General features: G+C 42.2%; 6 protein-coding genes across 10 annotated transcripts; 3 read left to right on the top strand and 3 right to left on the bottom strand.

Annotated features, from left to right (window-relative positions):
* The first annotated feature begins 9790 nt into the window (after window positions 1–9790).
* LOC112459999 (protein jagged-1) lies at window positions 9791–51255 on the top strand. The gene is made up of 6 exons (XM_025024402.1): window positions 9791–11055; window positions 26814–27110; window positions 39856–40147; window positions 45314–45932; window positions 47153–47796; window positions 47889–51255. The coding sequence occupies exons 1-6, from the start codon at window positions 11008–11010 to the stop codon at window positions 49610–49612; spliced, it is 3624 nt and encodes a 1207-aa protein (XP_024880170.1). The 5' UTR covers window positions 9791–11007; the 3' UTR covers window positions 49613–51255.
* A 1408-nt stretch (window positions 51256–52663) lies between these two features.
* On the top strand, window positions 52664–55547 carry LOC112459992. Its single transcript, XM_025024394.1, has 5 exons — window positions 52664–52678; window positions 52893–53207; window positions 53419–53841; window positions 54055–54562; window positions 54846–55547. The coding sequence occupies exons 1-5, from the start codon at window positions 52664–52666 to the stop codon at window positions 55385–55387; spliced, it is 1803 nt and encodes a 600-aa protein (XP_024880162.1). The 3' UTR covers window positions 55388–55547.
* Window positions 55548–55660: 113 nt separating this feature from the next.
* Window positions 55661–56704, bottom strand: LOC112460004 (ADP-ribosylation factor-like protein 2). The gene is made up of 2 exons (XM_025024411.1): window positions 56513–56704; window positions 55661–56327 (listed from the first exon to the last, which is right to left on the bottom strand). Exons 1-2 carry the CDS (start codon window positions 56575–56577, stop codon window positions 55838–55840), a joined length of 555 nt encoding a protein of 184 aa, XP_024880179.1. The 5' UTR covers window positions 56578–56704; the 3' UTR covers window positions 55661–55837.
* A 513-nt stretch (window positions 56705–57217) lies between these two features.
* LOC112460003 (HSPB1-associated protein 1) lies at window positions 57218–59539 on the bottom strand. The gene is made up of 4 exons (XM_025024410.1): window positions 59104–59539; window positions 58690–59003; window positions 58242–58608; window positions 57218–58159 (listed from the first exon to the last, which is right to left on the bottom strand). Exons 1-4 carry the CDS (start codon window positions 59305–59307, stop codon window positions 57800–57802), a joined length of 1245 nt encoding a protein of 414 aa, XP_024880178.1. The 5' UTR covers window positions 59308–59539; the 3' UTR covers window positions 57218–57799.
* A 636-nt stretch (window positions 59540–60175) lies between these two features.
* Window positions 60176–62655, top strand: LOC112460005 (NEDD8-conjugating enzyme UBE2F-like). The gene is made up of 5 exons (XM_025024412.1): window positions 60176–60343; window positions 60714–60833; window positions 60925–61086; window positions 61910–62071; window positions 62163–62655. Exons 2-5 carry the CDS (start codon window positions 60732–60734, stop codon window positions 62277–62279), a joined length of 543 nt encoding a protein of 180 aa, XP_024880180.1. The 5' UTR covers window positions 60176–60343; window positions 60714–60731; the 3' UTR covers window positions 62280–62655.
* Window positions 62656–62775: 120 nt separating this feature from the next.
* Window positions 62776–98693, bottom strand: LOC112460002 (obscurin). 5 transcript variants are annotated; one of them, XM_025024404.1, is made up of 37 exons: window positions 92269–98693; window positions 91544–91653; window positions 90092–90247; window positions 88123–88245; window positions 87747–87917; window positions 86518–86599; window positions 86144–86239; window positions 83829–83921; window positions 82265–82429; window positions 81979–82116; window positions 81392–81893; window positions 80778–81038; window positions 80567–80602; window positions 79534–79779; window positions 79312–79453; window positions 78712–79109; window positions 77700–78604; window positions 76967–77546; window positions 75956–76105; window positions 75275–75379; window positions 74018–74833; window positions 72523–72925; window positions 72094–72277; window positions 71696–71996; window positions 70993–71571; window positions 70466–70890; window positions 69603–70366; window positions 69234–69532; window positions 68224–69143; window positions 67647–68086; window positions 67304–67442; window positions 66625–67094; window positions 66130–66357; window positions 65751–65895; window positions 64864–65367; window positions 63615–64765; window positions 62776–63464 (listed from the first exon to the last, which is right to left on the bottom strand). In XM_025024404.1, exons 1-37 carry the CDS (start codon window positions 96886–96888, stop codon window positions 63218–63220), a joined length of 17094 nt encoding a protein of 5697 aa, XP_024880172.1. In that variant the 5' UTR covers window positions 96889–98693; the 3' UTR covers window positions 62776–63217. The 5 variants fall into 5 exon arrangements, with proteins under 5 accessions (XP_024880172.1, XP_024880173.1, XP_024880175.1 ...); XM_025024405.1 differs by having other exon boundaries at window positions 86518–86587; XM_025024407.1 differs by lacking the exon at window positions 80567–80602 and having other exon boundaries at window positions 92269–96888.
* Between the last annotated feature and the right edge of the window lie 16922 nt (window positions 98694–115615).

Below are 115615 nucleotides of genomic sequence, written 5' to 3'. Positions count from 1 at the left end.
AGAGAGAGAGAGAGAGAGAGAGAGAGAGAGAGAGAGAGAGAGAGAGAAGGAGAAAGAGGGACAACGAGGGAGAGGGAGCGAAGAGGGAAGCTGGTCGCCGCAAGAAATTCCTGCGATTTAATGGGATTCTTTGATTACTACTTGATGCCGATCGCCATTCAGCCGATCCATACGCCGTTCACGTATATCGGAGGCATTCGTAAGAATCGCGGCTTAGCCGCCATGCCTCGCGATTTCGGCGCGCGCAGATTTTCTCCCCGCGGACCCAGAGAGAAGGCAAGAGGGAAGTGACGTCTGTGAGACACTGGCGATCGTTGACTTAACACGGATTATTAATAGAACGCCCGGATGTTTCCCACGAAGGAATTGTACTTTTATCTCTCTGTCTATTATTACCGGAGAACACGCGGTGTGCGTATCAGATAGCCAACAGCTCGTGAAATATTCCTAAGTGAATAAATACATTAATGATAATGGAAGAATACACTAATGCGGGAATATTCGGCGTACGGAATATGTGCGGACACGGTAACCACGATCGTACCGCGTTTTGCTTCGTCCGCGTGCCGTTATGTAACGTGTATTACGTCGCGTTGCCATTACGATCGTTCGCGCCGTGATTGCGAATTTGGTTTCAAAATTTTGACTGCGTCGGTCACGTCACGAAATTACGAATGACGACGAACATGCAGCAGCCGCGTTGAATATGCTCGATACTTCCGCGCGCGAAAGGAATTAAACGCGCGCCCGCGTGAATTCTTTTCGCGGTCGAGAAATTGTATAATGCTGGTGTGTTTCACGAAAGTCGGACAGCGGTTAACTCATGCGTTCTCAATGGACGTAACGCCAAGAAGCGTGCGATCTCGAATGCGAATTTCGCGGCATTACGAGAAATTGCTCGCCGCGATGAGAGAGTCCCGCTTGTTTTTACGCGATGAATAAAACACTTCGATCTACGTTAATTAAGGCACCTGTAATGATATGCATCAGCTGCGCTCAAGAAAGGCATATTTTCTTACATAAGTTCGTATCCGTGATTCGCCCGAGTATCGCGTAATTTTTGGGCACGAATATCTACCCGACCTTCCAATCGGCTTCGAAAAGCGAAATTCGCGGAACTCGGCTTCTTCTCTTTCGCAACGCACACAGGACTGCGCTTCGTTAACGCCGAGACTGCACGAAATGCACGAGATCGTTAATAAGCGATCGCGGCCGTCTAACTCGGTAGGGCCCTCGGAGTTTTCACCGGGGGGTAGGGGAAGCCGAGCGGTGCCTGAACGCTCAATTTCCTGAGCGGATAACGATCGGGCCCGGGTACGAGGGAGTCCAAGAACTCTGTCCGTAATTGACAGGTGACTCCTTCCACCATCGACGTTAGCACAGGTTAGCCCTTAAACCTGGAAACCTTCAGTTCGGTCCTTAATAACTGTGGGAGCCTCCGCCACCCTCTCTCGCTTCCACCAATCGCTCCGTCTTTCTCTTTTTTCTCTCGCCTACCGTTCTTTCTCTCGAACCCTCTCACTTTCGTTTGAGCTCTCCATTCTTCCTCCGTTTTCTGATCTATCGCCGTTTTCGTTCTTCCAATTGTCGTGTCTCTATCCCTCGTTTGCGGGCCCTCTCAAATGGTTAAGTTCTTATGGCCACTAAATGGATTTCGATAAGTTTTCGTTAGTGACAGGTAGGAAAGACACCTGTTGATTCTACCCTAACACAACCGAGTTAGGTCTCCTGTGTGAGAGGGTAGAGCGGTCCGCCTCTCGTTAAAAAGCCACCTTGCTCGCTTCCAATATATCACCGCAGTGGCATGTACATGTCCGATACGACGAAAGGGTCCTCCAGAAAATCGGCATCTTTCGAAACTAATGGGATTTTAACTAAGTCAGAATAAAACGTCACTGTCGACAGCCTTATCGATCGATCGATGGTTGGTGAAATTGTTACCTTCTTTTAGATATTGATCTGTAGTACTTACGAAACAGAACGTAAAATTTTTTACTGTGTCGAACGTATTCTTTGTGATTATGTCCAAAACTATTATTTAATTGTTTTAAAATTAACATTGAAATATAGTTTTTAAAAGATTCTCTTTCTCTCTCTCTCTCTCTCTCTCTCTCTCTCTCTCTCTCTCTTTCTCTCTCTTTCTCTCTCTCTCTCTCTATACGTATAATAAGTTTCGAGTAAGAATATGAAGAAGTATAATTTTTCTTCATATCTGAAACTTATACAAAACGCTTACCGATATCCGAAGCGGGTGACTTTCGAAATTTCAAGGATCAATTTGCGAGGCATTAAAAGAAAGTCATATGGGCAGCTGCAAGGACACTGGCCGCTGTTCAGGATTCTAACGATCGTCTTCGAAAGCCGCCAGGGGAGCGTGGCCATTGCCGGACGAACGACCAGCCATTCTCCCGCGCGCCAGGCAGATTAGATACGTCTTTACTTGAATTTTTACTTCGATCCCCGTGCGATTGTTTAATTTAACGAGCACAATATGCATATCGAGAATGGGTCTCGTGGGGAGAGGCCTGTTGGCGGTCCGGTGGCGTCGTGGTGCGCCATACGGACGCGCGCGCACACGAGGCCCTTTATTCTTATCTCGAGCTTTTTTTTAACATTAATTAACTCGACCGGGGCTTATCGTGCGGGGCTTCACTGACCCAACGTTAAACCAGACCAGAGGCCTCAACGCGCACACGTACAACGTGTGTAAAGTCCCGTGCCACGCGGCTTCGTCGTGTGCGTGCTGTGACTCGGCCAGTGCAGAAAATTGAATGATCACCCTCTGCGCGCTCCGTTCGTCTCATCGGCGTCATTCGATTATTACACGCCCAAATATCCAGTGCCCGCCTCCTCTTAAGACTGCAATAAAAAGCAGCGATTTGCGATGCACCCGCCGAGGGGCGGGTGAGGCTTACTTTCGTGATCCTGTTTCCGATGCCCAAAAACTCTCACGGGACCGTAATTATAATTTTTTTCTGGGATCGACCGGCCCAAAAGCCAGATTGTACTCGAATATTAATTATCTCGCTAATAGCATTTTACCTTGTTACGATCGGAGCGCGTGGAAAGAGGGACGATAACAAAAATAACCGTTGCGAACGACCGGCCTCTTATATAATCTATATCTGGACACGATCGTGAATAGAGTCGTGGCTAATTGACAGAATGTACACAGCTCGTAATGGGAAAAAGTTTATTTCTCGCATATGGAACGTCACATATTTTTTCAATTCGACTGATTGACAACTCACGTCCATCTGTAAATGGAATATGCGTCGATTTTTCTCGCTTTATACTCGCTTTACTCGCGCGGTCGATATGCTGGCGAAACAGCGCGTTTAGCCGGAACGATAAATCTCTTTTATCCCTCTATCCGTCTATATATCTTCGTCTTCGTGTCGGCCGTTCGTCTAATCGTTATTGACAGCGTCACTGAATTAACGGTATATGCCGCATCCTTACATTTTTCCGTCGGTGGTTGCCAATACATCTTCTAAAAGAACGAATTAGAGGCACTGAATCGTACGTCATAAGATACATACGTCAAGCATCAGTTAAGTAGATACTCATACGACGAGATGCTTACGATAAATATTAGAATGTACCGGTATATTGGTTCTTCAAGGAATTAAACGAGAAAATAACATTATTTACGATAAACATTTACGTTAGATAATTATTTACGATATTACAATACGTATAGATATAAAAATAGAAACAGAAAAAGTTAATTTTGTATTTTAAAGCTACTCTTGAAATTCCATAACACAAAATCTTAATATTTAATGCATATTAGTAAGAAGAGATTTTAGTTTTCAGTTGTATTTATTTTAGAATTTTTGTAAAAATATATTATTCATCTACTGATATTACTGAAATGGAATAAGCAAGCGAATAAGTTTATAAACAATGTTTTTAGATGAATTACAGGATGCAAATATTATATAAACTAGCTATAGGTAATTTATAATATTACTAATTTTCCGGTAATTGTATCGCTACGAGATGATAGAGAAAATATTCAGTTGCGTTACTTCTGGAATACTTTTACTTTTATTTACAAATCCAGATGCTTGATTATCGCGAACGCCACGCAATTATTTAATAAGAATTGTTCGAATGGATAGTGAACAGAGAAAGTTTTGCTTTATTTACGCGCTCGTCGAAGCGCCGCTAATTACGCGCGTTCGTCGTAAAATTTGCATATCATCGATTCGCCGATTCGCTCTGTTCGGCCAGCGAATCTGCATAATTTCGCATACGAAGAAAAGAAACTGCGTGCTATTCCAGGTTCATGGAGCAAGTATGTAACGGACATAACTTGCTTTCAGCAACAATTAGCGAGACGTCAAAAGGACACCTGACGGGTATTCGCGGGATAACGGAACCGGAGAAACCGAGCTATCCCGGAGTTCATGACACGCCTGCGAATCTGTCCGGCATACACCCAGACGTTATGAAATTCTAGTGAAATCTTAAAGCGGCATTAAATTTTTCGTATGTCTTACAGATAATTATAACAATGAATTAAATTTCTATTAAAATTATAAATATATTTCTCGTGAAAGTGATGCAAATAACAGTACGAGGAATAACATTGTTTTATTTGAAATATTTCTAAAAGACAAAAGTATTTCAACAAGACAAAAATGTGTTGTAAAATTTATTAAATATTATGTAATATCTTACGTATGCGTGTGAATCATCGAGGCGAGTATATAAGGAGAAATTGTTGAACTTTGTTACAAGTAATTACTTAAATCGTGGGACGTTTACATTAATTTTACAAGGAGGAAAGAAAGTAAGAGTACACAAGAAGTTCGTGTCCTCGAGACAGGCTGCGCGGATGCAGCCGAGTTCGAAGCAACGTACGGCTGCGGTCCAGGTGGAATCTGGTATCTATAGTCCGACGAATGCCTGAAGAAAGATCATTAAAATCCTCCTGCGTGTGTATACACTCTGCGCGGTTTGCGCCCCGTCGCGTATCCATTACATCTCCCGCTTTTGCAAAAGCCCTTCAGAAACCTAAACGTAAATTCATGAATAATGAAAATAGAAGGCGAGGAGAATAATATGCCTAGAGTCCTGTCGATGACACGCGTGCGAAAACTATATGGGATTCGTTGCAAAAAGTATTTTTTTCGAGCTACCCAGCGTACGCATAAATACCATAAATAATAATATACGTAGCGCTCGTTTACTTAACGGACAATCCTAATATACTGGAATAACCCGAGAAAGAATCCGACCAAATCTGATAAAAAGGAAAGGCGATTTTATGATTCTTTCATTTTTGCCACGGCGATGTCTCTTGCAACATGAAAATATTCCACGATCGCCGAACCGGCCCACATAATCCTTCGTCTGCCGTTGCCATTTGAGTCGGGCTGTTAAAAATACGCGTATCCAGCTAATTCGGAACGATCTCATGAGAGAACGAAACCGAGGACAAGAGGAAACCGCCGAATGGCGGTAGGCAATTTCTTAACGGACGGTCGGGACGCGCCAAAAGGCGGCGAGGACGTGCGAGGAAATCGCGAGGTGCGAGGACCGCTAAATGCTCTTATTACGAGCCCTCGCGTTTCTTCCGTTCGTTCGATTCATGCGTATATCGTGTACCGAAAATCCACATGTTTTCTCGTCTGGGCGCCGCCATAATCCCCCGGGCCGGTTGCGCGGCCCGGGCTTTTAAGAAAACAAGAAAAGAAAGAAAAGAAGAAAGGACGAGCTATCCAGCAAATTCGAAACGATCTCACGACACGGGGAAGACATGGAAGGAGACGAGAGGAAGATGAGCACGGCAGCAACGGCAGCATATCAGGCAGCACAGGTGGAATCTCGTATCTGGCTCTCAGAGAGAGCTCGACTCGGGACAGACTCGGAGGGAGGATGGGGAAGCGAGGAAGAGGAGTATGCGAAGGGTCGCGCGAGGGGAGGGAACCGCACCTAAACACCCTTGCATGAACGCTCACTCACTCGCGCGTTTTCCTCATCTACCTACCGGGAGAAACGCGTGTGCGTTTCACCTCGTCTTTGCTCCCTCGCGAGAGAGAGACTCCCTATGACTCTCCCGCGTCCCTCCCGCTCCTCTTGCGCCTCTGTAATAATGTGCTCACATATTGGAGTACCTGAGAGAAGCACCGAGCGAGGGGGCGGGAGGGAGACGAGAGGAACATAGGGAACGGCGCTGAGTGCGAAGGAGGGAGTCCGGTGAACCTCGAGGTGGACCGTATCCCGTGTACGTACGAGCTGGATTTGCAGACGTGTGTGTGTATGTGTGTATGTGAAACATACCTACATGCCCACGGCGGTAATAAGAGAAAATAAGTAAAACCCTAAGGTACGAACCGGAGGGGGCATAGGGCGGGTTGGCGATGGTACGCGGCGTGCAGTGAGGAAAGGGGAAAGGAGAAAGAGAGAGGAAGAGGAGGAGGAGGAGGAGAAGGAGGAGTGGAAAGAGAAGGGGTGGAGAGAGGTAGGGAAGGAGGTGAACCTGTTCCCGAGGGAGTTCCTTGACCCTCGGGGGGCACACTCTCTCGTGAGCTTTCGAGAGACGCGAGAAGCCAACGGAGTAGCCACCATAATGCCCGCCGGCTAACTCGGGGCCCTCGAGTAAGCAAGTCCTTCGAGACGAGGAAAAGAGAGAGAGAGACGGAGAACGGGAGGAAGGCGGAAGGTATAAGCGAGAACGAGAAGAGTGACGTACCTAGTAGTAAGAAGAGGACGAAGGACAGACCAAACGGGACGGAATGAGACGATGAGAGATAAAGAAGGACGGACGAGAATGGAGAGACTGTAGCGGGCGAGAGAGAGAGAGGGAAAAGACAGGGAGAGAACGACGGATGAGCGTGCGGACCAAGCAGCATCACCGCGCAGCATCCCACTACTGATGTTCGCCCGTTCGTCCATCCGCCCATGTGGACCACGGTACACCATACTGCTGCGCTACCACACCGGGTTCGCCGTCGGATTCAAGAGACCGCCGCCAGAAGAGCAGAAAGAGAGGATAGATATAGTCCCGCCGTGTTGCGCTATACCGTCCGTTACAGGCTCTTTCAGCCGAAGAGAGCCCCGCCGCAATTCTAATGACCGCGCTAATCAAAACTGGCGCGAGCGTCGTGAAATTTCATTTCCAAGATATTTATTTTTGTCATTCAATTCTTGCCTCTTGAATATTTTTATCAACTTTTGCGTTTTTTTCAATCATTAATGACATTTAACAATTTGCCAAAGTTTTTTCTTAAACTCATAATGGTTGAAATACACGATCTTGCTTTAATAAATTTAATGTGCTTCTTTCGTTTTCTAAACATTTTTTAAATTTTTTCTTAATTTTTTTTAGAAAATATTGAGTAAATATTCTGTCTTCTAATACTAATAAATTATAGAACAATGAAAAATATGCAATTAATAACAATGACTTTTAATTGAGGTAAAATTCACCCCGCGTTTATGCAAAAAAAAAATAAGGTAATTGTTCCTGGGTTAACCATTGCATAGATATACGTAAAATAGTTTAGGATTGCAAAAATAACAAAATTTTTTATTCATCGTAACAATAAGTGTTTTCAGTGGCGCGAATGCTCTCGCATAAATTCAAAAACTGTTCGCAAATTTTTTATTACGACGATTTTGATGAACACGTTTACATATACAGATTTCAATAGATTAATTTTCAAGAAAGACGTGATACTGTACGATAATCCGCGTGCGTTTATAATTTTCCGATTACCAGACGTTGCGTCACATAAAAGTGACATACATCGTTACTTACGTAGTTCCTGAAAGAAGATCAGCGAAGACGTTTCTCATTGCAACGATAATTTATAGCCATTTAACTCGGGTTCTCAGTTCGCATGATACTCCTGACACGCGAATTACGGTGGAACGGTATATATACTGTATGTATATGGGGCAGAAATTCAATGACGATCGTCACGACGCGACGCAACGGCGATGGCATCACTCTTTCGCGAGGAGCATAGCCCGCTAGCCATATAATGACGATGGACACGCGACACCAACAGGACTTATCCATTATTCATCGTCCAAAATCATTCTTCGTGAATACATATAATTTTGTCTTGCCAGCCGGAGTCTACCGGGAACCCACCTTAACGACTCGATACAAACAACCGATCTCCGATACGATGATTATTAACGACATTTAAACACCTTTTTTGTCTCCGCAAGAAAAGATAGTCAATTTATAAGGAGAGTAACCTGTCAAATATTTTGTGAATCCTCGATTAACATATCCACACATAATTCTTAATATATCTTGCGGTATTTTTATTTCTTAAATTGAAACATCACGATGAGAAACTAGGCGTTAACTTTTTGCTACGAAAAAGTAATTTATTCATGTGCAGATTTTAAGAAAATAATTTTTATTTGAGATGCCATCTGTTTCTTTTAGCTGCACTGGCTGAACTAGGCTGAACTGGTGCCAATAAGTTAGAGTGAGACAAGTATATTTTGTTTTACTCTAACTTACTGCATCAGTGTGCACCAATTCAGCAAATGCAGCTAAAAGAAACAGACCCATTATTATTTGCAGGAAGGGGTCTTGCTTTAATATTTTTCATGTATTTTTTGCTTACGGACGGAAACAAGTGACTCTTATTATTCCCATAATTCTCATTGTGCTCATCGATCCGCTATTCCTTCGCAGGAATAGCTACTAACGAAATTTATATTACTCCGGCGATTTGCAAACGCCATTCGCGGCCTGGATGGTACCCCAGACCGCAACTCCTCGCGAGCAGCCCCCGCGAAATTCATATCACGAGCGGCAGTCAAAGAGCACGCCTAAGCCACGCGTTTCTCGCCTCGATCGCGAGGCAAGAGGTGAGAATACACAACCACCGCGCGGCGGCGCGGCGTTACCGACTCCGCGATGCCGCTCGTGATGAAACCGATTGTAAGACTTATATACGGACGCGCGCTAGCTCGTGTTCAGCCGGGCCCAGCATCCTGGGCACGGGGGGCACAAGTGTACGTCGTCGTGTAATGCCTCATAGAAAGGCAAGAGAGAGCAAAGAGCCCTCGAGATGTTCGCGCGGCGCGCGCGCACACACAGTCACCTATGCGCGCGTGAGCAAACGCGGCCCGATGCACACGCACGTGCGCATATATACGAGGTGGATTCGCGATCGAGTAAGATGGAAAGAGAGAAAGAGAAAGACAGGGCGAGCATCGGCGAACGTGTGTAAAGTCGCGATGCGCGATGCGGGAGGAGAAAAAGAGAGAGGACCCCGATAAGGATGCGAGGTAGAGCGCGCGCGGGGTACACACGTAAAGGGGTCCTCCGTGCTCCCGGAGGTGGAGTGACTCGGGAAGGGGGCTGCACCGAAAGGGGGGGACGAGCCGCGGTGGGATTAGGGGGGAGGCCCGCAGGCCGGCCTGCGGCTCTCCGACTCAGTATCCCCGGAGCGACCGAGTCGTGTACCCCGCGGACGTTACTGCGTTTCCGTGCTCCAGCGTGCGCACACGGATTAACAAGTGGTATAGGAACGGTACACACGGACATCGCCGCGCATTCATGCACACGCACACGCACACGCGCGCACGTGCACACACACACGCGTCTTTGTGCACGCCGGCTACCGAGCGGCGGCGTGCGTGCGTGTCCGTGCACACATCGAAGGCGCGTTGCACGCCGTATTATACGCACACGTTCCCGCGTACGCCGGACACGTGCACACACCTGTTCGCCGCGCGTTTCCGCGGCGGCGCCGACGACGCCGGGCGGCCGACTCTCTCGCGGGTTCTCGCGGTGTGTCACGCGTGTGCGTGAGGCAGTGTCACACGTCTCGTTCTCCCGACGGTAGTGCCCAGATATCGCGTTTCTCTCCCGAGGATCTCGAGGAAATCGCTTCTTTAGGACCGCAGGATTGTTACTTGTGTGAGTGAATTGGGGTGCGCGACGAGCGTCTTGCGACAATAAACAAATTCATTCAAAAGGTGCGAACGACTCCCGCGAAGATTTCTTTCTCCTCCCTTCGTGCATCGGGGATTAATTGACGCATGGAGTGCGAATGGAATTATCTGATAGCTCGAACTCCGAGTCGTTCTCGTCTTTCATATGCCGCAACGTGCCTACAGATTGAGGAATCGACCGGCGAAAATCAGTGTCAGATCCAACCGTAACTACGTGTCCGGGAAGGAAGAATACACGCGACGCTACCAACTTTCCAAATTGATTTCTACGAACTGTCGTATCGCTCGTACACGTGGGACACGTGCTGGACGTCGCGACTTGCGCATCGAGAAAAGCAGGTGTCGAGTTCTGGAGTAGCGCGCGTGCGATCATCAGGCTTTTGCGCGCGCAGTCGCTTTCTCCTGTCCGATGAAAATTTGTAGGCACGAGTCGTGTAATTAGACGCGATTAGTCTTGCACGAGGACCGACGAACAACGAAGCGAGTGAGTTGCAGGACGAAGAAAAAAAAAGAGGCGTGAGAGAAAAGGACCGTATCACGGCGATCGTGGTTGGAGTATTCTCGAGAGCGAAAGGTACCTGTCGCGTCGCGAGAGCGGTACGCGAAGAAGCTTACGCGAGTCTCCTCTTTGAATGTCGCTTATGCACGGGAAAAGTGAGGATTCGAGGATCTTCACGGACGAGAAACGGCGGAGAAAAACGCACGCGAGTCTACCATTCATTCACCAAGTGTTGACGAGTGTTTAGTGCTCCACGGAAAGGAGAAAGGATCGTTCCTCCCCGCGGAGGACACAGGCCAGTGGATATTCGGTGTTGGTGCGCGGACCGGAAAAATCTGAGTGCAGTGTGCCGATAAGAGATCGATAATATTCGGTGAGAGTGGTGAGAAAAAGGAAGAGAGAGGAAGAGAGAGAGAGAAAGAGCGAAGGATACGTACAAACGGCGCGACGGGAAGACAGTGGAGGATTCATCGAAAGCGCGGAGGAGTGCTCGAGGGAGCGGCCGAGGAGTAGCAGCAGGGGATATCGATGATATGCGGTAGTCGAGGGATTCCCCAGGGAGAGACATGAGGGCGGCCGCCACCTACGTCCTGTTCCTTGCCCATCTCATACAGGTACGCGCCGCGACACACGTCGCCTCCACACCTTCCTCCGATTCACCTGGATAACTCTCTCGCGTGCTTCACTTCGCGTTTCGAAACGGGCGAAAAGAATCGTCTGAAATGTCAAGCAATAATAGCTAGATATCGTCGCCCTCGGGGTGTAACTCGATGCAAATACAAACGAGCTAGTCAGAGAGGAGATGAATAGAATAAATTATTTTGTAGGATTAAACAGGTTGGCGGTATAGGCAATACGTTACTTTTGAAATAAAACGTAATGTGGTACTCTAATTCCGAAAATTATAATTTTAATTATTATGTCAAAATTGCGTTTATTGTAATTTAAAGTAGACACGCCAGTAAATTACAGTTACAAATCTGCAAACCTATAATCGACCATATTTATCATCTATAACATGAATTTAATAGAATACGACAAAGTATGATATATTTACAAAGTATAGAAAATCATGTATACTTTAAATCTTTAAAAGATAGAAAGATGGACTTTTATAATGCGCACATATCAAAATAACTGAAACCTCTGATTGCTACGTCCAACTTAGCAATGTAAGCCCCGTATGGCCACTGCAATATCTTTCACTGCAGGCATTTAAGGCGGCATTTAAGAGCTGTAAAAAGCACAGCATGCGAGAAGATCACGGTATTATTTATACTAATAATCAGACATAATCAGCGCGAACGCGCACTTTTTATAGTCTCTGCGAACGACTGTTTTCGCGATCGTTAAGACATTAGATTGCGTTATAACGTTGTACGTTTGCTCGATCGTCAGCAGTAAAGCTTCACCCAGTCGAGTGAAAAGTATCCCCTTCTTTCGTTTTGCGCGGCGACACAAGTGAGATCGGAAAAAAGAGCCAATGGGTATTCGAACAGGTGATGCAAGCGTACAGAACGCAGCGTACATACATACCCCGAGGCGTACGTTCGCAAAAATAAACAGTTGTACGTGACAGGCCATTACGATACACATTTATGTATGATTGAACTCAAGTCTTTTTCATTGCACGTCTATCAAGTAGGTTTTTTCTCGTATATAAACGCCTCTTAAATTAAAACTTTTATTGTTTACTAATTAAAAACATAGATATAATTGCTTTTATGCAGCAAAACTTGCTCTTGACGCTATCCGCGAAACGGCAGAAATCGATTATAATTTAACGGAACATCAGTGACTCCAAATATTTGTACGCTTGTACATATCCCACCATTGGATTATGATAATGTAATAGAAAATACCCATACTCGATTTACGAGTACCGTCTCGTTATCACTATGATTTACACAAGATCTGCTACCATCGCGTATCGGAAGTTAATTTGCAAGACAGTGCGGCGAGATTTCCATACCAGTCCCCGCGACCATTATAGATCATTGCGATCTCAGCGCATAGCGTTGGCTCCTTTCAAATGCTCATAGTTTACCGCTTGCATCACCGCACAAGGTGCTATCATGCGTGATGTAGCATCTGCGACGCGAGGCCGTTCTCACGTACGTGTTTTGATCTCTGGCAGTCTTCCGCCTTGGGGTACGATCAATGATACAAAACCAATCGCACAAAAGTAACACAAAAACGATTTTATTATAATCACAGCTATTTTGATCTCGAAGAAACTTAATTAACATGCGCGTGTGTGACACATCGGAGTTTAATTGTCAACAAATTTTTTTCTTTCTTTGAGAGAGAAAGAGAGAAGCCAAGTTCATTTTTCATTAACATACAATTATCATACATTAATATACAATTTAAATAGAAGAAAAATAATTTTATAATATTTACAGTAATATTATGATTTAACTTTATAACGGAATTATCATTTCCAATATTAAAAATAAAAAATAAAACATTCCATAAATTTATAAATTATGAGACTAATACTTAATAATTATTTTCTCACGTTCTTATTGCTTCTATCACAATTTTTATTGCTTTCACATATGTACCGGCAAAGCCGGCTTTTGCATAATATAGCCGGTTACACGATGTAGGTGATAGCTAAATTATTCATCGATAAGTTATAACATATAACGATGTTTGAATATACATTACAAGACCAAATTAATTAATTAAGATTATCGCGTTTATCAAAATCATGTTGACCTCAGTTTAATTAGTAAAAAACGGTTATATATTAATCACTTACATATTACAAAACTAGCAAACTGCTGTAAAGTGAAGCGATTAGATAAATACGGGCGAGAGAGACGGTGATTCACTTAATACAGTTTATTAAATTACTTATGCCCTTAGATATTGACACGATAAGAAACTCCTTCGTCATTTTGCAACTTTATAAAAGTAGCACCTGATATATATATATATTTTTTTTTACAGATTAATATATTCTTACTTTCAATGTTAAATAATTATAAATATGTTCATTGAATTGTCATCAGGGAAAAGTAGGTTCTGACTCTTGATGGAATTAATAACTAAGAAAAACTATGATTGTTGCTACACCTTGCGTACAAGGACTGCTTAGAAATGCGACTGAGTTTCACATCAAAGAAACAAGATTTCATTCTATTTCGTTGGATATTAAAGCACGATCGGAATTCGCTTCTAATGAATCGGCGTCTCTTTGTCCTCGTGATCGTCGGCTGTGTTTCTGTATACCACGGTATGTAATATGTCGTTGGACGACTATCTTAACGCGTCTCTCCCGCGAGTTGCACAAGGATAGGAGGGCGGCGCTACATCCTTCTCCTTGTTCTCAGCCAGGAGAGATTACGCACTTACTGCGTAAGTATAGTTTTTTTGCGGATGTTGCCCCGTCACTCGCACTTTATAATTTTCTTACTGCGTCTTTCCTCCGTATTGTGCACTATCTCGGATAGCCTCGTCCGGGAATGACATCAATATCGCGCAGTCTTCGTTCGCACTGCAAACTTACGTTTTTCTATCGAATAGTTGCCGTATATATGTATAATATTTTTTTAACTCACAAATCATGGACTCTTTAAGTTTGACTCTATATTTAATATTAAACTGACATATCAAATATCTATATAGCTTATTTTCTGTCTACGGATTGCTTAGCACATCACCATGTATTATATTGTATTGGAATGTATGTTAATATAGTAATTAATAAGAGTTATGTATTTTGACCAAACTGACTTTAATATCGAAGATTCTTAACTCGACGTTTCGTAGTAATTAATATTAAATTTTGTCGCGCATATGCGGGTATTTATTTTTCCATGAATTATTACAATTCGCGTGTATAAAATTTTAGCATCTTAGTTGCAGGCACGCCTGTAAACTTGTCAATAATGTATCAATTTATTAGAGACTGTTGAATTTTCGGCGCTGATTATAAACTTGAAATAGCAATGGAAAGAAAATTCTGTGATATTACGCAAAATTTATATATTTTTTAAGAGACAGCGCGCACTACAATAAAAATAATTATAACTTCTTTCTCTTCTAGCTATTCCGTTGTTTCGCCGTGGTATCTCGGAAAAGAGCCGCAATCACGAGCGAAAATGATTAAATTATAAATATCAAATGTAAATTGCCGGGTTAAAGTATGATGCGTGTGTTCGAGCGAGGAGGCAAGCAAATCCACGCTTCCGTAACGATCGACAATTTCGGTCGAACCCGACGAATAATGGGAGCTTAGGAGCCGGAGCGTTGCGGAGCCTCGCTCCGACCTGGAGTTACCGGGGGTCACCTCCTCTCCTGGACCCTCTCTCTTATAAATGACTTTCGAAGAACGGGCCGCGGTAGAGAAGAGGGTTCCCTCGCCGCGTCCGTCCGTCGTTCTCTCGATGATTTCGACCTAGTGCAATTAAGCCGTCGCCGCCGCCGTTGCTGCTGTTGCTGCCGCATTGTGTGCGCTGCTCTCTTTCAATTACAGTCCGAACGGAATTACCGTTATAACGTGTGATGCCGAAAAAAGTTCCTCGAAAGCGGTTCCGAAGAAGCGCATATCCCGCGTCTGTTAGATTCATGCCCTTTCGTGTGTGTCTCTTCGACCGTGCCCTTCCGCGTGTTCTATTTTAAAAAGGAACATCAAATTTGAGAGAATTTCTCACGTTAAGACATCTCGTCTTTCGACTAAAAAAAGTTGATTAATTGCTTAAAGTGTACAAGTAGTTTTTCCAAAGATATATTAATTTAATGTAGGAAGAACATTAGTTACTCCATCCGTGAATTTCACCACATGGCACACTGTGATTCATGCGCGCGAAGAGCGCTAGCTGCGAAAAAAATCGCGGGAAAATATACGTGAACCTGAGAAAGGGAACTTAGCCTTCGCACGGTTGCGTTGTAATTTGCAAAGCGATTACTTCCGCGCAATTTCTTGCGCGATTCTCGAGACTTTCCACGTGCGCGCAGCTGACGCTTCCTACGGCCACGGCAATCGATGAGCCCGCGATTGAGATCAACCCGGAAGTAGGCGCGTGATTTTTTTTAAATGTATATATGATGAAACGATTGTGCTCCATACTTATAGATCGTTACTGAAACATATGGCATATGGGAAATTATCCTTGTAAATACTGATGTATATCTTTACAACACTACTGTTACGTTACTCGTGATATCGTAATTAATTAATTAACCAATTCTTTCTAAAGGCGAGATATCTTTAATGTGATAGAAATACTTTTTCGATTTTGCATTTGCATTATCAGTTTCGCGTTTTTACAATTTTTTCACTTTAGTCTTCACAGTTCTCTACAGATCGAACATTTCATTTTATTTTTATTCGACATGAGTTACGGCGCGCAATCGCGGGTTAATCGAGCGCGATCGACTTCGGGCTGTCTGATTAAAGACGATTTCACGGGAAGAGCCACGGCCTTGCGGATCGGAAGGTGTTGATGTGGCCTGACTAACGAATATCGAAGCCACCGGACTGACGGATCGGCCGGTCGGCTTTCTCATCGCGATTTTCCGCGGCGGAGAGATTCCGCGACGATCGCGGACGATCGGCACGATCGGTGGAGGAAGAGAGACGCCGGTTTATTAAGCTTGAAATTGCACGAGGCCTCCAACAATTATCGTAAACCCCCGTTATGGATTCCCGGTGCTGGGGATCGATCCGCATTCGTCTGCATATGTGCAGCGAGACGCGTGAGATGCACCTGAGATTCGCCTCGGCCCGACTTTTATTGGCCGCCGCCGCCGCGAGATGATAATTCATCGCGTCTTCTCCATCGCCGCGGCTTAATTATCCGCTAAACGCACCGTGGACTATCATCAACTCTCATTCAATATGAGAAACATAGTTTATACAGTTGCGCTGCTCGACTCTGATTCCGACCGTTAAGTGCATCCGCGATTTTTTCTATTCTTTTAAACAACTAGCAGCTCTCTCTCTCTCTCTCTCTCTGTCCTTGTCGATATTCTACATCATATTATTATTGTAGTTATTGACGCGATCCAGTCACTTACGTTTATGCCTTCGACCAACTTGACAATTACGTTATTGCTTGGCGCACGCGAATACGCGTTACGTAATTGTGTACTTTCACTGACGTTTATTGAATTATTATAATAATCTTGAATGCTAATTCGAAAAGTAGGTATAATTGCATCTACTTGTGGAAACGAATAATTTTTGCATTTCTCTTTACGAGCTCTTACGTAATGCAATATATTTTTGCGTTGTTATATAGCGAGTAACGATAATGATTATTAGTACAACGGCGGAAAATAATTGACCGTTTTCAGCAATGCGTCTCTAACTTTCTCAGCATCTGCAATTTTTATATGTTTTATAGGTTTCCATTGATATCTTGGACAATTTGCCGTGAAACTGTATTGCCGATCTTGTCTCTCACAGATGTGCGCGCTGTCGCAATTTTCTCAGATAGTTCTTACGGTCGTTTAGACAAAGTCGTAGGCCTCGACAAGAAAGTTTCATTCGACGTGGAGCGCGGAGTATAATTAATCGAGCGTGATTGATTAACTAGCCGATTGATTAACTCGCGGAATCTCGAATCACGATTATTTCAAGCATACAATCGCCTCGATCGGCCGCCTCAGTTCCGGCGCGCCGGGCCGGGCCCCCCCGAGTTTAGAAGAACCTGAAAGTCCACTGAGACCGTAATTACACGCTGGCGCGATTATGGGTCTCTTTGCATCGCGCCAGCGCTGACGTTATTTCGAGGTACGAGCTAATTAACATGAGCTCTTTAAATTCGATCTATCGCGCGGTCTTAATTAAAATCTGCGGTTACGCATTTGCCGCGGCAGACTGATGGCTCGAGTTCTTCCGCGTGACAGACGCGAGATAAAGCCGAGCAAGACGTATATTCGTCCTACGCTACTTGCGTTTCTTGCTCAACGACGACGACGACGACGACGACGATCTGTTAAGCCGGCGCGCCCGTACCTCCTTCCGCTTTCGTCCTGAGAACCGAGGATTTTCTCGCGCATCTCTCACCTCGATCCATCTTGTTCTCTTTTCTTTCTTTCTTTTTATCTCTGTTACCATTCCATTCCGCGTTCGATCGGCGTGGCCAATTATCGATGTCAGGAAGAGAACGAGGAATGCTCCAGGATCCTCGAAAGTGAAAACTCCGGTTAACTAGAAGGATGTGCGGTACAATGGCAAGATCCGATGCCTCCTCGATTTACACCATGTAGAGTGACGAAGGCAATAAGAAAAATTGGTAATGACGAAAACAAAGTTCGAGAAGAAAATCAAACAAAATATTAATCTCGGACCCGGCGAGGAGGACTGAAGAAGCGAGGCGCAAAGTGTGAGAGAACGGAAATAACGCGGAACGCGATGATGGCCGGGGTGTAAATAGGGAATCCTTCGGGGCAGAAGAAGCGCCTTCCGCGCGAACGAGAGCCGCCGGGCGAGGACGTGCGGTGGGATCCGCGAGGAAAAAGCCGTGGCGGGGAGAAACGAAGGGCAGGCCGGGAAGAGATGAAAACACAGAGAAAGAGAGAGAGAGAGAGAGAGAGAGAGAGAGAGAGAGAGAGAGAGAGCGCACTGCACAGCAGCCGAAGCGGAGCCGGGGCCGGGTTAAAGCGAAGCGTTTAGCCGGCGGTCACGCGAATCCCCTATAAAAATCAGCCCCGAGGCGGAGAAGAGGAGCGAGCAGCCTCGGCGAATGCTCGGCAGATAGACAGATAATGCGGTCCGGTGGCGTTGCCCCGTGTGGCGTGGCGTGGCGTGGCGTGGCGTGGCGCTGGGGGCCCCGTCCTGACCAACATGGTACCCCATGGACCACGGCGGCGCACAGGTGCGTGCCTGCGAGTCCTTTTTCCCCCTCGGCTCGCCGCGCCGCCGATAGGAAGGAGCAACATCAGGCGGAGAACCGGAGCTCGCCGCCGAGCGAACCTGCACGGAGAGCTTTTACGAGTTCGTGGAAACGAGCCGCGAGATGCTCCTCACGAGTTTCGAAACGCGCCGAGTAATGGGGCGCGCTCTCTGTGATACGGCACGAATGCAGCGCACGATGGGAATTGCCGAAGCAGCACGTGACGATGTGGATATTAATTCCGCTAGTTACGCCACCGAGTTTGTTCGCAGCTTCTTCGCGCTTATTGCTATTTACTTGTTTTGATTTAATTTCTATTGTGTACAAGTACCCGGTATAGAAACTAAATCTTGTTGCGACAGAGATGACAAGAAGGAAATTATATTCCAATGGCGGTTTGGGCGGTCGTCTCGACATGATTACCGGGGCGATTATCTTTTTTCCCCGACATCAGCACAATTTCTTTTGATTGATGTTAATCGGATTTTCTTGGTCGATCGCTCCGTTATTCGATCGAAAATAATGGGTAAGAAGAACGAGCGCGAGAAGAGCAGTTCGTCAGTGCGGGAACCGCGCGAATACCGCCTCGAGAGAAGAAAGACGCGGGGGTTTTTTTTCGCAGATGCCTCTGTGCTTCATTGGCCGCCTCCAGTTTTCTTGTCTTCCGCCGACGACGGCCGTGGACAAAAGAGTGGACGATTCGATGAACGTCGACAGGTGTGACTGGTGAAAACTGCGAGGCGGAGCCCGTTAACAGTTACTCCATTTCGCGTTGCGTTCCTCGACGAAGTGTCGCGCCGATGTGTAGAGATATGTATTTTAATATCCCCTTGCCTTCTCCGCGAAGATACGGCTTCAACCTGATACGCCATATTATCTTTGCATGCGAAACCAATAAAGCCCTCAACCGCGTCTCTCTTATTATATATTATAAATTATAATTGCTATACAGTTCCAACGAGTCAAATCACTCGTTGGAATTATATGGCACTTATCATCGAACGGTGAGTTCCCCTTTTACATCTCATCTTAAATGCATAGTGTGTGCATTTTGCATGTTACATTTCGCGTACATGAATAGCACACGCGACAGAAATATGCGTAACGCAAACGGCCGGCCGTTTAGGAGGATGACGTAGCGGGATTTATCGCCGGCGGCGTGTTTTATTTGGAAATTTCAATAATGAGACTATCTGAAATTCAAACGGGGGAGACTCCGTACGATCCCGGCTCGTTGCTCATTTTCGTGTTCACTGAACTCGAGCAACGTCGATTATGATTAACTGCGCGCCTTAACGCTTAGTTCGCTCCACCAACCGGGCGACGTTTTTCCTTTTAATTTATTATCGCGTTTCGTCCCACTCGACTTACCGCCGTAATCGCTTAGCCACTGTCGCGAGAGTACTTACACAACGTGTAATCGGTAATAATCGCCCTCGTAATCTATAGTCTGGTGATTAGAGACTACGGACACCGCTTTCTTTTCGCTATACTCGCGGATCAGCGCGTCGGTCTTTTGTGCTGAAGACGGCTGATGCTTCGGGCGGTTCGGCTGATTGTTTTACACTTCCAATTCTTTACCACGAAAAGTGACCGCGAAATATAATCGACGAGCCAGGATAAAACGCGATTTACAAGGTTATGATTTTGTGAATTCGAGAGTAACGCCCGCAGTGGCAGTTCATAATTGAGTATGAGCAAACGATCATAAACCTTGTTATATATGGTCGTTCGTTTATAATTAATTTTAGATATTAAAAAAATTTTTAAGATACAAATCATAGAGAAATTTTAGAACAAATTTTCTTCTAATTGTTGGCTCGGTGCTCATTTTAAACATCATGTAAGAACGCACGAATTTCCGAAGAATGCCGGATTAAGTCGCAATTACTGACTCGGAATTAATTACGGGGGACGCGAGAACAGACTTCCTCTTTGGAAGAGGAAAACGATATATGAAACGATAATCGCTCGACTGGAATAAAGCGATCATTATTGAGATTTTATCGTACGCCATCCGCACACTTATCAGTTAATAGAAACGAAACCGATATATCTGCCTGCATTCAGGACAGACGCCTTGCGTGTAAAAGCGTGTAAACGAAACAATTCCCCAACTCACACCTGTTGCCGCCGGTTTCTCGGATCCACGATCCTCCGAGGCAGACAGGTAGAAGACGTTCAGGCTGAGCGGACCACGGCCGATCTTTTCAGTCCGGCCTTCGATCGGGTTTCAAACGTTCTTTCGACCGGAGCTAACAAAAGTTCATCGATAACGACCTGCCGTTTAGCTGCAACGATGACAAGTTCCCATGAGTCTTCCCACGACGAATACGATATACCCACTCGTCAATCGTGTCCGATTGAGATCAGAAAAGCAAGACGTATATAGTGTACCCGCACATTCGCGAAAACGTTCTCTCGATAAATCTCCTCGATTTCCAGAGAGGAGACCGAGGGGAACGGCTTTATGGTTTTATAATTGTTTTAATCGTTTGGGAAAATATAAGGCATATGCTCATGAAAATTTAATTCTGCCGGTAAGCGGCGGCGAAACGGGAACTACCTGTCTTATAATTATCGCAGGGAGGTAGATATTACTTGAATTTTATTACCCGATCGATGGAGTGTCTTAAATGCGCTCTTTATGGCTAAATCAAATTATTGCCTCAGCCGTGGAAGAATGTGAAAATGATAGCCTACTTCGAGGAGTTATCCCCGCGATTATTAATTTCAGCGCTTTTAACGATTACAGTTTTACCGAATGCTCAGCGAATTTTACTAATCATGTGATGCGCCTTAACGGTTTCAAAGCCGTCGACATACTATAAAGCAGGTACAATTAAATTGAACGATGACATTCCTTTTCCTTTTATTAAATGGTATCTAAGAACACATGCCGCAGGAAACGCCGCGTCGAGGCATAATCTCGAGTAAAACATCCGGTCTTTAATAGACCTGTAAGAGAGATATTCAATCACAGGCTCGGATGTTTCGATTCGGATCTCTCTTGCCTACCCCGAGCAATACAAGATGATAAAGGGGGAAAGCGATGGGGGATTCGCGAAACTTCCCACGCAAAGACTTTTTAATTATTTCGGTAATTTGTGGTCAGGTTAAAGGTAGTCTGGCGGGTTTGCCGAGTGGGTAGCAAATAATATTAAGTATAGGTCTCCCTATCTCTCGCAGGGAGAATGAAGAGAGAGATATATGGACCGTAGGGGCATGGCCTAAGTCCGTGGTACACTGGGGCAGCGCACCAACACACAAGCCTGTAAAACCGTGAGCGAAGGCGAGCGCGCGAGACACACAACGAAGCGGAGTGCAGAAACGAGACGTGCAATACGGACGGCCGACACGCACACACACGCACACGTGCACGCCCGAGCGATTTGTCCGTGCAGATTCTACGGTATAAAATTAAATGGTGTTCGGTAGGTCTATTTCACTCGGGCAGGTAGCGGCCACCGGTAATTACTACCTACGACTTGGGAGCTCAGAGATAAAATGAAAGGCCCGGACGATTTTCGAAACCGAAATCGCGGCAGTCCCTGATGCGGCTGTTGCCGTTGTTGCTGCATGCTGCTGCTGCTGCTCCTCGCTTCTATTCTTCCTCTTGCCAATTTTCTATTTTTGCTCTTGTCCTTCCTTTCCTTCTGCAATTCGGAGTGATCGATCGCGCCATTTGGCTCGCGATCTCGCGATGATCGGCGAGATAAAGGGATGATAAAAAATATGTAATTTCCATTGCTTTATTAATGTGCAGGATACGAGAGATTATATTTACGTAATCAATTTTAGGAGATTATTGCGCCGCGCGCCTTGTCGCGATTCCTTTTTCTTTATTTGGGCGCATCGATTACCGGGGATATCGTTCGTTGCAAATAGTTTAAGGCAACGCCGAGGTACTTGGCTAATTTAGCTAATTTAGATGGAACTTTTTTTGCAGGCGCGTCGCCGTTTTCCAATTAGCGTTAGCATCTAATGATAAGATACGGGTACTTTCATCGATGCGTCCCGTTGCGTCGCCAGACGGTAGCGGATTCGCAATTAAGATATTAAAGGAACACTTCTCTTCCGTGGGTTTACGTAATCATAGCCGGGTGTAATTACGTATTTACATAATTACATATATGCCGTACTCGTTTACGGCACCCTAATGAGATCGGTTGATAACAATCGATTTGTACATAGCGTACTTTCTGCATTTATCCACTTTTTAAACTTGTTTATCTTCGAGTTAAGTGCAATGATTACCAACCATAAATCGGTATGCATCGAATTTTATAATCTTACATTTTCGTACAATATCCTCGATTCCGACTGCTACCGATAATGCTATTGTGTGCAAGAAAGACTTACAATTAGGCAAGAAAATATTATTGTACTTAAATAAATATTGTCACCTTTTTATTATTTATCTATACATTTATTATTACTTAGCGATAAAATTGAAAAAATTTACAAACTGCGACGGATTTTCAGCGTGAGAAAAATTGTGCAAATGCGCCAAGCGAATTTTTCGAAAGCGGCATGTTCTGATTTTCGCAGACGCGGCTTGCATCGGCAAATGAGTTTCCTCGGAAAGGGGCAAGAACAAAGGAAGGAGGAAGACGCACTTGAAGAGGACACGGTAGAGTCGTTCCTCAGTATGCGTTCCGCGAGCGTTTTTTTCGGCCAGCCGGGCGAATTATTCGTACTTCGCGAGTTCTACGAGAATGTATATAAAAGTAGGCGCACTGAGGTATGGCTCGCTGCACCTTGGTTATGCGGAAAGGAAAGGCTCTTCTCTGACGAACGCTGACCGACCGACCGACCGCCGCGCAAGCGAACGCGCACACACAACTCACATGCAACTCGCTACTACATATACTGAAGGCCATCATTTTGTTCATCTTGTGTATATTCACACACACACACACACACACACACACACACACACGCGCACACACACACACACACACACACACACACACACACACGCGCGCGCGCGCGCGCGCGGCTAACGTTGCGACAGGTTACAAAGATGTGCACACTCGCAACGAGAATAAGATGCCATCACATGTGACCAAAACGGACAACGTGAGAAATAGTTATTACTAATTTTTACAACGTTGAAAATGGCTCAATGTGATGCCGAAATATTATCCGGAATATTATCTTGTAAAAATTAAAGTAAATTACTTTTAATCTATAAAATTACGTTGTACTCTCATAGCTCTTTAGTTACCACAATTTGTTAGTTTATTATCGAGAGCCTTAAGTTAATTTTTCTTTTTATTAAAAATTTAACTTAATAGTTTCCGAAACTTAGACTGGACCGCCAGATAGGTATGTTCATCGTTAAGAAAGTTAAATTTCAAACATTTTCCAAAAATATCTCCTTCGATTTCGTCATTGAGAAGGTAAGAATAATATAGTGTATAATTTAAAAAATAATATTTTTTTATGTAAATCGTGAAAACCTGTTTAATGGACAATAAAGTTATTATAATGTACGTATAATATAGTTAGAAAGGGATGAACTTTCAACCTAATAACCGCGAAAGCGAGCGTCGCTGCGAAAGACGAAAGAAATAATCGCTTCGCAGATAGAAGGCGCGGTACCAGGATAAAGGAAGCGATCGTTAATACGAGGTGTCTCCACTTTTATTACACCTCGGCAGCCCCGAGAAACTTCAATTATCGTTGGGTGACGGTCGACCTCGATGAGAGAATCTGAGATACAGACTTTGGCTGGAATCTTATATATAGAAAGAAACTGGAATAGAGTCCTTAATATATACTACGTTATACAACATCATTAGTACACTTTAACTTTTTATACATTTTTTATTTACAACACGATAAGTACAACATATCACTGATTATTACAGCATTACATAACGTTTACAACACTAATATATCGTGGCATTATTTTATGAGAAAAAATGAAAGCGTTGTCGAAATATTAGGGGAACACTTTTTTCAATCTGGTGCCGAAATTTTGTCGAGCCAAAAAATTCTGGTCGCGTCCGCGAGCGATTCTCTTGAGCATCTCCCAGTCGAGGCTCCGTAAGCGTCCATCCGCGACTGCGTCGGAAAGGCTCTTCCGCGTCGGCTAACTTAAAGCATCTCCAGCTTGCTTGTCGTCCGACAATTTCTCGTCGGCACGTGAGCGGACTGTGCAAAGTTTGCGGAGCGCGCGTTTGCAAACGCTCACGCGCGTTCGCTCGCCAGCAAGAGAAAGAGAGAGAAAGAGAGAGAGAGTTTCTATCGCTGGACCGCACGGAGGCAGGAGGTTACCGACGAAGCCGAGAGAGCCTCCAGAATAAGTATGCTCGGCTAATAAAACGCGTACGCGCGCGTCGTTACACACAGCGTTCGCTTTCCAAACAAACGCGCGGCTCTCGTCACCGCGCGCACTCGGAAACTCGTACCGACGGGATTTATCGCCGTACGGACGTCGGTCGTCGGACGTAAACGCGAACCGCGACGACGACGGCAACGACGATGACGTCGACGTCGAACGTCGTCTTATGACACGACACTAATCGAAGAAAAAGAAAAAGAGAAAGAGAGAGAGGGAGGGAGAGAGATTTATCTTTTATTTCTCGACATACAAAAAGCACCGGGCGATGTTAATAGACGTGCATGATGCTGCGGGGATAGTTATTACTATTGCCGAATGGGTCGGGTTAACGCGAGGATAAATCGCGATACTATTTTTACGGCGATGGGATCGCATATACGCGAGGTCGTCTTCGCGATCAACAGCTTGATCGTAAAGCACAAAACGCTCGTTTGAAATTTATTGAAACGAGCCTCCTTCCGTGCGTTCCACCGCGGAATGATGCACGATGGAGCGGATTGCCTCGCAGATTGCAATATTTTGAATCTTCTCTAAATACGATTCAACTGTTATTGAGGTATTGAATTTATTTCGTAAATAATGATAGCCATTTTCTTCTAACAATTTCTCCAAATTGCTGCAAGTGTACATTACTACGCGTGTCGTTAATGTCGTTATGCGAGTCAAAGGCGGCGAAATTACGCGGCTTGTCTACTTGGACGAATTTCTATTCACCTGCCGTGCGCGCGTATTGTCCGAACGTACAAAAGATCTGATTCGTTACGAATTCCATTGTGTTATCGGCTCCTTCTCTCCTCCGCCTTTCTTGAACCGCGCGCGATTATCGTCACGCGGACGATCGCCGAGGTACCTATAGTTTTGCTTTTCAATTATTCTCTGATTTATCCCCGACGTCTCCCGAACCGGAGCCGCGGGAGCTCAGCGCCCGCCGTGCCGACCCGTTAAAATGTCATTCGCGAGAGACGGGCTTATATAACGTAAAGGGAAACGCGTTATGGAAAGCAAAGGCCAGCAGACGATCCTTTGCGCTTTCTACCTTCGATCTTACTCTTACGATAATTACGTGTACCGTGTATACGTATACACACGTGCACGAACACGTGCATGCACCGTGTCGAACATACCCTATACACGCACTCGCGGTGTACAGTGCAATCCCATACTCCTACTCATAGCTCTTTAAGTGAATTTAAACTATAACAACGTCACTTTCTCGAGAAAGCAGTTTTGTATAGACTATCGTTACCACGTTAATTTCTAAAAGTAGGTATTCCTAATCGATTCTAAACAATTAGACAATGTATTATCACAAAATAAAAAAGGGAGATTAAAATAAGACAAATTGTGAATATATATTTAATTTTTATTTCTGTCTTGACACATGTTTATATATTTGGTATATTCGGATTACTATTAAACTGCTTGTTGTTATCCGAATTTGCGTATCAGGAACTCAGATTCGCAACGGGTTAGGAAAAAGTAATCATTCATTATACTTATAGGATGTAGAATGTGTGATGCGTATCGCGCGTAACGGCACGCAGTATCGCGGCGAGCTCGAAAATTGCGCGGCCGTGATTGCAGTTTCGAAACTGCTCGATTTCTTTTCCGAGATTGGCCCGAAGCTGCTACTGCTGCTGTATTCGATGCATTCGCCTGAGGCCTCTGTCTTTCTCTCTCCCTCTCTCTCTTTGTCCTGAGATGCTAACATGAGATTTCCGTTTCCACGATACGCAATAATGGACAGTAACCCGAGGCCTTTTCAGGTTCCCGCGCTTGGCGCAAAAGCGGGAACCGTATTTAACGAAAAAGTCTTTCATAATATTAGAAGAGGTTCCTCATTTCTTCCCCTCTCTCACTTACGCTTCATTTTCTCTAAATTTCACGATTTACGAAACAAACTCCTAACAAGTTAGTGAGAAACAAGTAATTCCGTACTTAACAAGTCGTTATGCAACTCTTATAGCATATATGTGTAGCATCTATAGGCATAGATTAGATTGTTTTATCTGAGACGGCAGAAGTTCTTTGATCCTAAAAGCGTTTTCTTCTATTAGAAGACATATTCAACATAATATAATGTTATCACGATAATAATATGAGAATCAAAACACGAAATGGTCTAACAAGTTGAGTTAATTTTAAATTTTTATCTGCTGTGTTGCAGGCAACAACCGCGAGTGGATACTTCGAGGTGCAGATCCTCTCGCTGACGAACAACAGGGGCACCCTGGTGGACGGTAGATGTTGCGGCGGGGGAGGCGGGGGCGGAAAAACAGAATTCCCGCCCTGCACGACGCCCTGCTCGACAGCCTTCTGGCTCTGCCTCAAGGAGTACCAGTCGAACGTCACCGCCATCGGCTCCTGTAGCTTCGGCAACGTATCTAGTCACGCCCTCGGCCCGAACACTTTCACCCTCACCGACCCCGTCACTCTGCAACTCCACTTTACTTTCCGATGGACGGTGAGTCGTTATTTCGCAACAGCCTACAGCCTCTGAGCTTCTGTTTTTTTAAGCATTAATTGTTATTCGCATTTTCCCCTCATGGTGCAATATAAACGTTGCGCAATCTCATGTTAAAAAGATTTCGCGAACATGTTCGATATTTAATTTTGATTTATGAGTATTACTATGACAAGTACTTTCTCATTTATGACGTTCGCTAATATTGTTTGTTTAATACGAATTCAATGTTGACGCTGTCAGATGAGAAATCAGACAATCGCATTTAATCGCTAAATACACGTCGAGAGGCAGTCCGAGAGTCGTTCGAGTGCCGAAACACGCGCGGCACTACCTAATATCCGTGAGAACGCGCGAACGTCGGCTGAAAATCCCAACCGGTCGCCGTTACACCGCGCGTATAACGCACGAGGCGACGAGGCTTAATTCGATGTCCCGCGATTAATGACGCCGCACGGTGTACATATATACGGGACCGTAATTTTGTTTGGTCACCGGCACAATGAACGTCGCGCCGAAAGACGAACGGGCGGAGAGGATGAAGTCGTAACGAGGGGACGACACATTCGGGCTTACGAATCGGCCGCCACTAGGATCATTTATCATCGACGCCGTGACACGACGCCGACGGAGAACGGCGGCGTCTCATTAGCGACGCCGCCCCCGGGGGCCACTGTAAATATATGTATGTAGGTGTGTGTATGTGTGGATATACCACGGCGATTACCTTCTTTTCCCGTTTCGAGCTCCCATTCTCGAAATCGCCGAAAGCTGGCCGAGTGTGAATCGCGAATGGCGAACGGCGCCGCTCTTTCGCAACGTATAAGGCTAACGACCAGCGGCGAGTAAGAGTCCGTGCGCTTATAACTCGCATTATATCGCCGGTCGGATGAATCGCGAATTTCTAGCCCCCGATTTCCTTTGTCTTACACGGCGAGAGAGAGAGAGCTATCGAATCCGCGCGAGGGATTTCCGGTCCGCTGGTCTCCCATCCGCGCGAGTCGTTGCGTAGAATTCCAGTTTGGTTCCAGTCGCTTGGCAACTCCTCATCGTCAGTTCCTCCATCTCTCCCGCTGCGTTCCTCTTTCTCACCACGCTCTCTCGGTGAACTCTCGCTGCGAAATTTTTACGATCGTTCACCCACGTTGAATTTACCTTGTCGCTTTTATCCGCGGCACACGGAATCAGTTCGCTCGACTGTGAAGAGCCGACGGTTTTACATACGAATTTTGTAATGCTCGAAAATCGCGAGTTTTCTACAAGGTGTCACGCCAGATAATTTCGCGAGATAATTGTCTCGTATTTAAAAGATAATGAAGGAAAGCGTGTAGAAATTATGCGACTTGAAAAATAACATTTAAATAATTGCAACGTTAACGTAAAACGCTCTATCTATTTAAATAATTATGTACATTATCGTGCACTAGAAAAATTCCCGTCCTTCTTGGGAGCCGGGAGAGTCGTCTTGTCGGTACCCAATTAGTAGCGCACCACCTACGACCAGACCGCCGTCGTCGTCGTCTAACGTAATTACGGCATAATGTACGAGCGATTTCGATGCCCAAACAGTCCTCTCAAGTGATGCCTGGAGTGCGCAGGCGAGGCGTGCCCTCGCGAGACCGGGTATACTCACAGGACCGTCGAAAGTGCCTCCTTCAGACGACGATGGGTTCGGTGGGTGCCTGACGGGTCCTGAAGGGTACCACGCTCGAGTAAAAACGCACCCGTTGTATCTACCTACACGCGTCCGCGTCGTCGTGAGTTGTTTGAAGAGCGCCAGTCTTTCTGTTTGTATATTTCATAACTCGCTCGCGGCTATCTTCCGAGAGGCGACCCATCGCGCGACAAAGGGGCTCTAAGGCCCTGTTCTCTTTTTCTGTTTTTTCACCTATTTCTCTCTCTCTCTCTTTTCCTCTCTTCTCGAAGAACCGCCGCCACGACGAAGGGTATAAACAAAAAAACCCTTAAATTGCTTCCCTTTCGTGAAGTATTTCTCCTCATCCCGCTTTCGACGCGCTACCTTCGATCATTTAGCGCTTCGCCGGTCTAATTCAATTATGCCGTTGCTGCGTAATAAAGAAAAAAATATATATGGAAAGCATACAGGTGCGCGAGAATGTGGGCATGTTTGCGCACAACGAAATATACGTCGAAATAAGGGGTCGAAGGGGAATAAGAGGCGCGGAGAGATAAAAGCCCGGATGCCTCGGTATCTCGCGTACTCGTGCGTCGTGAATGTAATAGCCATAGAACGGTTTTCACGTGGTACCCACCGTGGAAAACGGTAAACTGCCTGACTTTCATCGTCCTTCCGCGGATAATGCCGTCATTATCGTGTCCGCTGATTGAATACGGTATATATAATCTCGTCCTCTCGACCAGGCACCGAGACACGTCGAGTGAGCGGCGAGCACTCGCAGGCGCGCGCAGGCTACCGAATGCCACCTGCGCTTAGCGAGAGGCTGGCTTGAGAGAGCATTCGAGAAGTCCTCCTCTCTTACCAATACAAATCCTACGATTCCCATCTTATAATTCTCATCCGAACGAAGTCGGTGCCTTGATCGCGCGTCCATTCGCGAAGATTTTCAATATAAAATCGCTCGTTTCGCGCTCGAAATCGAAAAATAATTTGTAAACGATTTCTCGACTTTAACGCGCGCAAACCAGTCGCGCGTACGTGCGAAAATTGCGATTCAAATTCGTAGAGTTTCATACACGCGATACTCATCACGGTAAAATAATTGGATCGTTGAGTCTAACAGATGAAGAAACATGGTATAATGGTTAGACGTTACTGATAGTTTCAGATACTAGGCCATCCATCTATATAACTTTCAATAAGTTACATATGCGGATATCGCCGGCAATTGCAAGAGTTTTCTAATAGCGACCTAGTTTACGCGAACGTGATGCGGTCGCGATAGCAACAACGTCAAACATTGTAATCGTTCGTCGTCGCCGTCGCCGACTTTCCCTGCTTCTAATTTCAATACCAATGTAAGGAATACGGGATGGGATAGGCATATATATATCTCTCTCTTTCTTTTTCTCTTTCTCTCTCTTTCTCTCTCTCCTATCTTCGGCGATCGCATAATAGCACGGGAAGCGATCGGCGAGATGAGAGAATATACGGTCGAGCTTTTACACAATCCACCTCGGAGCTATATGCATCTTCGAACCAAGTGTGCTCCGTGTCTCCTTTCTCCGGCCACACATCTCCTCGTGACTCGATCTCTCCTTCTCTCTCCTTCTCTCTTGTTCTCTGCGAATCGTTCTCCCATCTTTTTCCCCTTATCCCCCGTTCGTTCTCGATAATTTCTCCTTGTCGTTCGACCGTTGCCAATGCGACTCTATATGAACTCGACTATACGATTCACATGCGGTGGTGCGCGTATACATGCGACCTGTCTGCGCATTTTGTATGCAGCGGCACGCACGACTGGCCGGTTGTGTTGAACGCATCGGAACACATACAGATACCCGCGCATACAATGTCTGCAATCGGGGCGCCACTATGAATGGTGGAGCATCACGAGACGCCGCCGCTGGATCCACGTGGACGCTGTAGAATTGTCCTCTAAAAATAACGCGCGTACCAAATGACTGAAATAGTTTAGCGATTTCTTTTGTGGTTTTAGTTGTGCCACGGTTAATTGATATATTACGTAAAAGGACAGCTAGTTGTAAATTTGCGATATGCGCAATGGCTGTCTCGACTGCGGAAAGTTTCGACTAAAATAGAGGTTTCAATTATGAAAATTGTCTCTTAAGTGTGGCATTGGCGTACAGTTAGGCGAAACACAAAAGAGAAAGAGTCTCTCCGAATTGAATTGGAAACCGTGTGTGTCTACATACGGCACGTTTAATCCTCTTTCCTCGTGATTAATTCCGACAATCGTAGTTTCGATAATGGACATATAATGATAAACGATGTTCTCGGCCGAGCGGCATTCATCACGTAAGAGGCGGCGGCGGTCGGCAACAGGAACGGTGGGGAGCAGAGAGAGGAACGAAAATGAAGGAGCCCGTTCGAAGACGCGTCGCGGGAACGCCACGGGGATCGAATGACGTGAGTCAGGGGGCCTAACAGGTGTACATCCGCGTCTCGAAAACGAGCCCCGCGGCCTTATAAGCGTTTTCCATTCTCGCCGATATCTTCGTTGCCTACCTTTCAACCTACCACGTGTTTTAAAACTACGAGCACAATTCGAAATTGACTCTTGTATTCTGCTTTTCTTTCTCACAAGGGAACGTCCCTTACCGATTTTTACGAGTTTTGGATATACCCGCGCGTAAAGTACACACGTATTTTTTTAATCGGCTTCGAAACATGGTCAAGGGTTGAAAGAAATTTCATATATTTGATTACGAGTGAATATCTCTGAAACAAAATATTATACTTTTTCAAAAATAACATTGAAGAGTGGAGGTATATTGAAATAGTTATTTGTGTAATAAATGCTGTAAGGTGGAAATTGGACGTGCGGAGTGGACGCACGAGCCGGAGGCGAGTGCGATCACCCGCACGTCCAATTTTCAACTTAACACACGTGTTACACACCCTATTTTATGTTGCAAGTGCGTGGAAAGTGGTCTATCACGCACGCGTCGCGTGCGTAATGGGCCACTTTCCATGCACGTGTGACAAAATATTTTTTAAATATTTTAAAATGTTTCTTTGAAGCTTATGGAAATAAATCTTCAAATTATTTATCTCTTATTTTTGTGTCATTAATATCGAAAGCTGAAACCATTTCTACTAGTTATTAAACATAATAATACAGTTACAATAATCTGTACTTTACAAGGAGACAACTTTTAGCGTTTTGTTTCGTCTAATGCCGCTCGCAGAATCGCCGGCTGCGCCATGCACAGCCGCTGCTCGCGCCGTGCACTTAATAGCGTCATGAATAAGCTGCGCTAAGCCCGCGAGCGGCACCTACGGTTGTTCAAATATATTAGTGCCGTTAATACGCGACGCTAACGCGAATAATGAATAACGCTCGCGGGATTTACATCGCGAGCGGCCGTTCGCGTCGCGCATCCCTGCGCGTCGCCGAGCCTTTTTATCTAATCGCAACGTAAATTGCACCATTTCGAATGCGGAAGCGCGAGCAATTTGTCAAAACTTCCGTGCAAACCGGTCTTCGGGTTGGGAAGGGGGAGAAACGGACGATCCGAAATTGCTCTCTTTGCACCGATCGCCCGCGGGGTTACAATCATGAGAGGCCAGCCTCATCGGTTCCCCGCCATCGAGATTTACGTTCGCGCGAATTAAAGATTTCCTGATTGCCAGCTCCCGACTGATCGGCTCTTGGCGAAGACAATTTCTCTTTACGAAAATCAGTGATTACAGCGACACACACACTTGTGGTACTCCCGACGTACACGCCGATATTAATCTTAATTCCATTAACATAATAGCCACGCTGTCGATATAATGACCTGTACAATTTGTCATCGATTGTTGAGCACGATATCTCCTCTCCCTGCATCGTTTGATCGTTATTAGACTTATTTTTACGATAGGTAAATGACTTACTTGCGCGCTTTATGTTCTCGTAGATCGCTTTCTCAAAATAATATCGGCGATGAGTATTAGAGATCGCAAGATAGAAGGGGAAGAAAAATTAATTAACTGCAAAATAAAATGCTGAATAATTTAATAAAACTCAACGATAAACGAGCAAGAGATTGCCGAAATTAAATATGATTATCTGAATTAGGACCAAATACGATTATACATATATAATTGAAAATTTGGTTTAGTTGTAAAAGTCGTGAAACATGAGAAACCTGGCGTTAAACGGAAATGATGAGAATAAGATGCAAGATAAAAACCTTTGTGAATTAATTATAGAGTTACGCGAGAAATAGTTAAGTAGTTAAGCTGCGTTAAAGAAGAACGAAGGAGAGACGCAGACGAGGAACGTCCAACAGAGTCGCGTAATTTTTTTTAATCACGAGAACGCGCACGATTTCCTCCTCGACGAGAGTATAGTAGGCTCCCGGGCGGATCAACGGGTGCCCATTGAAGCCGGGATTCATCGTGCGGCGAGGTTCACCGGGGAACGCATAAATTGCACGTTCTTAATGCGGAAGCGCGGCCGATTTGTCGAAACTTCCGCGCGCGCGAACCGGTCCTCCTTGTTCTCTCGCCGCTCCGAAATTGCTCTCTTTATGCGATCGCCCCGAGGATGGTTGCAATCATGGTGTTTTCCCCTTCTGCCGTCTCCCTCTTCTTTGCAAGATTTACATTTGACCGCGTTTATGTTATTGTATACGCATCCGCACGCACGTGTCGGCATCAGTGGGTGGACGTGCGCAAACACAGGCAGGTGCAGAATGCAACGGCGTGTTACACGAGAGGCGGCGGGAGGGCGGGGGGAGAGGGGGAATGAAAGGCAAGGTGGGTACACGAGAGGAAAAAATGTCGCCACGCTTTTTTGTCACTTGGAGACGATGCTTCTTCGCATTGGAGTGTCTCCGCGTCCACGGGGGGCTCGACGAGCGTGTGGATGGAGGAAACGGCGAGGGCCCCGGGGTCCTCTCCTTTGGGCCGGTCGTGTGTGAACCCGCTGCGCGAAGCGCATACCAAACTCGTCCCTCTCTCTTTTTCTCTGTCCTTGCTCTCTCTCTCTCTCTCCCTGTTCCTCCTTTCCCTCGAAAGGCTGTCGAGACCGTCTCTGTACGAACCCGCTGGCAGCGTGCAGTGTCTCTCCGATTCGCGATTTTCTCCGGGAGTACCTTGATTCGCCGTTTCTATACGAACTTGTAGAAGGTATCACATATAATACAACGTAACATCAGAATATGTGCAAAAGAATTTACAGTTAAATACATTTCTATCGTTTCTAAATAATTTATTTTCTGCCCGGACGGCAAGAATTGATTTTGAACTTTACTTCCGATATCGCGATGTACCTCGCAAACGAATGTCGATTACGTGCGATAAGGGACGCATTACGTTGTCCCGAGTCCGAAGTGAAGCACATTCGTGGAGCAACGTGGAACGCGGTCGGACAGTCGAGGCGAGTATTTAATGCGAGGCGTAGCGCGCGCGTATCCCACAGACTCGCGTTATATTATGCAGGTAACGCACCACTACCAGCACTACCAGCACGATCATCAGCATATCGCCCGTCCGCGGCGTTTCCACTTTGGTTCCGCCAAGCGGGAAGAAGGCGCGCCGTTGCACTTGGCCTTGTGCCCTCGCGAATAGTGGACGCCTCTCCTCTACGAGCGGTCTCTTCGTCCAACGAAGACGACGACGACAACGACGGGATCCTTTCCCTCCTGTCGTCTCCTCCTTCTCCTCAGTCCTCTTCTCAGTCCTACCTCTCGCAGCACCGCTTTTGCCCTTTCTCTCATTCCCGATCCTACCCTCTCGCTCGAAGAGAGTCTTTCTGCAGTTCTGGGTACACCGCGAGATTTATTAGCCATCCGGCTAATTGGGAAGCGAGGACGGCCGCCGGGATTACAGAACGGAGATTTCCGTCGCCAAAGGGAATGCGCTACCGAGAGAAAGAGAGAAAGAGACGACGCAACGCGACCGGACGGAATCTCTGGCGAACGAACCAGAATCACCGGCCGCAAAAGCGGCCCATTGCGTTCCTCGACGTCGCCACGTTTTTCAATTACGGCGCGACGCTCTATCTACCGCGTGTTCCTTGGCTTGGTCAATTAGCGAGATTGATTCTCCGCTGCGAGTCGAACACGTACGTGATTATCTTCCCCGACGATTTTCTCGAGGACAATCTGCGTTACGTAATACGTCATAGAATAATATTAAGGAAAAGGCATTATAGCAAATATAAAGATTTATCTATTATTCTATTCTATTGAAAACTGAATTCGTTAAGATATTTCTCAATTCTCGGTTTATAGAAATAAAAAGACGCCTACTTCGCAGAGATCGTTTGCTCTATAGCATCGCGTTACCATGGCCGCCTGTAAATCCCGTCAGAATGAGGCGACACATGCGTGAGAACGACTCCGCTCCGCGTCGTGTCGCGTCGCAAAATCTAACGCGACGACTCCTACTTGGGTAGAGGGAGGAGATCGCATGGGAAATCGGAAGGTACCCTTTGGTACCCTCGTTCGATCGTACGGCCGTTGTCTTTCGTATGCGTCCTCACGTACAGCTCGTTCGATCTTTTCCGCGAAACCTAAGACACGTCGCCTGACATAGAGAGAGGTGGACTCGGCGCACTCTATTCGGCGTACGTAAGTACCTATCTACCTGCTTGTCCGCCAGCCCGCAAGTCTACCGACGAACGCACACGAGCGTGGATGCGCGCGTACGTAAAGTCATAGGCCCGATAGACTGACGGACGAGGTAGGCAGGCAGGCGGGCAAGCAGGCAAGCAGGCAGGCAGACAGGCAAACGGCCAGATAGCCTCGCAGCGGGATTCTACGTGCCTCACGTGTCCGCTCGCTTCCTTCGATCTCTTTAGATTCGCCTCGAATCGCCTGTGCCGCCGCGTGATGCTCTAATACGCCGGGACATGCAGATTGCACGAATTCCGAATCGACCCGGTCACCAACGAGAGCTTGCCCATTGAATAAAATTTCTAGGAGCACTACTACGAATTGTTTAAAAACATCAGACTCTAAAAGTTTGGACTCTAAAAGTGTGTTTCATTGTGTGTGCAATATATAAAATAGAGGATAAAGATTGTAAGAACCAGCTGACTAATACCTAATTGCGTTTCTCACTCTTGACTAAGCAACGCAATCAGTAAAGGTTGCGTTGACAAAATTGATTATTATCTTGACTATGTGCCTATTGGTATGAAATTATGTTTTAAATATTTAATCTGTGCAACACCCGCGGACGGCGTTTTTCAACAACGTTTTAGAAACCTTGCGTCAACTGCCAGGAATGGAACCGGCCATGGTTTCACAGGAAATTAATTAATTGGTCACTATACAGAGAGAAATAGACGTGCATCGACTTCTTCGAAAATACCGTTCGACTTAATTAATTTCCTACGCCTACGCGAGTTGGTCGACGTGGCGATTCCTTCCACGTCCCTCTCGAAAAGACAGTGGAATCGTGCCGGCAATTTCCAATATCGAGAGGTTCCGTTCCCTGTATCGAAGGCCACGTCTGATTCGCACGCATTGGATGCTTTTTAAGTTTTCTTGTGTATTTTCTAAAAAGGAAAAATTGTCCAAGGGTGCATCCATAAACGGCGTGATCTTAAAAAAAATTCCTGCTCGCGATGATTTATGTATTTCGGCGCTGTTTACGCGCTCTGACACGCATTCAAATAATGGTTTATGCGTGTACTTCGCGTCGCACAATTTGAGAAACAGGATAATTCATGTTACGTACTGGACGGCCGTGGAATACGAGATGATGCACACGACCGCGATGCAGCACGTTATCACATCCCACGCTCCTCTTTCTTCCGCATTATATTTATTATATTTTCTTAAGGTCAGAGAGAGATAATCGCGCACGATAACATTGATAACTGCTATTCTTAATAGTTATTGAGTATATGTAATTTTGATTTTAAACTGCAACTTCAATCATTGCCTATTGGTAATTTATTATCATAGCTATATTTACTAAACAGTCCTAATTTCTCAATCTCATACGATTAATTTCGTTCCTTATTTCTTATCCGGCGTTCCAGGTAAATTTAATTATTATCAGTTGCTTTGGTTAGATCATCAGCCGCAAGGCGGTTGCATCCTCAAAGATGCATCTACCTCAGTGGCTTTCAATTTCTCCCTCGTTATTTAACGGTGAAAGGGGAAATTCGTCAGGTACGCCCGCGTGATTATGAAGCTGCGAGCGGAATAGCGAAACGCCCACGCGAATTCCTAGATCGGTACCATCTTGTCGGCTCTTGGTTCTCTTCTCTTGGCGCATCACGCGTGTTCGTTCCTTTGTTTTAGGACTATTTACTTGCATGATAATTCCGAGCAGGTACGGCGAAGATTTAAAGTTCATTTTGCATAATGGGCGAACGGTCAGGAACGGAAAAGCAAAATGCTTAATTCGTGATTTCCAAGTTTTTCTAAAAAAATTTCGGATAAAGTAAACATTTTGAACATGTCTAAAATTTAAATGAATAATTTTACTCATATATCTTAATTGTTTACAATTTTTCCGAACACATTAATGAGACGAATTAATTAGATTTACGTGCAATGAGCTGACGCTTATCACGCCGGTCGGAAACTTATCGATCCCGAAAAATCTGACGCGATATTGGACACTTCCTCCGACCTTAACCTTAAACCATTTACGTCTCAATTGTGACGAACTCGTCGTGAAGGAATAGGAGCGGCGCGACAAAGGAAGCGTCACGACGTTCGAGCACAAAGAACGTTCTTTTCACGGGGAAGCAGGCGCGACGGCCGGCCAACCCGCTGGCCAACCGACCGACCGCATTAGAATATATATACGAGGTGTAAAAAAAAAGGCGAGCACGAAAGTCGCGGGCGTGGGAAAGTCGGTCCTCGAGCGAGCCACCAATTAACACCAATTAGCGCTCATCTGCTCTAGGTACTGCCAAGCGAGCGGAGCTGACTTTACGTTTAGCGCGAGACGTCTGACTCGCCGCGGATTGGCCACAACATGCTCTTTGTACTGCAAAGATTGCATCATCGAGTATATTGCCTCTATACCGTCGAAACAAGAGAAACGTACTAGATAATCGTTATTCTTTTTTGATAGATTTAAAACCCTTTTAATATAATTAAGTTTTAAAATTTTCTAAATTCTTTGACGCGCAAAACTAACTCGCGCCAATCGATAGATGCTATGCATAACAATTTCGATTGCCGAGAAAGATTTATAAGCTTTAATTTCATGAATCATAATTGCGCAATTAATTATCGTGCACGATGTCAAAATTGGGAGAAGAATCAATCAGCAAGGAGTAACAGATTACTCGCGCAAGAAATAAATCAAGAAATAAATCGCTACACTTGGAAAAAATTTTTTATTATATTTGCAAGAAAATAGATTTCTTTGAATTTAATTTTCTTAATTCAAAGAAGTATTAGGTAGATTCGAGAAAATATTTTGAACTCAGAAAAATGTTTTTTTTTAATAATGCAAATAATACATTTTTTTTAATGTAGTGGAAATGGATCACTCATTGTTAGTCAGTTTGCATCCCGTTATCCAAAATTATTTTAATTTTGAAACTGTAATCTTTTCGCGACAATTTATATTTCCAAAAATATATTTAAGAATATATACACTTTTATCTAGATAAATATATTTAACAATATTAACTTGTCAACATGATATAAATTTTGAAATGCGCGTACAAGTTACACAGTTTTCACGGTTATCACTTCGCGAATACCGAAGTCGAGAACTTCGTGTTCATTGTCTAATTTCCGAGGATCGTCAAGTTCATTATACCGATGCAGACGCGTTTGCGAGCGTGAGCGCGAGCGCAAGCGCGCGCGCGAGACGCCAATGTGCGCGCTGATCTTTTTTTCGCCGGGACCGGTTCCATCAGAGGAACACTTCCAGCTTTCTACCATCGCATCGGCGGCCCGACTCCCGTGTAACCCCATCGGGTGCCAGCGCGCGGCTATACACGAAGAAACGGACGGTCGCGTCTTCCGCGCGCGGCGGCAGCAGCACGATTCGAATTTATTTATTGCATTAGCCGGCCGTCGCTCACTCACGGCGCTTGATTGGTGGGTACCAATCGGGTTCCCCTTTGCGAGCGAAGAGCAACACGCTGGCGGAGATAAGCCGGCTATATAAAGGACAAAACTGTCATGTCGATACTCGTGCAAACGGCGTTGTAATTATCCTGATTAACGGCTATTCTCTCAGTTTTGCATTATCACGCAGGGCATTATCAATGTATCGCTAATCGTTACAACAGGACTTACGGTAATACCCAAGTTCTAATCACGATGCTTTACGTATACCATTGAAGTTTATCCACATATAAGTATAATGTCGCACAGTATATGTAAATCATCAACTACCTACTGTATAATTTAAGAAACATGGCAATTTATATAACGCACTTTACACGGTGGTGAAACAGGAGGCGACACACACGCTGCGGCATCGTGTTCATCTTGTTTCGTTCAGATTTACATTACATCGGAATCGTTTTACACTATCCCGTTTTACACCGGAAGTTGTTTTCTACCGCATAGTTTCGCACGACGTATGCGCTTTCGTGTAACTCTCGGTTATGTAAGTCCCGAAGTCCTGAAATTGGTAACCTTACACTATCATATAATTTAAACCGCCCCCAAAGGTCAGCAGACGCTGTATAAATTTGCAAAAGCACCAGGCACCGAAGGTCCCACTTAGAGCCATGCCTGGCGAGGAATTATTCAAGCTGGGCAAGGGTTAATTGCTGCCTTCATCAAACCACCTCCCTTCCTCTTTCAAATGAGCCCTTGTCGTCCGTGACATCACCGTTCTGTATTTAATCCGATTTTGTTGCGTCACGGCAATGCTGGATCCGTAGACGAGGGATCCAAATAGATCCGTCAAAATATAAGAGATGATCTCGATCTTGATAAATGTACGTTCTTTTTTATAAAGATTTATTCAAATAATTATTTTTTACTAAATAAATAAAATAATATCTCTATGATTAAAATTAATAAAGTAAAGAGAATTTATATAAAATAATAAAAGCAACGAGACAGTTTTTAACCTGAACATTTTTATCGTCTACTTGTCGCTTTGTAGCTTTTGCAAAAAAAAGAATAATTTAAATATATTCTGTTACAGAGGCAATTCACGTTGATCTTGCAAGCGAGGGACGAGGTGAGCGCCGGCGTGATCGAGGAAGCGAGTTACAGCGGCATCGTCCTGCCAGGACCCACGTGGCACACACTCAATCATCAAGGAAGAAACGCTCACTTGGCGTATCGGGTGCGGGTCCAGTGCGCCGATCACTATTACAATGCGACCTGTACCAAATTCTGCCGACCTAGAAACGACATTTTCGGCCATTACACCTGCGATGAGAACGGGGACAAAGTGTGTATACAAGGATGGAAAGGCGTCGACTGCGAGACAGGTGAGTCTGACGATAAGTTTGCTCGACGACCAATTACTCTGGTTCATTGTTACATAGCCATATGTCACTTTATTTCGAATATGCCTAAACATTTAGATTAGTTGTAACGCTGAACTCAACGTTTTTGGGAAAATAATTATCTTTAATAAATTGTTAAATTACTTTTTACCGTCTCCAGATGGTAATTCTCCTTATCATGCAGGAATGCGCTGCAAGAAAGAGACGCAAAGAATTCCCTTAACATATTTCAGTATTAGCACCTCAGGTGTGCATCGACTTTAGAATGAATTATTGCTGATTAATCCCGCGTTTACCGCGCGCAAAACCACGTATTACCATGCGCATTATTAATTATACCGGACATGAGGTAACGTATAGGTAAAAAATATCTCCGTAAACGTATTCCTTGACCCTTCTCTGAATCCTTTCATAGAAAATGTTTTGTTGGTAAATTACTTTTATCAAAATATTATATAAAATCTTTATATGTACAATATATAGTCATATTTGATTTTTAATTCATTACATCTTGATTTTATAATACGCAGTAACATCAGTTTTCTTGATGATGCGAAAATGCGCGCTTTACACGAAATAAAAAAGAATTTGCTTAATTAACTCCGTCTGTATATGTGGGTCTACGGCGTCCGAGCTAAAATGATATCTGCTCGTAACTGTAAAACTTGTAAGCCTGCCAGAAAATATTAAATAAACAATATTTATCAAAATGACTATAAAATCATCAACTACAATGTAGACAGAAATTTTGTGAATTTTTTCAGATTATTTTTAAATATTTTACTAGGGTGCAAAAAAAGCGTATACAGACGGAGGGTTAATGAACTCGCTCATAGAATTTTCTTATCCAGGAGAACTTGTTCGCGATAGAAGATACATCGCGAAATTCGCACGCCATATTCCCGCTCGTCATCGTTATCATCTCGTTACGCCTAAGGGTCTTCGACCATATCGATAGCGTATATGCGGCACAAGCTGATTTTTTGCGTGCACCGCCGCGCGCCGCCGCGCCGGGAGAATAATTAATCGTTCATTGGAGCGTGAAATCTCACGACAGGACTTACCGCTTATGGGTGTCGTTTAACTCGATTTCTCACACACGCATGTGCACCTCTCAGCTTAACGAGACTTGCAAATCGATTGCGGGTCATTAGTAATCATTGTAATGATCAAAACGTTGGATAATATTGAAAATAAAAAAAGGTCAATTTTTATCTAAGAGTCCTATCTTGCACCTGCTTTTGTGGAATCCGTAAATGACAATCGAGATAAGCGACATTATGAGCGATATTACAGTGCAATGAACTTGACGATATCTTGATCTTAAATTATAGTATTAGTTTCTTTTATCCTGAAAAATATTTATTGAGGACTTTGGGTATAATATTTTAAGACTTGAGTAATTCATGAAAGGCTATACAGACACGGAAACGAACGGCACAAAAAAGACCCCCGAGGAACCTGACGGCAGAAACGGAAGGACGAACGAAACTGCCCTCCACGTTCCGCGATTCCTATCTTTATTTCTACCGTTCCGGATTCTCGTCCGTTCCTACGGGGGAACGCAATTCCGTCACGTCCGCGATTTAGCGCGCAGGAAGTCGCCGCGGCGAGTCGAGCCCGAGAGAGGAAGATGAGCGCCGCCGCGCCGCCGTGCGTGGTCCCGTATGGATCGTAAAACACGCGAATTATCCCGGAGCGTGCCTCAATGAGGCGGACGTTAGACGCATGTCGTACGATCGCCACAAAGGTAGCGACACATCACGCCAGGTCCAGTCGCACAATGCTGCGCCGACTAATATAACAGCTCTTTCTTCGCTGCTTAATCGTTACTTCCGCCTCGCCGTGACCGCTCCGTGGTTACTGTCATCCCTTCCTCTTTGTAATGGGGGGAGGGGGGGTACAAGCGCATGCATAAGGTCGATCACAAGCGGACCGACCGCGACGGACGACTCGAGGAGACCCCGGAGACCGCATTCATTTGACGATTCCGGCCGTTAGATAGATACGTGAGTCCCCTTTCTGCACTCCGGCATTTAAATCATGCCACTCGTTTTCAGAACAGTCCGCGACATTTGCACGATATCGTGACACTATCCAGGGCTGTTGTCGAGTCAAGATGTGAATGAAAAAAAAAATGGGTGTAGAGTTTTTATTTTTATTTTTATTTTTTGATATAAATTCTTTCGAATAGATATACAATTTTTTGAGACTTTGAATCTTATTGTTAGTATCGAAGCGTTATAAATTAAGAAGTCGCGAGTCAAATATATGCACACATATGTATATGCATTATTATTTTATTACTAAATAAATTTTGGGATGTTATAAGACTGCGATAAAATCGAGATTCCGTCATGCGCTGCGCTCAAAAAATAATTTGCTTTACCTAATCATTTCGCAAGTTTGCACGCTGACGATATTATGCCGAAGGAATTTAAATAACATACGTTTACTTCGGCAACGCTGCTCGTTTTCCTTGGCACTATGAACTTTGAGATTCTACTGTTTGATAATCAGCGGCCACGATCATCTCGGGCCGCTACTCGATAATCCGCTTCCTGCGCATATCAAACACGTGCGACGGCGATACGACACTTTCGTTTCATAGCTTCAAGTAAACGTCTCATCTCGTCAAAAGATCGAATCTTCTTGACAAAAAGTTTCTCCCGTTTAACGACGCGGAAGGATCGAGTTATCGTTTTGAGCACGTTCTACTTAAGCGGACGGAAAAATGCGCAAACCCCAATTAGAAACTATCGGCGAAGATCGCGTGTTCGTGCAAGAAGCGATGAGACGCGAGTCTCGGCTACGAGAAAAGATAGAAGGAAAGAGAAAGAGAGAGAGAGAGAAAGAGAGAACTGGCTCCGACATTTTTGTCGCGATGTGAAAGGTCAATAGGAGAATTTCACTCGTGCATCGTCTTCACACGATGCGCCAACCTGGTCGCGCGCGATAGAGGTAAAATCTCTACGCCAAGCGCATACATGGTGCTCCTTTAACATTTGGCGGCCGCGAAAAGGGGTTTCGCAGGTGTGCAAGTTATAAAAACATCGCACCGTTTGCATAACGACAATTGATACGTGGTGATAGAATTAGACCGAGAGAAAAATTCAGAAAATTAATAACGTTTCTACCTGTGCGTTATTCATCGTCGAGGGACGAGTCTTTATCTTGCACGCGATAAAAATATAATTACACTCTAGGAGAGAGAGGGTCGCATCACGACAATGACCCTCTCAACGCACGGATTACCGACGGACGAGGATAAAAATTTTTCTCGCGACGCATGCAACCACGGGTTGAATTTTCCTGGAAAACGCTTCCGCGTGAGCGGTCATAGTCGCGCGCGTACAAAGTACGATCGCGCGAAAAATCGCGGACCGCCGGCGCCGCGCCGCGCCGCGCCGCGCTGGGTCCGGCAATCCGCCTCTCTTCGCGCAGCTGTTCCGTACGCAAAAAGGCGTGTACGATGCGGAAAAAGGAAGAGAGAGAGACGCTTCGCGCAAGTTAATTTACCTAACTGCCGGCGTATTAATCAACCGCGAGCCGTAGGCATATACGAGTAGCAGCGCGCGATCGTTTCAACCCAGGGGGGATTTATAGTTTCTAAACTGTGCGAAAGGACTGCGCGCGGGGCACCGCGAGAGAGTCCCCGGAGATTGTAAAAGCACGCGGGGCAAGCCTTGATTAGCTCGATCCTCTGACGGAAGACGACGATGACGACGATGACGACGACGACGACGACGTCTACGTTAGCATATGCAGGCACCGCGTCTCGCGGGAATCGCGAATGGTGCTGCAGCGCGGCAAGAAAAGGCTGTCGCGAATGCATCGTCATTTAGGGGGCCCCGAAGTATCGCGATGCAGTCGTATAAATATCCGTAAATGTCCGTTGTCCGTGCCGGACGAGAGAGCGGGGCTATTAATCATTAGGAATGCCGCGGGCGGTATATGCGCCCGCGTGTATACGCGCGAACGTATCGTACGCGTGTACGATAATCGCGTATGCACGGTAACGGTAAAGGTGTTGGTATACGCACGGCCGACTGAAATCCCGAAAAGGCATACATACGTACGTACGTGCACACTAGCGAGCGCGCGGCATGAGTTTTCGTTTCACGGTTGGAGGGATAATCCTTCTCTCTGTCACTTCTCATCTGTCTTTCTGTCCCACCGGCTAATTGAGTTGCCCGGTCCCGGCGAGATCCCCGTCACGTACGTCCTCTTTTCCCCGCTGTTTCGTATTTTTTTTTTCATCCTGACGGGAGGACGGGGAAGAAACCGAGTTGTCATCGTCGCCGCGTCTTCGGCGCGCCTCGTCGGTTTCGGGGATACGGTACCCTGGCAACGCCATTAGATTTTCTCGTCCAACTACCTGTTACTTCGGTACGTCCTCTCATGCCTAGTAATCGAGATATCCGGTAAGAGATATCTGATAATCGTGCGTATCCCTTCTTTGAGAAACGTAGAAAATGTCTCTCATCGGCCCTTCCGCGTTCGTCTCGACGCGTATATACACTCGTTTCGTTCATTACATCTCCGCTAATTACGTTTGCCCCGACTCTATGACTGTTACGTGTCGCATGTCGCGCACGGAGGACGAACAAGAGACTTAATCCGTCTACGTCACCATCCACAAATGTCCGTGGACATCTCGAGAGAGAATTTTTTTCGAATTTCTCGTTCAATAGCTACGTGTGATCGATGAGTAAAACTTGGATCTCTTGAGAGTACGCAAAGTATATTAATCTTCCCGATACAGTATATTACTAATTACTTGAATCTTATTTATAACGGTTGGAAAGTAAACGAATATAATGGAGAAGTGTTAGACATCTGAAACTGCGCTGGAGTTGCTACAAAATCGTTATTAACCCTCCAATGGGTCCAGTGTTTTCTGTTTAATATATTATTCATTGTTGTACAAACCTTAAAGTATATTAACAGGTTGAAACTTTAATTTTAATGAATACAGAACACTCTTCTTTTTCAAGTTGTTGTGGAATATAAAATACACCCTATACGCGTCCACTGGAGGGTTAATGACATTGTTGGAAATTATTGCGAATTAGAATCTCAAACGTTCCGAATTGATCGCGACGATGGCATGTGATTTGTCGTGTAATTGTGCAAAAATCATTTCAGCCGTATGCAAGGAGGGCTGTCATCCCGTGCACGGCCACTGCAACGTCAGCGGCGAGTGCCAGTGTCGGCACGGCTGGCGCGGCGAATTGTGCGACCAGTGCATGCCTTATCCCGGCTGCAAGCACGGCTACTGCAACGGATCGAGCTGGCAGTGCATCTGCGACACGAACTGGGGCGGGATACTGTGCGACCAGGACCTCAACTACTGCGGTACCCACGAGCCGTGCCAGAACGGCGGCACGTGCGAGAACACCGCGCCCGATCAGTACCGGTGCACGTGTCCGGAGGGCTTCTCCGGGCCCACCTGCGAGAAGGTCGACAATCCGTGCGCGTCCAGCCCGTGTCTGAACGGGGCGATCTGCCGCGAGCTCGGCGAGACCGCGCAGTGCGAGTGCGCCCCGGGCTTCGCCGGGCCGTTTTGCGCGACCGACATCGACGAGTGTGCCTCGCAGCCGTGCCAGAACGGCGGTACCTGCGTGGACGGCAGGAACGGCTTCGTCTGCAACTGCCCGCCCGCCTGGCAGGGCGTGCTCTGCCAGTTCGACGTGGACGAGTGCACGCTCAAGGAGTCGCCCTGCAAGAACTTCCTTACCTGTATCAACCTGGCCGGCGATTACAGGTAGGTACCGCTTGCCTTTATCGTCAATTATCACGAATTCGTGGAAGATCTTTCAAAAGCGGGGTCTTATCTTTTCAATATTGATGAATGTCCAAGTTACATTTAAAGTAAATGAGAAATCAAGCTCGAATATATATCAAATATTATAAAGTGATTAAATGACAAATAAAACGAGCAAATAGATGTTAAAAGATTAAATTAATATATCAACGTTAACAAAAAAATGGGACGTTTCAACTATTTCTTGCGGATATTGCGTTGGTTTACGATTTTCACTTTATTACTTTCTATTGTTGCTTTTTATTATGTTTTATTAACTGATTTACTTTCATTCCTAATTTATTTATGGCTTTCCAAAGTATCATTGTTCTTAAGTTTCTAATCTTATTTATTTATCGCTCTTTATTGAGTTTGGTTTTAAATTTAGAATTTTTCTATTTGGCTGATGAAAGTCTCAGTGTAATTGAAACATTCTACTTTTGTATTGAAGGTAATATATTAATTACATTTTTTAACATTTATTTTTGCTCGTTTATCGGCTCTTAATCGCTTTAAAGTTACATTTCTTATGTCCCATGTATTCGACTAGAAGAACTATATATGTTAAGCGACCAGTAAACGCATTTATTACCCATAAACGCTATTAATTAATAACATACGATAATTATAGAAGAAATGCAGAGATATCGAAATTTATGTTATTATCATAAGTCGTATATATTATTAACAGGTTTGACGTAAATATACAGCGCTGTTTGAAGACAAGTTGACATTATTGCAAGCTTGAGTTTCCGTCCAGTCTTTCTATTTTTTCGAATCACAGTGCGTTACGTACAAATTACAGGTTTCCCACGGACGATATAGTTATTAGAAATTAAGTCGTTATAGACCATTTCCCTCCGTTCTCCACAGCACGAGGCGTTAAATAATATACCTATACAATAAATATAAATGCGTTTTTGTCATTTGACTTACTACCCGCTTTACTACCTCCGTCGTTCGTAAAATAACGCTAACGAAGAAAAAAACCGTGTTTCAGTTGACTGCGTTAAATGTGATTTAAGGATTCATTAATCTTCTGCAAAACAGGCGAACAGTAATTAATAAACTCAACAAGCCAAATTATATTCGGATCTAACCGAAGTTCCCGTCTAAGCGATTTTCTCGCAAGTCGCAACCCCAACCACTTACAAGTTTTATCGTTTCGGTTCGTTTCGCAGGTGCCGATGCCGGAGCGGGTTCACCGGCAAGAACTGCACGAAGAATATCAACGACTGCGTCGGCCAGTGCCAGCACGGCGCGCTCTGCATCGATCTGGTGGACGATTACCATTGCAGCTGCACTCCCGGCTACTCCGGCAAGGACTGCGACGTTGACATCGACGAGTGCGCGTCCAAGCCGTGCCAGAACGGCGGCGAATGCCGCGACCTGGTGAACGCTTACGAGTGCGTATGCCCGGTGGGCTTCACCGGCTACCAGTGCGAGATCGATCGCGATCATTGCAGCCCAAATCCATGCCGCAATTCGGCGCCGTGTTTCAACACGCAGACCGACTACTATTGCCACTGCCCGGCACAGTGGCAGGGTAGAAACTGCTCGGAGTCGGTTTCGCATAATCCGCAATTCGGCGCGTTGGACGACGGGCAGTCGGGCTGCGGCAGCGAGGGCACCCCGTGCGGCGGTAAGGGTCGCTGTAGCGGCGGCAGATGCATCTGCGACCCGGGCTACACCGGCGTCCACTGCCACGAGAACATCAACGACTGTCGCGGCAATCCCTGCCTGAACGGCGGCACATGCGTCGACCTGCTTAACTCGTTCCAGTGCATCTGCAGGGAGGGCTGGAGCGGGGATCTTTGTGACCAAAGTAAGTAACGGAACACTCGAAAAGTGCTATAGAATGAAAGTTGATCAAATTGGACTCGATATAATGTGTAATTGATAAATGAATTCTTCCAGATGTGGACGAATGCTTGACACAGCCTTGCCGCAACAATGGTACCTGCATGGACGGCGTGGCAGATTTCACGTGTATCTGCCAGGGTGACTGGAAGGGCAAGACCTGTGCGCTGCGCCGCGGTCACTGCGAGCCGGGCACTTGTCGGAACGGCGGTACCTGCCAGGATCGTGGCGACGGTTTCACGTGTCACTGTCCACGCGGATGGGAGGGTGCAGCCTGTCACATCGCGTCGCCGTCGGCGTGCACGAGTAATCCCTGCGCGAACGGCGCGACCTGCGTGAACACGGTCGACGGTAGCTACCGATGCGTCTGTCGCGAGGGCTTTGAAGGGCCGAATTGTCGGCGCAACGTGGACGACTGCCAGCCAGTGCCGTGCCTGAACGGCGGCAAATGCGTGGACGGTGACAACTGGTTCAGATGCGAATGCGCGCCCGGCTTCACCGGGCCGGATTGCCGCATCAACGTGAACGAATGCGCGAGCGATCCGTGTACCGGCGGTGCTACCTGCGTGGACGGCATCGCGAGCTACTCGTGCATCTGTCCGCCCGGTAGAACCGGTCCGCGATGCGAGATCCGAACGGCCGGTGGGCCCGGCTGCGCGGCCGCCTCGTGGGAGGATGACTGCAACGTATGCGAATGCCGGAATGGCAAGAATCAGTGCAGCAATGTCTGGTGCGGACCGGGCAACTGCCTGAACGGCACCTCTTGCTTGGCCCACGAGGTCTGCGTTCCTAGTCCAGGCGAGAGTTGCCTGGCGCCGCCGTGTCCGGCGTGGGGCGAGTGCCGTCCCATCGAAACTGGGAGGCGAGTCGGCCCGCCCGCGCTACCAGCTCCGCCGTCCTGCTGGCCCGGACAATCCATTCTCGGGCCAACTTGCTCGAGACTTACGATACTACTGCGGAGGGACACCTTGGCGTCCGGCACGTCGGTGGAACTACTATGCCGTCGTCTGAGGAAGCTCCTGGCCGATCCACGAAGGCCACAGTCGGTGGTGCTGCTGTGCGATCTGAAGCCCGGTGACAACGACACGGTGGAAGTGACCATCTTCTCCGAAGCGGCGGCGGACGCGGCCCGCGATCTCGGCGAAACCCTCAGTCGCCCGCTAGCCAGGCCTCTCGTTTTGGCCTCCGTGCTGGAGGTCAAAGTAGAGACGGCGTTGCTCAGCGAGCCCAGTTCGGCGAGTGCGGCTAATGCCGGCGGCTACGTAGCTGTTTTGGGCGGCGCTCTGGCGACCGTGCTGTTGTTGGCACTATTTGGTAGCCTCTGGTACCTCAAAACTATGAGGCACAGATCGAACCTGACGGCGACTACCAGCAGCGAGACCTCGTTGCACCGCCATCGTAGCGATCTGGACGAAAAATCCAACAATCTCCAGAACGAGGAGAATCTGAGGAGATACGCCAATCCACTGAAGGACCAGGATTCCGAGCCTCGTGTCTCCGTCGTAAGGCCTTTGTCGGGCACTTCGCTCGGCACGTTGACCGGCACCGAGGAGAGTCTTGAAATGGTATCTGAGGAAGGTAGACATCGTTTACCACCGCTCTACAAACCGCCCAGCGCGGAAGCCAGGAACAATACGGCCAGTTTTAGCTACGAGGAAGGACCGCACAAACCTTATAGCAAGCCCAGACTGCAGGAACCGCATCCGTACCCTCATCAGCAGCCAGGTACCAGTCAGAGCCTGACGTCGGGGCCGCATCAAGTGCTAACGGTACACGTGTGATTAAATATCATTAAAATAATATGAAAAACAATTGGACAGAAGTGTCGGTGATTTTCTTGACTTTTCTTGCGTATGCGATGCACTAATAAAAATTCTTAGGAACTAGAAGGTAATGCTAGAGACTGAATGCTTACTTGGACGATCTGTTTTTTGTGATAATGGGAAATGTGTCGAAATCGACTCTCGATTTCGAGATAACTTGAGACGGCTCTCTCCTGAGGTTCTTCTTTTATGAAAGTAGAACCAGAATGTATTAGGGACAAATGCAGAGAAAAAAGAAGAGAGAGAACGCATTCTTATTGGGCTCAGCAATACGATTATGTTATAAGATAACGCATAAATTTTTAATGCCTTTCCGAAGCGCATCTTTTTAGGATCGCTTCATTCATAGTATTATTAGAATATGGCTATAAAAATTCTCAATTTCTGAATAATTGTACAACAATATTAACACGATTTTCAGATAGCAAATTTAGAAAACGATTAAAAATTTATATTCTCTCTTTTTCTCCTTGTCCGGCCCTCTCGCGCTTCTCTATACGACGACAATAAGCGATTGACAATTATAAATAATTTTAATGATAATGATCAGTTGTTATCGTTGTACATATGTACATAGCTCGTACTTATTAATTTCGCTAAGCCTGTCTCTCCTTCGCATCCTCTTCGGCGTTGCCATTCCTCCCCCTTTGTACGCGCCTTGATTTTATATGTTTATATTTAATCTTGTACTCTTTTGATATTATCATGTATCGTCGTTAGTATTTTTTATTTTCATAATTTGAAAAATAGAATGGCACCGTCGCACCTACGAGATGTATTGTACATTCGTCATGTATAATTGTCGAAGCGAAGCTGCGTTTCATTCAAGATCAAGAAGATACATAAACGTAAAGTATAAATAAATTTGACGAAAAATACGAGAGTTTCTATAGGTATCATTTGGGACTTATTTGCGACTGATACATCGCGCAGACAATCGCTCGATTATAGTACGTGAAAGTGTGCTTTGTATGATATAACGTGGGCTTCAAACGTTCCTTCAGACGATATTATTGTGATACTCATAGAGGAAACAACGTCATTGTATAGCATTACTATGATACTCCGCGTGTTCATTTTACTTCAACACTTGCTCGAGTTTATTTTTCTTTTCGCGAAGACACGACACGTGATTTTTACGCGAATGAGAGATACTGCCATTGCGAGAGGATGTGCTATACACGATACGCTAAATCGCGACGGCACATTTGACTTGTAAAGAACATATATTAGCGGCATAAGTGTAATACAATTTTAGAACGTACTCGAACGCAGAGTAAAAACGAACGATGTACATAGTGACGCTATTGCATCGTGGAACGATGTAAATAAATCTAAATACACATGTCCAGATCGTTCTCATCCCCAGTCATTATTGACCCTCCGCCCTTAGATGTGCAATTCGTTTTCTTTTTTTTTTTTATACTAGCGTTTCCCATATGCCCCAGCGAAGTGTCCACAACAGACTAGTTTAAAGTTAAGAAGCGTAGCTCGTTTTAGGAGTACATAGATTTACAGCAGGAAGGAACAAAGTTTTATAATAGATACTTTATTTTGTAGAGAAATATATTATTGTACGAATACATATAGATGAGAGTGAGAGACGATGAATATATATAAATATATATATAAATATATATATTATATATTATTTTATATATTATATATTATATTATTTTTATTTTATTGTCTCGTATTAATTATTTCCAGATCATAAGCAATAGTTGATCATTGTCATATAATTTTTTTTGTTCACTCTCGTCGGCTTCGAAGCGAAGCCGACGGCGGTAAAAATTTGTCAAACTAATGCTTTTGGTCTAATCGACGATAAACAATATAAAAAAAAACATTCACGCGTTGTGATTATTCGTGTTTGATATCGAGAAATGTGCAAACGAATGCGTGTACATAAGCTCCCTCCTATTACCCCTCTCCTCTCCCCTCCCTCCCCTCGCATAGATTTGACGATGTGAAGGATTTCAATAAAAAGTACAACTCTTCGACGTGGCGTCTACTATTTATTATACCCTTACATCAAATGCGTCGATGACAACGCGACGCGTAATAAGCATTCCCGGCATTGAAATCACTGAGAGAGAACAGTTTTTCTTCTTGTTATTTTATCAGTAAAACAAGGGAGAATTGATGATGAGAAAAGAAAGATTAAATATCCTCAATAGAAGTTAATATGTATATCCGAAATAGAAGTTAAGGAACATTTTATGTAGATCGACAATTAATCTATTTCATGTTATCTGCAAATCAAATTACTACGTAATTAAATTCCCCATTTGTAAATTCCACAATAATTTACAATTAATTAACAAAGACTTTTTTATATATTTTTTAAAATTATTTTTGCAAAGAGTAGAGAAGCTTGATTTGCAAAAATTTATGATAAAGTTATCAAATTATCTTTATTGTTCGCTAGCCAATTAAGAAGTCATAAATCCATTCGCTTCTCTTATAGATACGGGCGGCGGATTTTATCAGCGGCGCCGATTTCAATGGCCCGTCACGATTGTTTCATTAGAGATAATACCCGATGCCATTACCATCGAAAGCGCGGCTGAGATTAACAAAGCGAGACGCGCCGGGTCTCCTCTCGTGTACGAAGCACGTACCGCTGAATGAACGATCTGCCGAAATTACAATACAATGGACCAGAAGAGCCACTTGACAAATACCCAGTAGATGAATCATGCACCCTGCGATGAGCGATTGCGGCTCGTGTGAAACGCAATACTGACCGCCGATCGACGCCGATGAAGATGACTTCTTCCGAGCGAACGATAGTTATAATATTCCAAAGACAAAGAACTTATTCATTATAATATACAATTTTATAACTTTTATTTAATTTCTGCGAATCTGCAGCTAATTTCACACAGCGACCTGTTGCAAATTTAGAAATCATATTATGTCTTGATACGATGATATTTATATTTATACAAGCTCTCGGTATATCACCAATTTCGTGAACGAGTAAGAAGTATACAACTCGTAAAAATGGATCTCATACAAGTATTTAAAACTTTAAACCATAGCGATTGTCTTGAATTGTCTAGAATGTCCCGATATACTTTCTTCTTTGCGACTGACAGAATAAAAATATGCTAGAACAATTTTCGTGCATTCTGTATTCAAAATAAATTTGCATGTCGAAATAATAATTAATGGATAGCGATTGAGATATAATTATAAATAACCTTCTATAAGTCCATTGAACATTGCTCAGACATTAGAAAATATAGAAGATGTTGTCGAACCATTGCAAAATGAAGAAACGGATGCGTGGACCGAATATGATGAAGATGATACTGAATATGATGAGGATGATATTATGGAAGAGGAAGAGAAAGACATCAAAACGGAGTCAGAAGAGGAGTCTGAAGCCATGGAAGAGAAAAGGAAAGACGTCGAAGCGAAATCAGAAATAATCGATGAGACTGACATATTTGCTAATTTTATGATGGAATTCGAGGCGAAAAGGACGAAGGAATTGGCGATCAAGGCTGAAGAGGAGAAGAAACAGCTGCGGCATCTGATCCGTGTAACTTGAGCGTGGTAACTTGGTAGCTTAACATTTCAGTAACATATATACAAAATGTCCTGTATTTTTCGACATTTCGATGTTCTCAGTTCGATCTTATTAGATATGTCGCGATCCCAATAATTAAGCTACCGCAATGCAAATAAATGACAGGGCCGATCTGCCTTTAACTTTGGGAAACTCTAGTCAAGTGCTACGATGTACAAGGTAGGTTGAACGGAAGAAAGACGACGATGCGTCTGAGGAGACGGTGATCACGCCGGAAGACGAAGATGTCACCAGTGACAGAGTATCCACTGAGAGTTCGATTCATCCATGTTTGCGCGAGATATACATCAGCGATTCTCAGCTGAAATTAGTGAATCCGTATACGGTGTATATGGTGCCGAACGATCCCGGATTGCTGCCGGCTTTCTGGCTGTTACGCGAACGCCCGCCGATTTACAGCCCGGATGGCGTGCAGAAATTCTACGACACAGCAAAACGCATGGGTTTGAGACCGATCGGCCCGTTGAAGGATATGCTCATGACCGATTACCTAAATCTGCGGTATTATGGATTCGGGTCGCCGGTAATGAGAGTGATCTGCGACGCTTTGGCCGACAACACTTTCGTGCGGAAACTGGATCTGAAGGTGCGATAAACAAGCTTGACAATTTATACGAATTGCATAAAATCCTAAATATCCTCAAAATACTACGAAAATAGTGATTATCTGTTTGAAATTTGTCTACAAATTGGAAACAAGTTCTTGAACTTTTGGCATTGTGATACAAATATATTACTTCGCGTTGATTAATAAAAATATCTTTTTTTTTTTTCAACTAATCGGTATATTTCATTACAGGATAATAAACTGTCCGCGGACGCGTGCCGACATCTAAACGATTTACTACTCAGAAACAACACGATAACCGACTTGTCACTATCGGGTTGCCGAATTGGCACGAACGGCGCAAAAAACTTGTCCGACGCGATATCGGAGAACACAACCCTGAAGACCCTCGATCTCAGCAGCTGCAACATCGGGAACGAAGGCTTCGGATACGTCGCGTCCGCGTTATCTGATAATCAAGACTTGGAGAGCGTTAATCTATCCGACAATCAACTGGATAAGGCGTGCTCGGAAAATCTGCGGGATCTGCTGTCCCACTCGAAAGGCTTGATGCATCTGGACCTATCCTGGAACTCTCTGTACGATGCAAAAATATGGAGAGCTCTGGTCGATGGGCTCAAGAAAAATGCGACACTGCGTTCCCTGAATTTATCTTGGAATGCACTTGATAAAGAATGTGTGCCTCATCTTTACAAACTATTATCACGCTCGCGGAACATCGAGAAGCTGGATTTAAGCTGTAAATATGTATCACGTTATAAGAAAGAACGTTTTCACGCACAATTATAATAGAAATAAAAGAAGAATTTTTATAAGAGATAAGCTTCCTTATTTAAAATCGAGATAGCTCAACTTTCTCAAAGTTCGTGCACATTCCATTATGTTTTTATGATATATAAAATTTAAAATCGAAATAGAAAGTATCTTAAAATATGAACGTCTAACAATCAGTTGAAATATTTTCATCATATTTTGAAATAAATGCCAAAGACAAATGCTATTTTATTTTTTGCGATTCGTAGGGAATAGATTTACCGAAGACGATGCTGTAACCATCGCAAAAGCTCTTTCGAAAAACAGTACGCTCCAAGAATTACGCCTGGGAAACAACCCTTTAAGAGCACAAGGTGCTTCAGACCTAGTTCACGCGATCACTCCGCAGCTATCACCCGACAGTGCTTTACGCCTCCTGGACTTGGAGAACGTTTGGGCGAGTAAGGATGTTCTTCACAGCTTGGAGATGATCAAAAAGCTCAGACCGTGGGTCGCAGTCAAGTTGGGTGGTATTCTAAGCAATTATCAGCTCGTTGGGCCGAACGTCAGGAGAATACTTCTGAAAAGAGCGAATTACGAAGCGATGCTGCCGAAACGAAAGAGGCTGCGACGCAACTTTGGCCTCTTCGTGATGTCGCTGAAAGACAAAAAAATATCGCGAGGCACGTTCGCGAGAATTTATTTCGGATTCCTTCTTAATTTACAAAAAATTATGATCTTTTGTATCTTTAAAAAAATTAAAAACAAATTTCCTCCTTTTTGCAGAAAAATTTATGGAGTTAGTTCATAAGTTCAAACTGAAGCTTTCGACGTCGCTCGTCGATGAGATTATGAATGCATTCGAAGGGCCGCATAACACTGTCGATCAAGAACTGTTAAAATCATTCTATTTAGAAGAGCACCCGGAAACGACAACTGCATTATTAAAATTGAAGAAAAGAAAACTTAAGACCGCCAAATAGACAAAAAAAGAAAGCAGAAAGTGAGACAAACAAAAAACAAAAAAAAATACAAGAAATATAAAAACTAATATTGGAGAGGATTAAATATAAATAAAAAAATATTTGGAAAAAAATGGACATTATATTATGTAATAAATGATCGAAAGAGAATCTCCTTATAACACTATGTTACACGTTTTTACAGTATAGATTACACCATCAATATCATTTTGCAAAAACTTGTCAAGCACTAATTTCTGCATTTAATGAGGTAAAGAGTATCGACATCCAAATTAAATTTAATCTATATAAAATATTCTCGCTGCGATATCATCAACAATCCAATTAATACCGTCGACTAGATTCTCACCCGTCACGGCGGAGCACTTGTAAATTTGCCAATGGTGAGTCTTTATATTAGGTAGCTCCAGAATGTCGGCTATGTCAGCTGCAGACAATGCGCCAGGCATATCCTGCTTATTCGCGAACACAAGGAGACTCGCTCCCTCCAGCCTCTCCTCTTGCAGGAGCTTGTACAGCTCTGTTTTACAATCATCCAGTCTCCTTCTGTCCGCGCTGTCTATCACCCAGACAAGCCCGTCCGTCGACTCGAAATAATTTCTCCAGTAGGAACGCAATGATTTTTGTCCACCTACATCCCATACGTTGAGTTTGTATCCGCGATGTTCCAGTGTCTTGATATTGAAACCAAGCGTAGGCGATATGGTGTCTATTGGTTCGCCATTGAGCCTCTTCAACACTGTCGTCTTGCCTGCATTATCCAGGCCCCTGAAATTGTAATACGGCGTTGTTGAAAAGGCAAGTGACGAAACGCATGTATTTTCAAATTATTGTCCTCAATTATTTGACGCGTTTTAAGTTCAGAGAGTTAGCGTAACACTTATTAACCTGCCAACGCGTAAACTAACCACAGGCTGAATATATAAAATAGGTACACAAATGTGAATACGTACAACATTAAAATTCGCATCTCCTTTTCCTTTTGCTTCAATTTTTTCAGCACCGTTAATAGACCCATTGTCAATCCATTAATTTATTTAATTACTCCACAATGTTCAGATCGCTGACGGATAAATGTTTTAAATGCGCGTGAAATTTCGCCGAGCTTGACAGAAACGTCTCTAACCTCCAACAGTTTTATGTTATTAAACAAGTTGGCCAAGTTGCGCTTGCGCGCACAAAGCGCCACAGATAACATCGTGCACCGACGGGCAGACGAGGTACCATTAAAGACGACCCTGCTGGGTAAATCATTGCAATTATCAAGCAAGACCGATAAGTAGTGTTGTACATTATAATTATTACATTGTAAAGTAAATTGTAAGAGAAATAAAATAAATTATAGAAATGTGAAAAAAACGTATTGTAAATAAAAGAAAACCGCCGATCGGAATCGGCGGGGGTGGTGGAGGGCCTCTATAGGTTGACTTGTTTCTAGCGAATGTTAGTTAAAATCTAAGATAAAAACTAATATTTAATTTATAACTAAGAAAATGCAAAGTCCAAAATGCATTTAATCGCAATGACATTCGGTACAAGCAGGACGGCCTTTAAAAATATTGCTTATATAGAAAAACGGAGAGTCGAGAGATAGAAAGGTCGTGTAAAAAATTATGAGTAAAGAAATATGAGATTAATACGAGTTGACACAAATATAATTCGGGAGGAAGAGAATGCATATTTTATTCACACTAAATTTCATTACAATATATGCATGCGTATTCTATTTAAAGTGGTCAGATTCATGGCTAAATTTTCTGTAAATTTCCTATAAAATACCAGCACGACTGACCGTCGACATATCTATAATTCTTAGAGGTACACATACCACTCATACCAGTAATAAAAAAGATTGGTATTGTTTCACATACAATGTCACATATATAAATTATATACATAAATTTATATAAACTTATATAAATTTATTTATATAATTAAATTTATAGAAATTTAATTACAGATTATATTAATGTCTTTCTAACAATACTTTCGCTGCTTTATCAATAAGCAATTTCAGCAATTTAGTTAAAATTAAATATACATGTGTATTCTCGTGAAAATAGTTAAAAATTTACAGCTAATTTTCTGCAAATGTCATGTAATTATAAAATGCCGACATGACACTGACCGTTGACATATCTGAATATATGATACCAATAACAATAGAAAAGATTGATATTATTTCACATACAATTCACATTTATATAATAGAGATAGAAATTCAATCCTTGCAGATTATATTAATAATGTCTTTCTAACAATACTTTTGCTGCTTTACCAATAACCTCTGGATGACATAAGGCATTGACAAGAGATTCGAAGAATGAATCATACTGAGGATTAGGTATATAATCTCCAGATGCGCTTGTTTCTTCCGACGGATACTTCTCCTTGTCTCTTTTCCGTCTTTCTTCAATAAATTCTTTAAATTTATGTTTCTCAACATCAGGTAACAACTTAATGTAATACGGATATTCCTCAGCTAATTCTGTTGCGGTCTGTAGTTTAGGTTTAGGTCTTTTTGCAGGTATTTTTGGAACCGGTTCCGCTTTCTTCTCCTCCTCCATTTCTTGCGTGAGTTCAAGAACAGCGCATTCGACCTATTGAGATAGAAAGATTATAAATTAAGCAAATCCTGTGTATATTTAATTAACAATATTGATATTTCTTAGAAGTAATTACTTCTGTTGTATAATATGTAGTTATCTTATTCGGAAACTGATTATAGTCTCCCATCTTGGCTATTATCAATTTAACCAGAGCTTCCTCGACTCGTGCTCTACTATCTGTTTTCAGTTTTCCCCATATATTAACGCTGACATTGACTTGATCTAAAGATTCCACGTAATGCCACCATCCATTAGGCACAAATAAAACATCTCCAGGTTCTAGAGTTATTAATTTCGGTTTGTCTGGTATTTCTAACAACCAATCCTTTTCCTCTTCGCTCAGACAATAAATATTAAATCTGCTGTATACGGTTGACTCCTCGTAAGGAAGTCTAACTGGTATCAGAGGAGCGCTAGGTGGATAAAGCAACCATTGTTTTCTGTGAATGGAGAATAGGCGTAATATATAAACAGTTACTAAGACAAATAACTGAAGAATACAATATATTTTTTATACAAACCTGCCGTATACTTGTGCCACTAAATTGTAACCATAGGTATCCCAATGGCAATCAGTGTGAGAACCTTTGCTTCCGACCCAAATAGTGGAATGCATTCCATTTTTCCCAAGTTCCTTGTCAATTCCAAACTTGAGCCAATTGAAGGACTCTACAATTTCCACGTTGTCGCTGAGCCACTCCTTTATATGCTTGTAATCACAGTAATGCCATGTATTGTTCTGCTTTGTTCCTTGTAAATCAATAAATTCTTGCAGCGTTAATTGAACAGGCTTCGCAGGAGGACTCAAGCACCAATGATGATGCTGAAGATTACACTAATGGAAACGAGAATCGAATAAAACTATTAATAAAATTATCAGTCAATAAAGTTATTAAAAGAATGTGTATGCAGACGTTATTATCGTTACAACTTACCGTACGCTTGTTATGATTCCCAACTCGAAATGGCAACTTCTTATCGCCAAACTTTTCGACCAATTCCTCTAGGTTCCACTGAAGTAATTTCCATTCATAGGAACCATCCGAATTTTGTAACATATTTTGAAACAGTACAGGTTCATCGAGTTTCGGTAGAACGTCTCTCAGAATATCTTCCAACGGTTGTAAATAGCGACTCATTTTTAACCGTCTTATAAGATATAAACTTTAAGTTTAATCACTTTTCCTATCTTAATTGAGCTTTGATGAATGATACTTCGAGATTATCGTTACTCAAATCAAGTACGCACAAGGAATCTCTCAAACTGTATTGACATTTTCCAGACGAGATAATCTTGTTTGTAAACTTTGATATTGGATCTGTTCTTCTTAGCTGAACCTCTTGCACCGTTCATCTTTCCTCTTTGTCTTTCCGACGTGAGGGAAAAAAAGAGAGAAGATGAACGGTGCAAGGTTCAACTGAAAAGAACAGACCTATTATCTCATTGATAACCTAGTACACTGATCTTCTTCCCGCAGTGAGATGCTAAGTCTCCATAGACACGGAAACGCCATGCAGCAGAGTGCGTTGACCAATCACAAATTTTGATTTTGCCGCAGGCGACTTGCGGCATCCTTCTGATTGGTCAACGCACTCTACCGCACGGCGTTTCCGCGTCTATGGAGTCTCAAGCCCGGTGTCCACACTGTCCACAATGCAAGAACTGTGTCCAAGTTTCGATTTAAGCCAATCAACTTGCAGCTCTTACAGAAAAGTAGCAGTTTTATTGGCTCGGACACAGTTCTAGCATCGTGTATACAAAGCTTACGGTTCGTGTGCAGAAGCCATAAATGTGACTTTTCGAATTTAATTACTTCCGATTTTATCTTTACAGTTTAGATTTTGAAAATTTTACTTACGAAATTTTAATAACATTTAAATTAAAACACTTGAAAAATAGAATTCTGTCGATATTTCCTTGGAAACTAACGATGGATACGCACATGGCGAATACGACTTGAAACTTTGTGCCTCATGCGATAAGACATTTACGATTCATGACGCGCCGAGCGCCGAGAGAGTAATATCGAGACTTGTGATTTTTCTCAGAGATTTACATTGCGCAATCGAATAAATTGAAAATAAACAGAGATGAAAAAGCCTCCTTTACAGACACTCTAATGTACAGGATTCAGGTGATACGGAAACGAGGCTAATTAAATTCGGCAACGAAAGGTACATCGCGTTATCGGATAAATGCATGCGTTATTTTTCTAACCTAACGACTCCTTTACGAATGATAATAATCGCATTTTTGTTATATCATAATATCTTTTTAATTCGATTGTGACGTATATCAAGACTTTTCATTTCATGAACGTTGAAATTTTTGTAATTTGCGTCCATCTTTTGGCGTTCTTTTCTGTTACAAATTTGCTAATGTTGTTGGTTACATTTTGTTTTTTAATGCAAATTCTACTTTATATTCCGCTTAAAGTAATTTAAGACTTTAACATAACGTTATTTTATGTAATGTTATATTAGCTATTACAAACAGATTTAAAGATGGTCAGTGATAATAACTTAATCTTTTTGTGAATAAAAGTTTTTAGTGCAGCTTAATATGATTACCTTACGAGGAAAGCTCAAAAAGGATAATGACATAGCGAATTCAAAGAGCTACAACAGGCGAGTCTCGATACGAGATAAATTACTGATCAAAGAGGTCAATTTAATATAATATTTCTTGGATATTCATCGGTAGCGTCAGACGAGTTCTAATTTAGATGTTTGTGCTGGTTCATTTTTTCTTATAGGTGCAGGAAATGGAGCAGACATTGCCAGTAACTTGTCAGGTCACATTCAAAGATCCACATCGTCTTTATGAATTTATCTTGCTAATTATACCAGATGAGGGATACTGGATTGGTGGCCATTTCTATTTTCAAATTTATATAAGTGAAGAGTACAACATGGCGGTAATCTTATATTCTATAATTTTTACGTATTATGTCAATTGTACAAATAATTATTTTAAAGTTATATGTTAAATCAGTGGAGCGTTGCATGTTTTAATTACAATGGTTGCGCTCAGCAGAGAAAACTGCTTTGCAACTGTTGTAAAATTTGTGAATCTGATTGGTGTATGCTCTTAATTTTGGCCGAAGCTAAGAGTATACACTAATCAAATTCACGAATTTTACGAAGCAGCTTTCTCTGCTGAACGCAGCCATAAAGATCAATCCAGACAAACTTGCATAGGTGCATAACCATATGCATAAGGAAACGGATTGGTCTATTTCCTTATGCACATGCATATGGACCAATCAATTCTCTTATGCTTATGTTTATGCGTTATGCAAGTTTGTCTGGATTGACCTTAAGGCCTGTTTGTTTTAACTGAACTTTTTGCACAGTTCATCTTTTCTGTTTTTCTTTTCACGTTGGAATGAAAATGAGAAAAGATAAACTTTGCAAGAAGTTCAGCTAAAACAAACAGCTAGGCCTATTGCTTCCAGTAGCTCATTAAATATAGGCCTGTTCTTTTTAGCTGAATTTTGTGCACGGTTAATCTTTTCTCTTTTTCTTTCCAACGTGAAAAGAAAAAGAAGAAAGATGTACCGTGCAAGAAGTTCAGCTAAAAAGAACAGATATATTGTTAAAATATCGTAAGGGAAGGGAAGAGAAGGGATGGAAAGGGATGACAGGGGAAGGGAGATAGGGCAATATACGTCGACATAAAAATCAGGCTGAAAATTGCAACTGAATTCACCGACCATTGTTCTAAATCGTATTTTTTAGCCGCCAGTAGTAAAATGCTTAACGAAATTATGGCATCCTAACATAAGTGAGGATGGTGATGTATGTCTATCCATTTTAAGACAAAGCAGCATTGATGGAATGGGATGGGCCCCAACACGCAAACTGAAAGACGTCGTATGGGGTTTAAATTCTCTTTTCACTGTATGTATATAAGCATTTTCGGCTGCATAATTTATTGGATTGGTGCAGTTATACTGAACGTATTTTATATATACTTGTATTTCTCTTTTAGGATCTCCTAAACTTTGATGATCCTTTAAACAGAGATGCAGCAGATTTGTTTATTAAGGATAAAGAGTCTTTTCGAAATAAAGTTAAAGATTATGTAATGCAATATGCAAAAAGATGATTTACATTGTAATATTTTAAGTAACAAATAATTCTTTACATTTTTTAAATTGGTTTTGTGCTTCTTTTTAGTGTATGAGTACAGAACTTGCTCAAATGTGCTTTAGGTTGACTTTGGTTTAACACGATTTAATTTTGCTAGTCTTTTTGCCTGAAATAGACTGTTCTTTCAGTTTTATACAATCAAAGTCTTGGACTGTTGTAACAAAATTACATTAATATATATTAATTGACCTATATTATGTGTATAAACGAAATATAAATTAAAATATGTTTCGAAGATAAAAATTACATCACGTGTACAATGTTTTTTTTTCTCTTGATGAGACATTGTAATGCCAACAAGCAATTGTAAATAAAGTGGATGTTTAATAATATATTTAAATAATTATAATTTATATACCTCTTGTGTAAAACATTTAAATACTGAATATGTAAAAAGTATTTCATGCTAATAAGAATTGGAAATTATAAGGATGCGCACTATTTTGTCAAGTATTTATTTATAATTTTCGTACAATGTTTGATCGACATTTTTTATTAAACTTCAAAAAAATTTTTCAATTTATTATTTCATGTATTTTTTTATCTTGATTCATTAACATGTATAGATCACCATTTATTTGTTATCGTCGAATTAACGGACAGCTGAAAATTTGTCGACGAAAAAGTCGACGAAACATCGATGATCGGTCGACAACGATTTTTCGTTATAATTACAAGTTGTAACAAATAAATAATAACAAAAAAGAAAACAAAGAGTCCAAAGAGAGATGATTTTTCTCCTTGTATTTCTCGTTTCGCGTCGTTCCTCTGCACTGTTCGGGTATAAACTAGGCATGTACGCGAAGTGGTACGACCATACGCGTTTGCACGTGTGCATGTGCGTGTGTGTGTGTGTGTACATAAATATAAATAAAAAATTGCAGCTCTCCATCGTTAGAACGTGGTCAGCAGCTCTTCTTGTATACTGGTTGACCTGATGAGTTTTTGTTTGGAGCCCAACAAACTCTCGCTCGCCAGGCTGTCACTGTCTGAAGCTATCTTTGTCTTTTCTTGATGATACTCGTCACTATATTCCTTCAGTCTGTTGCCTAAGAATACAGCTCTCTCGCGTTTTTTAATCATGAAATCAGTCGGTAATAGCCACCGATGTTCGTGACACTCCTCTGGTATTGGTCTTTTGCTAAAGAAAAAAATTAATGTATTTTTTTTAACATATATAAAAAAAACTTATTCATATTGCGCATTTAATATCTACGATAATCACAATTATTCGATTACAATAAGTCTTTATATTAATCTTGAAAACTTTTTTTTGTTAATTATTACCAACCTTGGCGCGCGTTTAAAGACCAACATGAGAAATCTGGTGGCTTCTTGACTCAGCTCTTTGTAGAGATACTCGAATCTGTATCTGACGAAGGATATGTTCTGCCTGGTCTCGTCCACATCTTTACCGCGGAACGGGGAAACTCCGGACAGCAATACGTAGGTCAACACACCGACCATCCAGATGTCCGTTTGCGGGTAGACGGGTTCATCGTTGTAGAGCTCGGGCGATCTGTATTCGGGATGGCCCAAGTGCTTGGGCACCGCCGTGCCCAATTTGCTGACCCTATGAGCTGATCCCATGTCGACCAATTTCACCTGCACCGATCGCACGGACGACATCACGATGTTGTCCGGCTGAATGTCTAGGTGACAATATCCGCGCCAGTGAAGGTACTGCAAACCGTCGAGAATTTGCGTAACGGCATTCGCCACGCAGTTCTCCGTGTACTCGTGCCGACTGGAGAAGTACGTGAGTATGTCAGCGCCCTGAAGCTTCTCCAAGATGAATACCGCCACGGAGGAGCCGGATGCCTTGTAGGCAGCCTCCAACATCGCTATCCGCTCGTGTCGCAGCGAACGTAATACTTCGTATTCCTGGTTCACTTGCTTCTCCGTCTCGGCGTTCAATTCCAGGATCTTGGCGATGATGACGCAATCCGTGCTCTTGTCCACACCTTTCACCACCGCGGAGAATTGTCCGCGCGATAACTCGGAGATGAAGCTATACTTGGTGGACAGCTGCGGCTCCACCGACCATTCGATCGGATTCTCTTCTATGGAATAATCGATGTGCGGCTTGTCCTCTTCCAGGACAATCTCCTGGCCGGCCTCTGTCAGCTCCTGGAGATGCCTCATCGCCCGCGTGATTTGTACCTTTGGGCAACCCGGCATTCGCGTTTTGATCAACTTTGACGGGATGCCCTTCTCGCTCCAACCGATACGGTTGCGCGCTGCCAGACGGAAGTTGTAACTCGTGTCTTGTTTTAGGTCGCGCACCAGAAAGAATTCGTGATCAATATTGGAGGCAACGTCTATCCAGGCGATCGAATCACCCTCCTTGTACTGTAGATTGTAGCATAGCACTGGCGAGTTGCCGTCGTACTTCGGCTGTTTCCATCGTAGGAGTACTTCAGTATCCGAAACATCGGAAGCCTGGGAAGTTGAAGGTAATTACAACACGAAAATAGAAATACCATTTGTATATAAATTGATCGCCACTTCAAAATTGATTAGTCGCTTAATTATCGTACCTCTGGAGAGTCCGGGCCGCAAGAAACCGTTGCCTGCAACACCCTGGTTCTGACAATCGTCTGTCCTATCGGGTTTCTTGCCACGACTTTATATATCCCAATATCATGCTCCTTTGTAGGATTAAAACTGAGTATGGATCTCCCGTCGGAGTCCTCCGTCACCTTGATCCTGTTGTTCTCTTGGATGACCATATCGTTCTTGAACCACTGTATCAGTGGTTTAGGGTTTCCTACTGCCAGACAGGTGAGATGCGCCGGTTTTCCCTCCTCGATCGGGCAGATCTGCGGCTTCTCGCGGAAGAATGGAGGCTGGCCTTCCTTCTTTGATTCGATCATCGCCTCAGCTTCGGCATAACTATCTAACCGAGTGCCCAGTTCGTTCTTCAAACGTCTAAGCGTAAACGTGTCCGCCGATCCGTACCGATTGATGCGTGCCCTCCTCTCGTCGTCGATCTCCTCGTCCATAACATCCGTGAATCGACGACGTTCCCGTATGATGGGTGCCTGATAACAAAATAGTAATAGCATGTAAATAGTCTTCCTTCGTGAAAAATTCTCATATTTTCTCAGAAATTTTATAAGAACTTCTCATATTTTAGTAATTATTAATTTCTGATAAATTGCGTGGATTTTCTCATATTAATTCAGATTTCTACAAAAGTGTATTGACGGAAAAAATCTGAAATATTTCATCATTATTTTGTCTGAATTTTTCTGAAAAACGTACCAATTTGTATTAAAAAATCTGAAAAATACTGAAAAAATCCCAAAATTTTCATAGAAATTCTGATAAATAATATAAAAAATTCTGATGAGACATTTTTCCATTAGGGTTTAAGCTAACATTTTTTTTAATTTAAAACAGTTTTTTATAGCTGTACGCTTACTCTCCAATCAAAGCCATTATCTTCCGTAATAGAACGCGAGAATCCGGGACTACGGTTGCATGCGACTTTCATGTATTCACGTAGTCGTACAGGGAAATCGGTGTCCCGCAGTTGAAGAAGATATGTGTCTGGACCATTCTGATAACTGTAAAATAAAAATAAAAATAAAAGATGAAAGAATTGCATGAATTTTGTTACATAAAATAAAATACATTGCATTAAGATTTACGTAAAGTTTAATTATATGATTCTATAAGACTTGTATGAATTTAGATATGTTATTTGCAATTTAATATTAAAATAAAATCATAAATCATAGAATTTCTATGACAGTTTTAAAATCAAATCGGACATATTTTCTTTTACGGCGTTTACTTACTGGCTTTCGCTCGTGATTATTCCGATTTCCGTGTCGATCGGTTCTCTGGATGGTATTTGATTTTCCCATGTCCTAGGCGAACGTTTCTTCAACGGGCTGTGAGTCCTGTCGGGTTCGGGCGTGAATTTATGTCCGGGTGGATATACCATTCGCGATGGATCGTCAAACGCTGTCTCCAGCTTGCTTCTGCGATACCACGTGCGGCACGAAGCGTTGCTGTACCAATCCCTATAAAAATATACTTTATTTGTAATCAGACATTTTTAATGATAAATTACATTAATTCTGCAATAAAAACATCGGTTTTACGAAATTTACTTGTAGAAAATTTTTTACAAATCTATATTTTACGACACATATAATTATTTTTTTATCTAAAAAATTCTATTCTGCTTGAAGAAAACACTGTTTTATACATCCAATCCGTCTTAGATTATTTATGAAAAATTAATTTTTGTGTTTTAACGTCCGTTTAAAAGGTCATAATCTACTTACCGATAAAGTTTATAATAGTTCTTCAAGTTTTCGGAAGGTATTCTATAAGGTTCTGGAGGTGAGCTATCAATGTAATTGAACCACGGATGAGCCAAAGCGGCCCTAACGTCCATCCTTTTGTCGACGTTGTACACCAATAGGCTGCGAATAAAGTCCTGCGCTTCATTCGAGATATTTTTCCATCGGTCGTCGAAGTCCCACTTGCCTTCTCTGATCTTCCTCAGCGTCTCTCTATCGTTCGCACCTCTGAACGGCGAAATACCCGACAGCAAAATGTAGGTAATTATGCCAACGGACCACATGTCCGCGGCGTAGCTGACACCCTCATTATTAGTTACTTCCGGTGCAACATATTCCGGCATGCCGTACGCCAAGGTCATCAGCCTTGCGTGCGAAATTCTACGGGCGAGTCCGAAATCTCCGATCTTCAGGTCATCTCCTCCGGCGTGAGAGATTAGTAGATCGCCGAGCTGCGAGAAAACGTATTGAATTAAACATATTGAATTAAAGGAAAGATAGAGTTTTATCATGAAAGAGAAATATTAAAAAAAAGAGCCCTATCTGTTATATTTAAATCTCGAATTTTATATTTGTTTTTAAGTGGTATAAAATGATATTGCATAAATTACTAATTATTCAAAATTTTTATTTTTAAAAAAGTGATTTTTAAATAACTCACTGTCAGACCGAGATGCGCGTAATAATTTCCATGCATATATTCCAATCCCCATAGCAATTGGCGTATATAACGAGCGATATCTATCTCGGTATAGTGTTCTTGTCTCGTGAGGTTGTCCACTAATTCGCCACCGGCCGCTCTAAATTATCATCGTTAAGGATCGTTTGCTGATTGAATTCGTGTTATTTTCGAATAATATATTAAACAAATACTTTTAGAGATTTATAATCAGAATAATTAATAATAATGTTAAAAAAAAGTATCTTATGTAATTAGTCCAACATCTCAATTATCATGACTAATACTATATATATATAAGGCAAAATAAAATAATCAAGGATACAACTCCATGACCAGCGTGACTGAATCGTTCGTATCGAAGGCATCGTGCAATCGCAGTAATTTGCGATGATGCAAGTTGTTCATCGCTTCCATCTCGTTATACATGAACGGCTTGAGATCACCGCGTCCATGCATAATCTTAGAAGCGTAATTCCTTCCGGTACTTCGTTCAACCGCGTGATAAGTTACACCCTGAGTGCCGCGGCCAAGCTCGTCACCCAGATCATACAAGTCGTCGAACGGCTTGTCGCGCGGTTTCACGTCCATTTTCTTCCTGTACGTCCTGTATCCGTATTCGTGCTCGTTCTCCTCCACGTGTAGCATCACCGAGCAGGATATCGAGCCGGCCACGTTACCCGCGCTGATCGAGTAAAGACCTTCGTCCTTCACGATGGCGTCGTTGACGATGAGGGTCGTGATATCAGGTTCGGTGAACTGAATCTGATTGAAAAAAGGTATCTTCTTAATTAAAATATCTTTAATTAAAGTTTTTGATTACAAGCAAATTTCATTTAATTAAAATGAGACATTTCACTACTCTGCAGGATGTCGTATAAGAACATAAAACAGAAACATACTCTAATTCTGGAAGATGAAGCTATAGGTTTCCAGTCCTTGTACCACTTGAGTTCCGGATAAGGTACGCCAGTTACGCGAGCGGTCAATTGACCGGTTCTTCTCAGCATTACAATGGTCTCGTCGGGTCTCTCGATAAACGTGGGATACTCGGCGATCTTTAAGATAACTTTCTGCCTGGCCTCGCCGTGTTCGTTCGTTGCGACAGCCTCGTAGACACCTTCGTCCCTCTCGAGCATTCTGTTGATGAACAGAGTTGCCTGGCCGTTTCTAGTGTAGCTCTGATCGTATCGACCGCCCGACTCGATCAATTGATCGTTGAAGTAATACGTCATTTTTGGCTTGGGATAGCCGTAGACGAACCAGAAGAGATTGCAATTGTGGTTCTTCACGCCGTACTGAGTGTCGTACTCCTGACGCAAGAATCTAGGCGCCTGGGCGTAGCCGTCGTGCGGCGGTCGCTCAATGTCGAAGTCTTTCGGGAAGTAGGGACTGGTCTCGGGACGAAAGTCGATGCCAGGCGGTAGGTACGGGAAGAACTTGGGCGGCTCCGGCTCCAGTTTGGCGCGATACGTTTGCGCGAACGGCGACGGATCGCTTATGCCGTATTTGTTCTCCACGCGGATGCGAAACTTGTAGTCGCGGAACGGCTCGAGATTGCGAATGTCGCAGACGCAGCTGCGAATACCGCTGCGAGCGGTGAACCAGTCGCCATCCGGGAGTTCGCACATCTCCACTAAATAGGTCACGGGCACTCGCGGGCCGATGGGTATGGACGGCTTCCACGAGAGGGTGAGATGCCGATCCATCATGCGGCTGATGATCGGACGGTCCGCCAGCGGCAGCGGAAGGCCAGACTTCCGGTATTTATCGTAGTCTGCGTATTGGTCGGCAAGTGGTCTTTTCGCGCGTGGCTCCAAAGCTGGAGTTGAAAAATATCGAAGTGCAATGTAAAAGCGATTTAAATATTTCGCAACGCATATCTACGAAGATAAAACTCTCATTTACTTACATTCGTAAACCATTTCGGCGCTGCACGAATCCTCACCGTGAGGATTGGATATCTTCAGCACATATTTTCCGGCATCCAGCTCGTCCACGTTGACTATCGTGAGCCGCAACAGGCTACCCTCTTGGTCCATCCTAATGCGATCAGTGGGCCAAATTCGGTCGCCATTGCGATACCACTCGAAGTCGGGTTCCGGGTATCCCGTGACGCACGCGGTGAACTTGGCCGGCATGCCTCTGTAGACCTCGCAGTCGCCGATTCTCTTCAGGAATGTCGGCGGTTCAACCTTCTGCATTTTTTGGCTGAAATTACATATGTTAAAATACATAGGGTAATTTGAATATTTCTCCTTTCTCTTTCGTCAAATCTTACATTTTATCGACTACAGCCAGATTCGCCGCGCATTCCGCCTCGCCGCCCTTATTAACGGCTTTGCACCTGTACCGTCCTGAGTCATCATACGCGCAGTCTTTCACGTACAGGCAGCAGGCATCACCGTCGCGCTTTATCTTGTACTTGTCGTTGTCCTTCAGGATCGGCTTGTCGTTGAAGTACCAGGTGACCTCCGGCTGCGGTATACCGGTGACGCGGGCCGGAAACTTGGCGTCGAACGTGGGCAGCTGCTGTAGATCCGTGAACCTCTGTGTGAAGGTCGGCGATTGGTAGATCTTGCGGACGATGGCGTTCGCGCTGGTGGTGTCTTCGCCCAGTGGATTACTTATCCGGCAGCCGTAGACGCCCGCGTCTTTGGGCTTGCACGGATCGATTTGCAGACCGACCTTCCTCCCGTCGCAACTCATCGTCACGCGTTCGGACGGTACGACCGGCTCCCCATCTTTCGTCCAGCTCACGTCGGGGATCGGATTGCCGACGAACGACACGTCTAGTTTTAATGGTTGGCCTTCTTCGATAGATACATCGCGCATAGGGCTGGTAAATGTCGGTTTCTCCTCCGGCGTGTCCGGTCTCACCTTGCCAGCAACGTCCAGTTTAGCTTTGCAGGATGCAGTGCCTTCTGTATTGCCGGCTACCACCTGGTACTCGCCGACGTCTTCCGGCGTTGCCTTGTCGAGAATCAAAGCTTGACTGCCGTCCGGTTGACTAATGATCTTTACATGCTTGTTGTCTGGAACGATCTGAAAGTACATTTAATCATTTTTTTGAAAAGTAAATATTGATTTAAAATATGTCCAGAGTATATTATAATAAAATTAGCGCAACATTATTATACTGACTTCTTCATCATTTCGTAGCCACTTGAGTTCGGGAGTTGGTTTTCCTACAGTCTTCACCTCCATCTTCACCGGGAAACCTTCGACGACGGTTTGCGGTTGAAGACTCGCGACGAATTCTGGTCTCTTTTCTCTTTCTTCCACTTCTACCTTAGCCGTACCCGTGATCTCACCGAGCGCGTTGGATACAGTCAGCGAATAGGTCCCTGCATCCTCCGGACGCACATAATCAATCTTCAATCCGATAAGACCATTCGGTTCGTTGACAAAGTTTATTTCTTTCGTATGTCTCAATGGTATTCCATCTTTGAACCATTGCACTTGCGGATTCGGGAATGCTAAGACTTGAGCTTCCAATTTCAACGGTTGCCCAACCACGGCCTTTGTATCTTCCAATGGCTTCGTGAACGACGGTCTCCTTCGTTCGGCTGTAACAAACGCAGATTGCCTTGTATTATTGTATTAAGATGGTAATTGTACGATAAACATACAATTGACAATTTATTAAAAAGAAAATAAAATATACTCACGCGTAACAGCGACAGCACAGAGCGAAGAATTCTCGCCGCTGGGGTTCGAAACGACGAGCTTGTAGGCGCCGCAATCGGTGGGCTTCACCGTGTCAATCGTGAGCTTCGTGGTGCCGTCCGGCAAGGTACTGATCTTCACATGATCGTCCGGCGTGATTTTCTCACCGTCCTTGAACCAGGCGACGTTGGGTATCGGACTGCCATCCACCTTGGCCTTCAATTCCAGAGGCTCGCCCTCGTCGACCTCCGCCGATCTCGGTAACGCCTTACCGAACGAAGGCGCGGTCAACGTCATAGACAGATCGCAGCTGGTTTTTACGCTTCCGGCAACGTTACTCGCTTTACACGTTATTGTTCCGGCATCTTTCGCAGAGAAGGTTTTGATGGAGAGAGTGCTGTCCACTATGCCGTCCACGTGAGTCGTCACCTGATACCTTTCGTCCTCCTCGATGGTCTCACCGTTCTTCAACCATTCCACGCTCGGCCTCGGAATGCCGGTCGCGCGAATCTTCAGCTCGACGTCCTCGCGATCGCTGCATTGCATCTTTGACAGATCCTTCAGAAAGACTGGAGCTTCGGCTGTGGAAAATACAAGTGTGTTTTTATTCTAAACTTCTTTAATCCATTCAAACAGAAATGTCTATAAAATATCTCGTCACTTGCATGTGTGTGTTATATTTGGCTGAGAGTAAGATTTACTTACTGTGAGGCGTGAGAGTAGCTTGAGCGCTTGCTTCACCCAAATAATTCTTTGCCACAACGGTATAGACGCCTTCATCTTCTAGACTGAGCTTTTTAATAATGAGTTTGTATTTACAATTTCTCTTATCTTCTTCCATATCGTAATGTTCGTTCTTTTGCAGCTCCGTGCCGTTTTTTATCCATTTAATATCGGGTTTCGGATTTCCTTTGATAATAGCTTGCCATTCAACTCGCTCGTCAACCGACTCAGTGTGATCTCTAAAGCTATCGATTTCTGGTTGCAACAGAAGACTCAAGAATGCCTAAAGAAGCAAAAATCTCATTAATTATTGAATATAGTCTTCTATATTTTTCGGTTTTATTACACTCTATATTCTACTCTATATTCTAGATACTTACGCTACTCTCGGCTTCACCCCATTTATTCTTTAACTTTAAAGTATATTCTCCGGTATCTTCTTTAGTACACTTCGGTATTTTCAATGTGACTTTACTTTCTGTCAATTTATCCGCTGCCGGTCCGTTAGTAATGGTCCACTTAATTCTAGAATCATCAGCCGGAATTTCGTGACCATTGCTATACCTGAAAAAACACATACGTGTACAAAATAACATTTTTCAGTTTAATTAATGAAATCTAATTATACATATAAATATATTTTTTAAGAAAGAATAGACTTATAGATTGAAACAATAAGAAAAAAGATAATTTTTCTATTATTTCACACTATATTTTAACACATTTCTACGCATTTTAAATATCTTTTTGCTTAAATAAAATCCTATTTTTACTGAAAATTTCTTAGAATCTATACTGTAAATATATACCATGTGATGTCCGGGACCGGATCGGCCGTACAGACGGCTTTAAATTCGCCGTTAGCTTCGAGAGCGACGTCAACATCGTTGAGAGGCTCGATAAATCTCGGTTTCCGCAGCTCGTCGACGGTTTCGATTGTTAGGTAGCCTTCCACGACTTCCTCGCCCAATTTGTTGGTCAGAACGCACATGTAAAGACCCTCGTCCTCGAGGGTGGCCTTGCTAAGATCCATCTCGTACGATTCCCCGGAAGTTGCGATCCTCACTCGGTCCCCGGATCGAAGAGCTTTACCGTCTTTGAGCCACTTCACGTCTGGTCTTGGTAAACCAGTGGCTTTCACCACGAACTTCGTACTCTGTGTCTCGAAGATCGTTCGATCGGTGAGATCTGTGCTCACGACGTGAGGCGGGGCTGTGAGGAATGAGATGCGAATAGTGAATCGTTATACATATCAAAACGTTGATTTTGCATGGAAGCATGCCTGGTTTAAACAAACCCTTCCTCCTATCAATAATAAATTGGTGATAATAGAATGCATCAGAGTATAGTCAGCCAAAGAATGTTGTTATGCAATCAAATCTTTTTTCTGCAAAAAACGCTATTAAGATATATATTTTAATTTATCAAAATATATATGTGATATTCTAATTTAATTTATTTCGTTACATTGTATTTTTTTTGTACCAATTAATTTCGATTTTCAAACACTTGATTAACTTTAAACGATTAAAATAAACTACTTAAAACTTGTGATAGTGAGAATATTATCTAAATTAATTTACTTAAATTTATGTGGTATATAATATATATTAACGAAGATAACAATATAGTCTTTTTCTTTCTAATTAATACATACAAATATAAGTTTAAATGAAGACTACTGATACGTTTGTCCGTTTATCATTTGTGCTTTAGGTATTACGTTCTTAGTATACTTACCTAGAAGCTCTTGATTAAATAGGTGCTCAGAAAACCGCATAGTGAAGATTATAAAATTGATTATCGTATTTTAGAATAAAAGCTGCAATCTTACCTTGATATTTCTTTTAAGTTGGCGAAGAGTAATCGAAATTCCAAGGATACAGATAGTTAATATTGCGCATGGAAGCATAAATAATGTATTAATTAATATAACATAATTAATCTTATATTAAAAATAAAATATATATTATAAATATTATTATAAATAAAATTATATTAATATATGTATATATATTAAAAATACCAAAAAAGAAAGAGCAGATGGGATTTAAAAAAAATTACAAGTACCTATCATTTTAATATAATTTCCCATCAATGAACTGTCAATAGATATTTTATGTTTCCACGCGAATGAAATTATGAGAGCGTCACACATGCGAGAAAGAGGAAAGGGTGATAGAATTAGCGAGATAGATCTGTCAGCCATAAGTAGAGGTGATGCAACAATATATGTCTCGACGTGTCGTAGTACTTAGAGATTAGAGTTAGCTGCTGAAGCTACCGGGAATCTCGCGGTCGTACCTGACTCTCTGCCCGATTCTTTATCGAGGATTTCGTCTAATACGCTACGTTGCCGTTTAACACGAGCTAAAAGGTTCTTCATCTCCTCGTCGACTTCCTCGTCGTCGTCGTCATCGAGCTGCGCCTTCTGAGAACTCTGTCTTGACAACGTTTCGTTCGACAACGTCGAGGTTTTTGTCTTCTCAAGTTTCGCCGTTTCTTTCGATAACTCGACGGCTGAGCTTGGTGAATCTAAAGTTTGCTCCGCGACCTTTTTCACTGGACTCGCGTCGCTAATCGTAGAGCTTTGACTGGGCAAGTTTATCGTCTTCACGTCCAAACTTTCTCGCTTCAGAGTTCGATCCGACAGCGCCGCCGACAACGGCTCTTCCAAGGATTGCTCCTCGGCGATGGTCTCTGCGATCCTGGAGATTCTATGTAACTTAATGTCTTCTAAGGTTTTCTCTTCTGGCGTACCGTTGAAGGAGAGCTCATCGAGAATGCCGTTCGTCGTTTTCTGATCCTCTGGGAGTTGATCGGCCGATTGCACGTCCTCCGTGCTAACGTCTCGCGATAATGCCTTCAAGGTCGACTCGTCGTCGGAAACGGAGACAATCGTGACGAATCCGCGATTGGCACCTAAATTTGACTTCTTTTCCTCAGTTTCTGAAAATTCCTCGATCAATACGCCTTTTTGCGGCTTGGAATTCTCTTCTTGCACAGTGTAAGCGTAAGAGGCGACTTCTTCAACACGAGGTCCCGATTCGACACCGAATTCCCGACACTCGACCTTGGTCGCCGTCATCTTGCTGATCGTGTGACTTTCACCGGGACGACCTGCGAACGACCTGATCTAATACCTTCGACTATATACCAGCATCCCACGTACAATTGCGCGTATCTTCCGTATCTTTAGAAATGATCTCTTCATACTGTTACTAGAGAGTTGCGATCATAGAACTGTTTTCATAAATCGCACGTTTATTGCTTAAATCACGATGTTATGAGTCAGATATAAATACGATCGTCTATGTTGAAAGTAGACGATAATGAAAAATTTTGAAGCAAAACAATCTTTAAGTCTAAGCATACTCAGTTTTCAGGAGACGTATCACGGTTTCGTGTTTCCTGTTTGTTTGTGCGATTGTTAGTTATACGGAGTATCCAAATGACAAGTGTCTAAAAGACTTTGCAGGGTTCTGAAACACATCTTTTAAACTTTTATGTCGATTGGATAATCCGTAGGTATATGATAATGTGTGGAATACGTAAAGTTACCTGTAAGTATAGCTTCGTGTGATGTTGTAGAGGCCACAGAGATCGTGATTGTTTCATTGTCCCCTTGAATTACTTGGATGTTTTGTTTCTCCAGTTTGACGCGACCTAAATTTATCAGATATTGTTTCTACCGCTAAATGACTCTTAACCAGATACCTTCTCGATATTGCTAAGTTACGTAGCGTGCGTGCGTGCGTATTTGTGCATGATAAATTACGGTGCGCGTATCACACGACCTAATTCTCTACTTAATTTTCTAAAATTGTCATTGTGCACTTAAATAACACTTAAAAAAACGCTTAAAAAACTTTTAAGAAACGGTCGGTGACACTATGTGTTTCTAATCATCAACACATGAAAATACACGTAAAAAAGAAAAATCAAACAAAATTTCAAAATTCTAGATATTGCAAAAAATGTCACAAAAACCTAATTTGGCTCTCTAGCGCATGCAGTATTCTTTAATATTAATTATCTAGAAGATACTTTGGTTCTAAAATAAAAAGGTTTTTCCTATAGCGTGTAATGAAACCCTTATCGAAGCGTGTGACGTCACGGATGCTGTAATTGTCAAAGCGTCATTGCGTTCCAAATGCAGCAAAGTCAAAACTCTGCGTTTCTCACTCCTACGCAGTCTAATTTAGCTAGCCAAGTTAGCCAATTTAGCGCACATATGATTACCTTCCGGTTCCGATTCTTCGGCGCGCAGAGTCTCATCCTGCGGCAATTGTTCCTTCACCAATTTCTTCGTCCGTGTTTCCTCCACTTTCACCTCCTCGGCTTTCTCTTTCGGAGGCTCTATCTTTTCGACCTTCTCATCTTCCGTCTCAGCTACGGAAGTACATTTTTTCGAGTCTTTGATGTGATGACGTGTTTCAAGACGCGATATATCAACATATATGTTATGACACTTGGAGATTCAAAAGAATTAGCAACAAAAGATCGGAAGAATTTTGGAGCCAACATGAAACCGATTTTATAATTATCTACAAGTGGACTAATAAGAATACAGGAAGAAAAAACAAAGAACACATTTTGCGTCAACGTCAATAATGTGACGCGTCGAAAATGACGTTCCTCCCTTTCGTTTAAGGAAATCAGGAGAATTCTTTCTACACACAGGATCTTTTACACAGCTACAAAAACTATGAAAAAACTGTGTCGATTGAAGACCTCGTCGTTAAAGGCCATTTAAAATACTCCCAAGATATCACATTGGGAGAATGAAATGAGAATACGGCTTTATTTATACATTTAGTACTTACTGAACGCTGTCGAAACACGACGACTTTTACCGCTGCGATTTTTCAAAAATTATAGAAATGTATGCTAGCTGTTTATTATTACTGACCACCGTTCCAGCAAATATCACGATAATCTTTGTTGTAAAGTTTTCTTAACTCTACCAAAATTATCCCCGTGTTTAACTCTGGAACTCGATTGTAATATCAAATATGATCTCTCACTTCAGAAGAAATATTGCTATTTTGCAAATTGATCATTTTGCCATCATATATATATATATATATATATATATATATATATATATATATCGCGTTAATATCATTTCGTTATTATTATACCAAATTTGACAATTTGTGATACAATAAACTTGTAGCCAGATTTAGGCTCGCGTTGAATGGAGTCGAGTTCCAGAGTTAGGAAAGAAGATAAAGAGGCTCGGAAACTTACTCAACACGATGACTTTGCTCTTGCTGGTGACGTAACCCAGCTCGTTCTCCGCCCGCACCTCGTACAAGCCACCGTCACTGCCCTTCAGCAACGTCACCGTTAAATCGTAGCTCTCGTTGCGCTGGCTGTCCCTGGTAATCTTGATTCTGGCGTCCGCTGTCACCTCCTCGCCGTCCTTGTACCACTTGACTTCCGGATCCGGCGTGCCGGACACCTCGAGTGTCAACTTCAGCGTTTCGCCCTCCTTCAACCTCTGGTCCGCCAATTTCTTCAAAAGTTTCGGCCGAGTATTCACTGTCAAGTTGGAACTGCTCGAGTTCTCGCCGTACTCGTTCTGCACCTTGCAGGTATAACGGCCCTTCAACTCGGTCTTCACCTCCTTGATGACGAGCTTATAATTGTCGCCCTCTTCCACGCGAGTATACTCAGTGCGCTTCTCCGTGATTTCAACGTCGCCTAGAAACCAATGCACGCTTGGTTTTGGGAAGCCCTCGACTTCAACCACGAATTCAATGTTCAATTCGCCCTCGTTCGCACTGATGTCGCATAGTTTCGTCTTGAACCTCGGTATACCGCGTACCTGCGACAATATCGCGAAAGACATTAGAATTACATGATTGCAGAATTCGCTATTAATTTGCTAAATTCCAAATAAATTTTAGATATGTTTTGAGCAGGATATACAAGATTATTTCAAAATGTCAACTTTAGATGAAAGGATTAAATTATGTACCCTGACTCTCGTCTCGTCTGAAATTGTTCCATGCTTGTTCACCACCTCGGCCTTGTAAATCGCCGCGTCTTCCACCTTTGCACCGCTAACTGTGAGTATATAATTATTCCCGTTTTTCGTCATCTTTGTGCGATCGTTCGCCGTCAAAAGCTGCCCGTCCTTGTACCAATTGACTGTTGGTTCCCCATCGGACTCCACCTCGATCAAGAGATTCAATGTATCGCCTTCATTGATTACTCGTGGCTCGCCCAATCCCTTCTTAATCTTTGGCGGGCATCTGATGCCGACTTTCCAGATCTCGGTCGTCTGATTGATCTCATTTCGCGCGACAATCGAGTATGAACCGGCGTCGTTCAGTTTGGCGTTCTTGATCACAAGCTTGTACGTATCGCTGCCTTCCTTGATAATTTTGATACGATCGCTCTCTTCGATCAACTGACCGTCCTTGTACCAGGTCACTTCCGGCGCCGGGGTGGCCTCCACTTGCACGGTCATCGTGCCCGTCTCTTCGATGAGAATTATCATATCTGACTGCTTCTTCGTGATCTTCGGCGCGGACTTCACGATCAGCTCGATCTGCGTGCTATCCTCGCCGAGATCATTCTTCGCCGTGATGGTGTAAACGCCAGCATCTTTAGCGGTGACCTGTTTAATCACCAGTGACAAGGATTCCTCGTCTTCCCAGAGATACTTGATTCTACCACCGGCTATGATCTCCTGACCATCCTTGGTCCACTTGATGTCCGGCTTGGGATAACCCTTCACCTGCAGATCCAACATCGCGGAACCACCGGCGCTCACCTCGGACTGCTTCGATTCTGTTTGGAGTTTCGGTTTTTCTGGATCCTTCAACAATTGATTCACCGCGCCCTGCACTGTCAACTCCGCGCTGCAGCTAATGTTACCTAAGAGTATTTGAGAATTTTCCTAAGTTAATATTAATATAATATTTAAAACGTAACAGAGCAATATTGAATTAATATTATTAATTATCACACAATGTAATTTTTACCTGTGCTAGTCTGCGCCACGCACGTGTAAAGACCGGCGTCCTCGGGCTTCACGTGCTGGAACACCAGTGCCAGAGTGTCCTCGTTATCTTTGAAGAGAACCTTAAATCTCTCTTCAGGATCGAACGTCTGTCCGTCGCGCATCCAAATAAATCGCGGCTCGGTTCCAAGCTCGAGAAGACCTTCGGGAAGACCCTGGAAAAGTGGCTTTTCATCTGTCACCGTCACGACCGCCTCGCACGTAGCCTCGCCGTAGCGATTCATAGCCGTGCAGGAATACTTTCCAGCGTCCTGCTTCTGAACGTCAGCGATCACCAACTCGTAAAATCCCTTCTCGGCGTTGTCCCGAATAATTTTCACGCGTTCGTGCTTCGCGTCGATCAAGGTGCTGTTCTTGAAGCTAAGGAAAATATGCGTATTAATGTATCGATTTTTCTCAGGCCACAGACGTTTGAAATGGATCTCTCAATTTTTCCGAAATCCTTCTAACGTCTATGGCACATCTTTTAAATTTTTGTTACTTAATATTTAAGAGTTTCTTGTTTTCTTTTGTTTTTAATTCTAAAATATAAATAGAGCATTAGAGAAAATTTGAAACCTACAACTTCATTTCCGGATTAGGATCTCCTTTGACTTTAATCATGAAACGTAGGTAGGTATTCTCGAGGAGCTCGGTGTCCTTCAGACGCACCAAAAATATAGGAGCATTCGCTTCTGCCCTTGCCTTCTTCTCTTCTGAACTCACTACAATATTTTACATCAATAAAGAAACAAAATTATTTATCGTGTTCAGAATTGTTACATATCATAACATTGTTACTTACATTGTTGAACCACTAATTGAGCGGTGCACGTCGCTTCGCCGTTCGCATTCAGAGCACGCGCGATATATATGCCGGAATCTGACTCGTGAACGTTCTGAATCTCAAGCTTGCACGTATTGTCGGCCATCGTGGTGGTGACGCGATCGGCCAGCTTGTCTTCCATCGGTTTATTATCCTTCAGCCATTGCATCCTGGTGGTCGAGTCACTGGTTAACATCGTGCACTCGAAAGTGGCAACTTCCCCGGCTATAAAAAAACCAGTTCGTGTTAGCGCGAAGCAACGATGCGTCGTGATTCCGAAGGAAATGAGAGCGATGAGAAGCGAGTCCGTCAATTCCAATACGACTGTCCTATATCTAAAAATATTCAAAATAAACAGCGTCGAATGTGCCGTACTTTAATGTGATTCCTTTCAACATCAAAATAGGGAGGAGTACAAAAATGATTCCAGAATGGATTTACAGTAGTTATTACATGTACAATAACGATCTGACTGTTACATATACGTATATACATATACATCAAGTGTGAATGACACATAACACTGCTTTTGATATCGTGATTTATGAAAATATGAATGTGCATCAGGGAACAAACTCTAAAGTGCGTATCAAAATATATTACTATTTGATATCTGACAAAGAACTCATTTGCTATAAAAAATTTCGTCGACAATATAACATACATATACATAAATATATATTTCTAAACAAATGCCTTGATGTCGCTTTACGATTAAAGAAGCAATATAGTGTGAATATATGTCACTGCAAATGTCTGTGAGTGTAGAGATGATGTTGATGTCGGAATAACGTGTCAGTGTAGTGAAATGTAAATGTTTAGTGTAGATATTGTGTATAGAGCGAACATCTATGATTTTTAGCGTGTAAAGCGTGTTTAACCAGCCACGTGATATTACGCCTAAAAGCCGTGTACTCTATTGATCTATAAAAAAAAACATGGAAAGATATATAAAAGAAATATAGAGAACAGTGAACGCTGATAAACTAAAGCAAAGTACGTGTCACTTTACCTATGGCGTGTATCAATGCCTTTTTTGGTTGCATCGCTAAAACAATAAAAATGTATCTTATGTCTTGTGATAATCGAAGAGAGAAGTGTACGTATTATGCCTAGCGATCGTTTAATGCTATACACTTTCGTACGCCCCCGATTATCAATTAACAAAAATATCACTGTAATTAACAATAATGTAACTGTTGAAAACTTCGTCGCATACTTACGTTCTACACTGCATCCCTCTATCGTCTTGATAAACACCGGTTTGCCGGCGTCGGTGTCAAGAGTGATTTTGGCAGTTCTGCTTTCGACATTCGTGTCCGTTGCCGTGCCACCGCCGGCGATCGCAGTCTCGTAGGAAGTCGTGCTTTCCGATATCCGACCCATCCCTTGCGACGAGGAAGACATTCTCGTCTCGACAGCGGACGCCGCCGATTCCATGAAGGAGGACACGCCATTACGACTGCTCGATACCGACGAATACTCTACAGAGATATTAATCGGGAACTACCTTACTACTTGACATATAGTACGTTTATAAGATTCGGATTAGAATGCTTAAAATTATTTCTTTTTTTTTCTGTGAGCACCATATGAAATGGTGCGAGATTTATTGGCACTTTGCCGAGAGAAACGATATTTCAGAAATGACTCCTCCGTAAATTATTCTCGACATTCTTGAATTTGACAAATAAACAAATATATGTATAATAAGCGTTGCAACAACGACATATGTTTGGCGCAACATCGATTTACCAGTTTTAACGAGCTTCCACATGCGACATCAAATTAGATGAAAGATTTTTAGTACCCGACGATTTCACCAACAAGCTCTCACCTTCCACGACTTTCGAAGAGGCGCTGTATCGACTCGCGGAATATCTTCGGGACATGTCTGCTTGCGCTTCTTCGATCTTAGTCTTCTTTATTTCCGACGTATCGGTTGTGCCCACGGAATCCTTCCTCTTCTCCGCGACTTTCGTAGAGTCCTTAGTGTCTGTCTTCGCCTTTGCTTCTTCCTTCGGGTTACTCTGAGTTTTAGGCAACACTGGATTTGTGGCTTGCGGTTGCGGCGGCTCGATTTTCACCGGCACCGGCTTCTCCTCACTCCTGAGCTCGTCCTTGCCTTCCGGTACTTCTTCGGTCACTTGAAGATCATCCGCTGCATGCTCGGCGAGAGCGACCAAATCACTCGCGTACTGACGGATTTCCTTGAGCCAGCAGGCTTTCACGGGATCTTTGTGAGCTACTAAAGTGATGGGGTAGTTGGATACAGCCGGATTATGGAGTTCAAACGATCGTATGTTGTCGAGATGGTCCTTCACTTCTACTTCCGGTAACTGGAACAAAGCATCGAATGTGTTGTATTATTCTATGCGGTTTAATTGCAAATATTGCAATGTCGTCTTTTCGATCCTTTCTTACTCGAATAATGTCCTTTAAGATGAAAACTGATCTGTCCTCCGATATCCGTCTGACTTTGCAAATGAGAATTCGTGCTTTGAACAAGAATAAGTATCTTTCTTTGCTTTTTCCTTCTTTATCAATAACCGTGTACCATTCCTGAAAAACACGTAACGCAATTTTTATCTAATCAAGAATTTAAGATTTTACGATTGGTAAAATTCTACTTGTTCGTATCTTATTATCGCAAGCAAAACGACCAGTTCCTAATTTTCTCCTTATTATCTTCTAACACACATATACTTACGTGCGTGAGTAATCTACCAAGTTTGTGAATGTTCCCTTTGTACCCTTCGATATTGCTTATAAATTTATTGTCGGTCGCCCTATGGGGGATTCCTAGCATCAACTCTAGCGCCTTTTGTAGGTCGTCGCAATTTTCGCCTAATCGGGTCGAATACTTCACCAGCTCCTGCAAAGAATATGCGCAAATACACTCGTTAATTTCTTTCTGTACTATAAATTCAATTAGTTAATGAATTCGATAACTTTAGCGACGGAATAAACCGACGTGAGATTCGTTTCAGTCCGTCTACGATCGCACGAATTTTACGCAAGGTCTCATCCTTGGACCGAATTAACTTATATACTTCGATATACGATTATTACCGTCGCAATTTTCCACGCTTGCACCTGTCTCGTGTTTGCATAGACTTTTTCCATAGAAGCTAAGTCGTGACTCGATAGATAATCTACTATATAGACGAACGCGCGCTTTTAGCTCGCTAAATTCGTACAACGCCCACACATTCGTGCGAACACAAACGCGAAATGTTCTATCGCATCGTTTTTAGAGAGGCCAGATTTATCGAAAGATATATCCTACGTTAAAGTACGAAGGAACTTTTAATCGCGTGAGAACGGAAAGGATTTCTTAATAGAGGAAGTCGTACGATTATACACTCCACTTGTTCTAAATTTAGCAAACTTGTTGATGTCGACGAAGGAATAATTAACTACGTTATATTTTCAGATTTCTGAATGTTTACCACGCTTATTTTAAAACGCGTAATCGTTAGAGCGGCGGCGGTCTGCTATCAACAAACAATGTATAGGCCAAAAACTATTTAACCGCAAATCATTCTTGCTTATACTTCAATGTAAAAGTTGCCGCCTTGATGTTCATTTTCCCGGGCAACTGGCCCACTTGCTAATAAAATTAATCCACTTGGCTTAGTGGCTTAGACGAATGTCACGACGAACACTATATAAATACTTGAACAATCTTGATCCAATTGTTAGATTATGCAAATTTTTGGTTAGATCTAGAATTCTTCTATACTTTTCTATTATGCAAAAAATTAAATACAAATAAAAATATCTGTTAAATTAATTCTAAATTCTTAAGAGACACATATTAATGGCAATTTTGTTGCGTGATTTAAAATTAAGAGGACGCGCGTCTCGTTAATCTGTAATGTATACGTCGAATGAATGGCTGTGATAATTATGTCGAGGAGACACGAATTCAAGGCAAAGTGGAAAGCGCTTTAGCGCCGCGCTATTTCCGTCCGGCGCAATAAAATTCGAGTGGAAATATAGGTCGTGCTGTATATCTTGTGTACTCAGTTTTGTCTCATATATTGTCTCGTTACACGATTTTATCAGCTAAAAAAGTATCGAGCGTACTAAAACATTCTTGTATTACTCACTTTTGAAAATAATCTCTTTAAAGATGCTGTTCAAAACTCGCAAGTTAATGATGCGTTTGTGTTGTCGTGAGTGTTTGCATAATAAGATTATGAGACAGAAAATATTGCGATCTTGCAATGAATCTCGTCGAAATGAAAGCAAAATGTTATTTTACATACCTTTAACAGGAGCTGGTAGTCGTTTATGCGTTGTATCGGGAGCTTCAGGTGTTCTGATATACTCTTGTCGTCACCCAGAGTCTGGCTCAATTCCTGCAAGAAACGAAGCGATGGTACGACTGATTGGAACGTCCAGTTTTGTCAACGTCGTGGTATATAGATATTCAGAACAAATTTCTGTGTAAATTCTATACACAAAACGTTTTACATGAAATTAAAGTTATATTAATGAGAGTTCAAATCTTAGATCTTTAATTTTCACCGAGATTCCTATAAGAGTTCCTTCATTATTCTTATGCGTCTACCCATCTATGTGATCTCGGACTGAAGCTATATGTTCTCCTACTTACAATCTTTTCATGATAAATTTAATATATCAAACTTGAAATTCTGTCGCGCATACACAAATCTCATTGCTATTTCCGTATCTATCTAGTTCACGAAGCGTGACTCGTAATTAGAGCAGATTGAGGAACCGATAAATCATAGCACGTTTTTCGGGCTAACAACCGAGATCGAGGTGCTCTCAACGGTGGTTCTCGCGGCGCAACGAACGAATTTGCCGAGACACCGTAATTCGACACCCGCGGGGAAGATTTGGAATGAACACGTGTATTTTTGGATGTGTGACTGAATTTTGCGTGCAAACTGCGGGTGTGTGTCACCCCCGCAGAGCGCGTGGCCACCACGTTCGCACAACGGGATGACGACGACGCACGGGATTGACGTATCGCGGCGTCTCGCAACTTTCGCATAGCAGAACGGAAGAACATTTGGAGAACGGAGAACGCAGAGTGTATTTGCCATTGGACGCGCACCTTGAACGGGGAAGGAACACCCTGAGATCGAGGTACTTCGTACTGGTCGAGGTATTTCGTCGAGGTACGGTCGTCGCGAAGGGTGCTCGCAGATGGACTGCGCACAGGAGTCCGGCTCCTGATCAGATTTCTTGGATCGCGCGGAGATTCTCACATACGGACAGCGTGGTGGTCAGTGGTCCGCGGTACTGAGGAGGAATCTTCGGGCGCTCGCAACCGCCGCCGCGGCAAACTCGGAAGACCAATACGGCAACGGCTATACTTAGACGCCGGACGATTTCGTGTGCGACTGACCACGCGCGAAAACAACACGAAGATCGCGCGGAGATCATCGATACACTGAGTCCCGAGATGCGTTCTTCTCGTGTCTATCGCGCAGCAATCTCTTTCCTCTTATTCGTCCTCCAGCACGTGTAAAGGATGCGTAAGAATCCGCAGGAAGACGATAAGAATCTGGAGTACCTTGCTCGATAAAAATAATTTCGCAGAGAATTTGAGTCTTATTGAAAACCAGATTAATCACTTTATTGTTCTATCTAACTGATAACATAATTTTACATTAGAAAAGTTGCAAATTATAAATATAAATCTTGAAACAGTTTTATGTTGTGACAAAAAACGTTCAACAATGGAAAATGTTCTTTTCTACAATATCGCAGTGTCGATGTCGTAATATACAATATTGTCTATGATGTGTATTCTGAACTTTAATAAAAACGCATTTTTCCGAATAGCACGCATCTCGATACTATCAGTCGTAGGTAAGAGAAGCGAAAGATGTTCCGTCTGTTAAGAATAAACTCAGCTATTTCGAGGGCTGGACACACGCCCGCATATATCCCCCGCATGTTATATAATTACATCATTTTCTCCGATCCATACCGCCGCCGCGCCGCGGCGATCGAATATGGAATTCCGATAAAAGCTCGCAACACGCGTGACGTGTTGAAGTTACAAATAAAAAGACATCTATTTTGAAGTTTTAGAGCAGTTATGTAGGCTGGATCAAAAGCTTTTAAAAGATATTATTATAATAAGTAATAAACAGTCTGCAGAAAATATTTTTTAAGACATAAAAATATCATGTATAATATGCCGATATACGTGCGTTTTAATACACACACACACACAGTATCTAGTATTTAATTTATATCTATTTTTATATTTTTATTTTATTATTATTATTATTATTATTTTGTTAATAGTTTATATTTGATTTTGCACCTAGACGTAAATATATCTTTCAGTATTTTTAGAAAAGTGAAATATTAGTTTGCCATCATACCTATATTATAGTCTTGATATTTACATAATTAATGCCAATTTGTTACGATTCGCGTGGTTAAGTTTTATAGGTAATCCAATTTAGTTTGGAAATTGAATCTCGCATTTCAGTCTCGCTAATTCAAGCTTAGTAATTAATACTTATCTAAGAGCGACACTCTCATCCACAAATTAGTAAGAAATTCGCGATTGTAATGATAGAACACAACTTGCCTCAAAGTATTCGCGTACTTCGTCGTTTGTCTGAAGAAATTCCTGAGCAGCGGGCTCGTCTCTGCAATACGCCACGTGCTTGTCAAAGTCTCTCTCCTGGAATAGAATAGCGTTTGTTATATTTTAAACTTTAAACAATTCGATCAAAGCATTAGCTGCGTAACGTAATGTCAAATGTATTTCTTCATAAAATGTTCGCTCATAAAAATTTCCATTTTATATCTTCAAAAGTGCAATTCTCACATATCAAAGAAACACTATTTCATTTTGCGCTCTTGCGCAGAGAATTATACAAATACAATTAAAAATAATTATTTTAATATGCGAACGTCAACATAATTATTAACGATTACTGACAATGTATATGCACTTACCAGTCTCAAGAAAGTTCTGCCGAGCATACGTGGTTGATCCGCATAGTACTTGACGCCCTCGATCAACACCCTGCCGAACGATCTAAGTAAGGCCGGAATTAATTATCATGCCAAAGTCACACCACGCCTAACATGCTACGGAATGGAAGTCTGTGTCATCTTCAGATTGCGACACGCTTCATTTAGGAGCGATACATAATGCAAGGGTAGTCTAGTCACCCAAGAAATGTGGCATATTTTGAGAAATGGTCACTATTATTTACTGATATACAGAGGGTGGAAACGAGTCCTACGGGTTTCACGAAAGAAATTAGAATCTAATTTAATCTCAGATTAAAACAGCAAGATCAACATCGATAAGTGCTGATGAATTAACATCGGTCGAGTTAGTAATAACGTAGTCAGTACAAAATCAACTTCTACCAATGTCGTACATCAATGTCATAAGTAACATGATAATTTTCTTTTGTAACGAGATTAGAGAAATATCTATATATATTTACTTCAAGCTTATGCAGTTTTACAGTAATATTTGATTTGTTACATCTAAAATCATGTCTAACGTTAAAGTAGGGCATTGTAATTAAGTTCTCAAAAAGCGATAATATAGATACAGATTAATTTTTGGGGGCACGTTCACATATACGAAGAAGCACACTATCACACAAAATACGCTTCGACGATAAACTTACGCTTTGTACATCGTATTCCGCTATAAGTGAAAGAATAATGTGTGGAGAATTGTATGCGTATATAACGTGATCGTGTATAATACAGTATTGTGTACCGATCTTTTGGTGATATAATTGATAAGCCAATAACAAAAAATGTACATTAAAAAATTACTCGAGTGAGCATGTGTTTCTTCGATGTGTTCACAATTGTGAATAATAAAATAATTATTTATGTTTTATGTAATTCACATAATAGAATATTTAGATAAATAATAATACATAATCTGTATAATCTCCGTAAATATACTGAATCTATGGGAAGATAAAATTTATAATATTTATAATATTATTTCATAAACTTCACAGATTATTTGCGCCTAAAAATAAGTGTGTACGTCTAATATTCTTTATTTTCACTAAATTGAATAAAAGCCAATTAAAAAAAAAACCAGAAGTGTGTCAGGTATTGTATAATGTATCCATGAATGCTCGTCTGAGAGTGTTGCAACGCACCTTTGCGTTTTCCTATGAGCTTATGTTGCTGTAAATACATACGTGTTATGAAAATCAGCTATTTGCTTCAGATTAGTGAAGATAATTTCTTTGTTATCTCGTACGGCCCGCGGGACGCCAGGATTGTCGAGGGGCTTCAAATAACGTTCGACGACGAGCTGAACATCCCTGCCGAACTCTTCCTCCGTCTCGATTAGCTCTTTCACGACAGCTCTGTAAGCAAAGCGAATGTTGAAACATTTTTGTCTTACTGTTAATTGTATTAATTATAGCATAAAATGTTTGCAAAGATTGAGAGTATCGTAATTAAGTTTGTGATATAAAATAAAGTATAGATAGAAGGAAAGATTGACTTCAAATATAATTGAAAATTATAAGAACGCGTTTACAAAGTTGAAAATTAAGTGCAGATACATACTCTCGTCGATAATGAGAATCTTCTGGCCGACTCATTGATGAAGTCTCTTCGCTAAGTGCCGTTTGCATTAAAATGGATGAAGGTAGCCATCCTTGCCTTCCGTCAGATGTACGAACGTATACCCTGTAAAGTAACAAATCCTATTAGACATTTGCATATTGTAAAGAGAAATATCTTTCGCCAAATACTTGCATTTGTCTAAGATTACAGACATTCGACAATTTTATAATATTTTACGTCTTTGATAATAACACTTCATTGAAGTCATGATAGTCATATTAATCATTTCTGATAATCCGATTGTACATTTTTAGCATTTAAAAAAACTAATTAAATGGTCATTTTTTGTAAATATTTTTTATATAAACTTTGTTGTCAATACTTTTCGTCGATAAATTTTAAAATTCATCTAATAACTAGACTAGATCGAATCGGATGTTATCGAAAGAGGTGATATATAGATAGACATTCGAAAGCGTAGGAGTCGCGCAGTTATATTTACACAAAATGACTAAGGCATCGGTCCATCTTGTCATCGAAGTCATCGTCCATTCACAGAACGCAAAATCTGTTGGCGAACGTGCTCGAATTGCTACATAGGTGCTTTATCATACGTTTTCATTCTCATGACTACAGAGAGGTGTGGCATTATATATGTGTCAGCCTCACAAATTCCAATATCGCTTTAACTTTTTAAGTAATAAAACATATTGCATATTGAAATATTGCATATTGAATTAGTCTAAAAATATAGTTTTCTGAAGTTATAAATATGTTGAGTTTCTGCAAAACATCCGCAATATTTCTTTAATGTCGGTGCCTTCCTTTGACATTCGAAGGTTTCCCTTTGGCGATAAGTCGTGCGCTATCGGTTTTACTGACACTGGCCTGCCGCCAATCACGCAGAGATATGATCGCGCGAGATATTATTGCCCAAGACGTTTATAAATGCTTAATCTTCATTAGCGTCTAGCGTCGTCCATAATTCAGCGGTGTTGAATTTATTTCGGAACTGTGCAAGTCCAAGTTTGCTCTCAATGCGGCTCGCATGACAACGGGCCGCTTCTGTCTCGCCTGTCGTATTTAAACGCACACGTGTCGCACAGGTATTTGACTGACTGTTCCGTTAAACGCGTTAACGATGCGACGGCAAAGAGATTCATCGAATCACTTGCCATAAACATTCGGTTTTATGGTGTTTGGATATTAAATTTTATAGTAATGTATTATTTTATATTTTTGGCTAAAACAGTTTTTATTGCGACATTTGCTACAAATAGATCTTCCCATCATCTTTTCTTGTGGATTGCAAAATAATATTTGCTATAATCGGTATAGCATAATTCAATATATTTATTTATGATTGAGATTCTGGACTTAATTTTTTTACGATACTTTATCAAATTATTCGTCATCATTAACTTGTTGAAACTAATCTGTTTATTTTTTGAAAATTAATACATCCCAGACAGCACACTTGTCCAAAAGCGGCACATAAGACATCTTTTAGACATTTTTCAGACGTCTTACGAAAAGATGGATAAAAGACGTCTTATGTCACGATTTTGGACATGGTGCTGTCTGGGATATTTCTCGAATTAAGATCATTGTTTAAAAATCAAAGCGTCATGCAAGATCGAAGAGATTAGGTTGACGGGGCGTTTTAACGGATGACGACAATCGTTATCTTACGACAGGAAGTCGACGGTGACGTGTTCTTGATGAGTCCAAATTTAATGTCGCACCCTTCATTATTCTATTTTCAGTCGGTCGGGCTTTGTTACGAGAACAGGATGAAATATCGTGCATCGAAGAAGCTAATAATTTACCCTTTCGGCGACAAAATTAGCAGATGCGGAACGTTGTAATTCTAGCCGTCTCGTTATCAGACGCGATTCCCAAGGTAGAAACACAAATGAAACGTCTCGGTCTCGGTTGTCTCGGTTGTTTCGGTACCTTGGCCTCTTACCTTTGAAGGCTCGGGTCCGAGTCGACGCTCGGGCTGCTTCGAGCACGTGGATCTGCGTGATTTCGACGCGGCCGAATTGAAAGCTTGTGCTTGGCAGCTGAGTTGTCCAGGATATCGCCGACTTCGACCTCTAAGTCGGGGTCCATCCTCGCTTTCCTAAAACAACGCGAAACACCTGCTGCATGGTTCTCGTTCGTTTATGCGACGAAGACTTCATAAAAAAGAGACTTATTGTCTCTTTCGATGTTATATGTTTGTTGCACATATCTTTATGTCTTTGTTACAGAACCAACTGTCTATTTGTTATCGAAGTCAACCGCGTGAGTCTTTAAGCGTGCAAAGCGATTAAAGCGGATGTTTCGCAAGCATTGCGGTGGAATGAGGGGTGCCATTTGCGGATTATATTTCGGCAACATGCCGTTCCACCTTGTTAATTTTGCGGATGTAACTGAAAGCCATGTGCTGTGCTAATTTTACAGCGTGTAACAACAAGGCGTAGCTTTCACGCGGCACGATGTTCTTCCGCCGTTATATTACTTCACTCCAAAAGTCCCATATGCGATTTAGGAGCAGTTCCGTGAGACTTTTATCCTCGGCCATTCGAGGATTACTCATGCGTTGTACAAGCGAGCCAGTTTTCTTGCATAACCCGAGATCGCCGCCGCAAGCATCTTTATGTGACCGTAAATTCCGCGCGAATTTTCCATCTGTCAAAAGCATTCACAAATTTCGTGCAATAAGTCAGCTCGAACGGGACATGCCGAACGCCAATAAAACCACCGTGCGGCGTAAAAATAGAACGCCGCAGGCGGGTGTGCAAACAGAAGCTCAAAAGCGTATCTCACTCGCGGGGCAATGATCCTCGTCCACCCATACTCGGTTCGACATCCGGATTAGCTTGACCGAGGTCCCCCACGGGTTTCCTTCGCGACGACCGTGCAGAAAAGCCGCGGGGCATTCGACGGTGGACGCGAAAGTATATAATTGCGGCCGCACAGTTGCGCGTACAAACAACAGCCGCCTTTAAGATCTGATATTTATCCGCGCCCGCTCTCTCGCGAGGAGAGACCAGCGTCAACGTTAATAGTGCGAGATGCACCTGCTGGCCATAAATGCGCCTCGACTCCGATCCGATCTCTCATATCCTATTGCTTCCGCGTGTACGCGCCGAGATCTCGGGGTATAAATCGATGATAAACAGCCTTGGACAATCGTTATCGCGGGGACATGTCGACGCGCGCTGCGCGTGAGGACGACGCGTGTGAACGCGATGAGTCGCGCGGGCTATCTTTAGATCGCGCGGTGGATTTTATCCACCACGAAACGGTTGCCACCCACGTGTACGCTCTCGCGGATACGTATTAAAGCGGCGTGATGACAATCGAGAGGAGCTATACCTTCCTTTTTTCCCTCTTTTCTGAATTGTATATCCTTGAACTAAAAATTGCTTACTTTGCCGCACCGTCGTGCTCGACAGCCTCGACGATGTCGCCGACGTTCACGGTGAATCCGTCGTTGTCCGCTACGTAGTCCTTCACGACGACATAATTCTCCGAGGATCCCTGGAAACAAAAATACGACGGCACAAATAGAAGCGAAAAACTGTATCTGACTTTCTTTTTCAAGTGCACCTTGAAATAAAGATAGAAATGATGCGTTTATTTCGTGAATTGTAAAACGTAGTTGAATTGTGTTAAAATTATTGTTTTAATAGAAGAATATAGAGACCAGATTTTGGAATCAACGCAGAGAGTTAGTTAGCAAGAGATTGGAATCTCGAAATTGGATCTAACTGAATCACTTCCTTGTACAGAAAAAAAAGTATTAAATCAAGACTTACATACTCGTATGTACGCAATCTATAATCTTGAAATGAGATTATATATTGTGTTAAATGAAGAAAACTTGCTCGAATGAAATTATTTACTTAAACGAAGTTTTATGTAGTTTAACCGAAAAAACGTTGAAATAAAAAATTAAAATTCTTATAAGAAGATTATAGTTTGTTGCGTATATACGGGTATATAAGTTTTGATTTAACATTCTTTTTTTTTGTGTGGCTAATTGTAAGTATAATTAATCAAGTTTATGGAAAATGAAATACTATCAGCTTCGATGGAAAACCCATAAATATTAACAAATGTTCATTCTCAGTCTTTATCCTCCTAATACTTTACCCGCTCAAAGCTGCCCCATTGCCGAGCGCCGTTCAACCTCTTCAGACTAGGCGTGTTCTCCCTGCTAACTGAATAAAACGCGGCTGATTGTTCGGATCTCGATAGAGTTGCTGTACCATTGCTTTCTTGCTTGTTGGAACTGCCATTGGCAGAGCCATCCAGACTGCTCGCGATCGACGTCGTGCCGGTGAAGGTGGTGGACATTACTTCGCCGTCGATGTCCACCTCCTTTGCTACCGGGCAACAATACATGGAGAATCGATGGGCCGCCGGACGATTCAGCCTGAGCGCCGAGAACACGTGTAACGGTTCGAAGTGATGTATACCGTCCTCGTCGAGGACGGTATAAGCGACCTCACCGGTCAACACCGATCTGGAGGCCTCTCTAGGCACGACCGCCTGCATACCCTGCTTCAAAATCATGAAGATGGCCGACCGCTTGTGGCTCCTTCTCAGGAGGAACTCTTCCATCGCCAGGCTGTTGTCGGCGCACAGCAATGCGGTTGGAACGTCGGCTGAGGACAGCAACGGGGTCTCTTCGGGTACTATCATCAGCGCGGCGCTCTCTCTCACGAGGGTTCGTAATCGCGGATCCACCCTAGCTAGTTCGGGATCGCTGCACAGCTGTCCGAGGGCGTTCATGAAGGGTGGCCGCTCTTCCGCGAGTTTTCTCATGATCGCGAGCCTCCTCAGCACGTCCATGGTCACCCGATCGTTCGCCAGCGCCCGAGTGGACTTCTCGTCGCTGATCACCGACAACAAGCTGTTCGCCGTGTCGGACATCCCCAAGGCTCGTGCCAGGCCCACCGCCTGAAGCAGCATCTCACGAACGTCCGGCCCCTTGGCGTTCAGCAGCTCCTTCACGCGAATTTCGCTCGATTCTCGGACCGCTTGGACGATCGCCTTGTAGACCGTCTCCGCAGCCTCCTTCTCGGTCGCGACGTTCGCCACGTGCCGCGACACGTTCTCCAGGACAAGTGACACTAGTTCGGGATCGTTTTTCGAGACGGCTCGAAAGGCCGGCCCGATCAAGTCCGCGCCGTGCTCTTCTTCGAGAACCATCGATAGCTTGTCGAGCAAGGCGTCCCTCCGCAACGGCTGGTCCGGACTCACAGTCGACTTGAGTATGTTCACTTTGCTGTTCTTGGTATCTAACAATTCCGACAATACGCTTTGACAAAAGGAACTACGATTCTGCGGGATTAATAGAATTTTTAGGATTTCGTCCACTGACTGATCGATATCTCGATCAGTCTGACGTAACAGCATGTTGAATGATTCACTGATGGAGGAGTAGATGAAGTCTTGAGAATTGCTATTGTCCAATATTACTTGTTGATCGTCCGATATCGTCAGGGCAGCTGCTGCGATTGCCGTCCTTATCATACCTCGAAGTGACACGACGTTATTGCCATTGTTTATTCTGCCTTCAGTTTCATTAACGGGTGATCGATTGCCGTTCGTCAACGTTATCGCATTTGCAGTATCTGAATTCTGTTGCTGTTGTTGCTGCTGCTGCAAAACAATGTTTCTCGCTAATTGCGCAATTGTCGACATAACTTGCGCCAACTTTATCGCTGTACCACCTTGCAGGCCCAACTTTGTCGTCGCCACGGCGAGGGCCTGCTCTAAGGCCACTGCCTTCGGATCCACGTCCACGTCCACCGTCGGCAGATTCGTCGCGACCTTTCGCCCCACAGACAATCCCGCCTCGGACAGCTCGCGCAGCATCTTAGCATCTATGCTGGTCTCGCCACGATGGCGAAAGCGCGGATTGTAGTGCATATGCTGCGGCCGTAGCAGTCGCAGCTCCTCGGGGGTAACCTCGAAGCCCTGTACGGAGAATTCCAGCTCGCCCTCGGGTGTATCAATGAGATCGGAGGCGACGAAACAAGGCCCCTCTTCCGTCTGCACGATTTGGCCCGGTACGAAGGTCACGCCCATTTCGCCGGCTTCCACCACGCGACCCGGTACAAATCTAGGTCCGTCCGGCGTGTCCACCACTTGTCCCGGCACGAATCTGGATCCCTCTTCCTCGGTGTAGATCACCTGACCGGGGATGAACGTCGGTCCTACCTTGGTGTCGACGATCTGACCCGGCACGAAACGCGGCCCGTCCGGCGTGTCTACCGTTTGACCGGGCACAAACTTGGGCCCGGTCCGGGTCTCCACTATTTGGCCAGGCACGAATTTCGGCCCGCTGCTGGTGTCGATCACCTGGCCCGGCACGAATTCCTCCCCTTTCTCTGTCGTGACTATTTGCCCCGGCAGGAAGCCGTCCTCGGTCATGACACCCGGTACGAAACGCGGCCCGTCCTTGTCGCCGGTGACCAGCTGACCGGGCACGATTTTTCGACCCTCCGGCAGTTTTTTCGCGTTCTCCGGGAAGAACTCGATACCCTTCTCCGTCTGCACCATGTGACCGAAGACCTCACGTTGCTGAAGAGTTGATATCGCACTCGCGGTCTTTGGATCCACAGGTATACCGACGGGACCGGCGTCTTGAAAGATCACCTCGTTGAACTTGCTCGCTGCGATGAAATCAAAGCCCTTTTCGGTGATGACGGTTCGTCCCGGACGGAATACTATACCTTCCGGAGTCTTCAGCACCTGGCCCTCCACAAACTTTTGACCCTTTGGAGTGTCCAGGGTCATTCCCGGCACGAATGTCGAGGTATCTTCCGTTTCTTTGGCAACGCCAGGGACAAAATGCATCTCGCCCGACTTCGTGGTCACGTATTGGCCCGGAACGAACTGCGGACCTTCGGTCGTTAGCAGTGTCTGTCCAGGAACGAATTTGGACTCGCCGCTCGGCGATTCAACGCACTGGCCTGGCACAAATTCGTGCCTGCCGTTGATCTGCACATTCTGACCCGGCACGAAAATCGGCTCACCGCGATAATCCGTGACTGTCTGGCCTGCCATGAAACGTACCCCGTCCGGGGTGACCACGGTCTGACCTGCGACGAAAGTACCGTTCGCTATCACTTGACCAGCTACGAATTTTGGACCCTCTTCCGTCAAAACGGTCTGACCCTCGACAAACTTGCTCCCCTCGCTCGTATGGAGCGTCTGGCCTTGCACAAAACGCTCGCCTCGCTCCGTCGTTAGGGTCTGCCCGGCGACAAACACCGGCGTCCTCGCCCCGTCCGGCTCGTTCACAGTGACGATCTGTCCGGGAACCAAGAGAGGACCGTCAGGCGTATTAAGAGTTAATCCGGGAACGAAGGTGGGACCTTGAGGCGTCTGCAAGGTTTGGCCGGGGACGAAAACAGCGCCGGAAGGTGTGTGCACCGTTTGGCCAGCGACAAATCTTTTCGCTGATTTGATATCCAGCTTGAGACCCTTAACGTTGTGCATCGTGGTTTTTTTCCCGGCGGGCAGGTTTCGCACTAACTCAGGTATTTCCTCCATCTTAGGCAGACATTCTAACGCCTGTTCTCCAGCCTGTAGGAGTTTCTCCGTCACGTTCGCGCTCCCTTCGAGCTCGTTCCGCGAGATACTTCGAATCGCGCTCTGCAGCGTAATGTCCGGCTTCGCGATTAAAGGTGTCAGCGGCTTGGAGATCGCGATCGCTTCGAAACCACCCACGGATTCGGATATGGGACTGGCGTATAAAATCGGTTCTTGGTCTATGATTTGCGGCTCGGCCATTACGGGTATCGGTATTTTTTCGATCACCGGCACGCCGGCTGGCTTCTTCGCGTTGTCCTGCAACGAATTCCAGTCTAATACGTTAGAAATTGGCTTCGTTGCGTCCTCGAGAATGTTCGACATGTTCGCGATGTCGAATGATTTGAGTCTCGCTTGTTCCGCATTCACATGCCTCCAGTCTTCTGCTGTTTCCTCCTTGACCTCTTCTTTGATGCTTCTTAGCTTAAGCTGCTTGGTACGTTGCAGCTCTTCCTCGTCGGCTGCCCTCTCCTTCTCCTCAAAGAACTTTTTCGCGTAATTCAGCGCGGTTTGCTTCTTCCTCTTTCGTTTCCTAGCCTCGGCCTCCAGCTTTGCCCGTTCCTTCAGCACCTCCTCTCGCGGTCCCATGCCGTCGTAAAGATTCTCGAAATCCACCAGATTCTTAAAATCCACGGATACGTTCTTGCCCTGTTTCAGCCTTAGCAAAACGGTGTCGCAATCCCTCGACAGCATCACGTCCTTGACGTCTCCGTCCCTGACAGCGGCTTCCAATTTCGCCGGGAACACGAGGCTGCATCTTCGCTCCTCCACCGTGTACACGAACTTCTCCGCTTCCTCGATCGGCGTTTGCTTCGCGTTCAGAAGCTCTCGCAGAGCACGTTGCTGTTCGCCCTCGCCCTCCAGGATCGGGAAGACGTAACGATAATCCTTGAGCACCACGTGCCGTTTCTTCTCGCCGACGATCAGACCGGCCGTGTAGTGGTGCGGGCCGAGGCCCGACGCATTCGTCGTGATCTTGCATTTCGATTTGTCCTGAGCGTGCGCGCCCAGCAGCACCGGAATGTAATGATGGGTCGGTAGTCCGTAGGACTTGCCGGTGATACGGCAGAATCGCTTCGCATCCGCTGGACTTATGGGCGGTAGAAGCGGAAAGTAGTTCGGCCTGGGAAGACCCCGACTTTTACCCGTGATCCTGCAGAAGGACATTGTCTTCTACCGAGATAATTTATTCGACGCTTGGTGAGGTCATTAGTGACACTTTGGTGATTTCTTACGATTGCAAATGTTATCACATGGATTTCTGAATCAATTCTGGAGATAGACGATGGTTTATTCTTGATTGTATTGAATGCATCATGATTCTGTAAGATTATTCTTTTCAATCGTGCTCTTCCACGATGACTCAAGATTATTAGTGGTGTTCTTTGCGATTTTAAGTATGTCGATATTGTCAAGCTTCTAAGATTTCGGCTGGTTCAGATTCATCTAAATTCTCGACGAGCTCACAAATCGTGTAAATCATTAGTCATTGGTCTCAGGAGCGCGCTACGAAAGCTCGTGTCTTAACAAAACTCAGAACAAAGGTCGATTTATACCGCTTCCTTTTTCAGAAATTAATGTCCAATCGCGTTATTTATGCCGTCAACGAAACCGTTTGCCGGCGACACGGACAAATGGACATCAGCTCGAAACTTAGTATCCACACGATAAAAATCATGCCTTCAATCATTTATACGCATCGCCGCGCCGTCTCGCCCCCGCCGCGATATCGTCCGTTGAATTCCGTTTCGATCTCTTTTGTCGATTCATCAATATGTGTCTCAATTTCGCGATTATATAACTTCTTGCACACAATTATCTCCTCTTTTGTTGAATAAGATATTTAATTTAGACCACGGCGTATGGTCGATACTTCTCGTTATAAATCTTTGTAATTGATATGGAAAGTTGATTACAGTTTTATCGTTTTATAAAAAAAAAATTAACTTTAGATTATTTAAATTATCTATCACTATGTCGCTGAAGACAGATAAATCGGCTGAAAGTAGAGCCGAAACGTACGACTTATAATTTGTATTAATTTATTAATTAAATGTGACGCAGTTAACTCATTCACAATTAACCGCGTTTGACTCTCAAAGCCTAGAGAGGGTTTTTTTTTATTACTCGTTAATTTTAGTATATCGACAGTCTTTAATTAATTAATCATTTACATATTTAAAAAGAAATTTGTCTTGCTACCTGAGCTTACATCTGCTCAATATTATTTATGCTCTCTCTTCTCAGAACGGGCTTTTAACCATTTGACATTTTAACTTTCGATTGCTTAATACCTAGCACACGCGTCACCTGTGAACTGACATTATATTATAGAGGATTTCACGGTTTGCTTTTCATATTTATAGCTTTGAAAGAAATACTTTTTGTCATTACATATTACGAACTGCAGTCTTGATTTCTCAATTAGTCCACTCATTAGTTCCGCATATGCATATTTATGCAGGCGCGATTTAATAATAGTTCTTTAAAAGTAATAGAAAATGTGTAAATTTTTGTAAAAAAAATTAATAATCACTTGTTTTCAGTATTTGCACAGAAATTTTTTCAATCCCTCTCGCGAAGCAAAAGTTCTTTCCACACATACACATAAATTTCTTTCTAAACATTGATTTTCGAAATAACTTTGATCTATCTCGTTTCGTCGATAAAAATAACAAATTATTTTTTTTCTCATATATCGTTTCTTCTTCCGCGAAAATCAGTTTTATTCATTTATTCCCGTCTATTATACGTATTCGATGTCATTCGGTTCTCGTTCCAGTGCAATCCAGTGCATCGCGTTCTCCATTATTCTCATATAATCTTTATCGGTTCCGTAGCTAATCCCGTTCGTGCTAATCACCGAGCAAAATATTATCACACACACTACACCGGTCACATCGTTCGGCTTTTCGCGAGATGCCGTCCTCCCGAAAGGTATATCGGCGATAGGCGGCGAAAGCGAGACTACTCTCTGCGTACGAAGTGGCTAAGAGCCGTTTGCACGGCGAGTCTCACTCTCGGCTCCCACGACCAGAAATAGCCTACCCTTCTTACACTTCTCCAATACATCTTTAGAACGGAGTACACGGACCCGGATCTCCGTAAAGTCGCGCATGGCCCATACCCGGGTTTTCGGCGCTCGGGACAGTTTGCACGTGAAAGTTTTTCTCGCGTCGCGAGAGCAACGAGCTTTCCCGCAGATTCGGTAATAATCGTTCCGAATCTGCATTGGCATTTTTAACGGAACAGATGTCATCAGAATTACGATTAAAATTAATAATCTGCATGGTTATAATTATAATTATACTGTGCCACTGATTGCTCAAAGAATATTTCTTTTTTATACTTTTATAATATAATTTAGAACTTATTCCTATGTCTTCGTTGTAAATTTAATAACGTAAATTTTAATAATTAAATCTAATTGCTTGATTTTCTGAATAATAACGGTGCACCAAGTGGAATTTTATTTTAAACACATCTTTCACATCGGCAGGCGCGAATTCCGGCAATAAATCGTAAAATTCTTGACACAATGTTCGTTTAAAAAAAGCAAGAGACGGTTTGCTCTGGATGGTTAAGCCCCTCGTAAACAAGTGCGCGGACGCTTTGTTGGCAATGCCGAGCGGGATGGGTGCGATAAAGCTTTACAATGAAAAACGATGAGAATGAGCGACGGCGCTTAAACTTAAACGTTCATTCGGTGCCAGTTTGTTGGCAGACGAAGGAAAAATTGCGCGAGCATCCATGCAGAATGCGCTTGCATATTTTTATGTGCCGAGCGAGCAATTTTCCGTGCGAGACTTAATGGACCGAAGCTACTTCAACGTTTTGTTCGCGGTCGTTCGCGGTGATTTACGACAACTGTTAGCTTTCTCAGGCAGGAAGCCGAGCGAACCGCGTTCAACAAGGTGCAAGGTCAAAATCTACTGATTTATGAAAGAGCGCTATTCTATCGTGATGCACGAGCGGATCAATCTTCAGTGAAACGTTGAATTTAATCCCGGAGAAGAGAAACAAAGTCATTTATCAGCGTAAAATTTAAATAAATATAACATTTGTGATTAACTTCTGTTGACAATATTAAAATAAGAGTTCAAAGATATCTAAAAATTGTGTAAACTAAACGTCGATTGCAGAAATTGATGAAGCAGACAATTGATTATAAAAATCATATTAACCACGTAACTGATGAGTTATTTTGTATTCTCATCTGTTCTTTTTCTCGAAATCAAAAGATTTCGGAAGATCCCCTTGGATAATTATGGACGACGAGGCGCCAGACGCGTGCATCTCGTGGGTGGAATTCGCGATCGCTCGTATAACTCACTGACGACCGATAAACGCATCTGGCTGTTGTTGAAGCTGCACGACGCGAAAGGCGGCCAAAAATAGATCGGGAAATAAAAACCGACCACCTCCCAGTGTCGGGCAATTGCCTCGCGTGTAAATGTAAATTGTATAAACTCTTCCGGACTTTGTCTTCAGTTTGCATTAAAAATAGTTCATCCTTCACTCTCCATTTCCAGAAATATCTCATTAAGACGATAGGGTGAAATATGTAGTAAAAATATCAGTACGTATTATAAAAAGTTTCCCTTACAGCTAAAATTTAATATTGTAAGTAATTATTTGGTTAATAATTAATTACTTATTTTGAGTATTATAAAAGCACTGTTTTTCTCCCGACTGCTGCCAACCTTCGGTTGTTAATGTTTTTAATACTCAAAATAAGTAAAATTAATCACCAGCCAAATAATCACTTACAGTATTAAATTTCTGTAAGGGTTAATATAGGAAAAAGGATGTAAAACAAGTTAAAATAAGCTATATTTTTTTCTCCTGATTTCTACAAATGCCTCGTGTAAGCAGTAAAAACATATATGACGTAATGATAATAATATAATTGTACATGTTATAACAGGAAGAAATTGCACGATCAATTATAGAAGCCAAAGCCTATTAGGGTGTTGAGCAGGTATTTCGGTGCGGCGTTGCGAGAACGAAACATTACTCCGAGAAACGTGAAACGCGCCGACATAATGCATCCCTTTGTGTATGCATCGCGCGAAGGAGAACGTTCTTAAAAAGATCGCCGAGAGAAAGGCGATCAAAAAGGAGAGGACAACGCGCGAAAAGACGAAAGACACGCGCGCATATCGCGCGAGTGCTCGAAATGGCGGTGTGTAGGCTACGGCTCTTGGCAACGAATCAGGTATTCCATCTACCTCTGTCATGCACCCCGTCTTCGGTCTCCTCTCGCTCACGGTGGTTTCCAGATTTTTCCGACGGATCGACGCGACGACGCGACGTGTCAAAAAAGATGCTGCCGTTGTCAAGGACATGTCAACCACGCGAGCTGAATGAAACTCACGTAGTCGAAAAGATCCAAGCACAGTGTACACCTTCATATATTACCTCTTTATTACTTAACGAAATACGTTCCAAAATCTGTCTATATAAAATATGTTTAATAATTATAATAACAATTATATAAATTTTTACATATATCTTCATTTCCCGTGTATGTAGATATAGCATAAAGATATACCTTCACTAGCGATAGTATCGGCGCGCTAACATTGAGTTGCATGTATTATTAATTGCCTTTTGGGCAGTTATTCAAAGATCTCTAGTATTTGCGTGTTTTACGAGATAGTCCATCAAATGTAGCATTACTCACTGTGATAAATGTTATTTGTTTCGTTTTCAGATATTTAACGTCAAACACATGGTGCATATCGCATAAAGCATTTTCTGTCACCTAACTAAACATTGATGTTTTTTAACTGTTTTATATTAATTAACGTTAATTAATCTAAACATTCTTCATTTTTTTCAGTTGTACTTCACTCGTCTTCACTTATCCATGATCATTTTTCTCTCTTCCTTTTTGGAAATAGAATAATATGGCTGTTTTATCTTAAATGCAGAAAATATAATAAAGTATAAAAGTACAACTGAGAAAAATGGAAACCGTTTCTCTTCGTGATTATAATACTCACTCTGCCCGTTAAACGTACGACTCCTTCGGTTACTTGTCGTTGAATTGTCGTTCTGCTGGCAGTGGTACGGGATAACTCCGAAAATTCTCCAGAAACGATACAACAAACGATATATGATACAATATATATAAAAAAGTATCAGTATTTAAATATCTTTATAACAAATCATAAAATTTTAACGTTGTAATTCAAAGTTTTCGATATGAAAAATCAAATTTGAAATATTTCACAATATCGAATATTCAAGTACAGTAAGTTTTACTTATATTTTTAAAGCGTAATATATATTTACATTTAATTAATTATTACTGAATGCAGACAAAATTGATTTGTTTAAGTTTGCTTATTCAGCACGTAATAATAATTAAAGAAAAAAGAAAGCATCTTTTCGTAACATGCAGAACCAAAATAAATATTACACACCTTTTTTTCTTTTGGATGTAGTACTCATTCGCGAATTAAATGCCATTGCTGTGTGTTCAATGTTACATTATTATTCTGAAACAAATATAAATAAAGGCTGATACAATTTTAGCTTTACTTAAATTAATTCTGTTGCATATTAGTTGTAATGTATTAATAGATGGAACATAGCAAATATGTGTACATTGTTGCAATAATTATTTTAAAAATAATAATTTATATACATATATAACAATATAAATCCTTTACATATTAAAAAAATATTATTTTATTTATATGTATATCTATAAATGCTGATGTATATCATAGCGATACTGAGACATCTTAGAACCATAAACGCATCGTTTTGCGAAATGTACTCCAGATAAATTTCAAGAAAGCTCGCAAGTTCTTGAAGTTCTCTCTTTCGAGCAGTAGGTAACTTATCCACATTAAAGAGCCGAGGAAACAGCAAATTTATCCACAAAAATTTTCTAAATTATCATCAATCGCACTGTTTAGTATCTGTTTAAATCCACATTCAAAATGAAGAGTATAGTAAAACCTGCGATAGTTGCCAACTAAAAGTCAAGCTATAGATTGACTATAATTTACAGGCAAGATAAAATCTTTCTAACACATTGAGAAAGCATAGCTCTGTTAGTATCTCAATTTATTTCAACTATAAATTGCACAATGCATACGTGAAGAAATAAACAACATAATAGTTTTAAACAAAGCACACATAGCGAATTTTTTCTACTTTCAATTGTTCGTTTCTCAGGGACTAATAGTGCTATACGATGTTTTAAAATTCAAATATAGACGGTCTCAAAGAATTTTTCCTTAAAATTATAGGTGGGGATTAAAGATAGATATAAATATTTAAAAGAAGTTAAAGAAGGAAAGATTAGACGAGGATTTCTCTCTTTCTCGCGGTGTGGAGAATCTCGGCGTTTGCAACAGTCCTTGATTCAGTCATCGAGTGCGGTAATTCATTAGCATTAATAGCCGGAGCCAGTCACGATAAGTCGTGCGTAAGCGCGAATGATTAAAGTAAGCGTCTCAGTGGATCAACCTTTGATTTGAGAGATCCGAGATCTATTTCCGACACGCGGACAGTCGTAGCCGTTCGTCGCGATTGGCTGACTCCATCGGCTCGTCGCGGTGTTGGCCGCATTTTCATCTGTTTCAGCCGTTAATCGGGTCACTTCCGCTATTCGATATTCGCATCACGGGAGTGAGCCACTGAATCGCGGGATCGATGCGCGAGGATGATTCATCCTTTTGGGGAAAGACGCGCGTCGGATCGTTACTTTGATTTAATCTCAATTTTTGATTTTTGAAATACGTATTCCTCATTGTCGTCAATTTTTATATATCAATTTACAACATTTTAAATTAATATCTACAAAAATTATTTATAGTAATTATACGTCCAATTTCCATTATCTCAATTGCGATCGTTGACGCAACGAAAGGCGTGCTCTAATTCCCGATCTTCCCGGACGTTTTCACTGTAATGAAAATATACTGGCCTTGTGTTAGTGGACGATACACCCGCTACTTCACGTGGCCTCAACACATGGCCCGAGCTATCGTAGGAAAAGAGATTTCCTTCTCGAATGCAGGTCGCGATCAAAAATTAGCAGTTTACGCGGTTACTCCTGTGCAGTGTTTTGATTAAAACCGAAAGATAAATGTTACATCTCCGAGTAACAATAAATAAGTTTGTTTCTCCAACGATTTGTCGATTAATGGAAACAATATTTAAAGACTGATAAAATCAAATTATAATTCCCTTAGTGTTAATTGCTACAAAAAAATTTAACAAGCCAAGAAGGTTCTAAATTTCACTTATTATCTAATGCATTCGAATATCAATGCATTGGCTTGCTTGGAGCTGTACAGTAAAAGTAATTAATTACATCATCAGCTTCCATTGTTCTCTGCAAAGTAAACCGAGTTCGGTTCGCCCCGATTTTGCTAAGTGATATGCGCAAATTCCGAGAGTGTTGGCGCGTATGTATATAGCTCTGTTTACACGAAACTAAAAACTTGGCCTTCCTACGGTTACATTCACTGGATGCTTGACTCTGGGAAACCGTGCCAGGAAAATAGTGCAGCTATTTTATGAAGCACCTTGAGAACGACTACAGCTATGCAGAAATTTATTCGGCCAGAAATTTCATGCTGTATTATTCACTATCGCGGCGGTTGGCCGTCTCATTGTTTCGCTCGCGACAAGAATTCGTACTCTCGATAATCTTTTCGGGGTTTAGCCGGAGATATTTTGCAAATATTTACACGTAATGTGTCGTATAATTATAAAAAAATCGCAAAATATATTTGCATAATAAATAATCAACTCATAATCATATAACTTTATCCAGCTGATAACGAGAGGGTGAATTGATTATATAAACGCCACTATATATATATACGAGATAATATTAAAATTAAAATTAAAATTCCAAAAAATCTTGTATACTTTATTTTTTAATTAACAGAATCTATATTACGTATCTTTTTGCTCTAAGAAAATATGGAACATAAGTCGTTCTAATAAAACGAGCTGTTTGGTTATTTAAGTGTGATATTTTGGAAACTCGAACCGACACGAACAGGCGTTTGCTCGACGGCGACACCGGGTTCCAGACCTGAATTAATTAGCCATGTTTATTAATCCGTATCTGTCTCGTTGAAGCGAAATATCTGCTTGTACGTCTTCACGACAGAGCTCGACCAGAAAAACCACCGATCGTCGCGAAATTCGTTACATGCTTCCGCGCGACAGAATTGTGGTCAGTATTTTATACCTGTCATTTAAAACAAATCGAGCAGTCCGATGAACAGATGCATGCATCATAACATTGCTATTGTCACCATCAAAATGTCAATTCCGTACGTCATTTGCTGCAATTTTCATGATTGTTACGCGACCGTTACTTTTCTTCTCACAAAGATAAGCACGCATATCAATCCAGAATTATAATTCTGGTAAATTCAAATCTCGACATTATAAGAAGAGTATAATATTAATATGATATTCAGTGTCGACAAAGAAGTTTTTCTTCATGACGTCAATTATCAATCACATACTTTATTCCAATTGTTATTTTTGCACTTGCTCGACGTGAAGACATATGTAGATTGTTTCCGTATGTTTATAATATTTACAGCAAGGATCAAACCTTGAATAAAGTTACATCGATTGTTTGATAGTGACACTGATCATTAAAGATTACGACGGCCATACTCATAATAATCTAATGATCTATTTCTCTCGTACTTGCACACAAACATATACATAACTCGATAACATATACATACTTCCGCTCACAGCAGAATATACATGTCCAACCTGGAACACAGGGTGAGTTGGACAGGGGCACGGTGACGATACCCCTCGAAGAAACGGAACGAAAGATGATGGCTTGACCTATCGAACAAGCTCTACATCGGAATCGACACCTTAACGCTAACGTTCGACACTTGCACAACACACTCGCGCAAAAATAGCACCAACGAGCTGAGCTGACACGGGACGGACGGGAGAAAGAAGAAGAGGCAACGGTCAGAAAGGGAAACGCAATCAGGGGAGAAAGAAGAAGTGAGCTGTCCCAGGGAGAAGGGGGGAGAGAAAGAGGAGAGAGAGCTGTGCACTGACCTCCAGGACCTTCGAGACTGCCTCGGCTCTCACTTACCAACCCTCGGATTATCGGCTTTAGCACGTAAAAGGAAAACGCAATCGGATTACGTATGCGAGATACAGTGGTCTTCCTCCGTCGATCCCCGATCGACGTCGCCGAGTCGCTCGCTCGCTCGCCACTTCGGCTACCTAGGAATCCCCGAATAAATCGCCCGAGCCAGTGAGGAAGCCAGCCGACGGCTATCTCGAGACTGCTACCAATGCCAGCGACAACGCGTTTCGATGCCCGAGCGCAACTTCTTCTTCTTCTTCTCTTCTCTTCTCTACCTCCGCGTCGCCATCGATAGCGTCCTCGATGTGCTGCTCCGAATCGCTCCCATCTTCTCTTTCTCCTTTAAATGCGATCCCTCGATTATATCCTTCGCACATCGAGTCCTGTGACATGATGAAATTCCTCCTATTTTTGAATGGAGCTACATTTGAGATGAAGTCATTGCCCGATTAAGGCCTCTTCTGCGCTAATTGTAGAGTGTGAGTTAAGCAGTATGCACATCAATATATCTATGTACAAGTTAACATTAAAGATGTTTAATAATCCGCAAATTTCTTCCGATGCTCTTTTCTGAAAATGTCTTTACACAGTTTATTGTTATATTTTATTTTTCAAGTATAAGAAATGCGAAAATTATAAGGTTAAATTTTACAACAAAACACATTAAAAAAACAGATATTTTTATTTAAAAAAAAGATAGGAGAAAATAAGAAGAGGAGGTCGAATATACGAAATATGTATTAATATTTTTCACAATAAATTAAATTATTTAAATAGAGAGGATGCTTATATATATAAGCATCAAAATTACATTTCAATTTAGAAGGAAACCCTTACCCATAATCAAAACGTCTTGACGATTAATTTGACCAAAACCAATGATCGTATTATATTGTCATAATGATTATGGTAGCCAATTAGGCCGATTAAAAAATTTTAACTGCTAATTAGGTTATTTACTGGTTAAATTAATGTTACTTATTTACTTAATTTAATGTCGTTTAAATATTAATTATCGTGGAAAAAGTGTTGTAACTAACAAGAATCAAACATAAGATAATATTTTGATGGAAAAACATTGCAGTTTAAAAATATTGAAAATAATTAAAATAATTAAACTAATGGTTTATATTTCTTTAGTCGTAATTTTTGAAGATTGGAATTATTCCGAAGCTATGAACAAAACAAGAAGCTAAATTCAATGTGAGAACGCCTTCAACGCAATGAAGAGGTCCCAACAAAACGAGATCGGCGAGAAGAAAGCATCATTCACGTGTCGCGATTATCGATCACAAATTTTTATCTACACATCTATCGATGCGGTTATGATGAGAAACGAAAAGAATTGTGCAATTTCTCGGTTACGCCGATGAAGCGCAAAGGCGTAAGGCTCAAACTACAATTAACACATAAATCTCGAGTTTAAAAAAACAGGAGAAGGAAAAGAGATTTTCTCGTTAGAATAGTAAATGCTCCGTAAATGATACCAAGGAACACAAGTAAACGCTACAGGTATTTTTGGTACACGTCTTTGGCAGGTATTTGCCAATTTTATTACAATACAATACATGTACACAAAGGCTTTTCTTTATGATTACGCAGATTCGTCATGATAATACCATTATTACTCAGAATAATTTGTGATGACGTGTCTGTCGTGCAATCGATTGTCCCGCCTGCAAAGGATTTTTTCCGCGCGCAGGACAATAATGCATGCAGGAAGGCAGCGATGGTGAAAAGATCGATTTTGGACGAGCAAGCTCCTGATAAAAGATTCGACAAAAACATAGATTTGAAAGCTACGTCTTACGATCCTGAACGAGAAGAAATTAGATTTTTAGCGCAGAAATTGGCGAACGAGGCACTCGGATCGCCGCAATTACAACGTGATATAAAAAAGTTGGGAAATCTAAACGAAACTGTACGTAATCATTCGAAGGGGATAAAAGGTTTACCGTTAAATCGAATAAAAAGCGTGCTTGAACCAACAGTAAGCAAGAGAAAGCTGAAGAAATTGTTGAATCGTAAAGGAAAAGGGAAGCGAAAAAGAGATAAACGCAAACACGGACAGCACGAAGAACATCCTTGGTCACGCAAGCAAACTCATATTAAGGTGAGTAGAGAAAAGATTTTATTACTCGAGAATTCTAAAATGCCAAGATATTCTTCCACGTAAATCTCAATTTAATTTTTAACATTTATTGTTTAGAAGAAACGACGGAAAATAAATCTACCTATTAATTATGGAGTAAAGCAAAATGCCGTAAATAAAGATACATTAAGTTCAATGACTAAAAGTAATGTTGCTAAACAAAACTTTAGAAGTGAAAATGACGGTCACTTAATCACGCAATCTGGACGAAGATATCAAAAAATTAATGGAATGCAGTTAGACAAGATAATCAAACGCTTAACGAAGTATTCTAAAAAGAATTCCGACGATCAAGGAGACGAATATTCCGAGTATTATAACAACGACAGTGACGACCAACCAATTAAAACGCAATCAAAAGGAAATGAAACAGAGATTGAAAGTGACAGAATCGTCAGACAAACCTCAAACGGTTCTGTCAGCAATTTATTCAAAAATCTTTCGCGATTTAAACAGCAATTCACAAATGGAGATTCTTACGACAAGGATTTAACTTACGACTATGAATCGTTGAAACCTTGGGAAACCGGTCGTTCCGCTCAGGCAAATGAAGATAACGCTGTCGATTATACATCTACGTACTTGCCGATACTGTCCGATCAGAAAATCAATCCAGAAGGTCTGTACTATATTCCCGGGGTAACTCAGAAGGATTCGGCGTTTAATCAGTTTCAAATATCGAACATCGATCGGCCTAAAGAAAGCATACATATCAGTGGGATAGAATCCTCTACTGAGCATTTTATCAATCCGGATATTGATCTAGCGGAGATTCTTACAACCAGTGCGAATACCATTTTCAGTCCGCAAATCGAGTTCGAACAGATTCCTAGCGACGTGTTGCAATATCAGAATAAGCTGAGCGTTCCTCGTCTGTATTCGAATTTAAGTATTGCACCAGAGATAAGCAAACCTGAGGAAGTGCAAGTGCTTTATTCCGGTGCTTCGATAGATGTGCCGCACATACTTCGCAAAATTCCAGGCACTTCGAATGTATATGTCGCCGAGAAGGCTGTTGGAGCTGCAGTAGTGCCTTTAGAAAACGATTATGTTTATCCTGTCATTCCCACGAGACAAACCATGCACAAAGTTATCGATCACGCACCGGTTTTTTCTCAATCACCTGTCAATCGACCGATAGAACATATCTTAATTCCCGATCGAGAAAATATTCCATATATCAAGCAGAGTTGGTACAATGACGGCCAGAGGCAAGCATTGGTTCAGGAAGATCGTAAAGCGAAACAGAAAGCGGCCCGAATTATCCACAAACAATTCCAAGACAATGAAAGCGCAAATAAAAAATCGACGAGCGATAATCTCGCGCCCGTGATTGCGGCGAAGGCAACAGAAGAGATTCAACGTGCGAATGTCTCTGCAACATTAAATGAAACTAAGGAAGTCGCCAACCAGATATTAGAGAAGATTGTCGACGAATTGGAGGAAATTAAATCAAATCGAGCCACTGAAAATGAACAAATAGAAGGTCATTGTATTATATAATCTTAATTTGCTTTAATATATTAAGTTATAATTTGACATTTAATTATTAAGCTATACTTGGCATCAAATATAAAAAAAATTTTCTTTGAAAATTTTAACTATAGTCAATATACCTCCTATTGACAGATATTATAACGGATAGTTTGTAACTTTCTCTGAGAAAAAATTAAATCGCTTCCTAACTGACTCTATTGAGAAAATTAAAGTTTAAGTTTTATTTCCGGAATCTATGAGAACGTAATGTTAAAGTAAAATATTACTGAACAATAATTTGAACAAATCTTCATCCCTGATCAGGTTTACCTTGCAAGATATCAGGTTCGTGGGTAACTACCCAGGGTGGAGTGCGGATCGACATGAAAGTTACTAATCGCACCATAAACGTGACCCTCGCGAAATTGTCGCCTCCGCCCGCTCATCAAGGTTTGCTGGATCTCACTTGGAACCTGACCGGATACGCGCCGTTCGCAGTGGGTGGACCGTTTTCCTTGCTCGCCATTGACAATCGCACGAAGTCCTTGGCGGTATTTGCAGGTACGATACTCGACCGAGTAAATTAAGTCTTTCTGAGGGATGTTATACTCGAGAAACCAGTCGAAAATTTTAAAAAAAGATTTACGATGATATAGGTGCGTGCAGAGTGTGCCAGGGTATCGACACGATAGTGGGTGTTTGGTCGATCGCACGTCGCCCGCAGGATTGCAGAGAGTTTCAAATAGCTACAAATATCTACAACGATATATTTCGCCGGACTAGACTGTCGGCAGAAATGAAAAAGCAACACCGAGAGATCGTGCGATTGTTTCAGAAAGATAACAGGGACAACGGAAACGCCACCGAGATCTCGACGAATAATTCAGTACAGCAAAATAGCACGCTGCAACAGCAAAATAACACACTGCATGAATATAAAGCAAAAAAGAAAAAAATTTAGATATCTCAACGAAGATATGAAGAGACGATGGAATGAAAATCAACACAAATCGAAAAATTCAGCACCCTTGCTGAAAATATAAAATCTCTTGCAACAATAATTTATATAAGAATTAGTGCGAGCTTTGTGTTCTTCAAAGATTAATTAATGTATCAATATATATGACATCACAACGTGTAATTTAATATTCTGCAAAAGAAAATATATCTATATTTTGAACAAACAAAAAAATACGTATCTCCTTATCTATTATGTATACTTCATGTAAAAAAAGTTTTAACCGATTTAAAAAATACGAGATCATTTCTCCGATTTGACGTAGAATTGCCTACGTACAATCGAGAACTAAAAAGTTGTAGTTTTTGGTTGAGTTTCGGATATCCCATTTATATTTAATATATCTAGCTACTATGTCAGCAATCACCAAATTCTTTTAACATTTTAATATATTTAACATCTCGTTTGTCTGCTTTTATAATGAATCACTGCGTAAGCCATGTGCATTGGTGCTAATCCACTTCAAATAGAATGCGTTCCAAAACTGACTACTAACGGGCTACGGGCGGATTATCTTGCAAGCACAATAAAACTAAATAAAACAGTTTTTACTTTTTTGGATATATTGAATTTTGATGTTTCATACAAATATAAAATAATAATGTAAAATAATAACTATTTTTGATTGGCCGGAAAGATATTTTTAACGTTTTTTTTTTGTTTTTATTGAAAGACGTCATAAAAGAGACGACGAAACGATATCTTTTTTATGATGACTTTCTCAATAAGACTTTCACACATCTTTTTGCTTTGTCAAAAAAAAAAAAAAATTTAAGAACTACAACTTTTAGTGTTTATAGGCGATTTTTGGCGTGACTCCTGGTATAAGCAACCAAAGTGTACCAAACTGCACCAGCCCCAATAGCAACCACCGATAGAAACTTTAGTATATGTACCAATAAACCAAACGATCGCCAAAAATCGCTTTATATACCTACTTGCGTCCTTCAATAACCCCTCCCTCTAACTAGTCTTTTTTTCGCTTTCCAGTAATTTACCTGAATCCTGGGGTTTGGATGTAACACGTCCATGTATTTCGTAGAAGTTGGTAGTGAGTGTGGACCCATACAGAAGTAGTGTGCTCACCAACCACGTGTTCTATCATTTCTTCTCTTTTATGATTTTTTCACTTTATACAGAAAAAATCAAATCTGCCTTGCTGATATAAACAGTAAGTAGTATAAAAATCGACAGAAAAAAGTTTTTCTGATTAATTTTTCGGTTCAGTTTCGAGTTAAATTTCCGGTAATTCTCTTTATTCACTATGATCCTTTTAGTGCGACTTATTGTTAGATCACAATATAACCTAGCTGTATCAAACAATGAGATATAAGATACATTAAATAAATGAAAAAATACATTTTGAAAAATTTTAGTCACTTATTAGAAGCGCAAGCGTGAATGTAGCGAACGTAAACAATTAAAATTTTGCAATTTTCTTTTATTGGTGCTCGTGCACGCGGTGCATGCGTGTATGCCGTACATATGTTCTACTATCACATGATGGAACACTACCACGTGGTGGAATACACTGTAACGTGTATCGGAAAATGAGATAAAAGATATCTTTTTTTAACCCTTCGTGCGCCTGGTTTGGTTTGAGAGACCCACTAAATGTGCTTTTAAACAAATAACTTTGTAATCGGAAACGCTGGTGGCCTGAATGCTGCTGTTTACATGTCGCTCGAACCATTTTTATAAGTTTATGAAAACATAAACTAAATAATACTTTCGATAAAAATTTGATATTATGATTATACCAGGATATACTTATTTTCAAACTTTCGGGTCTGTTAGACCCACCAGTGCACCGCGTTAAAAAATTCACCAGGCACACGGAAGGTTAACTAAGATAAAAAATACATTTCGAAAAATCTTAAATTCATTCTATAATAGCCATAAGAGCTCAAAAATTGACTAACTGCATTCGATTATTACTTGTTACATCTACTCTCTTACACCTACAATCTAAATTTTGTAATTTTTTTGTTTTTTACTTTGTGCTCGTGAACGTGGTGGTAGAAGAACACAGAGCTCGCAATATTTTAGATTTATAAAAAAACATTTTTCTATAATAACAAAATAAAAAAACTGGTATTTTTCTTAAAATAATTAATTATTTAATAATGATATACATGCAGACTATGTAATAATGTCAGTACTATATAGCAATGTAAATAGAAGCAAGAAAAATTTAGATATAATTTTTACGCTATATGATTATATGAATATATAATATTATAATGCATTTTAGTATATTCTAAAAAAAAAAGGATTATTATTCTCCATGTTTTTTGCCTCCTTTCAGAGAGAGAATATGACAACTTACAATCAATATTTATATTGAGAGTTGTAGTCGATATCCCTATGTCGGCAGAGTATCCGTAGGAGAAGAGGATAGTGTTGGCTTTATCTATCAATTTGTAAAGAAAAAATTTGTTACTACAAATCACTAAAATCTGAGCACACTCGAACAAAACTATGGACAACTATTTTATCCATCGTATTTTTTTGGAGAAAAATATATCGAAGCAGTATGTGTATTTCTTAATGTTATCTGTTATTGTTCTGTACAAATTAATCGCTATCTATAAATTTATGTTACAAGATTTTCTACTATTTGACAAATTTTTATTTTCTAATATAAAAGACAAATGCGGATTTCACAAGAGATGTCAATATTACAATATCTCCATGTTGGCGAATCAGAGATTTTATTAGAAATGTTATTGATCTTATTATAATATCCCATTTACGGACGCAGATGACGAGCGAAAATACATATATTGGTATGTAATACTTGAATTGATAAATATAAGATATTGTTAGAAAAGATACGCTTTTGTTGAGAAGAGAGTATAATTATATTTTCTGTTTTGAAGATATTGAGTTTCACGAAGCTGTATATCCAATCAGAGTCTATATTTACGAAATATATAATCCTGGAAAAGTAACTCAAATTTGGGCTCAAGATTCTATAAATAATCAGTGGTTTCAATTGTGGGAGAAGTCGTCTTATATTGTATCGGCGACATCAAGATTATTTTCACCACTCTTATCGCATCCGTGCAACTTTAAAACCAAAAAACTCAGACTAATATTTGCGAAGTGTTCACCTTACACAAAGATAGATGCTGTGATGCTTATCGGTACATCAGATTTGATCCTTTCTAGAAATCCTAACGAGAGTTTAAGTGATCTGTTAAAAAGAATTAACAGCATGTACACTCCACACCATGAGGAAGTTCATAATTTAACAGCAGATTTAAAAAGTGCACATTTGGATATAGTTCATCTGCAAAGAAATTTTCCTGAATATTGTGTTATTTATAAAAGGTATTACTATCGTACATTAGGGAATATTTAAATCCTTTTTTCTGTTAATAATAAAAATCAATTTGTTCCGATGATATTTGTAGCGAAATAAGAAGGATTACTTATAAAAGTAATTTGAAGCGCAAAAAGGCATCTCAAGAAATAATCCCAGTGCAACTTCTTGGACAGAAATACTTGCGTCCTATTCTATTAAAAAGTTATTCCAATTGTGTAAACAGTATGAAACTCTCTTCGGATAAATCCAAGGAGCTATCACGTTGCAGTTTGTCTGTTCTTCCTGTAAAGTATTATAATAAAAGTCTATTTTTCATAATAATATTTATTGTGATATCATTTCGTGTATTAAAATTTTATATTTTATCTTTGCAGAATGAAATACTATTAAAAATATTGAAAAACATGGATTTGATGACGTTATTATGCTGCATGAGTGAAGTGAATACGCGCTACAATAATTTAACACAGGACCCTGAACTCTATACGTGTTTGAACATGCGATTTATAACTACTCGCAACGAGAGTATGCGCACTATATTTCGTTCCTTTACAGCTTTATGTAAATATTTGCGACAGTTAGATCTTACAGGAAGCGACTTTGATGTTATGGATCTTATAAACTTTCTTCATAATTGCGGCAGGCGTTTAACGTACTTAAGATTAAGTATCTGCAAATCTGTTGACAGTCCTGTTTTACTTGAAATTTCAGAGATATGCAAAAATTTAAAAGGTATGCATGTATGTACCTATATGTATGTATACTGTATATTAGGGTGTGTCATTTTGGAACAACTTTTTTTTTCATTTCACGAATAACATATATACTTGCAGGAAGGTAAAATAAAATACCTGTTAAAATTTTAGCCCTGAATATTAATATTAACAGATAGCTCATCGCGATTTTTTATTTTTTATTTAGTAAGATAGAAAAAATTTTATAACTATCTAACAAACAGTAATACAGCATTGCGCCACATAGATTTTCTGTAGTAAATTTATCGCTCTACAAAAAAGATCTTTTATCATTTTTTCATAAATTCAACTGTTCAAAAGATATTCAAAGTTAAAGTTTGATAAATTTTATAAAACTTGTTTTTGCTTCTTATGAATGTTGTATCATATCGACTATCAAAAATTATGAAATAATCAATACATATTTTTTAAGAAAATTTAACGCTCTACAAAAAAGGTCTCTCATATTTTTTTTATAAATATAATCATTTAGACGATATTAAGGTTTATACTTTGAACTTTAAATATATGTATATTGTGTGTGTATACATAGACACATATACTAGTATCAAAAACCGCAACTCAAGTTCCTTGTAGAACCTAGAGAACTAGCAGCGACCGGTAGAGACTGCCGTGCATGTGTTTGTTAGAACTCTCCGCTCTGCTCCGCGCGTAGCCTAGTAGCTCTTGTTGCAAATATCTCAAATAATATGAGATATTTCAAAAAATTCATAAGAACATTTTTTATAGATATGTGTCTGCTCTACAACTTTGATCTCTACAAAAATTTCAAATTCATCGTATTTGTGGGGAAAAACGAATTTGTTTATAAATTGTTAATAAAAAACATACTTAAGGATAGCGGAAAATGGCGGAATTTGAATATGTTGTTCAGTATATTTTTCTAAACACAATGACGTAATAAAACCTTGTGTTGCAATTTTTTCTAGGTACCCCCCTTTTTTCCGTATTTTGACTGGACTATATTGCTTTGAAAGATAATTGTTATGCAACTACTTTAAAGAAATAAAACTCAAGTGGTATCTTCGTATTCCTATTCAAGGGTCTT

Source organism: Temnothorax curvispinosus, unplaced genomic scaffold, assembly GCF_003070985.1.
Source record: "Temnothorax curvispinosus isolate PA1 unplaced genomic scaffold, ASM307098v1 QBEX01010285.1, whole genome shotgun sequence".
Classification (NCBI taxonomy): Eukaryota; Metazoa; Arthropoda; class Insecta; order Hymenoptera; family Formicidae; genus Temnothorax; species Temnothorax curvispinosus.
Note: the sequence above shows the minus strand (reverse complement) of the source record. Positions and strands in the feature narration are given on the sequence as shown.

Coding starts and splice junctions, on each gene's coding strand:
- LOC112459999 (XM_025024402.1), top strand. CDS start 11,008: ATGAGGGCGGCCGCCACCTACGTCCTGTTCCTTGCCCATCTCATACAG. Junction 27,111..39,855: donor ACTTTACTTTCCGATGGACG/GTGAGTCGTTAT, acceptor ATTCTGTTACAG/AGGCAATTCACGTTGATCTT. Junction 47,797..47,888: donor CGGGGATCTTTGTGACCAAA/GTAAGTAACGGA, acceptor GAATTCTTCCAG/ATGTGGACGAATGCTTGACA.
- LOC112459992 (XM_025024394.1), top strand. Junction 53,842..54,054: donor TGCGGAAACTGGATCTGAAG/GTGCGATAAACA, acceptor ATTTCATTACAG/GATAATAAACTGTCCGCGGA. Junction 54,563..54,845: donor CGAGAAGCTGGATTTAAGCT/GTAAATATGTAT, acceptor TGCGATTCGTAG/GGAATAGATTTACCGAAGAC.
- LOC112460004 (XM_025024411.1), bottom strand. CDS start 56,577: ATGGGTCTATTAACGGTGCTGAAAAAATTGAAGCAAAAGGAAAAGGAG. Junction 56,328..56,512: donor GAGATGCGAATTTTAATGTT/GTACGTATTCAC, acceptor TTACAATTTCAG/GGGCCTGGATAATGCAGGCA.
- LOC112460003 (XM_025024410.1), bottom strand. CDS start 59,307: ATGAGTCGCTATTTACAACCGTTGGAAGATATTCTGAGAGACGTTCTA. Junction 59,004..59,103: donor GGAATCATAACAAGCGTACG/GTAAGTTGTAAC, acceptor CGTTTCCATTAG/TGTAATCTTCAGCATCATCA. Junction 58,160..58,241: donor CTACATATTATACAACAGAA/GTAATTACTTCT, acceptor CTATCTCAATAG/GTCGAATGCGCTGTTCTTGA.
- LOC112460005 (XM_025024412.1), top strand. CDS start 60,732: ATGATTACCTTACGAGGAAAGCTCAAAAAGGATAATGACATAGCGAAT. Junction 61,087..61,909: donor GTGAAGAGTACAACATGGCG/GTAATCTTATAT, acceptor CGTATTTTTTAG/CCGCCAGTAGTAAAATGCTT. Junction 62,072..62,162: donor GTTTAAATTCTCTTTTCACT/GTATGTATATAA, acceptor TTTCTCTTTTAG/GATCTCCTAAACTTTGATGA.
- LOC112460002 (XM_025024404.1), bottom strand. CDS start 96,888: ATGTCCTTCTGCAGGATCACGGGTAAAAGTCGGGGTCTTCCCAGGCCG. Junction 80,603..80,777: donor AGAGGGATGCAGTGTAGAAC/GTAAGTATGCGA, acceptor TTATTGTTTTAG/CGATGCAACCAAAAAAGGCA. Junction 75,380..75,955: donor CGAAGAATCGGAACCGGAAG/GTAATCATATGT, acceptor TGATAAATTTAG/GTCGCGTCAAACTGGAGAAA.